Source organism: Myiozetetes cayanensis, unplaced genomic scaffold (assembly GCF_022539395.1).
Source record: "Myiozetetes cayanensis isolate MyiCay16 unplaced genomic scaffold, myiCay2020 scf7, whole genome shotgun sequence".
NCBI lineage: Eukaryota > Metazoa > Chordata > Aves > Passeriformes > Tyrannidae > Myiozetetes > Myiozetetes cayanensis.
The window spans coordinates 44,161,704-44,298,390 of record NW_026087964.1 but is presented as its reverse complement, the minus strand read 5'-3'; the positions used below and the strand labels follow the sequence as shown (position 1 = coordinate 44,298,390).

The window sequence follows — 136,687 nt, the reverse complement described above, 5'->3', positions numbered from 1 at the left end:
AAATGCAGAAAGCTTCTGTTAACTTTGTCATCCTCTCCTTCCCCACAGAAGGTCCCTCTCCATTGCATTGTATCATTTGAATTCGAAAGCAGTGTTTTACCTTGCTACAGATTTACTTAAGGCAGTCATTGGTGTGATGGGAATCAGTAACAGACTTTCTGCTCACAGTTGTGATGTCACATCAACTCTGTGACCACTTCACTTCTGTTTTCAACTTCTGTGGCACCACCCTTTAGGGCATGATGGAGAAAAATAAACCAAACCCAACCATAAAGTTCCTATATAAGCAAAATAGAACGCTGGATTAAACTGTCTGCTAGATCTGAATGAAAGCTGCTCGTTAGAGGGGGTTGGAAATGGTGCAAGGAGGAATTTGCAAAACAAGGCTGTACATCTGTGCAGGCCTCTGGAGAAACAGAGGGAGGAAGGGAGGGAGGTCTCCTCTTTTATTATCTGATGAACATCAGTCCCTTTGGTCAGACTGCTAGGCGCCTACTGGAGCTTAACCTCAGATTAACATCTGCTTCATTTCAGTGTCTGTCTGATAGTGATATCAATAAACATCATCATCTTACAGTAAAAGCTGATAATTAAATCTGTGCCTGCTGACTCACTATCTATTGTGCCCTGGGGAATAACTGCAGATAGTGAAGATTTAATAGATAAAAAACCTATTTTTTATATCACTGAGTAATGAATATGAAGCTCTTGTAAGTGCGATTAACTACATATAATGTGTATCTATAGATCACATGAAGGGCAGCTAGAGGCAGGCTGAATTTCCCTGAGTTTTTGTAGACTTGCTGTAAATGGGTAAGTCCTGTTAACCAGACCTGGACCCATTAAACCAGGATGGTACCTGCAGGTCTGACCCCTGTCTCCTTTGGTTTTGCAAATATCTGTGACAACTTAAAAGAGTGCATTGGAGGAAAACCACAGCTGAGCACAGTGTTACATTGCACATACATTTGCAATGAAGAGCTCTTGCACTCTCTAGTAGGCAAATCTACTGTCAGGCTTTAGTTAGACAGACCTGCTTTTGAGCTACAAAAATCGATTTTTCATGATTTTCCTCTAGACTTGCCCCATGGTGTCTGCTAAACAGTCTCTTGAAGTGGTGGGGCTGCACCTACCACCAGCGAGAACGAGTAAGAAACATCCTGAAGGAAAGTGTGAGGCATGAAATGCTTTGCATGAGGCAAGGGCTGACACGCACTTTCTAGTGTTACATGTGAGGCCCCTCTAAGAACAGAGCGTCGTTCAGTGGGGAGACTCCTGGCCAGCAGAAACAGCTCTCCAGGGGCTTTCTGCATGGTAGGGGCTGAGCATCCTGCTGAAACCAGTGCACAGCCCCCAGCAAAGTGATGGAGAGATGCTCCTGTCAGCCTCCATTCATCACTCCCCTTGCCTCTTACGGTCACTGCCAGGCTGAGCTGTAGAAGACTAGGAGCTGCAGAGAGCTCAGTCCCCAGCCCTGGAGAGGTTTATGTGGGTGTTCATCTCTCTGGGCTGCCAGCAGTTTCTTCAGTGGTGCTGCAGGCAGGTTCAGAGTCTTAAGCTGAGGGGTTTTGGTTGGTCCGTTGAGAAGACAGAATGGGAGAAAGAGAGAGAAAGGCAAAAGTTGATTCCAGCTCAGTATATTTTATGATTCTATGATTTTGTTTTTCTAAACAGCCAGGCTACGTATTGTATATTTAGAAAAAGTCACTCTCAAGAAATTAAAATGCGAAGACTGAATTGGAAGAAGAGTACAACAATGTAGCTCTGCCATAAGCAAGAGAAAAGGAGACTTCTTTCTTGCGTTTTAAATGAAGTTTTGTCCTGCTGGTTTGGGAAAAAAGATAGAGCAGGGTGTAAAATTGCTTGCATAAACACTAATTTAAAAATAAGTTTTTAGTAAGTAAAAGAGTTAAAATCAGGTAAAATATTTCAGTTATGTGCCCATTTATCTTCTTCAGTTTACCTGTTCAAGACCCACTGGTGTAACTCACCTAATGTCATTTCTTCTGCAGATGGAGCAAAGGACACATTTTGATCCTTTTGTGATGGCAGCACTACATCATCAAACCTCCATGAGGATTTGGGCTCACTTCTGAAACAGTGTGTACAAGACATTTGGGGTGCTTCTAGCAAGTGATGTACCCTGGTATGCAGAAATTCTACCTCTGTGTTTGGGATCTGCTCTGTAGGATAAGTCATGAAGCCAGCCAAAACTGAAACTATCCCTGGAATCTTTCAGCGTTTAATTTGAAGATCTGAATTTAGTGCAGCTTGAGTTGTTTATGAGTGAGGATATTTAAATACCTTTTCTAGACGTTCCTAGATTGTAATACAGTTAAAATTTATTTATATATAATTAAAAAACCCAAACACTGACAACTGTCCACCCCTAAACCACAGTACTACACTATATTGGCTGTCAGAAGATTAAAGCAGACAAAGGTGAAATATCATGGTGTTCTAAATGTAAGAACACACAGAACAGGAATCTGGGGACCCATATTTAAGGAATCTTTAGAGATCTCATACTCTGTTCCTGCTTTAGCTGATTTCTTTCATTAAAACATGCACCATTTTCATGGATTAACACATATCATGTCATGAAGGCCTGATCCTGGGAATACCAAAGGTAATTTGGCCCTTCATCTTGATGAGTTTTCAATTCAGTTATTGAAACAATATCTCTTTAAAAGGAAAAAAGAAAAAAATATCTGTAGCTCTATGTGTGTATTTGATGCAGAGACCCAACCAGAGATCAAATATTTTATGCAATACAAGTTTTCATTGGCAGGACAAATCTCCTTTGCCAAGATTTAGGCTTAAATCTTTTGCTTTCACTTTTCCCATGGGGACAGTCCCTGTGGTTCAGCCATGTGCATTAAACCACTCAGCTGCCCAAAAGTGTCTGTTGAGAGAAGGGAGAAACCTTCACTTTTACCCTCTGCACAGAGGAGAGAAGGGGACGCTTGAGCTTTGTTTGGCTTAGCCACTTTGTGATTGTATTTGCATTAGGAAAAGAAACTGTGTTTAGTGATAGGTGAGAGTGTGCAAAGGCCTTGGAGAGACTGTGGGTGGTCTCATAGAGTCTGAATTTCAAATGATGCTTTGCTGCAGGTTCAAGGGTCTTCGGTATCCCAGCGAGGCCCTGGGCAACTTGGAGGGAACCAGGCGTTCCTGCACTGCTTTGAGCACATGGGGGCACCTCGCAGTTTCGGGTCTCAGAGGCATCTTCACCTGTAAACTGGGGATAGGGCACTGGGGGACACACAACCCCATCCTGCCCTGCTTGCTGAGACCGATGCTTGGACAAGGGTTTGCCCTTTCTCTGGGTCCTGCAAGCTGCTCTTGAGCTTAGCTGCAGTGTTGCTTTGCAGCCCAGAGAGGGGCATTTCCTAGTAGGTGGCTGTGACTGGAATAACTTGCTAAGAAAGGTGTTCTGTGGCTCGATGGAATACCATGACTGGCCAGGTGGGCTCACTCAAAACAGCCGGCCAGCATACGCAAGACTGTACCATCCATCTTCCTCCTGGCATGGGCTGCTGAGCCATGCAGGTGGGCATGGAGCTGGCCAGTGCAATGGAGCAAGAGAATCCCAGGGAGCTGGGATTAATTGGATAACTTGTGCATGTTGCTTTGAAAGTATGAAAAGCTATAAAATGCTAATAATTATCATGGGGTACAGCTCTTTTTAATCTACTTTTTTTTTAGTGTGCATTTATAAAGGGCTTCTGGCAAAAGGGACTGTTATTGTTAAAATTCAGAAAGTAAAATTTTGGTTTGCATGTCCAGTGCTATCTTGGAAAAATTATATACGTTGTCCAACTAAAGTGAGACCAAAATTAATGGAGCGGGACTTACATAAATGGAGCAGAGCCAACTCATAGCCTTTGCTCTCTGAAGTATAGAGATCCCCCAGCAGACTTTCTACATGACTAAATGTATTTCAGTTATGTTTCTTAAAGGAATGGTAGCTCGGTTTATAATAACATTGGCCATGTCTATAGAGAAAACACTTCCATCTGAACTCTGAAGTGCTTCACTGACATTAATGAATCCTGGCTGGAGAGAAACATTATTTATATTTCTGAACAGGGCACCAGAGGCATGGAGAGACTAAGTTTCGTGAGTGGTAAAGGCACTTACATCCACCTGTGCAACATCATCTCTCTGGCTGCATTTACTAAAGGTGGTGAATGCCAACACCTGTGGCTCAGCAGCACTCTCATGGATGGTGTCAGCATTAACCCACCTCTGTCCTTCTCTCCTTGCTCTCAGTGTTCTCACACCTAAAGTTAAAATGCCAAACACTTTCAAAGATCTTGCTGATTCTGCAGACTTCCTGGCGCATTTTTTCATGGCTTTCAGTGCCTTCTGGTTGGGCTGGAGTTTCCACGAGTTGACATAGTAGAAAAAAAGTAACTCAGGAGACTGGGATTTGTGTCTCACCAGGGATCACTTCCCGGCTCCCAGGTCACCTGCTTGCCTTGGCCAAACCTGTCACCATTGCTGAATGAGACCTGCACAGATCTCTTCTGCTGGCACCTGGTGTCTGAGTGATGGAAACCTAGGTGCACAGGAAAGAAAGGAGCTGTGACAGCCTCCACCAGGTCCCTGCATGAATCATCAGAGCAACATGATACCCAGACCATGCAAGCAACACTCGTGCCAGAGAACACGAGCAAAGTCATAGAGTTCAGCAACAGCTCGCTGATTCTGAGTGGAGTTCTCCAAGCCTCTCCAAGGTCTTTTCATCTTCTTGAAGCATATCTGAGGAAGCTCAAGGGAGCTGATAGGGATGCAATGGCAGGATCACAGCCTGTGGGGAACTGTTTGGCAAGGGAATGGTACAGGCTGTCTTCCAGCAGGTGGTTTTCTATGAGCTTGGTGAATCAGAAGGAAAATAATTTATAAACTCCTGTTATTGAGAAGGTGTCTATTTCCTTTCTAGATCCTGTTGCTGGTTCCTGGGTTACCTCTCTGATTTTTACAGCTCAAGCATCAGAAACATTGTTCCAAGACAGGAGATGGATGGATCACTATAAAGGTAGTGGCATCTCAGGTGAGTTTCCCATTGGCTTTACCCTACACGCTGTTTTCTCCCTTGTTTTCTCTTTCATTTTTCCCAGTAAGTATTCCTGGTATTGACAACTAGCATGTTGAAATCCACAAATGCAAGTTGCAAACCCAGGGAACTTACTTTTCTTTTGGAGCTGTAAAATAAAGGATTATTAAAAGCCCAACCTGTACTGCTGCCAGACAGTGCATTAAAAAGAGGTGTGAAATAATTTGTATACACTTAAAAACCTGTGCGTGTTTCTCCCAAAGCTCATATTAAGGCTTTTGGGGACGTGTTGGGAGAATTTGACAATGATGACTATATGTTCGAGAAAATGCACAGCGACAGCCTTGAATATGTGAGGGAATTTGTGCCTCTTTTTTTCATTTTTGAGAAAGGAGTGTTGGAGTTATCTACAGCAAATTGTTTTGTGTTATTTTCTCCCCAAACTATAAATTGGGAAGAAATTTGATGAAATGTGCACAAGAGGAATAGAAACTAAATAGAAATTGTTTTGATGTGACAGTATGAAGATGAAGAGATAGAGAACTGATTTAATTTTTACACAAAAAAGTGTAACAAATAAAGAAGAGAATTGCGGGAGTTTGGTTTAGAAAGAAGTTCTTCTCTTCTGCAGGAAAATTTGAAGGTTTGTGCTGGGCTTTGTGTGGTGGCCAAAGGCTTTTTTGGTAAAGCAGGATGCCACTGAGCTGCAACCTGTATAATCTGATAAAACCATCTTTTTAAATTGCTATGGGGTTCGGTGTCCCTGGATTTCCGAGTATCTTGCAGACAGATCAGGAATTGGGCTCTAAACTCCATTGGAGTCATGCCACGTAGTTTTTATTTGTAAGAGAATTGTGTGCTGGAGTTTGGTTTTGGGCATTTGCACTCAGTGTTAACATCTTCTTTCATTTAACTTTATTGTCCAAACCCTTTAGAAGTGGGGTTTTACATGGATTAAATTAGGATATAACAGTCGTTGTTTAGTCTTCCATTCAAAAGTAAGTACATTTAAAGAAAAGAAGCTGTAACATTTAAGCAAAGGACAGAAATGAGTGTATACCCAGAGGGGCTGTCACTGTAGATAAGTGTGAACGCAGGTTCTGTAGCGTGTTAACATGGAGAGCTGGTTCCTTCATGTGTTAGTTTTGTTCACTGATATAATCAGGAATCCAGGAACTGTTTAACCTGACTCAGAAAAATAAAAGCTATATTGAAGTAGAATGCTGATAGGTTTTCAGGATCTATTATATATCCCGTAGTATATCGGGGAAAGATTACTCCAGTCTGTATCCAACACATAACAGTAAACACTAATCTCATTATTTACTATGCTCTAAAAACATATATTTTCAGTAATGACATATATGCCTGGTTGACTGGGTTAATCTTTACACCTTGATTTATGAACCTGTTAACAAGGCTTCCTATTCTCTCTGAAGGAGGGTGCTATAAACACTGTAATTTAATCATAAAGCTTTTGACCTTAGCACTATCAATGGGAGGCCTTGTTGCTGGTTTAGGGTGTATAGGAGTACGTTTGAAAGCTGGTATTGCAAAAATATGTTTGCTATGAATTAACATTTGAGTGAATTTTGGCAGCTAGTTTTATGTCTGGTTTTGTCTGTTCTCTGGTAAAAAACTTTATCTGGAAAATATCTGAGAGGAGTTAGACACTAAATGTAAAAGTATTCAGTGATACAGAAATGTATATCAGCTATACAGTTATTTTTGCTCTCTCAGCCAAGGGCTGGAACCAGTCCCAGTCATGACCAATAATAGCTGAGCAAACCTCAGCCTGGAACATTAAGTATTTCTTTACAAACTGACTTGGTAGATAATTATATATGTACTTATTGAAATAATTGGTAAATTAAACAGTTGCAGATGTTTGCAGCATGGTGTCTGCAACTAGAGTTCTCCAGAACAAAATAATTAATTTGGCAATGGTAGAAAGCAAAATGCATTTGAGGAAATTACAATTGGTCTCAGATATTCTGGAGATGGAAAGAGACCCTTACATCATGGGACTTGTTATTTATTGAGAATCAGTTGTTCCATCTCTGTTGTGGATGAAATATAAAATTTAAACTGACCAAAAATTACACAGAGCAGTAACTGTGAGGTTTAAAATTCAAGTAGGAAATGGAAAAGAGCTATTTCTTCATGGTTGAATCGAGATAGTGACTTGGGATGAGATCCTTTTGACACAGTTTTGCTCCAAGGAAGAAACTGTCTGGAGGGGAGGAAAGTGCCAAATTTACAGAAAGCATGGGGAGAAGGAAAAGACAACAGGGTAAAGTTAACTTCACTGTTTCAGACCTCAGCAAATCCTCTGGATGTCAAGGAAACATGTTGTGAAAGCTTTGGTCATACGCTCTTCTGCCTAATTTTTCTTTTGTCTCCTGTTTCAAGGAATTTAAAGAGGAAACTTGGGAAATGTTGTGTTAGCTAACACTACTGACCAAGACTTGGGGGGGGGGTGTGTGTTTCAAAAGTTGATGAGCTTTAAAAGTGCATTTTGAAGTGGGTTTTACTGGTCTGTTTGATTTCCATGTGGGTTTGAAGATTTACCATCAGGAAGAGACAGTGACTACAACAGCAAAGCAGCAATCAGTGCTTCTTCTTTTGTCTCAGAGGGGTAGGATGTTCATGTTTGGAGCACAAGGCCTGAAAAGAGTGCCCTGTGTTCATCTCTTTCAGGACATCACTGTACCTGAGCTCTTGCAGTCTCAGAGCGTTTATCCTTGAGAAGCTCTGCTAAAGCAGGATAGTAATATTATTCTCATTTTTCAGTTTGTGGAATCAGGAAGAGAAAGTAATTTTTGCCCACTGTGACAGAAACATATTTGAACAGAAAGCTGTCTCAGTATCTCACAGTTTACTCACATGGAACACAAGTTCCAGAAAATAATGGACCTTTTCTTTCCAGTTCTTCCCTTTGCTCACTGGGGATGCTTCCTCTTTTGTCTTTGTGAGATGCTGTCACATAGCTCCAGCAAGCCACGTGTAGGAGAGATTTATTGCAAACTAATGATATCCCCTGTGTTTATTTGAGTTGCTGTCATGTTTAGTCTCCATCAAGGCGGGGTGAGTGGCTGCATCACTGCCTCTCACTTACAGGTTTGTGTTAAATGCCACTTTCAGCACATGTTGTAAAACACTGCACGGTGAAGATAATCCATTTTGTTAGTTCTGAAACACAAAACTCCTCTCACCAGCCACCAGAAAGAACCTCACATAGGTTGTATAAATGGCTTTGTTATGCCAGGCTAGATGCTGAACTCAAAGTTTTGTGCTGTCATTAACTGCTTCAGTGGAAGTACTGACAGGAAAATTCACACTGACAGTATAGCATAACTTGGTTTACTATGAAGTCAGGTAGTAACAACATCCAATTTTCTCCAGAAAGCAGCTACAGCTATTCCACTTCCTGCATGTCAAAAGTTACTCTTGCTGTAGGCAGCAACTCCTTGAAAAAAAACATAATAACTGACGTCCTCATCCATTATTGAGCACCAGGGCAGGTGTCATCTCTAGATGCAGCTTTTATACTGGGTGCGACGCCAGTAAGGAGAAGTGGCAACTGGGAAGCTTTCCTGGGAGTCAAGATCCACCTGAAAGAAGGCAACTCATAATGATGGAGCTTGTCTAAAGAATCAGATAGCCACGAGAACATATCAAATGTAACTGTGGAGTTGCTTTGTCTACAGTGGCTCTTGAGTGAAGGGAACATACACAATACTTAGCTAAATCAGAGAAAGGAAGCTGGTATGCTATGGATGTATTTTTTCTGTAGCTCTCTCTGAATGGTGTAAATAACTCTTCAACATCATGTTTAGGAAAATAATAATCTTTACTTTTACTCTAGGACTTTGATGCTGGGTGATTTTATGGTGTCAGAGTAACCTGCTCAACTCACTGGGACACTTTGGTTTTATTCTCCACCTTTCTGACATCTCGCCCAGTTTAGGCATTCCTCAATATTAGGAGGATCATCTTCACAAAGATGAAATGACTGGCAATACAAGATATCTCTAGGGGGCTGACATATCCCTTTGTCAGATAAGAACTTCCTTGGCATGCAGCATGACATCAGGAAACAGCCTGAAACTTGGCAGTCCTCCACACTGTGGAGAAAAGGCCTTCTGTCCACCTCATGTGTGGGATAGATAAAGTATGTGTTCATCAAACCATGATGCATTTTAGAAAACAACTTCTGTGACTCATACTGCATTAGTCGGGAAAAGAGCTCCCTACAGAAGGGACAGCTGATGGAGAATTGCTTCACTGACTTGTCCATTTTTTGGGGAGGAAGTGGGACGATCTGCTAGTTTTATGTTTTGTTTACATGACAGGCTGGTCCAGCAGAGGGGGCTTTTACGCAGACGAGAGACAGCTTTGTGTGTGCAGTTACCAGCACCCAGGTGCAAATGCTCCTGCAGCAGGAAACAGCGGTCTGACCAGAATCCAATTACAGCGTTTAGTACGTAAACACAGTGAAGGGTTTATTAGATTAAATTTGTGATGCAGGAGACATTTCACATTTTATTTGTGCCTGGACCAGTCATCCCAAGACAGCTGGAGCAGTATTGTTATGTCTGTTAACAAAATGTTCCCTTGCTGTCCACCTTCCCAATCAGAGGATGTTTCAATAATTGCTATAAAACATGCTCCTGCTGATGAAATGTAGCAGCAGTGATATGATCTTGGAGGAAGTAATGATATAAAACCTCAAAATATTTTAGAACTACCTTTATGCAACACCTAGAATTGACCCTTTATAACATAGAAAATACTCTATTTGTGGTTCTGAAATGTCTTGTTTGATTGTTAAGTTAGTTCCCTACACATGGAAAATTAAAACTCCATAAAATAAAAATGGGTCATTTGTGCAAGCAGGGCCTCAATGAATAAGAGAAGCTTATGACCACTAAATCCTACTCCTTGCAGCCAGCTACACAGTGGGTACATTACCTTTCTCAGATTTCATTTACACATCCCAAAATCATGCTTTACAGCAGCTCCTGGCTCCCTCTCTACTCAGATAGTGTCGCTATTTCCTTTCATGCAGAGGTATATCTGAGTTGTGACCAAAAATATTAAATAATGTATTTTCAGATATTTCCAGCATTGTTGAAGGTTTGATATAAATAATCTTAGGTGCAGAATGAGAAATGAAAGTTCTGTTAAGGTGGCTTCTACTGTGGAGCAACCCTAGCTGTTGAAATCCAGATGTGACTTCCACTGGCTCTGTATGTCCCTGTGCAATGTGTATTTTAATCTGTTGCTGTTTGTAAGCTATTCATCTTCTAAGATTTCTATATGCTGCTTCATATACAGCAGTAAGCACTCTGGCAGACTCATCTCAACATCTTAATTGTGTTAATTTTTTTGTACTTGCTGATTTGGTTTTGTGCGTTTTTTTCTTGCTCTAAATACAGCCTTCTGAATTTGAACTGGTTTGCAACCTGCACTGTATCCTCAAATAGAATTTTGTCAAATAACATTCAAGAAGAAGAAAGTATAATTTAACAGACAAAGGTTAAGAAAAATGTATTTTAGCAACCAAGTCGGACGAAAAGAAGGAGAAAGGTGTGGGACATCCTTAAAGCTGTACCAAGGCCATTGTAGGAGGGACATAGCTGCTGCAATGTCTAGGAGTTGATAGGAAGGCGAAATCTGCATTTCATGAGAATGTTTCCCTGCAACTCTCTTTCAGAGTGACCATTTTTTCCTGATCCTTTCTGCAAATTAGATTTATTATCAGTTTGGCAAAAATTTTCATCACGAGGTCCATATACCGATGGAAAAATCCAGGAAACTGTCTGAGACTTTGGACCCAGGATTCTGCAGGACAGAAGGATTTATGCAAGGCAATGCAGGTGATATAGTTTAAGTTTGTAATCTGCTTTCATGGTAGAGAAAGGATATGATGTCTGAATGAAGAGAGAATGAGCTGAGCTTGGGAAAAACACTTCAGCAATTTGAACTTTTTGGCATCCTTTTAAGCATTTGACTCCCTGTGGCAGAGTGGAATCCATATTTGTATGAATTAAAGCCCAGCCACAAAGAATAACAAGTTAGCACAGCATGGATGGTTCAAGTAATTAAAATCTGACAGTGCTTCTCTCAGCTTCTTTTTTTTCTGACTCAAATTTTTCCTACCTTCTCAGGCATGTCCAATAACAAGTAGCATAACTCCAAAAGGTCCCATGTGACTAAGTAAATGAGCTTTATTCATTAAATATGCTTTTTTAACATAGTGAATTTTCAGTGATGCACAAAGACCGTACATGGTAATTTAATATAGGAACCTATTCTTCAGGCGTAGTCTCATGTTATCTAAATTGTGGTAGTGGTTAAATCCTTTGTCTCCAGGATAAATCTCAGTGGGAAGACACAAGATACCCCATTATGTTAAAAAAATAAAGACACCTAATCCTATACTTTAACACTTACTGTTGAAAATCCATATGAATTCTGCCACCATCACTGGCCAAGGGTAACCATTGAAAAAGATATCAGTTGATTTTTATAGAGTTACAGTTTTTCTATTATAATTTGCTATGTATGACAGAAAGATTGATTATGCTTTTAATACCATTTTGCCTAGTAGCTGCTTGAGGGCTTCTTTTGTCTGCTTTCTGCAAGTTGAGTACACTTACTTGGTCATATCTAATCCTCTGGAATAAACCCCACCAGTTCATTTTCAGAAAGTGAACTTTTACAGCTTTATTACTGACCATACAACTTGGTAGGCATGAGTTTTCTGTTTCCTAGTTATACCTTGCACAACTCTAGCTTGGAAAAAGTAATTGAGGAAAACCCATTGAGGGTTGCAATCAAAATCATAGAAGCAGAGGGTTGAAAGGCAATCCAGTAGCTTGCCTGGTTCTTTCTGTTCCAGGATAAGAACAACTACCTTTATGCTAATATTGTATTCTGTCATCGTATTATATCTTCTTAATACATTCTTCAGTACTTGTGGAAACACCATATCACAGCCTTGTCGGCCCTACCACTTACCGCTACCCTATGTCTAACCTTGAAACAGTGTGTACTATAAATCCTTCACTCATTCTGTGAATGCTTTGAAATATAACAGATGAGCCCGAAAAGGTCAAACCAGATGTCTGTTTCAGAACAAAACTTTCTGAATGACCTTCCTCAAAACGGCACTTTTGCAAAACCAGCATCGCTGAAACGGTCAGGGTATTCTGGTTTATGAATAATCAGGACTATGATCAAGGACATGATATGAGTGTGAGTAGTGAAAAATGTCCCCTAAAGAAAAGCCTTTGTGCATGGCATGAGATGAAAAACAACATTGCAACTTGCATATATGTGTGTGTTTAAAACAGGATTACTTTCCTATTCATCTCGAGAAAAGGAGATGCCCTGTGGTTTGCACAGTTCAGAAGAAGCTTTGTGAATGATATTTCACAAAGTTTTGAAATTACTTAATAGCATGGAGCAACACGTCCCACTGTGCCAAATCATTTTGACTGAAAGCCACAGGAATATAATAAAAATTACTGCTTCCTCTGCAAAATTTCTACCTATCCCCAGAATGAGTTTATAAAGAATTAAAGGAAGGATATCACTATGAAAAAAAATTCAAATCTCAGCTGATACATAAATAGCTAATTATACAGAATTAATTTGCAACTTGGGAAGAGCAGCAAAACACTGACCCTTGTTTGCTCTTTATCACATTGAATAGTTGCTGTGTTTGGACAAATGGGAATAACTTTGCCAAGATTTCCTATAAGCTGTTTTTGTGGTTTGATACTCTACGGGAAAAATTATACCACAGTGCATTAACAGAGGAGCTCATGTTGTGTTATGGCTTGGTACACTGACAAGAGGTAAAAATATGTTCAAAGCATACCTGCTACACAACTATGAGAACAACCTACCCTCAAAATTTGATGGAAAACCAGACAGCCTATACTTGGGCAGTGGACAACTAAAGACCTGACCATCTCAAAGCAGAGCCCAACCAACTCTACAGCTTAGGTGAGGCTTGAAAATGTTAGTTCAACACAGATATTTATTATGCAGGCACGCACAAGTCATCTTCAGCACCTCCAAGTTTTCTAGGCAGACTGTGCCTAGGGCCAGACAGTCCCTACTGATTAAACTCCGCCAGCCTGGTACTGAGAGCAAAGAAACTGACGGAGGAAGAACTTCAACTGCCCAACACTTGCTCAGAACCTGGCTGAGCTGGTGCAGCCCTGCTGTGTAGCATTGCTGAGTTTGTACTCCTGGCTGGATTAAAACTGAGGAGAAGCCCCCATTGCCACTGTCTCAGATTACCCACTGAGCCCCTGCTCCAGTGTGCTGTGAACCCCACATGCTAGGGGTGTTAGCAGGATAGTACATAGGCCTAGGAGTCAGATCTCCTCCTCTTCCTCACTCTTTTTCTCTGGATTAAAAATAAAATTATAATAAAGCATATTAAATCTAATCTGCAGTGTTTGACACATAGATATTGTAGTTTAAACAATTAATTTAATTCTAGTGATAATCTTTGATCTTTCTCCATGGTAAGATCTTCACAGTGTGAACAGAAATTGAGTGAATAGTCTTAGAATAAGGATTCTTTCCTCATTTTTTAGCATTGTCATTTTAAACTATTTTTTGGATCAAGATTATAGACTTTTTATTTGTTTATTTATTTATTTATTTAATTAATTTAAAGTAGCCGCTGAAATTCCATGTGGTAGTCAGACTGTTAGGACAGACATATTCGCTTCAATATTCTTTATGTTAGATTCATGGAAAATTAATAACTGCATCATAAGAGAGAAAAATAGTGGTTTCTACTCCCAAACAAGAGTCTGCCTTGTTGAAAACTCTGAGCATTCACTTCACTTTGATTGTGTATGTTCATCCTTTCTTTGATCACCTCATTAAAGATGAAGAAATGATTGATTTGCTCTACTTTGTTCTGGCCTTAACAACTTTGCAAGCTGTGTGAGACAAACAAAGACTCCTCAGAAAGGAGAAGAAGGAAAACGAGAAGGAAAGAAAATGCTGAAAGGTCTCCTGGCACTGTGAATTGAAGCAAAAAAATTGATTATGAGAGTTCTTTTTGTGGCAAAGCACAGACCTGCAGAAATCAAGTGTTTAACTTCTCAGGAGATTGGTCTCCTGGTTGATGTATTGCCTAACAGCAACCCAAGCCATTCATGCTACTCTGCAGACACCATGTTTGGGCTGATCATTTCTTCAGAGGGAAGGATCAAAGATTACTCTCTCGATTCAAAAAAAAAAAGTTACTTAATCCTGCTGAAATTCCTTACATCATTCCATAACTGCTCTGCTCTGCCACAGAAAGCAACGTGAAGAACTGGGTAGCAAATTGTGCTAGTTGGTTCCCTGCTGTGAGATGAACTCATGCTCTTTGAAGACCAAGTTCTAGTCAGAGCCTCTGTTTGCTCCTCACACCACCCATCTCCATATTCATTCCAGTCTTGGTGTATCTGTCCTGCCTCTGGGTGAGCAGGGTTACAGTCTTGGAGCTTTAGGCCACTTCTGGCTTTACTGTTTCTTAAGGGCTAATCCATCCCTTTGGGCTGCTGACTTTCTGGATAGATCCTTCAAGGAAAAAGTTTCTTCAGACCTTATTAACAGCAGTATGTAATACTGATCTATGAAATATCAAAAAGCTTTCCTGTAAAAAACTTTCAAGAGAGAAGTGATGATGGAGACTTAGTGAATGGAAACAAAATTAGCTTTTTGCCTCAAAGGAATTTTCTGAATCTTCTCAAGGGCATGCTGCCATCTTTGCGAGTTTGCGATGGGTGAGCAGTTCCCCACTGGCTGGCTAGCCTCCCTTATTTATGTGAGTACCTCCTACTCTTTTACACACTCCCCCAAATCACAGAAACACCACATTTAATGCAGAGAGAAGCCTGGGGCTAGCTTATATTTTGTAGATGTAGAGGATTAACTCCAAAGTACAAGTCATGTCTGAAATTTTGTTTTGTGCACCAGATGAAAGAAGAGAAGCAGTGAGTTGACCCATCTACCATGTATGTGCAATCACCTCCTGGTCTGCATTCCTGAGACAATGGACAAGAGGAGTGAGAAGGAATCTAGGATAAAAGGGACAACAGGTGGGAGTGAGGATGTGCATCTGAAATTCACAGTATTAGCAGGAGTCATAGAGGGACCTGACTCTGACACACCTGCAGATCAGCTGAGAGAATGCTGTCATTCCATGCTGTCAGCTCTAAGCTGATACAGGTTATCTTGGCTTGCAGTTGCCCCTCTGGTGCTCTGAATGCTGCCAAAGAAGTCATAGAACCATCATTGTCTCTGGAGAACGGTTTTGTTCATCCCCTTATGAGCAAGTAGCCCATGCTTGCATCCATATCATACTGCCCTTTTCCTTAATGGGTCAAGGATGCGCTAGAGATGCTTCCCACTGCCAGAGCTCTGCCAGGTGATCCAGCTTCTCAGAGGCACCAGCAGAGGGAAATTCATCGTACTCCCCCTGTCTGCTCCCTCTGTCAAAGACAGGCAACACAGGCTGCTAGGTGCAAGCACACAGGGCGAGGGCAGGAGTGAGACAGCACTGCTGTTGGGCAGGGCTTTCCCAGAGGTGTGGGAAATGCTGCTTCCAGATCCTGCTCTACTTGATTCATATCAGGATTGGTAAGAGAAGACTTTTTTTATCAGTCAGAAAAACCCCAGTCTACTAATGGAAAAGACAGTGAGCAGAGCAGGTTTTCTTCACAGCTTCTGCATGCACAGTCCTTTCCTTTTATATACAAAATATTATTATGGAAGAAGAAATGTGAACTGTGGTCATTTATGCAGGAAAAACAGATCCTCAATCCAGACCATTGAGTGAGTTGCTCCATTGCAAATTCTCTCTGGTTTTCCAAGAAACAAATTTTAAGTGTCCAGCAAGAAGCAGCTATTTAATGAGTGTGAAAAAATTGAAATCAGAAGTGCTAGGGAAACTGTAGGACAAGCGGCACTGAGCCAGCACTTAGCTGGTTCCCTTTCTGTGGATTTGTCACGTTCAGTGCCTGTCACCTTTTTCTGCTACATGAGGATTTAGAGAGGAAAATCAGTTTAGTCAACCTTTTTTTTCCAACAGAATGTCTGAGAACTCCATTAATAAAAGTCTGCAGGTAGGCAGGAGAAGAAACGTGACTTTTTTGTTTGATTGTTTGTTTTTAGTTTGAAGGCTGCAAATTTTCATTCAAGGGACTGGTGTTTTACTAGGTAGTGAAGCAGCCTGATTAGCAAATTCAGAAGTCTTTCATTTCAGACCAGCAGTCACTTTCCAGACCCACATTATATTTAGCAGGATCTCTGCACTCAGGTTGGTGTCCCATGGAGTATCCAAATTGCTGTTGTGATTTCTTTTGCATTTTGGAGTACAGCATGGCATGACATCTGTAATAGAGCAGGGTTGTGGCCCAGCTTCAGCCCAGCTGGGCAGGTGCTGGGAATGCTGTGCAACCTCACTCCACAGCAGGTCCTGTTTCTGATGCAGGGCTGTGTCTGTACCACCCGTGAGAGTCTGTGTCAATACGGAGAGATGCAGCTTAGATAAGTGCTTCCCACCTTCCTTGGGGAGAGCCTTCAGCTGCCCCATGTAACTTCTATCACTGCTTGCCTAACCCTTACCTCACTAGGAAACAAAGGAAGCCTTTGGGCTCTTCCTAGCACAAGTACAGAGGCTTATACTTCATGCCCTGCCTATTCCCAGTCCTTCTCAGCCCAGAGCTGCCCATCCTGCATCCCCACTCAGGCAGTGCAAGGCAGGAGTCCAGAACTGCATCATGCAGCATCTGCTGGTTCTTGTTTTTCATTTTCTTGGCAAGATAAAAGATTTCTTCCCTCTCAAAATATCTACTGTGCTCCTCTTAAGGGCTACATTAAGGGATGATTAAAGAACGCCCCAGAGACATTCACTTTCTTCCAATGATATATATGTTGGCACAGATATTTGTTAGTCACTCGTTTGCAGCTCTCTTGTCTAGAAAGCCAGAATTTTGTGGAATGTGAGGTTTTCTGCCTTATTAGATTGACTGAGATGGTTGTCAAACAGGTATTTTTCCTCTGGAAGCTATGCAGCTCTAAGAAGTCAGGTACTCTCTCAGTCATTTTCTCTTCCAGGTTTTGTACCTAGCTGTAGGCTTTGCTCGGATCACAGAATCATCCACGGTGGATGCACACTCAGAATTACATCTCATCTACACCCTCCACAGTACAGGTTCATTGCCACACAGTCTCCTGATGGAAACTTGTTTTTTTTCCTTTCCTTCAAATTCCACAAAAAACCTCAAATAGGCTTACATGTGAAGGAAGAAAAAGAATATGTAAGAGAAAACACCCCTTCCTCTCTGTTGTGTTCCCAGGGCGTATCTGCGTGTTTCCTTCCATCAGGGTTAACTTTTCACATGAATATCCCTTTATGTACTTGAGAGCTTGTACAAACACAAACATACAACAATCCCCTTCCAGAGCATGAAGAAATCTTGTATGTATCTGAGTATTATGAGAGAGAGAGTAAGAAATTACATATTAAAGCCCATTTGTTACCTATTCCAGAGACTTGTGCACTGGCTTGGTTGATCTCCCTTTGCAGGCTGGCCTGCTCAAGCTATTAATTTCCCCTTCTACCTGCACCTCCCAGCCTCCTGACTCCTTTGAAATAACTACCTCCCGAGTTTGGCTGGAGCACTTTCTTCCTCTCCTGAGTTGCAATAGCAAAACTCCAGGCACACTGTGATTTTAGGATTGGCGCGCTCTGCTTTTAGCCAAGATTTTAGTAACAAAGGTATTTTTAGGAAGAAAAGGTACTGGCTGTTAAAACTGAGGGCTGCTATTTCAGCCCACAGCTGCCCTCATGGCTGTCAGGTGCCCAGCTGCTGCTGCTCCTGCTCCTCCTCACTCAGAGACTCTGGGACGTGGGTTCTGCTTATGGGCAGTGGACAATCCCCCAACACCCATTGCCTTGGCAGCAAGAAGCAAGGCTTTCCAAACGTATTTCCTGCTTATCCAAGTCAACACGATCCATGTACTGCTGATGGGAGGTGATGGGAGGCTGGCACAGAGGTTTCACCGTCATGCTGTGTGGCAAAAAGGAAGTTGACGCTGGAAAGGGCACGGCATTTCTTAGTTGGAAAGCAACTCAGAAAAGAAAGTCCTGGAGGCCACCTTCTTCCACACACTTTGCATTTGAAGTGAGTGCCTTTGTCTACAGATCTGTCACTTGTTACCTTCTTATCTAGTCATGCTCTTTCTTGTATGGTTCCCTGCATGGGTATAAAGTTTGTTCCAAGCAGGAGTAGAGATCGTTTTCAATTTTAAACAAAGATTATTTTTTCAAAGTTTCCTTTAAATCCTGGTGCCAGAGGAATGGGAAGAGGAGTTAATACAAGAACAAAATTAAACTTCCCTTTAAGTTTAAGCCCAGAAAATTGAAAACCTAGTAGCTTGGGATCCAAGGTTGTGATGAAAGCTGTGAAGTATTTTTCCTGAAATGGCAGATTCCAGAAAGTTTTAAGGCGAAAAAAATGCTTTTATGGTTTCCAGGTCCAACTAACAGAAGGAAGTCAAATACCCCCTCATTCCCCAAAACACCATCTCTGGAGAGAAGGGACTTGTGAAGAGCAACAGTCACTGGTCAACCAGGTGCAATGCAGATGTAGGATTGCAGGCCACTGCAGAGCCCACTCTCCCCTTTGCTCAGCATGTGAAAATGCAGATTGCAACATACACAGTGCCTTTGCCTCTCAAATTCCATTTTTTTGAAGGATTGGGAGAAACAGGGAGAGGCAAGTCAGTAGATAATCTGCACATGGACTGTGCATCTGTGGTAATTTTGTACTGCAGAGCAGAACCTGATAATACCAGCATGGTCTCTCAGAAACCAAGAGAGGCCCTTCAAGGCATTTCTTGTGCCTTGTGTCATCTTCTAGCTCATCTCCAAATGGAGAGCTGTTAGACTAAGTGAGGATATCCATATTCAGCTGAAACATGAGTAAAGCAATGAGTGGCAAGAACTTTGTTAGAAGATGATTCATGCCTAGAGGGTAGGTCACACAAATCGCCTAATTTTGTACTACCCTCTAATTACAGCATCAAGATTTTAATTTTCTGTCTTTGAAAACAACTTGAAGAAGCCCTGATGCAATAATTACTGCACATTTACGATTTGTGACAGTCCTGCTGATGAAATATTTATTTCTAAGAAAAACACTGGCTCCCATTCATGGTCATTGACATGACCACTGTAGAGACTAGCTTTAGTTAAAATACAAAAATATTTTCTCATGGATTTATTTGTATTTGTTTTGGAAGCATTCCCAGTTAATAATAATTATAACAGTACTCAAGCTGTAAATGTAGAAGGACTGATGAGTCACTCTTTAATGATTGCTTCTTTTTACAGTCAAAGGTTTATAGTTTAACTTTACTTTTTTATTCTAACTATTCCTTCCTCTACAGAGTTGCAATCCCTGTAAGGTATATATTACTTAACAGTATAAACAGTCTCTGTGAAATAAAGAAGGACTATTTGTACTACTCTTGCACAATTTATGACTACTGCCATCAGTAGGCACAGGCAGGGAAGCGTAACTTGGAATAGCTCAACAAAACAGCAATCAGGACTGGATGTTTCACGCTTGCAGCTCTTGTAAAGAATTATGAAAGTTAGTGGATAATATTATGTTACTCTTTGGAACCAATGAAAGGCATTTAATTGGAACATGCCAAGAAAAGGAGTAACAAATGATGAAACAAAGAGGTGTCTTGTAGATACCTGGAGTGTCTGCCATACTGTAGCATTAAGCTTATCAGTAGGAGTAAAGAACAGTTTGCTTCCAGCATTATTGCTTAACTTCAAAATTAAAAAGTGACAGCTGCAAAATTACCAACTTGTGGATGCCTGATACCACACTTCGCTCTGCAGGCATCTGACCAGTGCCATGGCCTTTTAACTACTGAGAACTTTCCCACTAGAAGAATGAATTCTTGAAGGACTGGCAAGTGTATGCTGCATGTGGAATTATACAAGCTCTTTTTGAAGGCAGCGTCAGGAACAAAACTGTGTTCTGTAAACTCACTTTAGAGTTGGTTGCTGTTTCACAGCACTGCAAGTTCAAGGTTTGCATGGGATGCTTTCAAGCAGTGAGCTGTTATTCATAATGAAAGTTACGTGTTCCTTTCAAAATCTCCCAATTTTAAGAAGAAATTCAGTGGCTACCTTTTAAGAAAATAACTCCAAGAAGTTCTATACATCAAATATTCACCTATGAGACCTCTGCATTTAAAATATTGGTATTTTATATGTATAAATGCACACATACTTTTCATGAATTTTCTAGATTTCAATAGAATTTGAGCAGCAAAGTTAGTTCCTGGTGCCTCGTACTGTCACTATCATACACAGAGGAGTATGAGAAAGTGAAAAAAAAAAAAAGAAAGAAAATAAAAAATAAAAATTAAATTTTCTGGAAGCCATTGTACAGTTTGGACTTGACTTAAACCATACACAATTGAAGTTCACTCCTTTGAAAGATGGGAGACCTCTCCCTGCCAAGGAGCGATGCATGTCCAGCAGCCCTGGGCAGCCAGGGAGCTCGGGGTAGGTGCTGCTCAGCCCGTCTGGGGTTTGCAGGTAAGCAGATGGCTCTGGCTGTAGCAACCTATGGTACTAGAGACACCACAGCATGTGCTGGTTTTTCAAGCTGTGGCAGAGACTTTAGGTCAGATGTGCAGTATCTGCAGTTATACAAAGGCAGGCTTAGGAAATACCAGCAACCTTTTCTTTCTGTTTTATGTCTGAAGTTGTTTAATTTTTTAGAAGTTTCTTGCTTTTATTTCCCAGCATAAGACCCTCAAGCTCATTATCATGTCTCTGTTGAGGGAGGTTGAAAGGAGAGGAAAGGAGCCTTTTTCTTGCCCAGTCAAACTTTGCTGGCTCCTTCACTCAATTCTCCCTGTGGTGTTATGTGATACTAGGAGACAGCAATATCTTTGTTTCTGAGGCTCCCATGCAATATTGCCTTGCCAAGCTTGCTTTCTCTGAGCCATGCCATTTTGTCCATGTGACCTGGAGACTACACCAGTCCCACAGGCAGTGTAAAGGACCTGCTACTGGCATTCGGGCTGCCCTCCAGGGCAGTACACAACTTTAACACAAAAGCTACATTCTTCCCTGCTACAAATGAATCATTTCCTCTGCTCAGAGCAAAGCCCTTCTTCTCAATCACTGATGCACAGACAGAGGCCACACCCTGGGTTTGCAGAGCAGGGAGTCAAGGCAGTTAAAGAAGTGAGCAGCCCCTGGGTGCCACAGTGTTCCTACAGCAGCAGAGATGGGTAATTTTGCAAAGGAAGGTCAAAACTGCTTACAGTGCATGGAAGAAAGCAACCCAATGCTAAGGCTGTTTAAGACCTTGATAGTTGTCTGCCAGGGATTTCTATCTGACTTCATAGAATCATGGAATCATAGAATTAGATGGGTTGGAAAGGACCTCTGAGATCATCAAGTCCAACCCTTGATCCACTACCACCACAGTTACTAGACCATGGCACTCAGTGCCACATCCAGTCTCTTCTTAAATACCTCCAGGGATGGACAATCCACCACTTCCCTGGTCAGCCCATTCCAATGCCTGATTACCCTCTCTGTAAAGAATTGCTTCATAATATCTAACCTAAATCTCCAGTGGCAGAGCTTGAGACCATGCCCTCTTGTCTTACTGATAGTTGCCTGGGAGAAGAGACCAACCCCCATCTGGCTACCAGCCTTTTCTCAGGTAGTTGTAGAGAGTGATGAGGTCTCCCCTGAGCCTCCTCTTCTCCAGCCTAAACAACCCCAGCTCCCTCAGCTTTTCCTCATAGGACTTGTGTTCAAGTTCCTTCACCAGCCTGGTTACTCTTCTCTGGAGAGAAAAAAAATAATAATAAAAAAAAAAAAAAAAAAAAATCCTCTTCTGTTCCAAGGCACTGCACATTTTCTTCTGTAACTCGAATTTCAGCAGTGTAAATATAATCAATAAGCATCCTTAGAGTCCGGCCACTGACTTCCTTTATTTGAACTTTTTTTGCTTGGCTTTCACTCATCTCACCTGTAAACATGGCATGGAAGTAGGGCCTGCAGGCAGCTAACACAACTCTATTCACTGCAATTTCCATGTCTTCAGCTACTATCGTCACATCACACAGCAAGCTTTGACTTCTTAATTCATTGACAATTTTAAAAGCTTTCTTCATGTGCCATGGATTTACTGTAACAAGACTGAATTTTGGTGTTATCATCTTTCAGATCCAAAGGCTTCTGGCAAAGTTTGATACAAATGGGAGGCAGCAGCACCTCCTCACATTGAGCAAGCCAGGGGTTCCCAGCCTCTGTATGCAAATCTGAACAAGCCACCAACATTATATGCTGTGTGGAGTGGTCCTGGACATCTGCCACATCTCATTTCTGGTATTCTTCTTTTGCTTGAAGGAACAGGTTTTACCTGATTTAATTCAAACAAGTCTAGGATCAAGCAGAGAAATATCATCTCAAAGGTGTCCTCTCAAAGAGACATCTATTGCATAGGATCAGATATTCTGGAAGTTTGTTCCTTGGATATAGTGCATACTTAAAAATGTTTAATTCATGCAAATTTTCCTCCTGGTCCTCCTGATGTATTACACTGGATTGTTTCGTACTGACAAGGCTGGCTGTGAAAGTGGGGTGGGACCTCAGCTAGGACCAAGACTTTAGGCTGGAGTCTCTGAGGTTTTCCCAGTTTTCTCTTGAATGTCCCATCAGCTAAAAGCAGCAAAACAGAGGCCGAGTTGCCTGTATAAACCATCCTTTTCTGTTTTAAATTAGCCCTGTGAAGAATATGACTATCTATCCTATGCTCAACATACTAGGAGCATTAGCAGCCACACATTCAAATTGCATTTAGTAGCTTCAGGCACTCTGCATGGGTGGGTCAAGGTTCTCTTCTGCCAATCTAAAAAAACAGCTGCATGGGGTAATCTAAGGGGCAGAAGTTCCACAGAGAGTCGCTCCCAGACTGCATCTTGCAGTCAGACCACTGGCCAAGGCTGACTAGATGTTCTCCAAGCTCCCTGGGAGCACTGGCATCCCCTCTGAGGGAGACTTGCTGCCCACAGAGAGGGCCAGGGACCCCTGGGATGGGTATTTCTCACAACTGCAGGATGCCAGGCCCAGCATATCTGCAGATTCTCTCTCTCTAGGTTTAGCATATGGGCACAATCGTGCTGGGTGCCAGATGTGGGACAAAGGAGGTGATATTTGCTTGGGGTTTGCAAAAGCTTTACCTAAAGCAGCAGTTTCATGGGCTATGCTGGAATTTATTTAACATACTTCCAGCCTAAAATTGTTGGACGCCAATAGTTGTGAGTTAAACTCTGAAATGGCACGGAGTTGCCTTCATGAAAAAACCTCTGAAGTGATAACAGGCCTGAACTGCTTTTATCTCCCTAGACATGGACTCCATTATAAAACAGCAATAATGTTCCCAAGCAGACAGCATGCCCCCACACTGCTGCGATCTTACCTGTCTTACAGATAGAGACCCAGAATGGTCATCGGCCTTTGTGTGCTCAGTTTGTCTTATAAAGCCATGTTGAAAGAAAAAAGCAGAGAAGGTGAACAGTAAAGCCTTTGCCAACTGTATTTTTCTATCTAATGAATACTTAGGAAAAAGCATTTAAACGCTCTTAGCAGTTCTAATGCCACCATTTGTATGCAAGTGCCATCATCATTCTGAACAAACTTGGGATCCCTGGTATTCCTAGTAAGATTTTAAAGGAAAAATACTGACCAAAAAAAAAAAAAAAAAAAAAAGCCAAAACCAAAGATGTGGTTTCTGTGTGACCTTTAAGGCCCTTTTAGCAAAAGTAAATTATTCGATACAACATTCCAAAATTGGAAGTTTTCTATTACTGATTCCTTTATTATAACTTGACTTACTACCACTTCTATGGTTAGAGGACTTAGATCCAAAATACACATGAAGCCTCATGGCTCACTTTTAACAGGTAAAACTAAATTTCTGCATCATTTGACACTGTACCTGACATAGTTAAGTGTTAGCACGTCATTATATAGTTTTACATCGAAGGGCAGTATTTCTATTAATGGTGAGTTGCATTAACATTCCTAAACCAGCCTGATCTGAACAGGTGGCACTATACTTTGCAATTTCATTCCTATTGGAGGTGCAAAACAGGATGTGGAAAGCTTAGTGCCATTTTTTTCTTTGTCATCTGCCCTGTGGAGGTGCTAGTGGCGCTGAAGCAAGGGTTTGCTCCCTACCAAGCTCTTAGGCCTCTGAAAGGTTGGAAGGTGGCAGAGCAGGCACAGCTGAAGGCATTTATGTGGGTTTTCCTGCTAGCAATTTTGTGGGCACATCACTCAGAGGGACCACAGAGGTCACCAAACTGCTTGAAGGAGAATGGATAAAGAATGTTTATTCAGCATTTTCACATTAAGCAATGTGGCAAACACTCAAAAAGCTCTTTGGCCAAGTCCAGTGTCACTGCAGAACCTGTGTTTGCTTGCGTGGACTTCCTGTCAGCTTTGTTAAGCGTTTCAGCTTTGTCTCTGAGGCAATCGCTATGCATGAGGGACTGAGTGTAGCTGAAGGTAAGGCTGTTCTGGATTCCCTGGACAAGCTGGCAGGAGAGTGTAAGCTATGGCTTTGCTGCTCTCCACTGCTGTGGCTGTGTTCCTGCATGGCATCAACTTAGGCCACTCATGGCTGGTATCTTCTCTGGACCCAAAAACATTTCTTCTTGCTAGGATGAGCTGCTGGAGTGAGGTGGTGATGGACGTACCTGGCCACACAGTGCTAAAGGACAAGCATGGCACAATTTCTTACATCTGGTATCATCTTTATGGGAAAGCAGCAGCCCATGCTTTGTGGGATGTCAGGATGACCAGTTCTGCTGGGGACTTCCAGCACAAGGTCATTGCAAGTCATGGCAGCTTGGCAAAGGAAACCAGAAAGAAGAGGTAATTTTTCTGCTTGGGGCAATAGACAGTGACCCTCCCTACGCATAGCCTTGCCAAAGTTACTGGCAGTGTGTAGTACGCCTCTGCTTTCCACAGAATCTTAATAAAAGAAGGATTTATTTACATGTTTGATCTCCACTCCTACCTCAACTATAGCTGTAAGCTAGCCTGGGTCACAGGTAGCTGCCAGAAGCAGAGAGGTGGGTAGTGGAGCCAAGGAAATGTAGTTTCTGCTATAAGCCTGAAAAAATCCTATATTCCCCACATTCTACTTTTTTTCTCCCTAGTTAGTGGAATTCTTCCCAACAGCAGAGCTGCACCTACCTTGGAAATCCCCCTCTGCTTGGCTGCATTTGCTCTTCCACTCTCCCTGGGATAATACTGAAGATGGTAGGCAGCACTTCCTGGGACATATATCCAATTCCCTCTTCTTGCTTCTCCACTTCTCCACTTCTCCACTTCCAGGCTGCTCCTTGGCCTGATTCCCAAACCAGTCCTCAGGAAGGTCATCGGGGTCTCTCACAGAGAGACATCCCCACTGTGGGCTTCCCAGTCTGCTTTACCCTCTTCCCCCTGCCTCCAGCTTGTGCTGTCTTTGCTCAGAAACCTGTTGTTCTTTGTTGTGGGGCTGTAAGCCTGTCCATGGGGGGAGTGGTGGGGTTTCAGCAGGGATCTGCTGCAGTCCAAACATTTATTTACACTTTGGTTTCCTCCACTATCATAGAGGTGCCTGTGACATACACATACAGAAAAAAAACATATGATGCTTCTGTGTGGTACACAAAGACATCAACTTTGGTAGAGATTTGCTGGGAAGTGACAACGTCACGTTGTAGTCTCATACCTGGAGAACCGCTTCTCTTTTTCAATAGCTGACTTGGTAGCAATATGGAGAATGAAACGGATGTTATGGATTAATAAAACACAGAGGCATTTTATTTGAACCAAAAGTTAAAATTTTATTTGGAATATCAATATACCCCAAAAAATAAAAATAAAAACTTCCTTTTATGTAATGAAATAGCCATTTGAAAATGGTAAAATAAAGATATTTATCATACTATTCTCTTCTAGTTATTGTACACATATTTAAGGTTGTTTTTTCTTTTCTGAATATAAATCTAGCTTAAGCTTTAAGGCTCCAAAAAGCCTCAAGCATGTAGTGGCCCTTTTGAGAAAGCAGATAAGTCAATCAGAGCTGGTTTTTTTCAGCAGATAGGCCTGTTTGAAGCTGTCCAGGACTGGACAGATGTGAGATTTCTCAGGAAGGTCACTCTTTTCAGGGGAGTATTATTTTATACCCATTGGGAAATACACTCTAACCCCTCTTCATGCAGCAATTTATTATTATGATGTCCTGGGGAGGGCCCTGGCTCCCCTTAGCTGTCAAATTAATGTGCAGATCCAATGTTATTTGTGTTGGTACAGTTGATTTAATTTAAGAAATCAAATCCTACCCTGTGGTGTTTGCTCTGCTAGAAATTAAGTCAGTAACAAGATCCTGGTCCTGCCTTTACCCCTGTAAGCAAAAGGTTTCTGTGCTCATGTGTTGCTGCATGGACTGCAATGGAGCATTGCCGATTGCAGGATCAGGGACTTGTCCTTTTGCTTGCTTTTAAGAAAATAAATGGAATGGAAAATGTATTGAAATAAAAGAGTGAAAAATCACCAACAATTCTGAGTTGTAATTCTTCCCTTTTAGAGGGCTCATTGATGCTAGGCTGTAAAATCTGACTGAAGACCCATGTCAGCGCCTGAGTAATGCCCCAGGTGGTTTGTGTCACAACTAAGCAAACAAGGGAATTTAGGTCTTGCATCACCCTCTGCAAGCGGGTTCCAGTAGGCTGAAGCAAAGCTCCCTGAAGTCACTGGACATCTCACCAACAATCTCACTTTCAGTAGGCACTGGAACAAGTCCTGAACGTAGGCGGTATAGTCTGAAATTCTCTTTGATTTCTTCCTCGATCAAAGCCATCTCTATTACTTAAAGTATGAGTGTGTATATGATTTATATATGTTACACTTCTGCTACTGGTTCTGAAGCACAGGATAGACTACAACTGCTAGAGATATTGCAGCACTAATACACTGTATCTCGCACTGCTAACAATGCTCTTTCATGGCCATAATAACTTGTCTCTTATGGTCTTTGTTGCCTGAAGCCACCTGAATAATTATCCCTGAGGTACCATTGCTTTAAACTAAAATGTCACAGATTTTTACTTTCAGGAGAGAAAAATAAACTACACCCAGGACTTGAAAAAATTATTAGACCATGGATGTTCCTACGAACAAATCCATAGACCCATGTTTGCACAGAAGGAGCCACTTTCTAATTAACTTCTGCAGAAGGAAGCTCTACACACAAGCCTTATTCCTTTGGCCACCCCATCCTGGGCACCTGGCACTATGCAGCCCACCCTTCTTCCATGTTGCCTTTCCTCATTTCAGAAAGGAGTGAGAATTCAGCCTGGAAGTACTTTGCCCTGGCATATGGAATAGGTCTCCCTTCTTGTCTCTCCTGCAAGTTGTATGCCTACTACCCTGCTTGGCTCTTTTGAATGATTCCTTTTGCACACTTTGGCCCTTATCTTGTATTATTTTACTGTGAGATTCTGGTGAGAGGTCTCTTTTGGAGACAGCTGTTCCTAGTTGTGAGTTATCAGTGAGCCCAGACATAAATAATTTGTGACTGAATTACAGAAGGTCTGCAAGAACAAGGGGTTTCCTTCTCATCACAGGCACATAAAACAGAAACTTCGACACTGGCAGAGTGACCTTATCACCAGTGTAACTTTCCTGACTTCAATAGTGGCTCTCACAACAGCATTTCCAGCATCTCTTGTGGCTGTCACAGGTCCCATAATGCTTGGTAAATTTATATAAAGTTTGAGTTCCCCATGGCATGTGTGAATGCAATAGAATTACAGCTTTCTTTAAAATAATTAGAGAAAAAAGGGTTCTGGTACTGGTCAAAAAAACTTGAAAGCATGACTCCAAGGCTCAAACCAGCAGAAATAAATAGGACCCAATTATCTTGTGGCTTATAGGTTGGAACAGCTAGAGTATTGCTGAGGTGTCACTACATTAGGGTTGACTGACTCAGTGTTTAAGTACATGTCAGTGGGTTAAATGTGATATCTAAATATTATGCATGTATGTTTTAGAGGGGAAAAAACAAGAAAAAATGTAACTTGCTTTTGTCTTATCCTCAAAGTCTTCAATGCCAGTTACAACTTTGATGTCAGTGGAAAACCTCAGAGGAAAAGCCCAATGGAATAGTAAGGCCATAGGACCTGTGTAAATGCATGTGTGATGTCATCTCCTGAAGCAAATGGCACTGTAACAGCCAGTTCCCAGAGTGACAATAAATGTACTCTAATCTACCACTGTATCTTACGTGTCTGATCTCGCTGCCCCTTCCCTACACGTACACTTGTCTGCAGCCTAGTCCCCTGCCAAGATGCCCACTGAATTTGGTGCTGAGTAACCCCTGCACACCAGGGGTACATCTGCACTGCCTGTTGAGGAGGTTATTTGGGGTGGTGTCTGCACTGGAGCTGCTTCCCAGGCAGCAAGGAAGCTGGCCCTCGCCCACCCAGACCTCGGCATATCGAGGAGCAGGTGCTGGGAACGGTGCAGAGGTACCCACGAGGGTTTTGGGAGGATGTGGAAGGAGCAGGTGAAGTTCTTGCTCCACTGAAGTCAGTGTCAGCATTGCCAGCACTGCCATCCAGCACGGAGAGGTGTGGGAGTTTTTTATGCCATTAAGGAAAACAAGAGTATGAAACACGGTAGGTTGTTGTTTGCAACCCATCCTGTTTTCTGCCTGTGTTACACTGAGGCCACAAGTCCCTGCCATGCTGTGATGTCACTTCTTGTAGACAAAGTTTATGGGGTTTTTAAGTCATGAGTCATAAGCCTCAAAGTAGCAGGAGATGCGCACAGTTCCCCTCTGCTCAGACAAAAGGCAGTCAGGCACACCAGCTCCGTTCAAAGCAAAGCAAAGCCTCCACTGACTTCACAGAGTCCAAGACTTCTCCTCCAGCTTCAGCTCCAGACACTGGACCACTTCCACACCCTCTTGCTCTATTTGAGGGACTCAAGACACACAGGACTGAGGGTCTAAATGGCACGATGGTGGACTTCTACCAATGCTTATCAGCTAATTGCAGCTTGATTTTAATTTTGCCTTTTCCACTCTTAACCGGTCTTCTTAACCTGCTTTTTAGCCAGGGCAAAATTAAACATGAGGAAAAAGGCTTATTCAGCATTATAATTATCTACTCCCAAGCTGTATAACAAAATGGTTTACACATTTAATTGGTTTTGTCTAATATTTCCACGTATACAGTAGTCCTATTAATGAATATCATAGCTTCATTACTGCATATCACATTTTGCTATGTTTTGTACCATAAAATAACGTCAGCACATCAATAACTTAAATAACACAAATGTAAACTCATTTTCTGCTTGTTATAATTATGATTTTAGCCTGAATAGGCTTTTGATTTGTAAGACCATTCACATAATATGGAATGTAACTTTATTTGTTTTTCTTTTGTATATAATGAGACACCGAAAGCCCTTGTCATCTCTTAACAGGATACTAAAGCAGCTCTGTTTCATGAATGACAGCACAATTAAAGCTAAAAACCATAATTAAGAAAACCCTTTTGTACTGTACAATCTCAAATTAAAGCAAGAAAGATAATGACAATCTTTTGCATTAGCCAGGAAACGTGATTCTCTGCCACTGGGCTGCTTTTTCTTGTTGACAATTCACAGAATGTGTATATGGTTGTAGTTATAGGTGTGTGTATATCCTATGCAGAACAGCAGTCCCTATTTTGTTGATCTAGTTCTTCTAATTTTTTAGTTAAACTACCTAGCTGTTACAATTTAGAATACTACATTAACACATTTAACATCAAGTTTACATACTTGCGTCTTTGAAATACTAGGAACTTTTACACATTTTATTTGGCTTTGTAAGGACTGAAATATCACAGATAATGCAATCTACTTGCCTTTGAAAGAATATGGCTGTTCTCAACTAAATCTCTAAGGTTCAGAGTGAAACATGTTTCTCCTTATATCTGTAGCTGACTTCAGAGAAGAAAGTATGTCCTCTTAAGCGGTCAGTCTGATGTTACAGTACAGATTCTGCAGAAATATATATTTAATGAAGGATAATTCTCTCTGGACTTTAGAGTCAAGCTGTTGCAGCAAAATTACTTCGTTTAGACTAATTTTTCCTATACAAATCTCAAGAAAAACCTATTCCAAGTATGTTTTGTAGTAGTATCTCCACATGACCAGAGGAGGGCACTTTAAACATCTTTGCACTGCCCAGGAGGCAGATGCAGAAGCACAGTGATACCCAATGTCGTGCAGTCCTGCCACTTCTTCCAACCCAGGCAGGCACCCTTGCAGCCACAAAAACACGGAATTTGTATTGTACCACAGGGCTCTGTTCTGAAAACAGTGGGCAGATGTATCACTCTCTTCTCGCTAACTAGGATTGCTTCCAATTTCCCCCATTTAATTCAGTGTTGCTGCAGGCTAAATTAAGAGTAGCGGATAATTCCTAAAAATCATGTGAGGGGAGCTGTCTCCCTCTCCTTCCTGAACATCCCTCTGCTATTAGCCCCTGTTAATTTAGCAAATATTGATTGATTGATTTAACCCTCTATGACTTATCCTGCTGTAGAAATTCCTTGCCTTTAACTGAAAAATGCACTTGGAAAATGCACTCTCTGAGATATGTATTGCAACAGTGCATCTTTTCACATTAAACTCTTGTAAAAGTACTGCTCCTTTCCACCTTCTGAGGGAGGCAACTCTGTGTCCCAGATCTGCTCTCCTTACAGAGTACATAGCAGAGAAATCAATCTCTTCTCTTTTTCATTCATGACCACAGTGTGGAGTTCAGCAAGTTTCCATGCAGGAAACATCCTTTTCAGCTTCATTTTGGCTAAAGGTATCAACCTTCTATGGAAAAGATTTTAATTCTGCAATCTTACTGTTATCATTGACAGATCTCTTTTTTTGTCACTTCTCCTTTGTTTTGTTCAAGTTTAACGCTAAGAAATTATTAGAAAGGATTTAGAAATTTTTTTTTTTTTTTTTTAAATATAAATCTCTCCTCCACCCTGGGGAAACACACTGCTTATTTAACATACTTTTTCCCCCTCAACAGTATTCCATTTCTCTTTTCTTTTCTTTCTTCTTTCCTTTTTTCTTTTCTTTTTTTCTCCTTCTTTCTTTCCTCCTTTCTTTTCTAGAGCAGACAGGTACAAGAAGGAAGTTGTCTTTCATCAGCAGTCCTTTGAGATAGAGTAGAATTCAGTGAGTCCTCACCATGATAGGATCATAAACTTACTGGGTTAAACCAAGCTAACTTTCCCTAAGCTGCCAAGTTTTAGCTGCACCATACATATATGTTTCCTTGTGCCTTTTTTTTTCTTATAATTTTTTTTTTTCTTGATGACCCTGAGCTATGGCTTCTTGTTCCTACCACTAGTCAACCTTCCTTTCTTTTCTGGTTTTGCCGATATAGGCCTCAAAGAAAAAATGGCAGAAGAGCACGAAGTAGCTGAGGTACATGAGAGAGGACCAGATGATGTTCTGCACGTGGGAATGGCACTGGCCCTGCTGCATCCAGGAGAAGACCAGGTAATTGATCACGCAACCGATCAACATCTGAGTGATCTGCGACAAGGTGATGAACATGGCAAACTTGCGTGAGACTCTGAAGCCAGCAGCCCGCAAGGCATAGTAAGAGTACATAACGGCGTGTACTCCATAGTTCATGGTCATGAACCAGCCACCGCCAGCCACCATGTCCTTGTAGGAATACCAAGAATAAAGTAACACAGTAATGTGATGGTACCAGTGTAAGAAGATGAGCTTCTGTTTCCTAAGAATAATGAATATAGTATCACCTGTAACAAAACAAAACACACACAAAAAAAAAAAAAAGAAAGAAAGGGAAGAAATGAGAAACATATCAAACAATTCAATAATTAATGCAGTCCTCTCTTCCCTTTGCTGTTACTGAAGTATACACTACTTTGGAGCAAGAAAAACCACCAGAGGTTGTCTGATCCAAGAATCAGTTTGGCTCCTAATCTCTACGCAATCTTTAGAAAACCAGTGTATCTACATTTTCCTGTGTGAATAATCCCCATTTGAAAACTCCATAGGTTTACATGGCAGCCCTTTGCTGCAAACATAATCCATGAAAGTCTGAAGTGAGGTAGGCGGATGTATGTGCATCATCTCTGTCTGTGAGACTGTCCATTATATACTGTCACTGGAAGAGAAATGCAGTTCAGTAGAGAGCAGAAAACCTGAAGAGGAAGCAGCACACTGTCCTCTGATTCAAATGTCTACATGGAAACTTAACCTAGTTAAAATCAGAAGAGCCTTTAGAGCATACGCAACGTACAATGCTTAAAGGTATGTCATTGTCAGGCAGAGATGCTTACAGAAAGAAATTTGGGTTTTGCTGAAATGCACATCCTCTTCAGCAAATATATCTTACTATTGTAGAAAAGTAAATTTTATTCCTCTTTCCTGCTTTTTTTCTTCCTTCTCATTTTCGTGATTGCAATGAGCATCTCAATTAGATATATAGATATATGTATGCTACTTGTTTTCCATTGTTATAGACACAGTGTTTCCAAAAAAATCCCTGAGATTTGAATCTGGGGACTAATTTTGATTTATATGTATCCAAGGAAATCTATATCACGAATATTAGTCACGGGTGGAAGCAAAACTGCACTGTCTGCACAAGGTCTATAATGAGCCATAATGCTACTGTTTACTTCAGTAGCTGCAAGATGTTGATTCACATTTTAATAACTAATCATATGTTCAATTTATTGTTGCCATGCAGTTCTAGCTGATGTTTCCCAGTTTCAACAACTGCATTTCTGTGGGTTGGCAGTAATTTAGGCAGCAGGAAAACAAGGGATTCTGACACAGCAAGGCAATTGGTGTCAGTCTCTTTCTAGTTTTCATGCTGATGAATTGCTGTCCTCTAATTTTCTGAATCAAATTATCTGCTGAAAGGTAAAGTCTTATTTTTGCTGTACACCTGAACACAGTGAGAGCTGCAGCCTTTGAGGTTCAGTGAGGGAAACCTCCAAAATGAAAGCTGGAGGGCTGATAAATCATTGCCTCCTCCTTTACATTAAAGCAATCCTTTCTTACACTAAGTTGTGAATGAGAACACCTTAAGACTGACTATTAAGTTGCCTTTGGCATGTTTATCATAGATATCCTTACCAGAAAAGCTGTCGGGGATACAGAAGTTTGTAAGAATCAGGACTGAAAAAGCTAGACATATTAGGGGAAATTTGTTTCTATTCAATGAAGCAGACAGCCACAGCTTTCAATGCTTAGGGAGGAAGCACCTTACTGTTCCTAATTGTATACTTAGCTGTGTATTAAAGGATGAATGCTAGAGAACGGAGGCAGAACCTGGCTCAAAGCTTCTTGCTGACACAGCTGCTACAGCCCACCCTTCACTTCTGTACCTGGGGGGTCAGTGACTGACGATTATGCTACTCCTATTTACCCACAAGTAGCTCAGGAAGAAGTATGTACCAGATTGCTTTTACCTCTTGACTGCCCTGCTGTGTATAATCACTGCAGTTTATCCCTGGGTTGGGAATGGTCTTATTCACCGCACATTGCTCTAACTTCAGCCAGGTTGGAATTAATCTCTAGAGAGTAAAATATGCAGTTTGGGCTTTGTTTATGTTTACTCAGTTTTTCTAAGACTTAAATGAGATTTTGACAGCACTGAGACCCCTCTTGTGCTTCCTGCATGGACATTTCTGCTCTAAATACACACAGTGAGAGAAAGAGAGAGGGTACTCACCTAGTTCGGGTGCTTTGCTTAGCACAAATGCATATGCCCAGAATTTGCTGACAGGTCCAATGTAAAAACTCTGGTCACACACTGACTGTTTCAGGCCTTTGGTCATCAAAATGTACAGCATATAAGCACCAGTTCGAACAGCACCGAATATACTTTAAAACAAAAAGAGAAAATAAGAAAGTTAAGCGAACATTTGAAATCTACGTGCCATCACTTCAAATCATTAAGGGAAAAAGGCCATATATGTGCTGAAATAATAAGTTTTACACAGCCTAAAAGCTGAAACAACTCTGCTGGCTTCTAGGAATTTATTTTGAACTCAGACTTGCAAACTGGCCTGCAGCTGTATCCCCTGGTGAAAGTCTGGAATGGTAACATCAATGGTTTTTATTTCATTACTACAGGAACAATCCTTCAGTTTTCAGGAGCAAGGAAACATCTACTTCAGCTCAAAACAACAGGCAGAATTTTGATGCTGCTGTATCATCATAATAATCAGGACAAATTACCTCGTCTGGTTTCCTCAGAGGTTTTCTCTTGTGTCTCCCTGTGTTTTTTATACCCACAGGAGCTTAAGGACAGGCAAACCCAAGTACGGCACACAGATTTTGATGGGGCATCTCAGTCAGGGCTAGTGTTTTGGTGCATATGATTGACTTCACACTTCACTTAACAGGTCATTGCTAACAGAGGAAACCACTGATTGAATCAAACTACAAACAGCAGATTCACCCTCACCTCATCAAAGTGAGATGCAAGGTAACAGTGTTCTGTAAATGAGAAATACCGAGAGATTTGCAACTATATTAATTAGTGCAATTACAGAGGGGATAGGTTGACATCCAGCTGATGTAAGGAACAAAGGCTTCTTTCCCAGTAGTAAGGAGCTCTGCAGAAGAAACTGACTTACTTTTACAGCAAGAACATGCTTGCCTGTTGTCTACCATTGTAGCTTGTTGGCCCTTCATAGGTGTTAATGAGTACTAGGTGAATGAAGTAGATTTCAAAAAAAAAAAGGAAGAAAACCAGACCCAATCTCATTTGAGGTTGAGTATATCTTTATGTCTACATCGTATGTCCTCGTCCATCTACCCAGCTCCATCTTATCTCCCCTCTAACTTCTTTGTGACCTTGACCTACCCTGCTCTGCTTAGTTGTCTTTCACGACTATAGCCTGGCAGCAGGCAGAACAAGCCACCTAAAACTTATGCATAAACACGTGGGCAATGCAAGCTACCATTTATGCAAAGTATGTGAAATAATGAACAGTTCCTCTGAAGTTACAGATTCTCTGCTACTTGTCCTTGTCTTCTGAAGTCGGTATTTAAAAAATGTGTATTAAAATCATCAAGGAAGCCTCAAAAGTTGAGGTCTGTGGCAGTCCTTATGGCACTTGGTCTGACTAGATAGTTCTAGTAAGCCTGCTGAACATAAAAACTGCTGACTTGAACTTTTATATAATTTACCCAAAGTATTTAGATCTTCAAATCTGCAGCATTGACATACCCAGTCAAATCTGACTGCTGCTAAGCAACAATGCAACTTGCTCTCCCCTGTCCACTGCAACCAAGTGGAGTACCACACTGTCTGGTGCTCCTCAGGCTGTAGCTGGAATCACAGATGGGGCTCTACAGCCAGGTCATGCCCAGGGAGAAATGCTAAATCTTGGCTCCCCCACCATTATCTTTTGAGGCAACCACTGCATGAGGTTTCACTGTGCCATCAGGAAATTCATACAAATGTGAGCACTTTTGAAGCTACTCTTATTATTTGCATAGTGGTAGCTGCTCATGGGCTCTATTGCCAAATGAGTCCTCTTGAGCTATGTGCATGGTACAGGTATGCTGAGCCTGGGTTTCCCATTAGCGCTGCCCAAAGCAATGCCTGCATTCCCAGGCTTAGGCAGGGCAGCTACTGCAGTCTCTCGTGTTCATCCAGCCCTGTGTGCAGAAAAGACAGTGCAGTATTCTTAGCATCTATGCAGCCCATAGTATATCCTCTCCATGAAGGGTTGTTTCCTTCCAGAAACGCTCTCTCAGCACACTTTTCTTACATCTTTCAAGCATCAGTCCTTTTAAGTCAGCAGAGTGCCAAAACCTGCAGGAGGAGTTTTGAAATGAGGTGTAACTCATTCTGTGTTTTCTCTTTGGCATTTAATACATGCACCTTTTTTTTTTTTTTTTTTTTTTCTCAGGAGTTGCATTTCTCATTCCCAAGAAGACAGGAGATCCTGACAGAGATATGATCTGATCACTTCCTGAGGCAGTGAACTCCTCAGGCTAACCAGGGCATGCTGCGGCTTGCTCCTATGTTTTGAGTGGTGGCAAAACTGGGTGGAGGAAGATCAGACAGAATATCTAATGATATGTTGGTTCTCCCATTAGCAAATACCTCATTGGTGACATTAAAATGGGGCAAAAAAGGAAACTTTAAATTATGAAATCAAATAGCTGCAAGCAATATGCCTTTTCTTGTAAAGAAGCTACAATGCTTTATTAAAAAATAATTTATTAATAAAGTTTTAAAACCAAAGAGAATTCTGTGCCTTGAACACAAACCCAGATGAGAAGAGCGCTTGTTCAAGCAACAGGTAAACATTGCTCTAACTGTGATTGAGTATGGACACCCAGAGATCTAATCTGGACTGATAACAGAGCCAAAGAGTCTGTACCCGGTGGGGATTACAGTCTCCCTTTGCTGTCCTTGAGATTATATTGATGCAGTTCTTCCTGTCTTTCTGTTTAGTAAGAACTGCGGAGTTCTCCTTGGAGTGCACTTGCACACACACATTCATTCACACACATTACTTTTCTATAATTCCAGAGGATGGTGGCTTCCTCTAGTTCTATGACTCTAGAAGTGACTCCAGTTACTGTTCTACACAGTGTTAGTCAGAGTAATCTGAATTTTTCATCAGTAGAAACGAAGTTACCTTTTCGCGTAACTCACAAGGGAAGGCTTTATGAGTAAGCAGGATAGCAAACTAGAAGTTACTGATTTAATTACCTAAATAGACACCATGAGCAGGTAGCAGATATGAGATGTGCTACATGCCCAAACACTACCTTGACAACAAGTGCGCACCACCAGAGACAGAAAAAGGTCTAATGCACAACTGCAAACGTGTCTTGGACCCAGAGAGCCAGGACTGCTTTTTGTGTCTCTGTCACTTAATCTTGTTTGTTCTGTAAGGTAAGATCGACCAACAAATTTCTATCTTGCAAAGACATGATGTGCAGCAGAGTGATGACATTGCTTGCTCAGTAAATCACTTCTGCTTCATTCTGTCCTCGCCCTGCTCTCTGCTGTAGCTTTTGTGAGGCATTGAAATGAACTGCTTACCAAAGCAGTCTGTCTGGTGGGAATCATCTGCAGGGATTTTAGAAATAAGGTAGTAGTGAATTACTGTACAATTACAGTCTTTTGCTACTAGAGAGACCGATCAGAAACAAACTGCACAAGCTAATGCTGCTTTCTCATCTATTCATATTCAAAATGTCCTACATTGTCCTCCCTTCGGGCAGTGACTTCTCTTGTGGATTAACAAATGCCCAATTGATATTTTACTGTCCATAGTATGATCAAAATATATCCATGAGTAAAATAAAAACTAATACTTTTCCCTCTCAAACTTGTTTTCAAACAAGGGTTGGTGGTTTGACTCTGACTGCATGCCAGGTGCCCACCAAAGATGCTCTATCAGTCTCTCCCATGGACAGGGGAGAGAAAATACATCAAAAGGCTCCTGGGTCAGGATAAGGGCAGGGAGGGATCACTCACCAGTTACCATCACGGGCAAAAGAGAGTTGACTTGGGGAAATGATTTTATTATCAGTCAGATCAGTAGGGTAACAAGAAACAAAAACTAAACCTTAAAAACACCCCTGCCCCTGCTCTCCCCCGCCTTCTTCCTACCTGTAACTTTACTCCTGAATTCTCTACCTACTCTCCTCAGAGGCTCAGGGAGGAGGGGATGAGGAACAGAGGTTGTGGTCAGTTCATCATGCGTTGTCACTGCTGCTTCTTCCTGATATGAGATGTGCTGCCACTTCCCCTGTTCCAGTGTGGGATCCTTCCCACAGGTGACAATCCTCCACAAACTTCTCCAACGCTGAGTCCTTCCTGAGAGCTGCAGCTCTTCATGAACTGCTCCAGTGTGGGTCCCTTCCATGGGGTGCAGTCCTTCAGGAACAGGCTGCTCCAGTGTGGTTCCCTTGTGGTGTAAGGTTTCCTGACAGCAAACCTGCTCCAGTGTGGGCTCCTCTCTCCATAGGTCTACAGGTCTGGCCAGGAGTTTGCTCCAGCACAGGCTTCCTACAGGGTTACAGCCTCCTTTGGGCTTCCACCTGCTCTGCTGGGGTCTTCCAAGGGCTACAGGTGGATTTCTGCTCCACTATGGACCTCCATGGGCTGCAGGGGCACAGCTGCCTCACCACGGGCTACAGGGTAATCTCCGCTCCAGCACGTGGAGCACCTCCTCCCCCTCCTGCATTGACCTTGGTGTCTGCAGGGCTGTTTCTCCCACATATTCTCACTCCTCTCTCCATCTGCAATTGCTCTTGAGCAGTAACTTTTGTGGTTCTTAAATATGTTATCCTAGAGGTGCTATCACCATTGCTGATAGGTTGGCCTTGGCCAGCCCTGGGTATGTCTTGGAGCTGGCTGGCATTCATGGAGGGAGCTTTTAGCAGTTTCATAGAAACCCAATACAGAGGGCCTCAAAACACATTCCATGCATGGGTTAGGCACAGCATTAAGGAGGGAAACTGAGGGCTGGGGAGTGGCTGATAGGAAGACAGTGCAGGCTTTAGTGGCTGAAGCCTATTGCTGCTTTCTGCTGTCTCCATCCTAATTGCCAGGAAGGAATGAAATACCTGTTTCTCAAAAGCCCAAGAGGGCAGCAGGTAGCTCAAGACTTCAGTCCAACCCCAGCTGCCGTTGTAGCAGGCTCAGCTCCTCCTCACAGAGGAGATCACTGCGCATTTTTGCTAGAGCTGCTTTCTATGCAGACCCATCTCTGCACTTGGCTCCTGACACCTCTGGACATCCCAGTCCAGGATCAACACTGCAGAACTGTGCAGAGAATGTGACTTCCACATAAAACAAATTTAAAAGTTCAGCACAGAATACAGTAACATGTCCTAAAGGCTAATCACAGAGTGGAAAGTCTCTGCTCTGGTTTGCATCTTTTAAAAGAACTTAAATCAACTAAATAAACCATGCAATCTGTATACGCAGAAAGATGGCACTGAAGGGGATAAAACTCTTGACTATAGCTATGGTGAATGAAAAATATGTTAGCTACAAGCTAGAGATCAGAAGTGGAGTATTTATTCAGAAGCATGCCATCCTGTACCCAGCACCAGCGGAGAGCAGCAGGGAGGCTGTAGACAGCAAGAACCAGCAGTGCTGCACAAAATTAAGGGCTGGTAAGGACTTCAAGCAGCGCCCTCCTAACCCAGGTCCACAGGCTGTTCAACTGTTCCACAGGTTTGTTCAGGCCCAAACCACTGGCACCCAGCTGGTTTAACTAGTCTCTGAGGTGTCTGACTATCCTCTGCCTTGGGCGTGCTAGGCTAGTCCAGCAGCGAGCTGGCCATGCACCCAGTCAGAGCTCCCACAGGTCCGGCTCCAGCTCCCAGCCTGGGGCCCAGCTACAGAAGAGAAGAAATCTTAATTCTGCCTCAGCCTACTTACATGGTGACTCACAGGAATCCCAGCAGGTGAGTCTGTGCCCTGGGAGCACAAGGAGGTGGCAAAAACATGGTCCTCCTCTGTTAAAGCCACACTGAGCAGCTGAGATGACCACACATGCAAGTCAGAGCCCTCTGACTGCATCCTGCTTATACCGGAATGGCAATAAGGAAGCGGGTTCTTCAGTTTTTGTTGACTCTTCTTTTTTTCATTTTAGCATGTGAAATATTTACAGAGAAAGCACTTTGAACTGAAAAGAAACTTCTAAAGGGCAGCAGGCGAAGAATGTGGACCTTCCTACACCTTCCTTCCTGACAAATCAAACCATGCTTAAACTTCCTGTTCTGTTCAGCATCAGTGTTTTGGTGGTCATACCAAGTTTCCCTTCTGCTGCTGAAGAGCTGGTCTCCTAACGTAACAAAATGACCTTTCTGTGCCCTTCTGATCTAAAACTCCCAGTCCTCAGAAAAGAGGAATGAGTTGTGCTGCTAATGCTGAGGCACAGGAGCACGGGAAGCACAGCAATCCCTTGGTCTGACAGGCCCAAGCGGCAGGGTAGTCCAAGAGCACACCTACGACAGAAGTTACTGTAAAAAGGGGCAGCAGAATATTTCTGTGCTTAGCCAAGAAACAGAAAACATGTAAAATATGAACTGATACTGAGGAAATGCAGGGAGGAAGCACATGTAAGAGAAACAACTCTCAGAACAAAGTTTCTTGAGAAGAAATGCAGCTTCATCAAACATCACTGAACTTCCCAACAAGACAGTTGTCAAATCCATAAAGAAACTCCCATGAGCAAAGAAACTCAGAAACTTCTGGTATTACCAAGCAGCATGTACTAAGGTGGGTGCATCTCCATGGGAAAGAACATCTCACATCCTTCAGCCATTTCCTTGCTGTTCTTTTCAACTCATTCCTAAAAATAAGCTTGTAACAAAGCAATTTTTCAACACCAGTGGTAGGTTTGTTTTGCAATTCTCTGGAAGTAATATATAGAGTTTTTCCTCTCTGCCTGGTACAGTTGAGCTTCTCTCCAATCACTCTTAACTGGTCCCAGACTACCAGCCCATCAGCGATGTGCAGCACACAGATAACATAGCAGGGACAGGGCTAGGTGACTGATTTCTGTTGTGGTTTTGCTCTGGGTCAATTTGCTTTCACCCCCCCACACACAATTACTATTAGTTGAGAGAAGGTTTATGCCGACAAAAGAGACTGGATTTGGGGAAAATAGTATGAATATTTATTATTAACAAGTTAAAATTAAAAAAACTATATCTACAACAATTTTACTTAAGTAAAAGTACTATGTATTTACACAAAATAGTTTTGCCCCCTTTATATCAGTCCAAGGAGGAAAAGCAGTTCCTTTCTCCATTTCTTGGAGCTCCAGGTCTCTTCAATAACTCTGCAGCACCCTCGTCGCAGCTGGAACTCCTTCAACTCTCTCTTGCTCTGTGTCAATCTCCAGGGCTGGGCCTACTCCCCTCCTGGGCTAAGACCACAGGCTGGGGGTTACCCAGGTCCTGAAGGTTTTTCCTTCCATGGGCTTGCAAGGGGACACTTGCCTACCATGGATCTTCTTCCATGGGGTTACAGGGGATAATGGCTTATGAGTCCATCCCTGTTTCCCTATGGAGGTCCCTCCCCACGGGAGAACAGTCCTTGATAGACCTCTCCAACATGGGTCTAGCATGGATCCTTCACTCGGATCCCAACATCTTACCCAAGCTGTTTGCTCCGGCGTAAGGCTCTCTCTCAAGGTCACAAATCTTCAGTAGCAGCATGGATCCCTCACTCGGATCCCAAGCCTACCCGAGTCGTCTTTCGCTCCGGCGTAAGGCTCATCCCTTCAGGGTCATAAATCTTCAACAGGACTCTGCCTTATCTCAGTTCTTTTCATGAAGTCTTGGCTTCCTCATTCATCAACTTATTCCAGTGTAAGCTCCTCCATGAGCAATATGGGGGTCTTTTCACCCCAACAAACTTCTGCAGGTGGCAGAGATTATTTTTCAGTCTTTTCCCTGCTGAAGGGAGAGAGTGAAAGGGGGAAGAAGCAGCCCCCCCTCCTTCAAACTTTCCTTCTCTCTCCTGCAGCTGCCAGCTTCGACCTTGGACACTTCGTTATCTCTTTGCCGGAATTCTTTTGCAGTGGTTTCTGTCCAAGCAGTTAGTTCTTTAAAGTTTTATTTTTCTTCACTCTCTTACATGAGAGAAAGGGGGCTTCAGTGCTACACCTGCCCCCAGCCCAAGCCGGGGGAGGAGAGGGCCTGGCCCCCCCTGGGGCTTGCTGCCTCTCCTACATGGCTACCGCTCCTAATTTTCAACTACGCCACAAACCTTCTCTTCCGTTTTCTTAAATATGTAATTAGCAAAGGCGTCACTAAGAGTTTTAATTGGCTTCTTGTCCGGAAATCCACCTGGACAAAACCATCCTCAGCCCCAGGGGCTGGCTGGCTGGGCAAAACCACGACAATTTCTTAAGAAATTGATGTATTTTCTTGCTGCAAATTAAGCTGTTTGTAGGGGATTTCTATCTGTCGCCCATAAAACCCTGCTTTGGCCACATGAGAAGGAATGATAGTTTTTGGCTGACTCAGCAGATACCGAGGCACCTCTGGAAGATGCAGGCATTCGAGGGGCCACTCGCCTTTCAAACCAGCAGAGAGAATGTTTTTTTCCATGCTTGCCACAGTATTATTTTCTCCTAGGTGACTTCAGATAAAGCTGGCAGACCAATGTTGGGAAGTGGCCCATTCCAGAGAGGAAGCACAGGAGAATAGATCCTACCTAGCAAACAGAGCAGGAGTTCTGGGAACATGCATTTGTATGGTGACCACACACTAAATACATATGAATACACACACACATACATATATATATATATATATATATATATATGTACAGCTGTATTATAGGAAGACATATAACCTAATATCTGTGTAGACAGGTGAGGTAGTCAGATCACAGTGTACTTGCTGCATTTCTATTGCTGTAGTGATTATTAAACCAGTGGGAAAGATGGAAGAACCATTGGCCTGCTCCTAATCTAGAATCTGTCCTTACATTTTGTGGTTGATTCAGGAGCAGAGTACTCTGGGAAACTGCTAACCTTTAGGGAAAAAAAGAGAAGACAGTCAAACAAAACTTTAGCATCTAAACAGAAGGTTTATGGGAGTCTGCCCTCATTATCTGTAAAAAAGTAATGAAACTGCATTTTTTTCCAGTTCTCCCAGGTTATGGCTATAGAGAGGGTAGTTTCTTTTTAAAGCTGAGCCAAACCAGAAGGGAATGTCCAAGTTAAAGTGTTTATCTGGGTGGTATCAAATGAGAAAAGGATATTAGGGTCTGGTTTGTGCAGACCAGAATTATGGACCAACAGCCTCCTACCTTTTACTGGTGCTTGGGTGCCTTATTCAAAGCCTATTGTTCCAAAATCTTTTGTGGGTAGACATGTCAGACTGTTTTGAGGCTGGGAAGCGAATTAAAACTGTGAGAGTAGCCTCCTTAAGAGTCTGCCTGACAGAGACAGCACTCCTTCCACCACATGGAGAGGACTGGTGAAACCTGGTCACACACCAGCCTTCCAGAACACTGAAGCAATGGGTGAATGATAAATACGTTTCCTGGTTAATCAAGTTTCCTTAAACTTGCACCTCCACAGGCACATGTTTACAGGGTATCACAGGCAGTGAATGTGGATCCTCTGGGCCCCACTTTCTGGGGGTCTGACATGAGCAGGATTGTAGCAAAGGAGCAATGCAACCCACCAGAATTTGCAACTGTTTTGATCGGCTTTCTGATACCCAAGGCGCTCTGGGAGGAGTTTGTGGACTGGCTAGATTTCATTGCAGCTGTTCCACTCCTTCTTTCTTTTTTTTTTTTTTATGAATCACCTCTTAACTCTTCTTGTGATTTTTTCCAATGAGGTACACTTTCATCCACACTTAACCAGCTCTGCAGGTGGAGGGGAGGAGCAGCACCACCTTCACTGGGTAATGTGCAATACATGAGGATGCAGTATTAAAAAAAAAGTTGGATTTTCCAGATGGAATAAATTTTCTGAAAGAAAGGAGGAATCAATTAAGCCTATGAAAATCTTTATATATAGTTTTACTAAGAAGGTTGTCAGACTACTTAAATGTTATCTCAGATGTGACTCCTGTCTTAGTTTTCCTTGATAATATTCAATAAGATTGAAGTTATGTAAGTTCCATGAATTACCATAAAATCCTGCATCTTCTTGTACTTAGATAGGTGTAGAAACTATAAAGTTGCTTTAGGCTAATCTTTGATTGCTAAATCATGATATTTGCACTGTATGGTGAGAAACCATACACTATGAAGCCAATCATTAAGTATAAATGAAATGTGGATAATGACTGAAAGCTATCATTTGGCTGTTGTTCAGGGATCTAAATTAAATTAATGGCTCTTATTTTGATTTCACAGAGTTAATGAGACCTGTGGCTACTCGTCATGCAATATGACATGTGCTCTAATCTCACAGAAAAGCAACCTGGGAAAGGATCTGGCACCCAGCATCCTAAATGGTCAATGTGACACAGGGACAGCCTATATGAAATATTCATTTGCATTAATAACTGACTAGAAGAACCAGCTTTGTAAGTCTGCACCTGGTTATTAAGAATATTTTGCTAGGTTTGTGGAAGAGGGTTTCATTTTCCAAATTAAATTAAGCAGTCCCTTGGTGAGTGAAGGATACACAGCAATACAGTATTCATGTAAGTGATGAAGTCTGAAAAAGAATAGTACTGACTATAGATTTGGTCCCTCTTAAATCTAAATGTAATATTTTTAAATTATCATATAAGCATTTAAAGAAAGGACTTTTTAACAGTGAGGTACCTTGAAATCCTAGAGACACTTGTTCAAATTAGAGCTGATGAACTCAACCCAACTGTTATTTTCATAAGACATGGCAAAGAAAATTAATGTAATTAGGCTGTTATTTCATCATCTTTCAACATTTCTGAAGTGCTTTCAAGCAACGAAAAGGAGACCTCTTCATGCAGAAAGACTGTTGTTATAAAACACTTGTAAAGCACTTCTCTGTTTTACCTCCCAGAACCAATTCAGGGACCTCCCCAGAAGACTCTGTCTCCTCATTGAATCCATTTAAGATTAAAAGGTCATCTCCATTCTCTCCTCATAGCAGACCTTCTTGTTGTCACACCAAAATTTTGGTCTCCTCTGCTTTCCAACAGCAAAGTGACCTACCACCTCCAGCTTGGGCTGTCCCAGAGTTAGCAACGTCTCAATAACATTCAGGCCAGCAACTGCTTTAGGTCAGATGTTCCTGTGTGAAGAACTGCTAAGTACAAAGCTGCTTATAAGATGGGGTCTCTTCAGGTTCAGACCTAACTTCCTTCAGACTTCTGTGTTGACATCTCCAAGGACCTTAGCATTGTATTTGTGAATACCTCACAGAATCTAAGGGCCTTTACTCATGTGACAGCCTCATAAGGTGGTTAAGCATAAGACCCATTTCAAAGACAGAGAGGCGAGGTAAACTGAAATTTAATTGTCCTGTCAAAAACCTGTGTCTGAGTTGTGATGAGAAACGATGCACAACATCATGAGCTGTGGTTCAGTGCCCTACCCATGAGGTCTGTTTGATGTAAGCAGAAAGAGGTCTGCCCTCACTCTGTTATCAGTGAAAACAGTATTACTGAATTAATAGTAAACACGATCCAGTAGGAGGAATTTTCTTCAGGAGGAATAGTTCTTTGACCTACTGCAGATTTTCTTTTCACTTTTTAAAGTTGCTTTCTGAACCTTCAAGTCCCAGACCCTCCATTTTAATTACCTAAGGTACACCCATATCTTTCAAGATAAATAGTTTATAGGCATAAAAGCTGTTGGTACACTTCTTAACAACACATTTCATTGTCTGCACCTTTGATATTTTGGCAGCACACTTTCAAAACCTAAAAATCCAGGTTGATAGGCAGAGACATACAGTACAAGTTTACAAACCTGTGCTGTCCTAGAAACACTAAGAGCTCGAGAACTTTTTGACCTAACCAGAAGACCAGCCCTAAGACTCAGTCAGACTCTTTCTTTCCCTCTCTTTTCCCTTGATGTGTTAGGCAAATACCAGTGTGGATTTGGCCTGATAAAGCTGGACAAAAGCCACAGAGAATGTGAAACTTCGGAGTGAGTTTTAAGAGCGTCCCTGCTTGTATCTCTCCTCCACTGTCACACCTCTTGAGTTTGCATAGGATCAGACCACAGCAACTGACCTAAACTACAGGAGAAAATATTTGTATTTTCTCCCTTGTGGAATTTTTGCAGTTGTTCTAAGTGTTGTAATTGCTTGCATTAATGCTCCTTGACGATCTCCTTACTCGCACCAGTGGACTCCAGAAGAAAATCAGGCACAGATCAGAATCCATGATGGGGGGGTGCCTAACTCCTTGGGACATGAACAGGTACAAAAGCCATGCTAGTGAGGTGGAAAATTCAATGCCAAAACTCTGAAAAACTCCTCTTCTCTTTTTCTAATGCCTACAGTTGATAAAACTACAAAAATGCACTTTTAATACTATTCAGTAGCAATTGATTCTGCGGGAAATTCATTTTGAAAGGCTTCTATCCACCCAAGTCTTTGAAGGAACAGGCTGAAGACATAACCAGTTAGTCAATCATGGACAAAACCAGAACCCTAAATTCTCACTGTAAAATGAAAAAAATCTAACTATTTCAAAGTCAGTCTTGCAGAGGACTGCAATGCTTGTTTCTGTAGGGATTTAGTACTATCATAACACTGCTGAGAAGCTAAGCTGAACTTCTTTCTGCTCCTATTGTTTGCATTTCACTGGGAAAAAAAATCATACTGGCTATAATTTTCTCATTTTTTCCTTTAAGAAAACTAAGTTGGGCCACAGATGTGAAAATATGTTACTGAGTCTTCTCTGGTGCTGATAAACTAAAGTAACTATTTACATGCTCATTCTAGATTTAGCAATTTTAGTGTAAAACTGCAAAAGCAGAGAAGGAGGTTTGTACTGTCATATTTTACCCTTTGTTAACTGTGTTTAGACAATCATGTGCTCAGTTACTACAATTCAGTTGCTAGCAGATAATAGAAAGCACAGGAACTCCCTGTGTCCTCCCCAGTCTAGTATTTATACGGACTTATTTGGGACCATTATTTATTCTCTTGCAATGGGCAGGAACAAGAAAAAATTATGGGAAAAGCACCTTGGTCTCACAATATACTTTTTTCCTATGGTAACTGAACACCTTTAAAAGCAGGTTTTCAAAAATTACCAGTCATTTAAGAGCACTTAGTTAATCTTATTCTTTAAAAAGAACACATCCTCTTCAGCCCATGTGTCTGAAAGGCTGCAAGGTATCTATAATTTTTATAATGACTAAGCCATTGGAATTAAGAGCACAATTTTCACAAATGTTTTAGACTAGGAAATGTGTTTAACTTCCCAAACTCTCTTAAAGCTTGTAATGACTAATGCCTTTGTTCCCACTTAAAATTTTACCTCTCCAGCTGAGAAAGGAGAGGGAATGCATTATTTGAAAATGTTCACTTCCTTTGAGGAGGTGTATGTGATAACTAGCAGTGGGGACCCTGTGTGGCACTTCTCTGCTCTGAGCTCCTGTACCCATGCATCCCACAGTGAGCTCTGCTGGCCCTCTTGCACTGGAGCTACTCCACCAGTCACCCTGGAGGCAGGGTGCTGCCTCTGCTGCCCTGCTGCCTGCCCAGCTGTGCTGCTCTGGCTGGTTGCATGGCCATGCTGTCCAACTGCACTTTTTTTTTATAACATGATTTCATTGCTCTTAGTCACAGTGGGAAAAACGAAGATCGCAGAAGGACGGAACTTTTCCAGCCAGCCTTGGCACCAGAGAGTTCAAAATGTGGCACCATGCAGCTGCTCTGCTCTGGGAAGACATTGACAAGGCATTTAAGATAGTGGTTTGTGTCTCTGCTGGATCTTGTTTCAAACATGGTTCTTTTACAGAGTGACAGAAAATCCCAGGACTGACTCAAAAGCTTGGAAATACACTTATGCTGCAGTCGAGAATGCAGCAGGAACCATACCAATGCTGTATTAAGTACCATTATGTTTACTACAAATTCTGTCTCTATAATCCACTGCTCTGAGTAATAGAACTCAGTTCCTTCAGAACACACTTAACGCAAATAGTTACCATCTCTGCAAGGGTATGAGAACACCAAGAATTTAACAAGCCCCATTCTTCTGATGCCTTGCTGCCCAGCTGCTCCTCAGCCTCCTGCCCTGCCCATCTCCTAACTGGGAAGGAGAACAGATGGATATTGCAGCTCACCCCCACAGTCCTTTGCCCTCTTTGAAGGTGGAGGACACTCATTCAAGGTGGAGTCCAAGCCACAGCATTGTCAAAAAAAAAGGTAAGAAAAGAGGAAGATGAGCAATAATATGTTTTTTTCAGTGTGGTGCTTGCTTATCCTAAAATCTGATTGTTAGCAGTACTGGATGTGTTTTATAATGGGGTGCTCTGGCTCTCAGTACCATGAATGTGAGCAGAACTCTTGCTGATCTTGGCAGTTTTTAATCACTCTTTTTCGCAGAAGACTTTTCTTTGCATAAATTCATGTATACTTTGAGGTTTGGGCTCAGTCCTATCAAAATCCCAAAGTAAAATTTGAGAGAATTCCCCTTCCATGTCTAAAAAAGACTCCCATCACTGAACCAAGCACACAAGCCTTACTTTTCAGACCTCTAATGTATCTGACCCAGATGCCTTTCTAGCAACTTTTTCAATGCAAATAATTTGAGTTTTCAGTTGGGACCAAAACTTGATGTCAGGCCAGCTCAGAGTGATTTAAAAATCGTGCAAATATTTTACATGGCTCTAAGAAATAATATATCATTTGTGCAGGTTTGTATACCCATAAGCACATGCATACATGCCTGGGTGGTGTTTAGTATCCTATGCGATAAATTTTTGGGGGTAATGAGGTCCATTAAAGTGACAGCTTGCTCTGTGGTTTCTGAGTGAGGGCAGATACTGTGTGCCTTGCATCAGCCTTTTTTTTCTCTCCTCAGCAATAAATCCTTCCATGTGGGTTGACTCCCTTCAGCCGTTCCCTCTCACTGGCAGATTTCTTAGTCATAGCTCACTTGGCTCCCCAAACCATTTCTTTGTCTGTTTTATTGACAAAAGTGGACAGAAAACTACACTTCTTTCCTTCTCTCCCCAGGGACCTCAGTGAGCATACCCAAACAGTGACATCTCCGCAGGGCCCCCAATCAATGGACACTGTCATCTGGAGATTTTAATCACATTAACACCACAGCAGAGGAAAATCCATCTGATACTCCCTTGCTAAAGTGGCAAGCTCAACAAATTCTGCCAACTGCTGCAACTACTACTTGTAAGGCTTATTTATATGTGTGGATAAAAATCAATCTACCCCAGCTACCGCCTTCCAGTCCCTTCTCACGGAGTCTGAATTCCCTCTCCAGGAAAGGCAATTTGATCCCCTAGACCTGCCTTCCCTATGATTGCAAATAGCTATATTAAGACAATCCTGAGAGCAGAGTACCAAAAAAAAAAAAAAAATCAATAAAGCGAAGTTTTTGTGAGCTGGTGGAAGAACCCGCAGTGCTTACAAAGCAGAGCAGAAAAACAAATGCCAGGGCCAGATCCCAACCAGGAGTCTGTATAACAGAGGAGAAGATAATTGGTGAAGATAAAGGGAGTTATACTCGCATGGAGAGTCTTACAGAGTACTTGGTAGCTACACAAGGCCCGTTGGGTTTTGCTAGAGATAAGCAAGGAGCAATGGTCAGGCTGAAGGGCAGCTGCACTCAATCATTATCCTAGGAACATGAGAGAATAGCATAAGCTGCTTACAGGGGCATCCCTGTAATCATACGCTACTGAAAAACATATAACTGTTATATTAAGTGAATGAAAAACAATTTTTCAGCTCTACCCATGTATTCCTGCATCTCCTCTCACTTCCCAAGAATCACTTACAAGCTAATCAATAGTAATCACCTATCATCTGGTCCTGCCATCCTCAGTGTGCTGCTACCTGACACTGCTCCCTGATTATCTGGTATGTAGAGGTTAGGAACTTGCAGGAACAGTTTCTTAATGAAAGCTGTTACTTCTTGAGCAATAAGTCACTATTCCATCACTAAATAATATTTGGACTTTTGTTGTAGCTGAAATTCCCTGGAAACCTTACCAGGCTGTATACCTGGTGAGATGGTTTTCTGTCACGAAACATTTTCTAGTTCTTAGACATTTATTTCAGCAAGTCTGGACTGTGGTTAAATTACTAAAAAGGAAAAAAACCCAATTTTCAACTTAAGCCTTGCATGTGGTGCAAAATCTCAAATGAATTAAGGAATCTATCTGAGGATTTCCAAAGTAGCCCATGAGGATTCATAAGCACAGTGTACCTCTTAAGCAATCCTTAATGAATGCTTCAGGGGCATTTGCACTTGTTCCTGTGTCGCTACTGAAATTATTCTCAGCATACAACATTATCTCAAGGCAATTTTAGAATAAGTGTAGTATTGCAGAGATTTAAATGATAATCCGAAAAAAGTGGCATTATCTAGTTCTGCAGGATAAATTAAAGACACTTATGGGATCAAATGTATCAACTTGGCAGAGTAACTGTCATGTATTGCACTGAAATGTATGTATTCAGGAGTTTGAAATTATCCTACGCAAATAAAGCCAAACAGTAATAAAGTAAAAGATTTAGCAGAGAATCAAGCTAACCAATGGAGCCAGCCATCAGTAAAGCCGTAAAACTGGCAGATAACAAAGTAAGCAAAATCTAAGTTACAGGAAAGACTAGCATTTGACAGAATAAAGAAGGTTTGAAGAAGCTAACAGCTATAATACAGCTGTAATGAGCTGCTCAGATCCATAAATTTAATACCAACTGCAGGCCTGGAGCTGCTGACCTTTTTCACTCCCCAGGGCAGTACTCCTGCGAGCACCTAGAGAGGTTCAGATCTCAGGGACCTGCCTACAGTTGGTAAATAATAAACACAGTTTTTTTATTCAGCAACCTAAGGAAGATGCTGAATGGTACGGGCATGAGGACACACATTTGTTTAGAAGTAGTTAAACTTGTCAGAAAACAGTGACTCTGCTAAACCACAGCTCGACACCCGTATGCATCCGAGCCCTGCACACAAGCAGTGTTGGGTTTGGCAGTGTTTATTAACAGCTCGTCCACACATGAAGTGTTGGATTTGATAGGTCATGCAAGTTAACACCTCTCAGTGTTTTATTCCCACTGTCTCCAACAAGCACAAGCTGTTGGGGACTTACTCAGAAGAAAAATACACAGAGGTTTCAGTTCCCCAGGGATTTCTGCACGGAGGAGGTTCTTTTACCATGCTCATGAAGCCAGTATTGAGGCTGAGTAAAATGCAGAAGTGCTGCCACAGGGAAACAGTAGGGAGGTTTGTTTTCTTTTGAATTAACTACTTTATCTCCAATGCAGTTCCATTCTTAAGCCATCAGACAGATGTTCTGTATTTCTCAAATACACTTTTCAGTCTGCTTCCCATTTAAAATTGAGAGACAAATCTCACTCCCAGGGCTCTGTTTTGAGTACCATTTGTGCTAAGTGGTGGCCAGTAAGGGCTCCTGCAGGCTGGGACAGGCTGATCTCAGGAGAAAGGTGTAATTCAAGGTGACACACTGAGCGTCAACACACCCAATGAGTGTGAGAGAGGGGAAGGAACAGAGGCAAAATGAGCACAACTGCTTTCCAAATAATGTGCTAAATTCACTTTGCTAAGATGTTCATTTTCCAACAATAAAAATAAGCAAGCTAAGTCAGAGAAAAGAAAGTTTTAAAGAAAGGAAGCCCAGCTTAGCACCGAAAAAAGAGATTTTAATAATAATTTTTAGCCAGTCCTATCCATATCTCCTGGAATCAGGAAGGTCTCAGTAAACTGGAATCAGCAGGTCTCACAGTGACTCCTTGGTTTACTTTTAGTCAGGCCTGATTAGGTAAAACCAGTTTACATTCAAAATTACTTTGATGGACATAACAGAGTCCACAGCAATAAGAGAAGGGATAATGAAGGAGTGAGATTTTAGAAGAGAATAGGCACAGCATTTTGTCATATGACATCAGTTACAATTCTGGATACAGGGATAGTTAGAATAAATAAGGTAGATACTGGAGATGTATCTTATTGACAGTACTTTATTGGTCTTTTCTATATATTTTTATTTATTTTAGTCTTTATATTTTTATCACCTCTATATTTTAATGCCAGCTAGCACTTGCTTTGCACTGTTTGAATTCACTCTGCATAGCACTGTTTGTTCTCCTATTGGGATTACAGTTCAGTTTATGAAAAAGAAACTTTTCTCCTTCAACTGTTAAATCTCATACAAGGGATTTTTGCCTTCTCTCCAAGCACTCTAAATTCCTTCTGTTCACCCAACTTTCAACTTCTGCTCCAAAACGGTAATTAAAAGGATGTTTCTTTATCTGTTATGTAAGAAAATCAGGTAAGCATATAAAGATGAACGTGGTCCTATAGAAATAAATTGATAAGTATGTATACACTAGGCCTTTTACTGATTTGGGTTCTGAGAAATGTTCTACTGAGGATACACATTAATGCTTCACAAATACAGGGAATGTTTCACTTGGAGTTAAATTGCTTTTAAATTTATAAGCGAGAAGATTATTAATTCACCTGAAATGCTGCTTATTAATTTTAATGTTATTTGGTAAACATTCCTCTTTTCAGTAATTAATTTTATCTTTGAATGTTCTGTCGGGACCTTATGAAATTTCAGAGTATTTTAAGATTTTGATGAGTTGCTCAGCAACATATGAAATTAAGTTGTGTTTAATCTCCATGGCAAGTATCTGTCAATAGCAGCTCTTGCAACAGGACATAAATCTCAGTCATCTTTCATCACTTTTCCTAGTTATAAACATGATAACTAGAATGTATTTCAGAGTCACAAATCCAAGCAACTGAAATAGTTTCTTTACACATACGTGTAGTCTTTTCCATTCAATTCAGCTCAGAACTGAATTCCTCACACAAACACATCTGTTAGGCTGCCTTGTCAGGAGCCTTCTGTGGAACAAGGCAAAACCTTTACAGCATGCTGCTGTGCTTCCAGTAACGAAACAGTTAACAGCAGTCCCATAAAAGCAAAGTGAGTCACCTTCTTTTAGTGAGCCTGTTTGGTTTTGACTTTCAAATATAAGACCTATTGCTGTTGGAATACTTTGCTTTTGAGGCTCTGTTTAGCTTTGTGGCAGGCTTCTAGTGACCTTTTAGCTACATTTGATAATAATTTCTACAACTTTGAGAGAAAGTGTTCACCAGGAAGAAAGACATTTGGAAACTCTGTATTGATACCAACTCATTTCCACCACTGCTACAAAGCATAGCTGGGTTTGAATTAGAATCTAAGCGATCTCAGGTGATGACAATTGCTTTACGGTGGTGTAGTTTGGCTCGATGAAGAGATATTCCTCCTCTCACTGCACCCACCAGCCACGGTCAGGCTTAGCCTCTGCCTACAAATGATTGCATCACATTAGATGTTTTAGCTTCTTTGCCTCCCCTACTGATATGACAGTACTCCCTAAGGAAAACAACCTTTTACTATTATTAGTTAGTGCCTTGACCCTGAAACTTCTGTTGTCAGCCCCTTAAGGATGGAGAGCACATGAAAATGCTGCCATGCTGCTGGTCTCGTGTGATGATGAGACAATCAAACACTTTTACGCTCCTTGATAGAGATGCTACCCATACACAGACTCCATGGCCTATAAAAGGAATTATAAAAATCCATCTAAGATGTAATGAAAACATGAATAATTTTGTATCCTTCCATGAATCCTGGCCTCCGCTTTGCTGATTTATACAGATGCCAGCATGACACTTTTGATATACTCCAAGTAAAACATCCAATGAATGGCCTTAACTTCATGTTCAAAATGTCATGAATATAAAACTGGCAATTCAGGTTTGATTGCAGATTTTTAACCCCAGGAAATATTCAGAAATACAGGGCTGACCATCATTTTGATTATATAGGTGAATGAGCAATGGTTTCCTTGAGATGTTATGGGACTGAAGGGAGACCTTTTGTGTCAACTTTCTAACAGTGGGTTCCCAATGACACAGAGTAGCACAGGACTGCTCCCCCACGACCTCAGTACATAACCAGGCTGGGCAAAATCACATAATTTAAGTGTAGAAAAAAAAATGAAACAACAAAACAAAAGACTGGAAACGTTTCAGACTACAAATCTTCAATGCCTGAAGCAACTCAACAAACCTGGTAGGGACTAAAAAACCAAACCAACCCCACAACCCAAGAAAAATATCTCAAACTAATTTCTCAGCAAAAGATTTCCAGAAGACCATGTTTTCACAGTGATTTCCAAGTGAAAACCAAAATTTACTGTCATTGCTCCTACAGAATTTTTCACTGAGAAGTGGTAACCTATTTGAGAGAAAAAATGTTCAAAACTAGTCAACACTTTCAAAGGGAAATAAAGCTGCTTTTTTTTTTCCCTCAGAAATCCTGCTGGTTGCCAGTGTTGACACAAAACTCACTCTTGACCAGGCTTCTGAATGCTCAGCAAGCTCAGCAGGGTGGTGTAGTTGTTTTGTTTATTTATAAGCGTGGCAAGTTTCCTACTGTAGCTGCTACCACATTTAAATGATCTTGGCAAGAGCAAAGCACACAGGATACATTCTGAAGAAGGACCATGTGATTGCCTGGCAGGCAATTTCCTCTTTTTTTTCAAGACCAAAACACATCTTTTCAGCCTCTGCTAAGTGTTACTATTTCTGAGGACACTTGAAGCAGGTAAAATGGTAGGAGTGCTAGAAGGGAGATAAACAAGTAGTCCAGAAAAAAGCCTCACACTGACCTTGAGGCAGAATACTGAGGGCTCTCCAGGCAGGTTTTTCCTTCCTCAGTACAACCACTTACAGCAGATAAATAAATTACTTAGAATTTCTGCAACATATTGTAAAAATCTTATTATTTTAGCATCCCAGAAAGCCAAAGAGGAAGTAGTTTTAGAGTTAAGGAGCATTTTCCTGTATCCATAGTAAGTCTACAGGTGGAACGCTGGCATCTAAAGTTATCTGAATTGACCTTTGGAGGAAGCAGGAATGTCTTTCAAGCCAAGCATATATAAATGAAACACCTAGTTATGCAAGGAGCCAGAAAAAAACAGATCCAAGTTACCTGGAAAGTTTACAGCATTCAAAGTGCTTCTTGCTAAGAGAGTCTGTAAGGCTGGGAGTGACAAACGGTCCTAGAAAGCACAGTGGTGCTGAAGCACCAGGTAATGGATCTTCCAGTGAACACTTACAAGAAGTCTTCATCTCAGGTTTTAATGATTTCTTTGGCATTTCCTCTGTTTTCCAGGCAAAAAGTCAAGGGGGTTTGAATGGCACTGCATGTTGCTATGGAAGCTGCAAAGCCTCTGTCTTACTGCAAGCATTTAGAGTTGTTCTTCCCCCTTCCCTATTTCACTCCTCTTCATACTACTCAGCGCCTCAGAAGAGCAAAACACAGTCATAACATTTTTGTAATCAACTGATGCCCACTAGCAAATCCAGCATGTTAAATGCACAGTGCATCTGTGTAGGCCAAACATCTCACACTCATATTCAGCTCTCCCCTTTCCACCCTGCTGTCTCATTTCCTGACACAGAGGAAAGGGCAAGTTCTGCAGTGCTTGGGGAACATTTGTCCCTGAATTGTGCTATTTAAGCTGATGGAGGAAGCAAACCCTGCAGTGTTGAATCCTTCCTAACTGTGCCCTTCTGGTCAATGCTTCTCATCTGCTCAAGTAGAGCTCAACTTCAGTGCCTGCACTGAAGTGGTGGTCTCTATGGTAGATTCATCCTGGTAACTTGTAGCTTTAAAACATGAAGTCCACAGTTTTTATATCACACAGCATCACTCAGCAGCTCATGCTGGCCATGAGTTAGCTATTTCATATGATTATGATGGGAAACTACAATTAGAAAGTAATGAATATGTTGATTTCAAAGTCCATCTAGACAGTGTAGTGTAAATTCATGCTATTCCTTGATCACTGCATTGATCACTTGTGATTTTGGGATGAAATTAACTAGTGAAATCGTTTTAAAAACCTCAACATGCAAATGTCAGCCACAGACTCACTTCAAAATAACATGATTTTTAAATTTGCTCTGCACATCTTACGCAAAGGACAGTTCTGAAATCATGCTTCACCCCTCCCAGACTGGGAGTTAAACTACAAAGCCAGTGTAAGCCAGATAGTTTCTACTGTAGGCAATAAGAAAGTGCAATCAGAATGTGCATTTTGGGATCCTGCTGGCTACAAACCACTTCACAAACTGATCCCCTAAATGAAATGCTATCTAGGAACCAATTCAACAGCTGCTGAAATTCAGCCATTACTGGAACAAAGGACGACAATTGCTTACAGGACCTTAACGCAACATGATGTTAAACGCAGCCAGAAGTACAGCATCTGCAACCAGATGAAAATTACAAATTTTCACAGTGTTAGAACTTGCTCTCAAACTTATCTATATTGCTAAATATTTTTTCTGCTCTGAGATATTTTTAAGGTGTTGAGGAACAACTAAAACCAAGCAAAAATGAAGCTCTTCTATTAGCATGTCCTAGCTGTTAGAAATAAAATTTATTTTCCCCTGTCAGAGTTTTGGGAAGTCTCAAGGTGATATAATTGTGGAGACAAAAAGGAAAAGCCATGAAAAAAGCCAAACTTCTCCATTCCTGCTTTATTTCACTCTGTAAAACCTCTCAGCTCAAACTATTCCCATCCTGTGAAAAATCACGCACCATTCAAAGCTGCTCAGTAAGCAAACCTGTTTTATGTACTTGTGAATTAATACATTCAGTAATTATTACACTGAAATTAGAAAAAGACACAGGTATCAGTGTTTGATAATGGTTTGTAAATGGTTTCTATGCTGAGTGAGCTATAACTTACAGTCCCAATAGGCACTGAAATGGAGGATAATCCTTGGGTCATTTGTGTAATGTTACTAGTAAATTGTACCAAAAGTTCACTTGTTTGCACGGGTTATTTTTATAAGCCTTTTTTTGTTCATTCATTTATCTTCAAACTCATTAAAAATTAGCATATTAAGCAGCTAAAATGGAATTCAAGTTCAAAAACCATCAAGACTTCAAAAACCATCAAGAATCTGAACCTGACATTGCCCATACACAGTGATATGGTATCACAGCCAGAGTGGGTGACACATAGCCAGAGAGATGTACACCACTAAAAAATAGCCTTTCCCTGTGGAGCCACCTTTTTGCTGCACTCACAAGCAATTTGTGATGGAATAACCAGAAGCTAGATTCTGATTTCAATTACAGTGGTCTAATTTACCTGTCATCAAAGCAGTGACTTCAGGTTTACTGTAATGGAGATCAGAGTCTTGACTAAATATTCCGTATATATACGCATAAAAATGTAATACCACTAGTGAGAACAAGACTAACATCTTAATGTGTGTATTTCCACTTGTAGCTTGCATGGTAAATTTATTGCAACGATAAGCGTTTTTTCTTATATACTCCTTTATTTTCACCTTTGTTCTTCCAGGGTTATTGATTTCTCTCCTCTTCAAACGCTGTATGATCTGGCAAGTCAAGGGGTAACCATTTCAATGGTGAGGAGTGGAACAGGATACAACCCTGAACAGCAGAGCTAAAGAAATGCCATTTCTGGGTGAGCCTGTTGTCACACCAGCAGTGCTGCTGTACGTGAGGAACCCCAAAGCCCCTTCGTGGAGTGATGTCAAAGGCAGTTGGTGTGAAGAAGTGCCTACCTGAAGACGGCGAGGCTGAGAGACCAGAGCACTAGCGGTTTCCTCAGTTCAAATTTTGCTCGTTTGTTCATCAGGTGCCGACCACCAAATATAAAGGCAGCATACAGAGCTGAAAACAGGAACGACTTCTTCCTGCAAAACAAAACCAAAAAACACCTGTCAAGGGTTGAATTAGTTTAGGTACACAGCAGAATCACATCACTGCTAAGGACTTATGCATTTCCTTGAAAGGAAACTCTTTTGAAGACATTCCTGCATTCCCAGCTGAGCTTATCATGTCTGTATGAATCTACATGCCTACACATAGAGTCAGGGCCAGGTGCAGGCATAGGTGACCCTGGGGAAGTTCTGAAAAACAACACCCAAATTTGGCTTCCATTCTTCCCCAGTTTCAAATGACTGAACTTCTGTGAGGAATGGAATAGATATTGCAGAGCCCAGACACACTTCTGCAAGTCCCACATGGCTGATACTTGAATCACCTGATCACATTTTGTGCATCATTTATCTTTTTCATATAAATTTTTGTTTCCTGCAGGATCCTTGCTACCTGGCAATTTAGTTACACATTGTTCCCTCCAAGAAGACCCTTAAAGATCATGAGCACTGCAACACAACATGATGAGCCTCGTGAAAAGCAGAGAACCAGCAAGGAGAGGTCAATAGTCCCATTAAGCAGCAGTGACCATGCTGGGTAGCATTGCCCTGCAGCAAAAAGCCCTGCCTGTGTGTGCCAGTTCAGGAAATCCAGTGCACTTGCTGAAAGGTCAGGCAGGGTTTTGTTAAGGAACTGCAGTGATACTATTCAAATTGCAAGTTTTATTATTAAAACTGCCTGATAGTAGTCCAGCTCAGCAATAATCACCAAACATTTGAACTCTGCTGTTATAACTCATTGTAAATCAACCATGAGAGGTCAAAAATAGATTCAGCCTGGGATTCCTTCCCACACAGCACAGTATTACACTGACTAAGACTTAATTTATGTACAGCATTAATGGTAGCCTAACTGGATGGGCATCTATTCAAGCACAGAATTTTCTCCACAAAATCTATAATTACATTCACAAATATCGATGGACTATGATTTTGCACCAGGAGGTTCTGGTTCTTTCTGGGCCCCCAAAAAAGAATGACAAACACTCTCAAGAAAGGTATCACAACCAGATTCTGAAAACCACAGAGCCCTTATTCATCTCATAATACAGAAAAAAAAAGCATTCATTTTCACTTCTCTGGGCTTGAATTACACAGTCAGGGAAGGGGCAGAATCACCACATTTGATCATATGATTGGAGTTTAGCTTGTCTAGACATCAGTAAGTATTTGTTAACTAGTCTGCTGGTATCAAACCGCCTAGCTGTTTAGATAATATTTATGGGTTATAAGATAGAAGCAGGCTGTCGGTGTAAGGATGGACTGCATTCTCATCTCCTCTCTGCAACCTTTTCAGCAGCAGTGTGCAGAGCAGCCCATTGTCAACCTGGGCATGGGCGAGGGAAGGCAAAGAGAGTCTGATGGGCTGTACCCGCAGTCTGCAGTCCTGTCCTGGCTGCCCCTGGGCATCAGGAGAGATGTCTGCTCTGCATGCTTCTGCCCCTTAAATCCCCCAAAAGTCTGAGCTTACAGTGCTCAGTGCAGACAGACAGCAGTGCACATGACCAGGTATGGAGATACGCATACACACGTACAGCCACTTGAGCCAGGTCACAAGCAGAGGCCACACAGGAGGGACCCTGCAGCCCCACGCCATGAGGGAGGTGCAAACCCCCCACCTCACAACACTGCAGTGGGAGTCCCTAATGCCAGAGGCATGATCCATGCATGGAGCTCCAAAGCAACCAAGAGCAGTGAAGGATGACAGCTCGAGTAGTGCATGATGACATTCCCACCAGTGCAGGATGACATTTCGAGTAATATAATGGCCAGTCTTCGTGAGCGAAGATCCGGGGAAGGTCTTTCCACCTTCCAGCCTGCGCATTGGATTTTTTAGGTGAGACACAGTGTGCGCGGAACTGAGCCCACCCTTTAATCCTAAGGTTCATCTGCCGGGGCCAAGCGAGCTTGGACGGTGGCAGCGAGGTCCTTAGGACGTAGGTGGGTTGCCTTTAAGGGCTAACGAGCCCCACCTGCCCGGGAGTGGCCCTTTCGAGTAGAGCAGGGGAAAAGACTGCAATACAGTGCTGCCATGCAACTGCCAACAGGGAAACAGGCTGCACAAGCTGGCATGGGAGGACATCAGGATTTGAGAGCAGTAGCTAGAGATAACTTTGCAGGAAGGCAGGCAAGAAGCTATTAATTTCTGGATCATATACAGCCAAGACTTCAAAGTAATGGTTTGATTTCAGTTCCAGTTCAAGAAAAAAAGACCAGTTTGATTGAGTTTGTAGCTCAGGTCTGTGTTCCGTTTGACTTCCTTCTTCCTGAGCCAGATAATCTATATATTTACAGCAGGTAACATTTCATTTTGCTTCTTATTACTGAAACTATTTTTTGTGAGTTCAGTCAGTTTGATGAAGTCAGTAGTTACATTACACTAATTAGAACAGATAAATTTTAGATCACTTTTAACAGTTTTGTTTAGCATTATTTACAATGATGGTAAATTGTATTCCCCCAGTATACAGATTTGTATCAGCAGTGGCAGACGAGAAGATTTGACTGCATGCATGACCTGAACACAGAGAGCAGCTTCAGAGTAAGAAGTTTTAGACAAGGAGGGACACAGTAGTATTATCTCCATCATTCTGTTTTGACACCTGCTGATAACTTTTGTTAACTTTTTGAATTCAAAGGACTTTGAATTTTCCCCTCTTTGCAGCATAACAGTGATTGAAAGAATTAGGTAGCCAGGTGATAGAGTTACAAAGGGGTTACAGAGGTATGTACTCTCAAGATATCTGATTAACTGCATTAGACTGGTATTAACTAGTTTCCTACCAGAGTTTTTCTGACTGATTTTCCCAAAGGTTCGTGACTATAGTCTGGTTCCTGGGCTGGTGACACAAAGCAATGGCAATCTGACAGCACTGAATTATATCTGGTAAGATTTTAGCCAAAGGAGAGTAATATCAAACAAGCATTTTGAAAGACAGAGGTTTGGAGTTGTTCTGGAGCACTGTAAATTTTCATTTCTATTATTTGAAGAGAAACTAAATAGAGCAGAACAATGACAAAAAAATTAACCTTGAGACTAAAAGAATAAAATTCCCCAAAGTAATTCAGTAGCAGACTTGCATCCAGTAACTTCAACGTTAGCACATTCATAGGTTTGTCTTCAATTCTATTCTGCAGGGTAACACAGTAGACATAAAAAGAGGGCTGCCAAATCCTCCACATTTTTCTGGCATTTCTGCTTCTCACAGTTGTCTCCCACCTTCCTACATTTTCAGACTTCAGGGACTAAGTACTATCTCTACCGAATACAATTCTGTGTTTCCCTAACGAAAGTTGCCAGCTCTTTCCCCCTTTATAGGTTTCTGGAGAACTTATAAAAGGCTCTACTTGGTCTGTGGGTTACTATTAGAAAGGGAGGCAAGAGCCTGGGGCTACAGGCTGAAGATGTGAGACAGATCTTCCAGGTCAGTAGCACAAAGGTGCCTGTATCATGAGGCAAAGGGACAGACAAGATGGGAGAAAGAAGAGGAAGGACAAATGTCAAGAATGGCAGCAAATGAGGGCAGCTGGTAGCCACGACATAGATGTGAAGCTGGGACAGCATGGAAGGGAAGGAGGCTTGAAGTCCTTTCTCTCCTGAAGCCCCTGGAAGGATGCTTCCTGCATCCATGGACACACCTATGGCAGAAGAATGGAGACAGGAAAGAAGAAAAGGAAAAGAAGTATAACTGAGAAGAGGAAGGCAGAAACTGGGGCTGATAAAGGAAGAGAGAGGAAACACAACCCACCAGGAACAAAGCTTATCCTCTTTTCCAGACAGGGAGACCCACCCGAGAAAGTCCAGTCAGGCACAAAGGAGTGACAGGGGGACATCAGCCACCCAAGCCTCAGGCAGGAAAACACAACACTGAGAATAATCCAAAGAGGGAAAAAAAAAGGCTCAGGAGTAAGAAATCCTGACTTCCCCAGAAGTATGTTATTTATAAAGCACTGAAAATACCAAAACTACCACAGTATCCTAAAATAAGAGGCTTGAGAGTGAGCCTCATGTACAGCAGTGTGAGACATCCCGGTGCCTCTGATGCAAAGCGAAATAGCCCTGAATACTGCAGTGCTGCTGAAGGAGGTGGTTTCAGCCCAGATGCACTGTTGCTATTTTCCCCCCTGAAAATAGCAGACTGAGTCATTATTGTAGAGTTCTCTGATGTTAATGAGTAAACTGAAACAGACATATGTATATGTTATAAAATTGAGTATTTCCATAGGATTTTTCCTTAATCATTAAGGAAAAGTCTTTATAGAAATGTCCAAAGGATAACCTTATCACAGATCTTTTAACTATATTCTATCATGTAATACAGGATTATCTCCATAAGAGATAATCTACATTTAGTAGAGGAGTAGTCAAATGAAGCAGTATTAGCCCCCCCTTTTTACATTCTATAGGATTTTTTAAACCTTTTTTTTTTTTTAAACACGAATTAATGCACATGCAAAGCTCATTTTTTTTTTTAATTCACTACAACTTCTCCATATGCTGTAAAGGGAGAACAACAGGTTAAAAAAAAAATCTTCTGCAATTGCCAAAGCAGAATGCTTCTGGCAAGTAATTAATTGTGCAATTTCAGGTTCCTGATGTTCTTCTTTTGGCCTTCTTCATCACCACTTTATTGATGTAAAAAAATAGGCTTACTGAAAAAAAAAGAAAAAAAGGAATGTTCGGTAGTATGAAATATAAGGGAATTTTCCTACCGGTTTCTCCCAGCTTTCAACAGAAAACAATAACAATCACGTGTTTATAATTGAAGATGCTAACTTGAGAGTCTATAACTAAAGTGGTTTAACCTGAACCCGTGTGAATCACACGGTATATCCATGTCCACAGATCACAGGCATGGCTGGCAGCCTTGCAAAGTTACTTTCTCTCTGCTGCTTATTTAAAAATAACAGATTCTGCATAAAAAAAAGGGTGTGAAAATGCTTCTCAGTCTCTCAGTGTTTCTACCTCAAGAAATGCTGTCAAAACAAACCTTTATCTCTCTCTACACTGATATAATTTTGACAGAACCAGCAAGAAGAGATCCAATGTGTGGATATGTCAGATCTGCATATGAAAATATAATCCATACTCCTGGCTTTGATTTGAGTTTCTGCAGCTATTTCCCATTGCCCATACCAGCCTTAATAATGGGAGAGAGAAGGACGCACAGAAGAGGATATACACATGCCAACACACTCTGCTTTATTCCTACAACCCAATATCCTTTGACATTTATATTTAGCGCAGCAATGACGACAGTCACACACACGTGTAGGTGACTCACTGATGATGGTCTTTGACGTAACAAGCTATCAGAGAGTAAACAGGCATGTATCTCATACCGATCACCTGATCCCTTGATTTCTAAAGGCTGACTCTCAAAAGACCATTTCAGCCTCCTCATGACAGGTACTGTTGGATGTGCAGGTCTGTGCTTCCCCCAGTGCCGGAGCATCTCTTCAGACACCCCTCTCCCTGCTGGGAGCAAGGGAAGAGGAGTCAGGGCCCTTGGAAGACATACCAGCCAGGGACTGTTATTTCCCCACATCTGCCTTCTCTCTAGAATCCTGTTCCCCTCACCCAAGTCATGTCATTACTGACCTACAGTACTTGTGTCATTGCCCGAACTCCTTAAGCCATAGAAAGGAAAGGAACACGGTGCTGGGAGGCTGCCAGAAGGACTGCTGTGGGAACTGTCCTAAGCTCGACTTGGCTGAAAAGGATGGAGGATGAGTAAGACCTGCGTGTGCACTCCTTGCTCCATGAGTGCTAACAGATGAGCCGAGGCACAGCCTAAACCCCAGGTCCCTTATTGCCCAGGTCCAAGCGAGAAGGATGAGAGCTGCAGGGACAGCGACCTCTGAAGAGTAGAGTAACTATTTTTTTGCTGTTTATCACCAGGTCATAGGCCGCTCTGGTCCAGTGGAGATGGCATCAGTTCCCCACCACTCACCTTGCTGCCCTCCCAGGGAAACAAGTGGCTGTGCCCACCCGAGCCTCTGCCCACACTGCACTGAATCAGACCCAGGAGCAGGGAAGCACTCTTGCGTTGGCAGGGCAGGAAACAGCCCTAAAATTACAGAGGAGAAACAAGGGCACAGCAGAGTGGAGGCATGGGAGAAGGTGGCTCATGTCCTGCACCTCCCTGATGGTTGACTTTGCTTTTGTCGAAATGTGTTTGTCAGTAGTTCGTAACACTCATGTTTGTACAATATACATGTTACAGAGTATTAGCCATATACTTAAAATGTGTGCAGCTAGGGACAAAAACAGCAGCAAATTTTTCTTGTTTTTTCTGTGAGTGGGAAAATGTAAGAGAAGCATAAGGGTGAGAAAACAAAGTTAAAATTTGGGAACTTTTTTAAAATTTTTTTTCAGATAGAAGAGGCAGACTTAGCTCTGAAGCATATAAAGTCCCTTGCTCTTTATAAGCCTTATATAGGCTTGATGGAACAAACCATAAACCCATAAAAACCTCATAAGCTGAGGTGAAAAACATCACAAGAGAAAAGAATCTCTCAAATAGAAAGCACTTCAGAAAAAAAACCAAAACCAAAGCAAAACAAGCTCCAGAACTCTGGGTTTTGAAACCAAGTTGCCAAAATTTTGTTATCACTGAAGGAAAATCAGCTTCATCTCTGGCTCTGCCCCACATTTCCTCCACTTTTAAATTATGCTTTGAATGGGGACACACCCAGTGTGGAGATAGCAGGTGATAGTGTGCTGGCAGTGACAACAGCCACCTCTTGAGTTTTCACCTTGCACAGACGGCAGTGGGTTGGATTGCTGGGATGAGCCCCACCATAACCTCCTACCTAGCTGGCACCCCAGGTGACACGGTTCAGCCTGAGCCAAAGCCTGCATCACCCTACCTTCAACACCCCCACTCATCCCCAGGGATGGGCCAGCATCTGACCTCGCTGTTACTGACACTGATCATTTGTAACAACCACGTTTGCACCACCCTCCCAAGATTTACACTGACAGAGCTAGTAGTTGAATCTAGCCCAAGAGGAGTCATAGGAGCCTACTGGGAAAATTATGACCATTCCTGTCCCTGTTAATAGCCTTTACAGCAGGTCAGTGTAGTCAGAGAAACTCTTTCTCTACTGGGAGCCTCGCCTAAATCCATTCATATCACTCGGACAACGTATCTACTTCTTAAGACAAAGGCTTGGGGTTATAACAGTGACAAAGTAGGATGTTCCAATGTCCCCTTGGACCCACCATGGGTTTTTCCAGGCTTTGCTGAGGCTTTCAGACAGTCAGTGAAGAGATGGCAGAAAGCAGAGAAGCTAATGTAGGTCATGGGCACTGGAGTTCTGATGAAAAGCTACAGTACTTTCACTTCTGATTTCATCAATGTAAATGTAAACCCCTGGTCTCCACTGTAAAAACCTGGAGCTAGTAAACACAACTGCAAGTGAACTTGGGGACTACTAACCTACATTTCTCCAAGTTGAAGTCATTCTGTTTGTTCCTACATCTCATCTGAAAGCAGTTAATGAAGATGCTAATGGAAGTATGTCATACAGACATAGCATGAAAATAACTAATCTCCAACTACCTTACTCCTTTGATCTACTTTATCTGATCAAATCAATCAATGATTACAATATTTAATAACTTTACACTTAAAGCAGTACATCAACATAAATCCTTCAGCTCCAGGAAGCTCCCTGAAGAAACTCATAAATGTTATTTATATAGACAAGTGCTGTGCTGCTTTTTTAAATGGCTTAGCAGATAGATATTTGTTTGTTTAACATGACACAACACAAAACAAGTAACAAATCAATAAGAATACTTTACTGAAGTTACCTTTGCACTTGCAGAAAGCCTATCCATCACAGTGGTATGCTCAGGTCTCTCTACTATTGCAAATGCAACTTCTAAACAGTCTTGGAAATAATGTCTGTTTGATCTCAAAAAATATTCAAGTAAAAAAAGGAGCAGTCATTCAAAATGAAAACATGGAAAATGCAGGGATTGCAACCAATGTGTTATTCTTCTATCTATCTGCCCTACAAGACATTCCAGCAGACATTGCTCCTTTCCAGCCTTCTGCAATACAGCCTCAGAAAATGATGTTGATACAACTGTCACTGGATTGCAAAACACAAACAAATAAAAACTGTTCTGATTTTCCTGAGAGCATTCACAGCCAAAACAGACATGCACGATTTTCCTGTGGAGCAGAGCACAATTTTAGAAACAGGGCAGCAAAAAGCACAAGTAAGCCCTTACAGCTAGGGTTTGGTGACCACCTGGAAAACATCACTCCATAACACTTTCACTGCTAGAAAACAATTAAATTATCCTGGAGGAAACCAAACTGAGGGAGTGCCTGAAAAGCATAATAATTTATAATATATACCTACCACCCTTCTCTTACCCATCCAAAGATCTAAAACTATATAGACAGATCAGAGCAAGCCAGGAATACAATCGGTGGCCTATTTGATTAAATGGGGATGCTGGTACCAGTGACATTGCAGTAATGGAGATGTGGAATAAAATGTCTTGCCTTCAAAAACCCTGTGAATGCTCAGGTGCCCTGTGGAAGAGAAGGGAGCAAATCGAATTTATAGAAAAGGACATTTGGGTAGAGAAGCAAATGAAAGAATATCTTCCAGCACCCCTTACTGAAGAAAAATCAGGTCATCTGGAGAACAACTGCTCTGATTGGTCCCACAGTACTTTTTGATGCATGATGTCAAGCACTGCTTGATGTATCTAATAAAATCTTCAAGGACGTCTGACCTCTATCTATTGCTGAGAGAGCAAGTGACAAAGAATGCTAAAGGAAATGCTGTGGTGAACCTGGACCTAACTCTTGACCGATAGGAAACCAGAAAAAAAATAGGGTAATCTTGTCATAGTATTTTCAACTACCTTTTTAAAACAAAGAGCTCTACCCAACAGCCATTTACCTTCTTAATCAACTGGGAATCAGGTCAGAACAGATACAAAGGTGTTTCAGTGGAGCTCTAAAATTGCTACAGGAAGCAGTTCAGAGTAGCTAGGAGGCAGGTTTATGTGTTGCTACCTTCTTTCAACATGATGCCTTGCCACTTGTCCAACAAGTCCACTGGCAGAGAAAGTAGCATTAGCTGACTAAGTAACCATCAACAAACAGCAATCATGAGCTAAACCTTACCAGTACTTTTGTAAAAATTTTTTGCTTTTCATTCCCAGTGGCAGCTTCAGTCCCCAGAATAATCTCCTAATAAATTTCCCAGTACTTTCAACATGTCACAATTCCTATGTCATTAACCATAACCTATAGCTTCGTCATTAAATCCAGAATTGTTTCACTTGAAATCAGTCAGACCCTTTCAATGGTAAAGGAAGAGGTAAACTGGCCTGAATCCAACTAAAATTCTTTGAGGAGTACATTAAACACAATGAGAAATACTGCAAGCAATAAACCAGTATAACTAATTTTCTGATCACTGTCAGAATTTTCAGGATCTGATGTAGACAAAATTTAAGAGGCAGGATGACATTCCTAAACCTGTAGTGGAAAAAAAATGAGAGAAAGGAACATAGCAAAAACTATACAATCACCAACACCCACTCCTCAGCTAAATATCATAGCCTGGTTGTTTTTTGGCTGTTCCTGCAGACATCCCACTTGCAGTCCTGAACCAGCCTGAAACAATCAGAATAAACCAGCAGGAGTGGCACAAAGCAGTACAAAGTACATGGTATTACTGTAGTTATCTCTATCCTGTCAGCAATACGTTTGTGACAGCTTTTCCTGCCTTTCCACATGTGCCTACAGCTTCATGCTTGGCACAGGTCCCTTTCTCTCTCTCTCGCGGTGGCAGGACCTGCCAGTCTCCCAGACTCAGGAGTTTGGGTCTTTTTGCTTCCAGCTCTGAAGGTTTGGCTGACTTCATTCTGCCCTCAGCACCCCCCCACCTAATCAGATGGGATACTAAACTGCTTAGCAGTATTTCACTTTCCATCGCAGTATAAGAAGACCAGGTTACTAAAGGATTAGCAAGTACAACATTAAGGTGTTATATATACAAGAGAGTTGCCTGTCCTAGTCTCTGCTAAATCTTGGCCACAGGGGACCTGTTAAAAGATAGGAGATGTCAAAAGTAAAGAAATCACAGACAAACAAGGTGATGAATCTTGACTATGGTGGAAGCGGCTGCATACATGACCTCATGAGAAGAAAAGAAGCATTACCAGGAGTGAGCAGGGATTGACATCCAGCTATTCTGGACACGTGGAGAAATGGAGCAAAGCAAGGCCGTAAATATGAACACATTTTTAAACAATTCACATATATCAACAGATAGAACTTAATGGCTATGATCATTAAGGGGCAAAAAGGAGAAAAATATTATCTTAAATGAATAATAAAGCCAGTTAGCATGTCAATGATACCGCTCCAGATTATTTTCAAACAGGAGGCGGCCTCTCATAAAGGCAGAGAAATCAAGTAACGTACCTGACCTCTGTTTGTTCCCAAAGGTCACACAACCAAAATGGCTGTTGTAAGATCAGCAGTAAATCTGCCTCTTGTATCTGCCCACTGTTTCTGCCATGTTATGATTAGATGACACATAAACATGTTTACATCAATATCTTGTTCAAGGATGCTCTATTCCCTTTGCAAAGGGAATACAAGAGTCCCTTGGCCCCTGTGCGCAGCATCTGGTAGGCAAGAGAGAGGGGAACAAAGTGACCTTTCCAAAGATACTGTTTTCTCAGACGATGCCCCAGGTGCTGCAGTGCTTTGCAACTCTCCCACCAAAGCCCTTGCCAGCAGCTAAACCAAAAGAATTGCTGAGGCACTGGGCACTCTCACTGCACCTGGTGGCTCCATCACACAGCTCACACATGACAAGACTGGGCACCTTTGGTGCCTTCTTGCTAAGCCCACATGATGCAAGTGCCTACCACGGTCTGCATGGGCGGGGCACTCCGGTTTCTGGGCATTAAGTACATAATAACAATAGCTTGCTTTTACGAGCCTCTCTCCTCGGGGAAGGTAAACGCTGTCTCTTTGAGGTTGGTAATGATTAATGCAATGGTGTATTTTCCTCCCAGTTAATCTAAGTGCCCAGATAAAAAGTTGTAATGTTGTGTATTCAACAAGTTCTTCCACTTCCATGATACTCTAGAACAAATGGCAGTTTACTGATGTTTACTGCTTTTAGTTTTGTTTCTTCTTTAGCTGTAGCCTGCTTTGAGATTCATGAGTGTAAGCACACTATAAATGCATATCAAAGACATCAAGAATTACTCTGCATCTGGACCAACATTTCACTCCAGCATGTTTTCCAAATGGCAGACAGTCTTGGAATTGAAAACATCAAGGGACAAGAGTTTACTTATGTTTTAGGGACCTACTCCAGTGATCCCCCCCGCTGTCCCATTGCAAGGGATTTTCTATTTTATTTGATTTCTCCAGCTCACTGGGATTCTGGCCCACTGAAAACAAAAATATTTAGAGACCTTGACCTGCACCAACTGACAAACACAGCCAACTGACAAACACAGCCCCTGTGTTTGCCTGCATCCTGGCTGCAGTATTGCTGTGTTGAGGTCAATTTGCCCCTGCACTGAGAGCCAGGGCAATGGTCTTGGTCATGACCTCTGCTTTGCTTCTTTGGGTCTCCGAGCTTCTATCTCTACTTGGTCAGCACAGTGCAGGGGTGCACTGGCTCACGTGGATGTCCAGTGCAGCCCTTCACTTTGGTCCTTCCCACTAGCCTGAATCACAGAGGTGATTCTGGAAGTGCAGAGAGATGAGTGGCAGAGAGAAATCTCTGAAGAAAAACATTCTAGTCCTCTGTCTTTTGCCAAGAAGGCACAACATCCATGTTCAGCAGTTTCAATCTCATTGGTACAACAGCCTTGGCCAAACAAAAACACATTTCAGTTTGTGATTCATTGCAAATTATTCAATTCAGCCTACAGTTTATGTTTTTGTCCCTTTACCTGTCTACCAGCCAAAAGAATCAACATTTCCCCATGTACATGTTTAGCAATCTCATGGGACACTGGTGACTTGTTCAAAGACGTATTAAACCTGCATGTTGTAGAAGTTTGTTCTTTTGGGGTACTGAATACTTATAAATACAGCTTTGCACTTCTCATCCAGATTTCTGAAAAACGCTGTTTCTGTGTTACAGCTGCCACTCCACCCATCCTGCCCCACCCCTGGCAGCTTTTACCCTGAATAAAACAAGGATATTAACATAGCTACAAACGAGATCGTGGACCTAACTGGACTTCAGTCACAACACTACCAGTCCTATTACTTAAAACGGCTTGCACTTCTTTCTTCTTCTGTCTATTTAAACATTGTGCTGATATACACGAACATTCCCTATAGCACTATAACACACTTTATTCATGTCTCAGATGTAGTTGCTTGCTTGGATGGCAGAAGAATAAATCCCACTTCTACTCCCCACTCACTCCTGTTAAATAATACCAGCACTACAGATAAAAAACAAATACTACTGACAATACTACTACTGGTAACATGCAAATGATACTCTTAAATAATAATTAAAGAAAATGGATTTACTCACAAAACAGGTGATAATGTGGCACCATTTAATTTCAATGTAACCCAACCACAGTGCTACATTTGCATTTACAGAAATACCATAAACTTGGAGTAAAACTATATTCAAATTATTTGGTGAAATTTGGTGCTCACAGACTTTCTGAGAAGGCTCATAAATTGGTTCTATTAGACCTCCTAAAACCTACTAATGACAGGATGTATCAATAAGCGAAAGTTTGGGAGCTCCTTGAGACCAAGAGAAAGCAGCTAATGATGGGCCTATGTGAATTCAGTAGCTGCAGTTATCCAAAAGAGCAAGGCAAAAATGTTCTCAAGCAGCTCCTTCTCTTCCTCACCACAGTATTCTGAAGCCTTTTAAACCATGCAGTTGTTTAACCTATAGGGGTGGCACACTGAAAAGCTGCCTGGCATACATCCTGCAGCCAAAATGAACATGTGAAGTTCCCAGTACTAAACTTAATCATCCTGCAGTCAATATAACCGAAAAGTGACAGAATACTGTCTTCATGTCCAGACATTGCTTATTCTTGTATGCTAATGCATTTTGGACAGCATGAGCAGTCCTGGAAAACTCTTGGCATCCGAGGCTCCATGAACCCACCATGACGAGGGCTCCTTCACACAAGAAAGGATCCTTCACTGTTTCGTTGGTTTCCCAGCAAACCTTGTGAACTTTCTAAATTGTTGTTTCCATGGTGTGCCTGGGGACAAAATAAAGGGCTCTGCTGTCCTTTCTGAAGCTGTCAGTACTGGACCAAAAAAAAAAGGAGGAAAAACGTGGCAACAAAAAACTGAAGTAAACTAAATTCAGATATAAATACAGAATGAAGGTAGGTCCTTATGTTTTCTTTCTTTCTTTCTCTCCTCAGTGCTAGACTTGCTTAACAAGACTCACCTTAGTGAATTTTCCTTTATAATTAACAAATGAAAAGGAAATATGCTTCCCTGCATTACAAAAACCCCAAACAACAAAAACCCCAAACCAAAATGCAGCTGCCTTTCACAATTCATTTTCATTTTTAATACTGGGAAAAGGCTTTGCTTTCTCTGCTGAAGTAGTCTTACTTTTCAGCCATCTTTAATTTGAGAGGGAGAAGTGTCTTAAATGATTCAGGATTTCTGCATTCATATTAAATGATAAACACTAACAAAATAACAATGAGAAACAGCCTCTTAGCACGCAGGCTGGGGCAAATTTATCACAACAAACACAGCGGGTGGCTGATATCACAAGGTCGGAAAGACTATCTTGATTCTCAGCCTGTGCTAACCATATATGCATTAATTTTTATTTTTTTAAGATCCTTTGATGCCTTACATGGGCTCACACAACTCTGCCCTATTGCATGCCTGTTAAAGGAACCTGGCAGGTTGAGTTTGCTCTCATGTAAGGGGGAAGGTGAGGAAGGTACATAATCGCTCCACTTTTCTTGGCACCAGAACAAACCCGCAGACGCCAGCCCTAAGTGTAGGCAGGAAGATGACTCCCAGTCATCAGGACATCCAAACTCTGTGATACTCTGCTTTCCAAGTGCAAAAACGTTTGCCTGCTTCAAAGATGGGGCTTGGCAAGTTTGGGGAAAAAAGTAATTAAAGACTCGGTGAGGGGCTGCATGACCCTTCAGGTCCCTTACAAAATAAAACTGGGCTTAGGCACTCCTGCCTGCAGCCCATCACTTCCTGGATGACTGTACTGAAAGCCATCCCTGAGAACACAGATCCCGGACAGGAAAAGTTCAGTGGTGCTTGGTACAGGAGGGTGAGACAGGTGAAGGTGGCAGACAAGTTTCACCTCTACCCTACAATAGAGAAGATGCAAACAGAAGCACATAAACCTGGCACCTTTAATTTGCAAAAGCTTCTCCCTTGCCTTCTGGCACTTGCAGTGCCAACACAAATACCCCCAGGCTGCGAGGCTGGGACGTGTTGAGCAAGATGTACACAGTGAAACTCTGACTGAGTCTCCTGCACAGCACCAAAGCAACGAAACAACAATATACAGCCCTCCTCTGAGCAGGCAACTTCCTACAAGCCACCTCCTGAGGAGAGCTGTAGAGTTATCAGCAAGGAAGGGAAATTCAGAGAAAGAATGAAGGAAAAGTAAGTCTGCAAGTATTAAGAGGCAGAGAGATCTGCCCTTGCAAAGCCATACAGTGAGAGTCAACCCAGCTGCTATATCCTATTTTGCATCACTTCTGCATCCTTGTAGCCCAGTGGCAAAGGATGGTCTCTGTCCCCAGGGCCCTGAAGCCCAGGGCTGTCTTTAAACCCCTCCGACTCAGTGACCAGGAGCTGTGAGGTGGCTTGGGAAATGTCTCATTAGTCTGGACCCTGAGATTGGCTGGAGTGGCTGTAGCTGTTCCATCAGTGGGATCAGCAGGGATCCCAACGTGGTCCCTGTCAAGGTATCCAGCCTTCCTCCAGCACAGTGCTCTGTAGACCCAGGGGTTTTGGCTGCACCGATAAAAGCTGGCAGCTCAACCCAAAACAAATAAATTAAAATTAAGATTCCTTTGGGGCTGACTCATAGCAGAAGTGTAGTGTTTTACTGGCCTGTGCTTCCCTTCCCCCATGCACTTGCCTCCCTTGCAGCAGAATGATGAAGGACTGCCGTTTACCAGGCTCCCACACCTCCCCAAGCCAAGCCCAGCTTTACTCAGCACACCACATCCCTGTAGCTACACAGTTTAAAGGACTCCAGTTCAGAAGGCAACTCAGCCAAAAGTTTAAACACCTCACTCAGAAAAGCTCACCAAACAGCACCCATGCACAGATTCCTCTTCCTTCTTTTCATCTGTTTTGCTGAAATACTTTGCTGCATCAGTGTGTTGATTTGGCTGACAATACTGTGTTCCTGGGAACTAAAAAGTAAACTATTTGCTAGCCCATTTCTAGTAAATATGTCACTTGTAATAAGAGCATGTTTTTTCCTGGCTTGCTTTGGATCAGTGGCATTATTCTGTAGTGGTATCACTACAGAATAAGAAGAGGATAAAGATTTCAGGGTTTGGCCCTACACTGTGTGTGCAGAAAGGAGACAGAAAGGGAGCCTGGCTCTTAGAGATAACAGTATTTATCTGAGCTGAAGTCTTGGTAACCAGAAGTTTTTACCAGCTGATGTTGACAAGCCTTTTGTAGTTTCAATCCCCTTTCCAAGAGACCTCCTGAAGGACAGCACTGCACTGCACTGATGGCACTTGGCAGCTCAGCTATTGTTGCAGCAGACGCCAAAAGGGTTGAAGGGGAATTAACTGAGTCACTCTCCCACTCCAGGTCAAGTCAGCCCAGGTCACAGCTGAAGTGACGTGGAAAGACCTGCACTAATCAACCTGTAACCGGGGACAAAGGGCTGCCAAGCTGGTGTTTGCTCCCAGTTGTAAATGTGCTTTTCCACGTAATTGTCTAGCCATGGCAATGCACGCATCAAGAAAAATCAGAATCATAGAATCTTTTAGGTCAGAAAAGACCTTTAAGACCATTGAGTTGGCTCAGCACTGCCAAGTTCACCACTAAACCATGTCTTTAAGTGCCACATCTGCATGTCTTTTAAAAGCCACCAAGGACAGTGACTCAATCGCTCCCCTGGGTAGCATGCTCCAGTGCCTGACAACCCTTTCTGTGAAGAAATTTGTCCTAATATCCCATAGAAATCTCCAGTGGCACAACTTGAGGCCATGTTGTCTTGTCCTATCAACTGTTACTTGGAAAGAATGTCACGAGGACGGAGCCAGACTCCTCTCGGTGGTGTCAAGCAATAGGATGAGACACAGTGGGCAGAAACTGGAACACAAGAAGTTCCATCTGAACATGAGGAAGAACTTCTTTACTATGAGGGTGACTGAACACTGGAACAGGTTAGCCAGAGAAGTTGTGGAGTCTCCTTCTCTGGAGATACTCAAAAGCCATCCAGACACAGCCCTCAGTAATGTGTGCTAGGGGACCCAGCACGGAGGTTGGAGTAGATGATTTCCCAGGGTCCCTTCCAATGCAATGCATTCTGTGATTCTGTGAAAAAAGACCACACCTTGCTACAGCCTTCTTTCACGTTAGCTGTAGAGAGTGAGAAGATCCACTCCTGAGCCTCTTTTTCTCTAGGCTGAACAACCTCATCTCCCTCAACCTTCCTCACAGGACTTGTGTCACCAACTTCACTACCCTTCTTTGGACACACTCTTAGGTTAGTGCAACTTACTGGGCAGTGAGGGCAGGGGACAACCCTTGCTGAGGGCATAAGCTGGCAGAAAGCATCCATTTCTACAGCTGAGAAATACAGCTCAGCAACTCCAAGCCAAACATAAATTCTCCAGGCAAGGCTGCTCTACTGCCTGTAAAATAAGAAACATAGTTGTATCCTGTCCTCTTTATTTGCACAGGCCCAGTGGGAAATAACAGAGTGAGGAGGCCAAACAGTGCCAAAATATGTGGTGAAGCTGCATAGAAGCAAAGAGAAACTGCACTTCTCTCTTACTGCCAGAGAAACAGTTAGGTGTCAGCTAGAGCTCTTAGGTATTAATGGAAAATTTCCTACATTTCAGAGCACCTTGGAGAGGTTGCATATTAATTGGTGGACTCTTGTTTTTGTAATTTTCCACCCCTAAGTCAAACAGCAAAACTCAACAGCTTTAACAATCTTACTTTATTTCTTATTCCCCCAAGGCCCTAATCCAATATTTTTTCTTGAGTAAGCAACCTTTCTTAAGGGACAGATCAGCTTCCAGTGATTTCTCCTTCTCTGCGACCTCTTTGCAGGCACAGGTGCGCTGAATGTCTGTTCCCTTTCCCTGGGGTTCCCTGCAGTACCTCCAAGGTGTTCAGCTCTGCCTTTTTCTGACTTGGTTGGCAAGAGTGCCACTCCCTATATGGGTGTGTTGACTATATCATTATCGCTTACTAAGTGAAAAAGAAACATCTGAAAAAGCTATTCCTCATCTGAAAAATTTGCGTGGCCCAGCTTCCAAGAGTGAGTTAAACAAAGGTATCTCGAGAGCGGAACTACATGTCTGACCGTGTTCCTGCTGTGGCCAACTGCAGGAGTCATTTCAAGACATTTACAATCTCTGCATCCTCACAACAGACATTTGCTGGGAGTCAGAGGGGGATAGATATCACTTCAGCCTTGCCTTCATGCTTCCTGGGGGATTATCCTTTTGTGACTCCCACTCGCTGAACACAGGTGGTGACATCCCTGGTCCCTCTGCAGCTTAGCTGCTTCTTGAGACAAACTGAGAAGTCCGCAGGCTGCTGAGGAACATTCCATACAAAGTAAGAGCAAGTTGCACTCTACTAAATAAAAAACCCAGTTTGTCTCTTTCTATTAATTTTTGGCCTGCCCAACCCAGCTGAGCCCATTACAGTTCACTTCACTGGCACTTGTGCCAGTACTACATGACCGTATTTGCACTGGTGCCAGGTTGTCTGCATTGTAAATTTGCATTGTACAACTCCCTTACACTTACCCTAGTGCAGGTTTCTCTAGAGTATGTCTGAAGAACAGAAATGCACCCAGAACTTACTGGAGCAAAGGTAACCGAGCTTCATCTTCGGTTTACAACAATTCATTGGTTACAGTATGTATGGTACACAAAGTACGACCTCATGAACTTCATTTTAGGTCATTTGAGGTATCTCAGCTTAGGTGTCCAGATATAAAATAAATATATACTTATGAATAAAATAAATATATATTTTCTATGTCTGCATCATTGTCTTAAACTTTGGAGACTCCCACCCCCTGCAATGCATCTGTAACACAACTGTGTTTGCTAGAGCCTAGAACAACACAAAGATCATAGATAATAAAACCAAGACGGAAAACTATCCTTTTCCCCTAACTTCTTATACCTGTGAAAAATACCACAGCATTATAAGTCACATAAAGACATGTTAATATGCATAGATTCACAGTAACAACTACCCATAAACAGCATATTTCCTAACAGTGGACTGTTGGTAAAGGCAGCTGACTTCAGGCCATAAATTACTATATAAAGTGGTTCATCTACCTTAAATGCCTGTGTTACCTTGTTACTGCCCACACTCTTCTCACACTCTTATACTTCACCCCATAACAGGCTAGGGCCATTTTACAGACAGCAGACTGTGCTACAAAAATAGATTTGGCCATATTCCTATCCTTTCTTTTGAGTCCCTTCTGTGGGGGAATGCTGTCCAATGGCAAGAATTAGCAGAAACATATTTAAAGCTTCTTTCCTTTTCTCTCTCCTCCTCAACTTGCTCACCCTAGGAAAGAGAAAAACATATCTTAGACTGTAGAGCAATTAACTTCTTATAGGGTCCACGATCATAAATATAGTGTTCTTGGATGATCCTTAGCAAAGAACTCACTCTTTGGGGGTCCAAACAGCCAGTTCCCAATCTGTGACTGTAGAGGAACCATAAATGACCACATGATAAGGACAACTTTGCTTTTCATTCGTGAAGGCAGCAGATACCTCCAAAGTGTATGCTTTGACCTCCATACCTCCACGCTGCCTGTGGAGCACACGCAGGTTCAGGAAGACATGGGAAAGGACCTGACCTGACATGCTATACTGGGTATGGGAATTACGTGGTGGAAAAATTCATATACTCTGAGCAAACTAGAGTCACTGCAGTGTTGGGTTGCTAAGTTAGAACTCAGGAAACTAGAGCTGCTCAATCACAAACCTACCTGTGATCTTGAGCAAAATAAAACTGACCATGTCCTTAGTCACAATCAGATGCCAAATTCCTACTGAAATCACTTGAACATTGTGGGATCTGGTCAGAATTCCTTGGTATGCTCAGGTCTCATCTCTACGTAACCAAGCTAGTCTTGATACTGGGTTGTGTTTGATTTTATCCAAGTCAATGACAACCCTCCTTTCCTACAACCTTTCTTGTCTTGCAGAGTTTTTGGTGCCTGATGGAGGAAAAAAGGCACAAAATATTGCCCAAGACCCTTTCTCTACTCAAACACACTTCTGATTATTCATTTAATTAATTGATTGAATTAGGGAACTGCAGCATCAAGCACATCACATTTAGGACACATTTGCATTCTCCTTTTTAATACCTCTTCATGATTTGTAATGCATTTCTCTCATTTAGAAGCAGAATAACATTTCCTAACACAGACTGAATTTATTCAGAAGCACAGAAGTCAGTTGCCTTTACTACTGACAGATGCACTTCAATGTAATTAGTTTCATGACTATTAATGAAATAACTCATTTGAACTTTTGCCACTAAAATGTTAATGAGTAAGACCAGAGAGTGGTTCAGTAATGGGATATAGATCCTTTACAGTTTGCTTGTTCAGATCTGGCCCATGTCCACCATGACCAAAGGTCATTACTACCTGAAGACTATTTGATAATCTGCGTGAGACGAGCTGGTAGCATTAAGCCCAAGCTTAGCAAGAAACAGCCTTATCATTTGCTATCAGCAGAAAAGCAAAGCAGAGAAAGGTCACTGCAGTGTGCTACGTTCACACAGCTGCGGTCAGAAAATTTCAGTTGTTAGGACTGCTCACCCATCATCCTTCACCAGCAATGAATTCAATGAAAGCAGACGAGAAATAATTTGAGTTGAAAAAGCTTGGGGATTTTCTGTGTAAGATACAATTAGCCTCTCTGACTCACTGTCGCAGATTGTTTGCTTTTAGCACACTTGCAAAGAGAACAGGAAAAATAAATAAATACTAAACCCGTAAAAGATCATACTTGGTCTTTCCAAGTTTTAGCCAGTCATTCATTAGGTTCAGAAAAGCATTTCAAAGGTGAACCACGTTATTCCTGGTATATTGTTCCCTCCTGCCAGTCCAGCAAACCAAAAGGTTAAACATGACCTTCAGTAGTGGCCAACACATTGCATCTACTCTTTTAAAAAATTATGCTCTTTTGTTTGGGCACTGATATAATTCAGCCCATACATAAGCACATCCCAAAATTAATAAATTCATCCTGACAGTACACCAGTGCAAGCCTTAAAAAATATTGTTACCTCTTCGCAGACAGTAAATAATGTGACATGCACATGCAATAAAATTATTTACTCAAGGACTTAAAAGAACTAGGACTTCTTAAGTTTTCACAGGGAACTTTAGGAAGGGTAGGCACAACATAATTACTCAAACAGAAATTCAATCACTGCACTCAAGCTGGCAACCCTTCTCTTATGACTGCACGTGGGCTTGACAGAGGTTATGTGTCTCACTAACAGGATGATACCTTCAGCACCACATTGCCTCGTATTGCCTTGCATTGCCATCTAACATTCCCTTGTGTTGCCTTTACATTGAGTCACAACAAAGATGCATAATGAATCCTGAATAAGCACCCTCCTAAAGCACTGATTTTTTTAAAAATAGGCAGTGTATGCAATAAAAGCAACTCCCTTGCTTAACTTAGCTTTTCCCTTCTTTAGTTCCAAAGAATATAGTTTTATTTGGAGCAGATTATCTTCTGCAAGAGATTAGTGGCGGGAGATCTCAAAAACCCTAGCCATTCTTTTGGCCATGGAAAATGAAATTAAAACTGCTCTGTGGCATCCAGGCCTCTGTGGACTTGATACTATGATGGATGCACTCTTTCAGTTGCAGTTACGGGCTACGGTCTTCAAATGTCCATACATGCAGATGTAGGATAAATGAAATGCTTGCAGGGGCCTGTTACTCCATTAATTTTTAAAAATAATGATCAAGACTTAGCTTTCAGTCACATCATGTAAAATAGCAATTCCAGCTTACACTATTTTTAAAGGATTGCAGCTTGGGTAAAAATCAGTCACTCATCCAACTGGGCAGTTGTCACATATTTACATTTACATATATATATGACTGGGCATCAGCAATTAACAATACATGAAACAGTCAAGAACAACTTATTTAGTAGTGTTGTCTAAGATGTCACAGGGGACAGTGACTATACATGACTGCAGCTTTCAGATGCCAAGATCTTGGCAGTCAGTCTGGCTTTTAGAGTGGAGCTGCTTAGTACCTTTTGCAGACTCTCATAAGGTGTTTCTGACTAGGAACCTACTGGGGAGATATTATAACCATTAGTCTCTTTGAAAATCTCCAGACGCAGTAGATACCCAAGGTTAATCATCTCACTTCTTGCACATTTCAAAGGGAAACTTTCACATTGCATCCTGTAGCCTTAACTCCATAGTTACTTGCCTGTTCACAAGCACTCCTTTCCCACCACTTCCAGTTTTCACACAAATATGTGCAGCACAATAATGAATGTCATGCATAAGATCCAAACAAATAATTAATTAACTAGTTAAGAATCCTTCAAACCCCACACCACACAAACAAACACAGCTTCTGCCCAAGTTACACGTGCAACCTTCAGTAATAACCCAACTGCTCCGTGCTTTCACTTGTTCTTCTCCAGCTGGGATATGGAGTCACCCCTATGGCCCTTGTGTAAACTCCTGATTGCACATGGACAACCTCTCTCAGTAAAACCCTCAACACTAAAAAAGGCTCCAACCAAAAAACGTTTGGCAAACTACAGTTTTCTGATGAGTGGCTAGTACTTTTATCTATGAAGCCACACCATCAGTTTTGTCATCTTAACTACAATCACATTCAAATTGTTTATTGGCTTTAATACTTAATCTAAACAGATTGGATGGCAACTACTGATATTACGAGGCAAAGGCAACAGAAGGATTACCTCAATGTAGCAAAACCAATTCTGTCTGAATTCAGAGACTCGACAGGAAAAAGGTGCACTTCTAATAGCACTGCTTGAATACAAAGCTTTGATTCCCTAGAAATGGGGCACTTTATTCTGTATTTATAGTTTTCCTCAAACAGCAAGCTATGGCATTGTTGTACCACTGACATCTTTTTACTGGTTGCAATGTTGGGTTTTTTTTGTTAAGTATTTGTGATTCTTCTGAAGTGGGATCTTGTGCACTTCATAGTGACATTCCTGAAATAACTTTGAAGAAGAAATAATGAGCCTCCCCTTACTTTACAGGTTCTCTAATACAATGTAAGCAGCTTTACAAGGCTTAGCTAGTCTCTGCTGACCTAACGGCACATTTTACTCCTACAATAAACTAAAATAAGCAGCCTGCTTCCACAACAATTGACTAACTAACATCGTGATTTTATTAGTTTCTTATTAAAAAAGCAATCCTAGTCTTTCAAAAATCAGGCATACATACCAAGTATCACTGGAGGAGATTACTGTAAAGATAGACTGAGAGACAGGCACAGACATCTCTAAGTAAGCAAACCAATGTAGTGGTAAGGTTGTTAAGTGGTATTTGGATGTGGTTAATGGTTGTTTGGTGGGGGTTTTTGGTTTTTTGTTTGTTTGTTTGTTTGGTGGTTTGTTGTTGTTGTTGTTGTTTTTTAATTCCTAGCACTTTAGGGTAGTTTTCTTCTTTGCCTCTGATTCCTTTTCTCAAGTGCAGTGTTCAAGTGTGTTCAAATCTCTGTTGGCTGCTGTGTTTGAGCGCTCGCCAATGAGCGCTGTGGTGTCTATATGGGATCTGTCTGCTACTGAGTCACTGTGTCCCTGCAGAGAGCATGAGGTCACTTGCTGCTAGATCAGAGCACCCGCAGGGACGGCCCGGAGCTGAGCCGGACCGTGGCAATGTCTTTTACATAAGAGGCAGGCTCCTCTCCTCTGCCCAACATGAACTGTACTGCTTCCACTCCAGAAGAAACCAATAATGGGCTTTCTAATAACACAGGCATTTAGGAAAGACAAGCTTGCAAAATTTACTATCTGGACCATCTGTGTCTCTTACACTGTGCAAAACAATACATATGTTCTATATACATACTGTGTGCATACTGATATTGGGAAGTTCTGGGAGCAGAGGGCATTTAGTTTTAACAAATCCAAAACCTGCTTTCTCAGACTCAGCTCATCACACCTTTGATGGCAGACAGCATTCAGACGTGATGACCCTAGTCTACCTCTTTTGTGTTTGCCCACAAAGGAATCAGCAAATTATGCGTTTAAATTGCTATCATTAAACTCTCAGAGCTGGTGCCTTATGGAAGAAAAACTAGGCAGCACTCAATTCAGTTTAAGCTATCGGGCAGAAAATTACATGTTGATGCAGACTTAGTTTGCAAGGCTTTAATAATTTTCTTTTCAAGTATTTAGTTCTATCTTATCTGAAAGTTTGGTTTCTGAAATCCAAGTGACAACTCTGAGCAGCAGTATGTCATCAAATATTGTGTCATCCTCTAGCTTTACTCACTGACAACACCTTTTGCTTTCAGAAAAGAAAATGGTTTGCTACCCAAAACCAAAGCTCATTGCCCTCATTATTTTTGGATTCCTCATTTTCAGAGCTCCACTTTCTGGGTGATTAATTTGGTCAAAGGTATAAGTAAACGAACATGATAATCCAGTGGGAAATGAAAGGCAGTGGTTATTTATAAGTATTGTTACATCCACAGCGTTTAATAAAACTATGCAGGTAAGAGACTGAACATACCTTTAAGCTGACCCTGTGAGCACAGGAGCAAAAGTAAAGAAAAGGATGCATCTTGTCTCCAGCAGCTGTTTATGTGACAAAGAGCCTTACCTCTCAGAGATGGCCCTATCAACACTAGTAACACATGAAGTGGTACAAATGAAGAACTGGATGTGGCACTTAGAGCAATATAAGTTTTTAGCCTTGTTTCACTACTGAAATTCCAGAAACTCTACACTGAAGCTTCTACCTAGGGACTGATAACAATATATGCTTTTTTCTAAAGATGTAACTATTTCAAGAAGAACTGACAGAAAACATTTAAGAAAAGAGCAAAATCTTCTTAGGTGCCAAAAGGTTTTACAGTAGTCTCATTATGTAGGTTACTAATTTGTTCTAATGCAGAATCAGACTTATTACTACCCACAATTGCTGTGCACAGGGCTTCACCTCTCAGGCACAGACCCTTGTTCATTCTCCCTTTACAAGATGGAAGAACTTCAGTGCTCACTTATTTTCTTTCCCTTCTGGTGCTAACATGACGATTTTGGGTTAAATCACCAGATAAACATTTGCAGTTTACCTCAGAGGGCATCTTTTGCGGCCCTTGCATCATCTGTGAGTTCTTTCACTTTTCCGATCTTCACAATAACACTGTCCATGCTGGATACATGCATGAAATTTTTTTCAATATCCAAAATAATTTTTTGCCTTTATTCCATGTTTGTCTCTTTGGACATGCACTCAAGCATGTTCTGTGCAAGGAAACACCTGACCTGTTTATAACAGTAATAGCTGCACCAGCATATTCTCCAAAAGAGATGTTTGAAATCATTGGACCTCCAAACACACTGGCTGTGTGCACTTGATTTCTCTACAAGGCGCTTCTCCAAGGATTAAAACTGATCAAGAGGAGCTAGAATTTCCTCCTTCTTGGCTATAAAAAACAAATACCAAAGCACTCAGAGGCTGAGCAGCACAAGACAAACTGCAAAATGGTTAAGCTACCCACAAATGTTTGACTGGAGGTCACTCCCAGCCCTTGGGAAGAAATATCAAAAAGAAAAACTTGGGATGGCTACAACTAAAAGCACCACCTAAGACCTTAACCACTGCCTCATCAGAAGTGAGCACCAAGGCCCGGAAGTACTCCAAACAAACTGCAGCTCAGCACCTGCTTAACACGTGTTCTACATATCCTTCTTGGGATAAGATGGCTGAAGAATCAAAGGAAGTGCTATTCAAACAACTCACTACGCAATTTTGAGGTGAAATTTTAATTGCACAAAAATAAAGGCCTTTGGCGTTATCATTACAAAACCAAGTTTATCTTTGTCCTCTTGCGTGTTTGAATTGCTCTTGATTGTGCAAGTGAACAAATCACCTGGTTGCGCAAGTTCCAGCGAGGTGACATTTATTCAGCAAATACATTTAAGAAACTGAACTTCTGAAATATGAGATGCACAAATGTAATTGTCTGGTTTCCTGTAATTATTCTAGGCTGCAATTTAAATACCATCCCTCCAATACTACTATGTAAAAAGATGAATTCTGCACTATGTGCATAGATTCAAAAGGCATTCTTTCCTATAGCTATAGATCTATTATCAATCCAATATCATGTTTCATGTTGGATCATCATAATATTCTTTTTAATGAAAATTTATGGGGCAGAAGCAAAATGGTACTTCACACAGAAACTTCTAAGCCCAATCACTGTATCTTCATGCACACACCTCAATCACACCAAGAAAAATCATCTTGCCAAAGAGTACATGTATCACCAGCCAAACAAACATAAAAAACCTGATTTTAAGTTAGAACATGTATTTATTTCTTATTTAACTTTCTGTGGCTTATCAAGAATGTTTTGGCAGTCATCCCCATATTGTGTAATTTCATTCTTTCTCCACAAAAATTGCCTTTCAAAAGTTTTCATGTATGCATGCATCCATCCACACAACACAACCACATATTCTGGACAGACAAATAACCCAGTAAGTGTCACAAAACCCTACAGTTTGTAATCGCAGACTTACAGGAGTACTTTGAGAACAGTTGCCTGTGCCATGCTCTCAATTAGCACTACACAGTTCTGGAAAGATCTTGGTCATCTTAGGCAATTCCAGAAGCTTTCAGGTTTCTGTATATGCAAAGTCCTCCACTGGATGCCTCAGAGCGAATGCACATCTGAGGCCAAACAAAAGTACGATACAACTTTGGGACCTTCACCAGTAATAAAACTTAGCAGTGGCATCTTGAGTAAAGTTTGATAGCACTGAAACCTTCATCTGGTCTCACTTCTTCTCAGTCAAGAGAAGGGACATATGTTTGCCAAAAGAAAGCCGAGTGTTCACCTGCTGCTCTGCTTTGGTTACTGCTACTAATTATGCACAAATTCCTTAAACTTTCAAGGGTTTACAGATACCCTGATGTTCTGGTTTCATTTTGCTGTCACTTACTAAATTTTCAAAGGACTTGCCTGCCTCAGATGGTCTTTTTCTCTTCTGATTTGAAGGTACATCATTACTATAGTGACATGACAACAATCAGGAAGCCTCAAGGCAAGCAGTGCAGCTCATCCCACAGAGCTCGGAGGATTATACATGGTAATGTTTATTTGTCCAACATACACAACTTCATGTGTGACCAAAGGGCAGAGGCGGGCAGCTTGCATTCCCCAACCACGCAGTGTGGCTACCTGCAACCAGCACAAGCCATAATCATGATGATACTAACCTGGGAATGCCTCAAAGGAGGATGGTGCCAAGCTCATACCATGCCATATTCCTCCCACAGCTAGCAAGAGGGGCACAATCTCTCTGCAACTCCTCTTGCATAACTGAGGACTGAATCCAGCCCTCAGGTTTTTTTTGAGCAAACTGAGTTGAAACACCTTTCATTACACAAGGCAATCTGCCTGAATCAGATCCTGGCAGGTGTGTGTGTGCGGGCATCAGGTAAAGTCAGTCATGGAATTATGGAATCAATTAGGTTGGAAAAGACCTCTGAGACTACTGAGTCCAACCTTTGACCAAACACCACCATGTCAACTAGACCATGGGATGAAGTGCCACATCCAGTCTTTTCTTACGCACTTCCAGGGATGGTGACTCTACTACCTCCCTGTGCAGCCTGTTCCAAAGCTTGACAACCCTTTCTGTGAAGAAATTCCTCCCGATGTCCAACCTTCCCTGATGCAGCTTGAGGACATTTCCTCTTGTCCTGTCACTGGTTGCCTGGGAGGAGAAACCAACCCCCCATCTGGCTGTGACCTCCTTTCAGGTGGTTGTAGAGAGCAGTAAGGTCATCCCTGAGCCACCTTTTCGCTAGGCTAAACAACCCCAGCTCCCTCAGCCACTCCTCACGTGACTTACTCTCTACACCTGTCACGGGTTCTGTTGCCTTCCTCTGGACTCGCTCCAGCATCTCAGTGTCTTTCTTGCAGTGAGGGGGCCCAGAACTGGATGCAGCACTTGAAGCTGTGGCCTCGCCAGTGCCAAGCACAGAGGGACAATCACTGCCTTGGTCCTGCTGGCCACACTACTGCTGATCCAAGCCAGGACACCAATGGCCTTCTTGGCCACCTGGGCACACTGCTACACTGCTGGCCCATGTTCCAGCCACTGTCAAACCAGCACCCACAGGTCATTTTTCACTGGGCCACTTTCCAACCAGTCTTCCCCCCAGCCTGTAGTGCTGCATGGGGTTGTTGTGGCCGAAGTGTAGGATCCAGTGCTTGGTCTTGCTGAACCTCAATCAACACACCTCTCACAACCAAGGGTGTAATTAAGAGGGAAATTCCCAAATGGCTCAGCCCATAGTTTTGCACAGGAAATGCAATGGAAATAGAGCAAAATATTTCTTCTCCAATTGTTTCCTGTTTACACGAAACCCAGCATTGAAGGGACTCTATAAAGGCAAATCCTGTAATTGCTAAGAGCTCCCTGGGTTAATCAGGTCTGCAAAGAAAGGTCCAGACCATCATGTTCTCTTTCAAATTCTCTCTATCTTGGACTCCCAAGCAAGAGGTTTAAAAATACAAGGCCCTTTTCTACTGATCATTAAGCAAATTTATGCTTAGTCACCTTTACACTTTACATAGCTCCTTTACATAGGGAGCTATGAGGAGTGATCCAGAAAGATTAGACAGAATACAGCAAATTCCTTTTGGCCTTACAGGAAATGGCAGCTTGAAGTTCATTGAAAAGAAGCTAATTTTCTAAGCCTTTGAGATGTTGAACAGGAAGTTTCAATGATTTTTTTTTTCCCTCCCAGCCTCATTCTCCAGTCTTTTTGGTTATTTTCCAGTTATTTTACCTGCCTAAACTGTACTGAATTGAACTAAGTCTAATATAGAATTATGTGATCATCCTAAGAACAACTAAAAAGTACAGGGTAGGCTGATTCATTCATTATGATCTTCTAAAATGATTTCAAAATTTGCCTTCTGTGAAGACTATGACTGAGCTTAAAAACATTGTAAACCTGTGATTTTTCTCTCCCGACAAAGACAGTGAAGTGCACAGAAGAACAGATGGATTTCTGCACAGTTCTGCAAGCACAGGACTGGGGAAAGAGCATGCGGGGTCTACGTGAGTTTGCAGTTGGGGTTGTCCACTATTCTTCTACGGGTAATAGGTGGTAAGAAACAGTATTATTGTAATGCTGAGGAACAGCTTATGTTAAGCTTCAGATATTACTTTATCACCTTCTAAAAGGTTACCAACGAAATATGGAATCTGTCCCCACAGTTAACTGTGATGTGAAGTCCCATGCTGAGCATCCAGATTCACACACATCACATGTTGAAGTTTCAATGCTCTCAGGAACTTGGCTACCTGATTTTGCCTTATTTGATCTGCAGGAAAACCTTTATTTTGGGAAAGGACTATAATAATAATATAATAATGGCCAGTCTTCGCGAGCGAAGATCCGGGGAAGGTCTCTACACCTTCCAGCCTGCGCATTGGATTTTTTAGGTGAGACACAGTGTGCGCGGAACTGAGCCCACCCTTTAATCCTAAGGTTCATCTGCCGGGGCCAAGCGAGCTTGGACAGTGGCAGCGAGGTCCTTAGGACGTAGGTGGGTTGCCTTTAAGGGCTAACGAGCCCCACCTGCCCGGGAGTGGCCCTGACCGGGAATCGAACCCGGGTCTCCGCGGTGATAGCGCGGCGCCTTTACCACTAGACCACCAGGGGCTGCCTGGGAAAGGACTACTGTGCCTGTATTTGGTCTGCTACATCTATTGTATAGTAGGACAGCTGTTATGGTCTCATCCATGGAGAGCAGAAAGTAGATATACTGAACAAGAGAAGAAAGCCGTGGTGCCTCAAGCAAAATTGTTATTTTATAAACAAACAGTAACTCTATTAGACATTAGCTGTTAGTAGAAAAAATATGACTACCCACAGAATAACCTAAAGACAAAAGTGATCTTTCTTTGGAGAGCCTTTTCCTCAAGGTGAGAACATTTCACATTTCATTAAAATGTGAAATGGCCTGGTGCTTTTTGATTCTGGAAGTCTGGATTTGATACTTTATTTCCTACTTACTTAACTTAAAACTTAGTTCTGGCTTATGAATCCACTGGCAGAAAAGGACTAAAGTATAAGGTTGAAAATTCTGCTACTATGTTCCAGACCACACTGCTAAAATGACACAAGTTTAAGAATCAGGTCTCCCAAATTAACCTCTTATCACACTTAGGATGGCTATCCAAGCAACACCGTAATTGAAAAAGTTACAGAACAGAATTATATATAAAAGAATAGTAACAGTGGTTGTTCTATATTTGGAAAAAGTAACCCTGGAAGGTTTGAAACCTTCTCTGGATTCAGTGAAATGAACACATCTGAACTTTAAAATGTATAGCCTGTTGGAATTTTAGACCTAGTTCACACTCACTGTAGGAAATGAATAAAAAAATCAAAATCAGAGATTTTTAATATTCAAAAACTCTAGCATAGTTGAAACCTGGGCCTGAATCTTTCACTTTGTGCATGCAGACTTGCTGGATCTTCATTCTGAGGTGGAAGCAGCTACCAGAGTGAGAGAAAGGGTACTACCTCATGCAGGACCACAGTCTAGGCTGGTACCAAATAAAATGTGATATTGTAAAACACAAGAGTACACACAATGCATAGTGAAATGGGAACAGCGGTTTATCCCCATGTGACAGTGATTGAGGGTGCAGTAAGTCTTTACAAAGTAACACTCATTTGCTTTTGAACAGTGCCATAAAACTGAGACACTGCATGATGTTACTCAAGGATGCTTCTATTTTCTACTCACGGGTAAAACAATGTTTGACATTAGGGTGACTGCAGCCTACTGGATAAACGTTTGGTGGAGTCAAAACATAGTTATTTGTCTAACCTGGGTTAGATATAGCATTCCCATTTCAATGTCTACTGGGATAAGCTATTTCACTAAGCAGTGCCTAATGGCACAACAGGGCAATTCTCACTACAAAGCCCTGGACACTTTACAGAAGTGTTTATTGCCTTTGTTTACAAGCCAGAGATCAAAAGATGTCTTAAGCTAAACAGATCACAACGTGAGAAAGTGAAAGGCAAGCCATGAAAGCCATAGGGACGGAGCACTGATACCAGGAACCAAAGACTACAGCTTTGGTAATATTTGATGGGTTTCATCATACATGTTTAACCACTGAACTTAACCAGTGAAAGTGTTGTGAACTAATGAACTAATGAGCAGCCAAGAAGAATGTAGAGGAATGCTAATTAAAGTGTACTTGTAAAAAAACCCAGAAACCAAACACAACAAAACTGTGAGAATATTTGCAGGTTAAGTACAACTTCTGCAAAAAGTACACTTATCTGATGGAAAATCATAGAATCACAGAATGATTTGGGTGGGAAGGAACCTTAAAGATCATCTATTTCCAATCCCCGTGCCATGAGCAGAGACACGTTCCACTAGATTGTGCTGCTCAGAGCCCCATCCAATATGGTCTTGAACAATTCCAGGGATGGGACATGCACAACCTGTTCCAGCGCCTCACCACCCTCAGAGTGAAGAATGTCTTTCTTATATCCAATCTAAATCTATACTCAGTTTGAGTGTAGATCTTGTCCTATCTTGTTCTATCTTGTCCTATCACTATATGCCCTTGTAAGAAGTTCCTCTCCATCTTTCTTAGAGGCCCCCTTTAGGTACTGGAAGGTGCTATTAAGTCTTGCCAGAGCCTTTTCTTTCCCAGGCTGAACAACCCCAACTCTCTCAGCCTGTCTTCACAGGAGAGGTGCTCCAGCCTTCTGATCATCTTCATGGTATTGTCTAGACTCATTCCAACAGGTCCACACCCTTCTTATACACTCAAATCATTGCTCCTACTTGGTACTTTGTCATAATTGGACAAGAGTTAATAAATAAAATTTATCATATCCAAGTACCTGCAATATAACTGCAATACATCTGTAGGGTATTGACATCAGCACTGCTTAAGCCTCAAGCAGATTTAAACAGACATTGAGACGGAATTACTCATAAATCAGTCAAACATAAAAATTCCAGGATTTGCACACATTACCTTGAGTTATTAAACAGTGAAGGCAAGGAAGTGCAGGGAAGGTCAGCAGACATTTAGTGACAACATACACTAAAGAAAACAAGACATAGAGAAGTTTGAAAAAATATTTAAGAAAATTGCATAAGGATGATCTCTGGAAGAGAATCAAGTATTTATATACCTTTGAATCTCTTATCTTTCTACGTTAGCATTCTTTTACATGTGCTCATGGTATAGGAAAAAACTTGTCCTATGGCATTAGTGGAAGCTTTGCCTCAGCAAAACATGGCAGGGCTGGGTTTGCTTCCTGAAACACAACAGCAAAAACGTAGCAGCCACAGGTAGAGACTTAAAAACTGCTTTAGTACCTTTCTGATACTGGCCACAAAAGGTGCCCCCTTTGAAGAGACGAACAGTCAATTGGAAGATAATCACTCATTGTGTAGCTACAGTTATACATCTGCAATTCTGAATAAACCAGGAAATCATCAATAGTCTTTACATTAAAAACGAAACACTGAATGAAACTTTTTTTAAATAAAGCAGGTGTACATATAATGTGCATTTAGTTTAAAACCTGATTTACAAGATAAAAATGCCTGAATCCTGAAGTACCACCAAATCCTAGCTAAATTACTTTTTAATCACTGCAAATCAGGATAGAAATTGCCAGTAGAAGGCAGATTAAACACTAATGTAGTCCAGAAACTCTGAAATGTAAAATTGAATTGGTGGAGAAGCACTTTTGTGACAAAAGATGTTGAAACAACATAGAAAAAAGTGGTGGCTGATACTTATTCTATTGTGCTGTAGCCAGCAGGATGTTTTTCCCAGGGAATCTGAAGAGGGCTAAAGCATCTTGTGCTAGGCTTCACTTCAGTGAACAAGGTCGCATGGTCTGTTGGGCAGCTTCTCAGACCTCCTTGGCTGGTACAATGTTTTATGCCTCATTTGAACCAAACCAAATCTGTTTCTTTCTCTCTCCATCAGTCTTCCACCCAATGCCTCTCCCTGGCAGACACAAATAGGCACCATTTTAAAAATCAGCCAGTGATGACGCTTACAAAAACAGCATCAGGTTCCTTTCTGCAGATGGCTTTAAATTTCAGTCCAAATGCAGAAATGAAGTCTACGCTGGTTAACAGCAGCAGAAAGAAATCCCTCCAAGTATCTGGGAAATACAAGAACTCTTTCAGAGTCCTGCCAAATCTGAAGCTTTAAAAAGTATCAACATACCGTGTAGGCCAACAAGTAGTATTAGATTAAACATGAATGCTAAAGGCCTAATAAAGTAATTAAAATTAACTTAACAACTTGGACTTAATAACCTCTAACTGCATTGAGATGTCTCAAAATGCTTGTAAAATAAACAGCTGGAAAATCTGATCTATCCATCCATATAACTAATATATGGATATTTCCTTTACTCTGCCCGTAGCCCAAAGCATCTTCCAGAGGATACAAACCTCTTTCTATATCTTACAGAAAAAGTCAAGTGGCCAGCTTTGGGTTGGGGACAGGATATGGCTCAAAGCTGAAGGGTCCACCAACCAGGGTGGGAGTAGGCTTAGGGTTTCCAGTCTACAGGGAACCCTGGTAAGGCAGTGAAGCCACCTTCTCAACTCTCTGATAAAGGGCGCTTGAAACCTGGGTGGCAAAGTCCTGGTTTCCATTTTAAACTCTGCACTGAAGCAGCTTTTCATCCCAGAAATTCATCATCCAGTTGCACAAGGGGACATAAAAATGTTACTGGGAGCAGGTGTTGCAGTCTGGAGGTGGAGAAGAGTTCATCTGTTCCAGTACCAGTGCTCACCCAGTCCTGTGAGAGTGTATCATTCTGAAGAAAAGGCTTATTGCTCACCTTAGGCAACAGAAATAAAGAAATATTTCAGTAGAGCGTATCTTAACAGAATATGTGCTACCACTGATAAAGATAAGGCCTCTTTATTAAAGTTCTCTTATTATTGTCTGTTCTGGGATTGATTTCTGCTCACCGGGGTAAAATAAATCAGTATGTTCTCACTGCGTGGGTTCAAAGTGCCAGGCACTGCTTTTAAGAGTCAGTAAAAATTAGTGGTTTTTAGAAGGATTTGGACAATTTTCTTCCCTCTCCCCAAAACTTAATCAGCTTTATTGCCCCACACAATATCATCACTGTACTGCAGGTGTTCCAGAGATTCATCCTGCTCCAGTGCAGTCTAGGTAAGTCCATGGCAAATAGTAGGGCTGTATTTTTACCACTGGGGCAGTCGATTTCAGGTGTATTGCATGCCTCTCTAAGTGAAAGCAAACTGTAGCCAGCACTCTGCTGCCAAAGGGATTGAGAAAAATGCATTAACAAGTGTACAAAGGTGTGTGTACAAGCACACATAGTCCTGATATTGTTTGAATATATATTTGGTCCATTATGTATTCAGAATCAATAGCAAAAATGTAAATCCTAAAGTGAGTAAAGCTGGTCACAAGTCCTTAGCATTGCCACTGAAATGCCTGGAGGGCTTTCAGAGCTTGATTCAAGAAGCTGACAGTCATTTCCACTATGAAGGAACAGCTAACAGAAGACACCAGAGAAGCTGCATGTTTAATGCCCTCCAGCACTTACAAAAGTCACAGTCAAAAATGCCAAGATTTTTCTGAAATTTCTGTTTGCAAATGCGAAATATCACTGATCTCACTGAATGTGGAATACTGAAACCTGCAATAAGGAATCCTATAAATACTATTTAACTTGAAAAAAGCAATCATGCCTAAAAAGAACCAAAAAGGCAGCCAAAAAGGCTGAAGTTCCTTGAAGTGTCCAGGCACTCAGAAGATTGCCTCTGTTCAGCTGCTGTTGTGCAGAACCAGCACATGGAGGCTGTAGTTTCAACACAGGGAGGGTTTTGAAACTGGATTCTTTTTGGTGATGTTGGGGAGCGCTGCCTGTCTGCTCCCAATCTAACACAAAAGTAAGGCACAGAGGGAAAAAGCATATTTCATTTACAGCAATGCTGCTACAAGGTGATTCTGTGCGGTATGATCTCCTGGGAATGCATACATAATGCTCTTTGGACCATGAGGGAAGAAACTGTCTGCTAATTAGTTCCCTGGTAATTGGCCATGCAGTGTCAATCCTCGCATGTGGACTACTGTGAAAATATTGGACATCATGTGATTAAAACGGGAGACAGGGGTGTTATGTGATGGCGACTTAATGAGATGGGCTTCAAACTAGACCTAAACAAGCTGGACAAGAAAAACAAATGGTGGCCTGTTCAGAAGACAAGATAGTTGCAACCATCTGTGATACTCATACACAAAGTTTAGGAGCCTGGGCTGTAAAGGGAGAAAACCTGAAGACATAATTGTCCTTGCATAGTAACCTGGATCTTCAAACATTTTAGGACCATCGCTTAGGATGGCTGATATTTGAGAAGACATGTCTGAAATGAGCTGTACCTCCAGAAGTACATGAGCACTGCACATCAAGAACAGGCATTCTTTGAAGTGGCAAGATATTTAATGGCTCCGGGTAAAAGATCAAAGTAGGAAAGCAAGCTGGGCTGCGAGGACGCAGGGCTGCTGCAGTACAGCCATAGAGGAGCAGCCAAAGAAGCCCTTCCAGGAGCACCCTACAACCAGTGCACGTGGAAAGCAGGGCCTTTGAACACCCACACTTCCCCTAGGAAAGCAGGACAGAGGGAACCCAGTAACTCTGCTGTGGTTCTCAGCCATGCCCGGGTATGGCTCCCACTTTGAAAGCTCTTCCAGACGCAGGCTGCCTGTATTAGTATCTTCTACAGGTAAAAGCACAAAGCTGCCTACAGGCCATTCCCTTAAGAGTTGGATTTGATGATCCTTGTAGGTCCCTTCCAATTCAGAATATTCTATGAGTCTGAATTTAAATTAATCAGTCAAAACAGTATTGGGGAGCAGGACCTGAAGACAGAGCAAGACTGAACACAGGTGGTGTTGCGAAACACCAGGCAATGATTCTGGGGATGGCCCTGCCCCAAGAGCAGTGTGTCACTGACCTCCCTCCCACGCCAGGGGGGTTCAGACCCCTGTATTTTGTTGCTATTATTCACTTGCGGGTGAATTATATTAACATTTGTATCCAAATGTAGATACCTCCCACCCACATAGGAGCCAAACACAAACACGCTGATTATACAGTGTCTGGGGCACAGCCCTAGTAACAGAGATAAAAATCAACACATCCAGGGAACAAGAAAGAAAAAGGCAGTGCAAGAATGAGTCAGCAAATGTAAGCAATATGTTAGTCAGGCAAGCATTCCTGAATGCACCACGAGGCTGCTCACGCTGCAAAGTCACAGCCTCAGTAACCTGAACAACCCACCACCCCGGTGTGAGGGTCCTTTCCTTAAGGAGACCCGTTGCATTTTCATAGTGGTTTTGTGAAGGCTTAATGTAGATTTCTTCCACTGCTGCCCAGCTCTCCCCCTCCCTGCTCCCCACCTTAAGCCTGAGAAAGGAAAAAATCTTTGCCATGTTTAGAAAAGATGGAGATGTGAGCATGGAAATCTGGTAAATCTGAGGAGGCCGGCTGTGCTGCTGTGTCGGGTGTCATGATAAAGGCTGTAGGTTTCCAGGATTAGCCTGGTCACTTTGCAGACCATGAAATGCTCCACTGAGCCTGTTTACAAATTAGCCTGTGGTCTGGCTCTTCCTCCTGCCAGCCTGCATTTCTCTGCAAAACATGTCACTGAGTGCCTCTGAGTAGTGCTGTGACCTGTCCCCACCAGTGGGTGAACCTGCCCCTCTGCAAACAGCCATCGGACAGTGGGGCTGCACCACTCCTCTCTGGAGTCACACAGATCACAAACCACTACACCAAGTCCAATGGACACAGCTGCAGAAAGCAGTAAGGGAAAAGAAAATGCAAGGCACGAGGCCAGGAAGTTTTACAAAAATCACTGGATTTCAAGTCACTAGCAAAGCTATTTGCAGTTCCTCTGATCTAAATCCTGTTGTTCCGCTGCTTTGAAAACGCAGACTCTAATTAACTCATATTCTTATACACTCTGGTGCCCTGAAGGATACTTGCTTTTGTAAATGATATTTATAAAGCAAGGGCTATTTAATACCTGCTTAACATATATCCATAACCTTCAGAATGTCTCCTATGAGTCAACACAGCCTGACTTAAAATGACATCTTTCTTCCTCCTGTTCTGTAAGGCTTTCTGCAATGTGCAGCCACTACCTCAGAGCAGAGAAGAAGGCACCCTTACCCACTGCTAACATTAACTGGTTCAACACTGGATATGGGTGGTTTAATTCTGGAAGAGGAGCACTTGCACAGAAAGGATTGCATGTAAGCCAGTCTCTGTGAAACAAGCCCTTTTCAGTTTAATCTTCACGCTTTCTAGTGACGCCTCATATATTACCATTCACTCCACAGCCAGATCCTGCACTTACACCCTCTTCATCAGTATTTCTGCAGAAAGTCTGCAGGAAGCCTGAAGATGGGTGCCTTATCCACTCTTTGAATGAAGCAGGTCGAGCAGGATAGTCTAAGGACCATACCGCAGGTTGTTATCATAGCAGACTGCAAGATCCAGTTAGAGAGGATGTTTGTCTAATTCACAACTTAAGAGTCCCTACTCATGCAGCTAGAAGGAAACAGCTATGACTGCATGGGTGCAACATTTTGGGCACATGAGCCATGAATACCTCTGCATATAAGCCATCACAGGTCCTATTTAGGACACATCACCTCCATGCTGTGCTGTCTCTGGGACTGCTCTCAGGAACCTCCTCCAGGCAAGGCAGGTGGAGCAGTGTGACAATTTTCTGCCTCTGCTGGTCTCTTCCGCTCCACTGCAGGAGATCATGGTCCCAGGAGAAGCCATGACAGGCAGCTCAGCTCACCCAACTGTAGCAGTGGTTGCATCTGTGGTGGCATGGGGCAAAAGTTTAGCCCTGGGAAGACACTCCAGTGCCAGCAAACCCAAGGCAACCCACCCTGACATCACCCACTTGTGCAACTTGGGTGACAGGGAGGCTGCCCCTCCTGCCTCATGTGCTGGCTGACATTCAAGATGTAGCATTTGATCCAGCAGCCAGGTAAAATGCACATGGTACCAAGCTTATGTCTGTACATGCAATGAGAGACTCTCAACAGTGTTCGGAACTGAAGTCTTGCTTTCTTTAAATGTCACATAGGACCTGGGAGCTAAGAAGAGAGACCTCAGCTGAAAGTCAGAGAAATTGGCCATTTTCATTTGCCAAGACTTCCATTTGCAATGACTTCAGGCAGCTCTCAGAGCAGCCCTGGTGGTGCAAATTCACCACTTTCCTGTTCTTAGAACTGTTACATTATAGAGCTTTCTGTCATTAAAGCATCTAACTCACCAAGAATGTGACTGTGGAATTCTGTCTGGACTTTAGCAAAGGGAAAAAAGATACTAAAATACTGTAACTCTCCACAGTAATACACTGAACACAAGTGTCCCTCTTTGAAGATGTGCAGCTTTTTTAACAACAGAAGAGCTACTTGAAAATCCATCAAGCTTCATTCTTGAAAATTTGAACAAGGTAAATGGGCTAAAGATGTCTGAAGTCAAATTCATGTCCCCTGTAAACAGCTACAACACTATCTAGTTTAATGGAAAGGGGCCTAACTCTCTGTCTGCAACAAATATGGACAGTAACTAAGGTCATCAGGACACAGCCTATGAAAACAAAAGGCTGGAACATAATTGTAAGCAAGATACCTGTGGTCTGTCAAAAGCCTCCCTCAATCCTATATGCCATTTTAAGGGAAGCAACTGAAAACGGCTCACAGTACTTCCAACAGTTCATTGAGATACACCAAAGGACCACCCTCAGTATCTTACATACTTGGCATGCCTACCCTGAAGCCACCAGCATTTCATTAGGGAAGATGCTCCATGACACCACAACAGCTGAAGTCACGGGGACTGCCAAGGCAAGAAGAGCATTTGGAAAGCCTGAGCTCAAAATCTGCATTCCCAGCTTTAATGCTGACACCTGATAGATTCTAACAGATCCTTTTTTTGTTACCCTAGTCCATTTTTCTTCTCAGTCAAGGGCATACTACTACAGAAAGCACAGGGAAGAGCTCTGTTTGTTCATCCCACAATGAAAACCTGTGGCAGCTCTTACAATTACAATTTCTCTCTAATCTCTGTATTGCCCATATTATCAGCCTGATGTGTATTTTTCCAAAAGGCAAACACAATTTCTTTTCTCTTCATTTTCTTCTAGCATCTTTCCTAATTATTCCATTTACAGTAATGACCATTTCGAAATATGTGAATTGTCATAATCATTTTACATACCAGATGCTACGTTACATTTGGCCAACACATACAAGTCTAGGAACTAAATCTCTTACATTGAAGGCAACAGAATTTTTACTGTAGACTTTATTCAGGATTTTTCCATTTGGTGACTGGAAAGTGGCTTTCAAAATAGATGGTCCTTTTATATCAGGATACGATGGGTGCCATGGAAAGCTACAAATAAGCACTCTTCTTCAGTTATTATTGCCCTTTTCTAGAAATCAAGGACCTGATGCAGCCCTTTTTCTGCTCATCCAGAGACAGCTCAGGGCCCGGTCTGTACTGCTCAGCTCCACCAGCCCAACACCAAAACATGCGCCAGCTGCATCCCACCCTGCAGGTTGTTTTACAGAAGCATACAGCCACCTGTGCTGCTGACCTGACTGGCCCTAAACGGGAAAAAGACATACAGAAAATGAAAGAGGGAGGGGCAAAGGGTGATAACAAGTAAAAATCAAACAGGCATCTGAAAAAAGAAGAAAAAGCATGGTGGTGAAGGAAGGACTGTGAGAAATAGCTATGGCCCAGTTAGCTCCCTGGAGTCTCTCTACATTTGTTATTTACAGAGTTCTAAAATAACAAATAATGATGTAACAAAATAAACTGATTGTCTGTGTACACTGCCACTGCAAGAGAGAATGTCACTTCCAGACAGTCCTTGTGTGACTAAAAATAGTGTTTTCTTTATTAGGTATGTGATCAAAAAAGGATATTTAAGCACACAGGAGAGATCAGGTCAGACCAAAGGCTGTATTAGGCCAGTATCTTGTTTCAGACAGTGGCCAACAGGAATATCTTATGAAAAACTATAATAGGGAAACGCCCTCAGAAAATAATATAGAGACAACATTATGCACCTTGAAATCCTTCTGCCTGTTAAATAACTTGTTTCATCATGAGTCTGCAATCAATGCTGTACAATCTCATCAGCAGTTCCACTTAGCACATCCTCACAGCTTCTGCTTTTGCCTAGCAAAGGCAGTGAAATCACCAGTGGGTTTTGCTGGGTTTGGGCCAGTTGCCTGCGCACAGAAGATGCCTGCGCACAGAAGATGCCTGAGCACAGAAGATGCCTGAGCACACTAGCCGGATCCCTGTCCACACCCGGGAGAGGGGATGAGGTGTAACATGGGCTGGAGCAACCCGCAGCTCCAGAGTTACTGTATCAACAGAGCAAAAGTCTTTGTGAAAGTCGAGGTAGACAAGACAATCTAGACATCAGGGTGGTGTACAAAATAGCTTAGAGTTTTCCGCTTGACTGCCAAGACCAAGAGGATGAAGAACCAAGAAGGAAGGAGGTGAAATGTAAGGTGTCTAAATAATTTCCTGCTAATAACCAATGTTTCACTTGGTTGTGACCTGCAAAGACATGGAAAAGGAGTTGGACAGTCAGCTCCTCCAGGGAGAACAAAAAGGAAAACCCAGGGCTTTCAGCTGCTTGGAGATGTCGTATGTTGGAAACAACAAAATTCCCACTAATGTTTACAGAGGACCTGCATTCAGAAGATGCACATCAGGAGACCTAGAGGGGAAATTCCCAATTAGAGCTAAAAGGAAAATTACATAAGGAAAAAACATAAACATTTGTTAATAAACTCAGTATTTGAAAGGCACAGTGCAAGAACTTTGGCATCCTGCTTTTGCTTATACTTAAGGGATTTTACTGTCATCTTAAGTAGATCTTAATGGCTCTAAATAAATTAAAAAAAGAAGAAGAAAAAACACAAAAAGAAAACCATTTTTATTAGTCAGAAGATCAGATTCCTCAATAATAGCATTCTGGTACTTTTTCTGAAATTAGCTTGGCCCATTGTTTCTTCCCCTTAAAACACTAATTGGCACTCCCTGTGACTGCTCTTTCCAGGTGTATTTATACTATTGATGGCTCAAGACATATAGGGCAGACATTTGTCCTTAATAACACTCTTGGTTGACCTAAGTTTTATGTCGAGGGGTGAGGACATCAGACATCAAAATCAACACATTCAATTTGAGGAGCTCACAACCTGGATGATGTCACATTAATTCTTCACTCTTTTTGCAGACTTCATATACTGAAACTAATCCCCAACAAATTTTAAAAATCCTATTTAAAAGTTATCATTAGACGCTGAATAGTCTGAAGTTTTCTTGGACTACTTGAAGGACAATTCCTTTCATAAATTTACAATTAAAAATGGCCTGGACTTTTGCAGTTTCATCACATGGTACCAACTGCCTTGCCTCTAAAATTACTGCAGCTCTTCTCAGTCCTCAGATACCCTAATGAAGGAGACAAACTTTGTCCCATATCCTTGGTAAGAATAAACTATTCTTCAGTGCTAGTACAAGTATAAAGCCTCATAGTAATAGTGCAAGACAGCTATGTTTTCTGTGTTGTTTTAATGTAGTTATTCATATGAGTCTTCCTACATCAGGATCACCTTTTTGACACGGTAGAAAATCAACTTTGAATATCTCCCAGAGAGGAATTTTACCTATGTTACAGCTGAGGAACTAAGGAACAAAGAGTCCTTTTTGGAGATGACACAGGTCCTTGATTTCCATTGAAATCATGCGACTCAAGCACCTTACTGATGCCCGACTTCTACAAGGTGGCTATGGCTGCATTCAGTTTGAAGTCAGACTCCCCATATCCTCAGAGGTGTATCAGTCCCCTGCATGCCATGCACTGAATAAACCACTACACGTGCTCTGCAAAGTCCCAAGTCCGCTGGCATGAGGCAAACCACTAACTTGCATCTCCCCCTTTTCTTCCCTACTCCAAATACCAGCTCCTCCCCACAGGAGGTCAAGGACTGCTCAGCAAACGTTAAGATCTGCCCACCACTTCATGCCATGTCCACTCTGTAGGACCTGGGTCCCTTCTCTAGCCAAACCGAGGTCATGTTGCTTTTGGAATCCTTCCACCTTGCTCCTAGTTCCTGTAACTAGAACTGACAGCAATCAAAGGGTAAGACCTCCTCACAAAAGTCAACAAGACTTGCAATTGACTTTGCAATGAAGTACATAGTACAGGGCACACCATGAAGGGCGGTATCAGGTACCATGGCTACTTTGGATCTGAAAGCAAGAATAACTACCCAAGAGAACTGATACAATTTTCTCCTTTTATTAGCCCTGGTCTGACCACAGCCTGGTTGTTTCCCTTTCTGTTACCAGCTTGCAAAACACTAACTGGGGTGTGCCTGCAGAGCTCCCCACCAGGCTGCAGCAGCCTTATCCAGCAAACCAAGGGAGCCCCAGGGGATGTGATGCCGTGGCACAAACTGGAACAGCATGGTTTGTAGTAGGAGCAGTCTGGAGTGCTTTGGTCAGGGATGGGGCAGCACAGCAGAAGGCAAACCCCTTCTACTTCAACCCGGGACAGCCCACAAGAGTGGGCTGACAAAATGATTGGCAAGAAAAAAAGGTACTGGGTAGCAGTATGTGGGTAATGTGATTACACAAACATCTCACGTTGATATAGTCTGAGTCAGTGAAAAGTTTACTTTATATTTTAGATTATGCTAATTTACATTTAAAAATAATTAATAATATGTTTTAACCTCTGCCCATTTCCAATAAAAAAGGAGTATTTGAACTCTTAATTAAGCTTTCCAAAAAGCATTTTACATCATCTTGACTTGTGCAGTCCCAGTGGACCCTGTGCTACAGAATCATTCTCAAATCTGTGAAAAGCTCCATGAACACCAACAAAAGTTCACCCTCAAAGCAAAAAAAAAAAAAAAGAAACCCCAGCTCTGTATCCTCCAACATTATCAGCTCTGTAAGCCTTTCCCTTAAATTTTTTTCCCCCTTTTTATCTCCATATTTATTCCTAAGAGCCAGAACATCAAAGTCAGCTGAAAAGGGCTTGGGATAGACTCTTCAGCAAGGGGCAGAGGCTGCGCAATGACATGATGGAAGAAAAAAGTACAAAACATCCTTTTATTCAGACTACCACTATAGGCAGCTGTGGAGAAGAGACCGACAGCAAACCACAGTGCATAAACTTGAGAGTTAAATATTCTGAAAGACCTTTCTCTGCTGAGACCAGTTTGACTTTTTAAAGGAGCAGTAGATGTACTGGACATGAATGCTCATTGCATTTTTACAGGGGGGTCAGGGAAAAGGCCAGCTATGTAAGGCGTTGCAAATCACACTTTGAGTTACAAGCAGTGATCCTCTGCTTTCCCTAAGCCCATTTAAAGGCAGCAACTACCAGCATGGAGTCCATTAAAAGAACAAGATCTAACAAGTTATTGTAGCCTGTCTACAGCACTTCTTTTACCAGACTATGGACAACCAGACTGTACCCTGTCGGGGAGGCAAAGAACATGGAAGATGTAGCCATGTAAATTTTAGTCACTGCTTTTAAAGGAGACATTTTTTTAATGTTTCTAAGTTGCAAGGGACAATGAACACGTAACTAGCAGGAGGAAAAAACATCAACTTAATAACAGTGGCTCATCATCCAGATATGACTAAAACTCAGTAATTGGAAAAAGAATGCTGCCGTGGTGCTCGGGAAGGGCTTAGAAGCACACACAACTGACAGCAGAACAGCCAACAGCAACTCACGTGCTGGCATGTAAACTGCTATTTCCTCAAGGTGAGGCAAAAAACTCTCTGAGACTCAGAAGGGCCAGGGTGTTCAGAGGAGAAAGGAGGAAGCTGGGCACTCTACACTCCAATCTCTGGGGGAAATCAGTTTCTTCCCATCACTCCTCTGCCCATCAACAAGAAGCACGCTGCTTCCAAGGTTTCACACCACCACTTGCCACTCAGCCTGTGCTTGTTACAAACATCCTTCTGTTTCACAATGCATGATTAGTTGAGGATATGAGCTACTTTTTCAAGAGAGCTAAAATAAATCAGAATCCTACATCTCATCCTAAACTAAAATGTTCTCAAATGTCCATATTTACTTCTGAAAATGATGGCAAGCTCCTAAATTACTCCTTGCTCCATTCTTAAAGAAGTATTATTCCCAGAAGCACATGGTGTTTCACATAGTAGAAAAGATGTCTTCACTCTCAGAGGCTTACAGTTACTGAAGTAACATGATGACAGATGTGTTCATACCCTAGGGAAAGAGTAAGCAAAAGGCCAAGGCCTATGTTTCAGTAGTAGGCTGAATTCAAAAGACATTGATGTATTTATCTTCAGGATGACATTTTGGTGCCCACCATATTTTTCTTTTTTATTTTTTTTTCCCAAGCCCACACATAGACTGAAAATACCTGAACTCTGAAAGGATACCTACTGTTATTCCACACAGACTCCACTCTTGTATTTTCAAGGAGCCAAAGCCCTCCAATACTCCATCAGTCTTTTGCTCAGACAGGCCTGTGGGATGAAGGCAAAGAGGTGGGTAATCTCTGCAGCACTAAAGCTGCTGTGCACTGGTGGCTCTGTCAGCTATATGGCCAGTTTGCACAAGAAAGTAGCAAAAATCCCCTCTGGAGAATGACATGTGGAGGTAGGCTAAATTCTTGGGCCAGCTGAATTCTGCTCAAATAAAACAGTCTCTCCATTGAAAAGAGCAACTCATACATCTTCCCTTTGAGTCCTTGCTGCAGCACAGAGGAAAGGACAGGGTGACTGCAGCATCCCTCTCCACATCCTTCACTTGGCATCTAGCAAGAGCTCAAGGGAAAAAAAAAAAAGGTAATTTACATCAGTTTTTGGCTGCTATGCACATATGCCTGGAGAGATACGCTCACAGCCTCTCACTCTTGATTTCTGCATGAAGTAAGAGCAGCTAAAGTGGATGAGGAGAGCTTGTTCTGCATTTAGGAAACAAACCTGTCTAGGACGATGGTGCTTGTCTGAATTATTAAAAGGCATGTGCATTTACAAATCCAAATTAGCTGACCATCTTCCCTTCCACATCTATCTGCAGTTCTGACTTGAAAGAGAATCACACCAAAGGATAAATTTCTTTCAGCACTGGCTGCACTTTCTGCCTCTGCCACATAAAAGTTTTGGCAACAAAATGTTAAAAATAACCTTCCTCATGGATGTTTTCTTTCAAATACACAAACATTTATACTCATCTAAGGTTCACAAAGTTAATTTCAGAATCAAGTTTGAGTTGCCACAGCCCTTTAAAAACCAAAACAAGCCCAGTAGTCCTTATGCAGTGCTTCTTTCCTTACTTAATCATTACTTTTGTTAATGATAACAAAACCAGCCTGTTCCTGCAGCAGAGCCCCACAGCATCTTTAGGCAACAACCAGTTTCGCTTTCATCCTGCTCATCCTCCTCCACTCCTACTCAGCTCCTGCAAGCACACTGCCGACCGTCAAGGGTTAAACCACGGCTTTTCAGGGAGGAAAAACAGGAGAGGTGGAAGAGAGAGGATCTAGGAGAGCCTGCCGGGGCAGCAGCTGGCGGGAGGGCATCAGTACCAGGGCAGGAAGGCCCGAGCGCCGCAGCAGCCGGCAGAGCAGCAGAGGAAAAGTTTCTGTGATTTTAGGCAAGCCCTCGCGTGACGTCACCTCGCCCAGATAATCTCAGCGCAGTCAGCACAGGCCTCCTGGCTCCCCATTGGCGAGCCCCTTGTCAGCAGACATCTGAAGATAATTATTATTGGCCAGACAATTATAACAGGAACGACTGTCACTTTGTGCTGATGCCTGAACCTGGTGCTCTGCAGCACGATGGAGAAGGACTCCAGCGGTCACCACTCCATACAGGCATTTCTGTCACTTCGGCTTTCCTAAGCACCAGACAGTTTTTGCTGCCTCACTGGCTGCAGCTGGGAATCAGGATCTTGGCACTACAACCCTCTTTTCTGCCTGCCTGACCGAACTGTGAATTTTCTGCAAAAATAATAATATACTTACCTATGAGAGATAGAGCTGGAGCTGCATTAATTCTCATACAGCAGTTTAAGGAAAAAAAAAAAAAATCCTCTGCGGAGTATTTACTTCATACCACTTCCTTGTTTGAAGAAGTTTGGGAGGAGGTGCTGGGAGAGTTTGATTTGAGAAATCATTTTAAGCAATTATTTTAATAAACATCTGACTTAATCCTGGTCATGCTTAAATCAAACCTCCCATGGTTTCAGTAGAATATGATAGTGTATCTTAAAGTGATACTGTATTTTATATTCAAAGCTACTCGATGGCACTATACTTAAACTTTTATCAAAAACAGCTTTCCCACAACATAAAGTGTAAGAAGTTTCATGACAGTAAATGGACCTGTTAGTTCTTTAACCTCCTGAAAACCTGCCATTGCTTGTTTAGGGAAAACAACTAATTGGCAGCTCTTACCATCAGAGACCAGCAGGCTGGAGGTCCGTCTTTGCAGCCACCAACTTTGCTCAGTCTCTCCTGCCTCCATGCAGGAGAACCCAGCAGTCTGGGGGCTATACCATAAAGATGTGCATAAACATAAAGCCAAGCACTCAGGGAGGCATGAAATGCATCAGCTTATAGGTATCAGACAACAGACTATTCATTTTTCCTGTGTCAAAACAGTACCCTCTTTACAACACTGCTAATCCAGGCCCAAGCTTTAAAGAAGTCTCAGTCTGATGCAATTTGCAGGATGGGGTCCTCCATAGAGTGAAACAGAAACATCTGGAATGAAGCAAGGAAGTCCTCATTCACTGCCATTAGACTAATACACCATCAGATGGGCTCCATTCATGGCAGACTCAGAGGGATGATTTCCAGGGGCAGACTGCAGTGAGGAAGCAAGCCCTAGGATGAGGGTATGCTGAAGAAAAGCCTGTGTGCCAGTGACTGGAGAGGGCAGAGGACACGCACTTTCCCCAGGAGTGATGGAGCCTGGAGTACTCAGAGGACTGAGGAAAAGGAGGGACAAGCCTTGGCTGACCCAGACACATGATTCCTTGTACCATGATCCTTCCTGACCAACCATATCAGTACCTAGGGGTATGCCACTACCCCTGGGCTTTGCATTCAAGCTTTTCCAGCTTTAGCCTTATGCAGTTTTAATTAAAAGGGCTTGTTGGTGCTTTAACCAGCTCAGAAGTCAGAAGGTATGTAAAAGAATTCATGTCCATCCTCAAACTAGGCTAATTTTCATATGCAAGGTAGTCAGAGTGCAAAGATGCATCTACTAATCCAAAAGTCAGGGTCAACTCCTTAGAGCCACTTCATCCCCCCTAACATCCCCCAGCCATTTTTGTTTGTTTGTTTTATAAGGTATCAGGAAATGTTTCTGAGATGAAGTAAAATAATAAATGCCACACCTAAAGAGTTTATTTCCCTCCATGCTGGACATTGTAATAGTATTGCATCCTAATTTAAATAGTGATTACAGTGTGAAATCCTGCCATAGTGTTTCCTTAGTCTGCCTTGCTGTCCAAAGAATGAAAAAACATGTTTATCCCTGCAAGCTACTACTTAACAACCTCATCTTAGAATGCTCTTACGTTAATGATGTGTACGTTAAGGCTATTCCTACAAAGTGTAGAAGTCATGTACTACCATTGATGTCTGCATACACAAACCTGAGTCACCCTGACAGGAAGCAAGAAAGCCTTCTTGTGTAGCCCTTAGCTGCTGTATTTTACCAGTTAAGGTCTCTCCAAAACTCAAGTGCTTGAACAGGACCTGCTTCACTAAGCAAGTGCATTTCCTGAAGATAAAAATTCACAATTTAACCTGAAACTTAGAAGTCGTCCTCAGCATTTTCAGGAAAAGCCTTCCACGACAGAGACCTCAGAGGGCACAGCTCCATTTCATTTCCAGAAACATTCCCAGGCCACAAGCAGATCACCCTCCTTTACTTTCATGTGAAGCAAAGGTATTAATTCATCAGTTCCCTTAGAGAAGGGAAAGCATGACCATGTCTCTTTAGCTGTACAGCAGCAGCGTAACACTGATGGTCTCCTCCTCTGAATCTGGGAAGTGGGAGCCCAGCGTTACAGAGTCCAGCTGGAGACTTCTGCAGCACATGAAACTGCCAGGGATATTTTAATACCACTGCTTAGCATTTATATAGTACCTGACAACTTCAAGGCACTCGGCAAACATTACGAACGTCATTAAATCACCTCATAAGGGCATTTCAGCATTATTATCCCCAGCTCCCCTGGTCTTTCTCTGCTGGGGAAACTGAGGCCTGGAAGAAGTTATGTAATGTTCCCAAGGTCATATCATGAAGCACAGGAGAGTCAAGAAAAAGATGCAGGAGGGGTGGTTGCTAGTCATATTCTTTAATCTAAACTGCATCTCTCCTGAGTTATTTGGCTATTATATACACTCAAGTATCACCCCCTCCATCCTCTTTTACCAGCTTGTCCTATTCTGATGCCAATTTTCTTCTGGAACATGGACAGAATGGGAAGCATCCAACACTCCCAGCCCAAGAATATTTTTATGTGGTCTCCTTTTTCCTGAAACATGAGTGACACTAGGCACTCTTCAAGAGCTAATGAGCTCACCTGGAGGGGAACAGAGGGAAACATACATGCACTTAAGCAGTCATTTTAATTATACTGCCCTTAAAAGTACCCAGACCAGTCACTAGAGTATTCTAGCAAATCCCTGGCTGACATCCACCTACAATTTGGGACTAATCTGCCCTGCAAATGTAGACACCAAAGCCTGGGCCCAGAGACAGTCTTATCCTACCATTGTCACATGAGGGTGGCATGGGTAAGGTCCTCACTTGGAAGCCCAAAAGGGCAGGTGGCGCTGCCAAGGGAGGGCATGCTGGCAACGAGAAAGTTAAGGGGTAGCTGGGGAGACAGACTACAGGAGCAGCAGAAAGGGCAAGACTGGGCACCAGGTGAGGTTGGTCACGGATGGTGCAGCAGTAAGGCGCAGGTGAGCCTGGGCAAGCCTTGAACACAAGGCCAGTGCAAGTGGATGAAGCTAGGGCAAGGACTGGGGCAAGGTGTGAGCAGGTGCGATGGGAGAGGGCGATTCCGGTCCCGAGGACAGGTCAGTGGATCCCGCGGAGGAGGCAGGGGCAGCTGGGGCGCTCCCTCCATCCCTGTCTGTACGCTGACGGCCAGGGCCCAGGGATGCTCCCGCGGCAGTGCCGGGCAGAGAGCAGACTCCCGGCACAGCCACTCCCCTTCGGCGGGCCGGGCTGTGAGCGTGCGTGTGTCCCTTTGCGGGTCCGTCAGGCTCCGGCTCGCCGCGACCCGGGAAGCCCCGACAGGTCTCTGCGCAGCCCCGGTCCCGCCGCGGCTCGGCTCGCCCCGGCTCCCCGGCCACACGCACACGCCGGGAAAGTTAATAGCCGCATGGCTGCAAATGAAGTTTTATTAGGAGCTGGGGGAGGGGAAGGGGAAGAGAAAGGGGCTCCACGGGGAACGCGGGCAAACGCGCAACTTGTTTGAACGGGGGCGCAGCGCGGCGAGTGGGAGGGACGGGCAGGGACGGGCAGGGATGGAGGCAGGGGAGGCCGAGGGCAGAGCCGGGGCACGTGTGCGGCTCTGCGCCGCCGGGCCGGGGTGGCGGCGGCGGGGCTCGGGGCCCGCATCGCACGGCGCCGGCGGCGGGATGCCCCGGCCTTGTGTAACCCGGCGGGTCCGTCCCCGCCCGGGCGCGCAGGTAGCGCGGGCGGCAGCGCCCGTGTGCCCGCGCAGGGCGGCGCAGAGCAGAGCCCAACCGAGCCCCGCCGAGCCCAGCCGCACCGCGCCGGCCGGGCGCAACCCGCGCACCCGGATGGGCTCAGCGCCTCCCCGATCCGGGCGGGCGGCGGGGCCCGGGGACGGCACTCACCAGTTTTCCTGCATCCACTGGATGGCCGCATGCTCGTTGAACTGCTTCTCGAATTCGTATTCCTGCAAAGTCAACACTGACATGTTCATTGGCCCGGTGGCTGCGGAGCCGCTCCCCGCGCCGAGATGCTGCCTGCCGCCGCCTCGGGAGCCGGGCCCCTGCGCGCCCGCCGCCGGAGAGCCCCCGCCTCTGGCCTGGCCCGCCCCGCCTCAGCGGTACCCCGGGTTTAGCATAGCTCCGCTCCCCTCCGCGCCTCTCCTCCCGGGCCCGCCGGTCTCCTCCTCTTCTGCGGCCGCCGCGCAGCGCCCGGGGGCGGCGCGGTCTTAGTGCCCGCCCGCCGCCGCCGCCGCCACCGCCCGGGATACCCGCCCTTCTCCGCCCCGCGCACATCCCGCACCGCTCCGCTGCGGGGCCGCGCTCCTGGCGGAGAGGGACTCCCCCTCCCACCTCCCCTCACCCCGCTGCTGCCCCAGGCCGTCAAAAATAACTACAAAAATAGGAAGCCCCCACCCCTGGGCCGAATCCATGCCGCAACGATCTGCGCGCCCTCCCCGGCCGCCCGGGAACTAAAGAAGCATGAATTGAGATTTGGGCAGAAGGGCAGACGCATATACTCCCCCAGAAGAAGCCTACACACGCCCCCTACACGTCCTTTTTGCATTTAGATCCCAGTGCACCTGCTGTGGCTGCTGCCACCCCGCGGGACTGGACCCTCTGCCCCGGGCTCGGCGTGCTGCAGGGGAAGGGGTTGCAGCTGGGTGTCCACATGTGGGGGGCACTGTCCCGCAGACAAGCTGCCCCGAGCTCCCTGCTATGCGCAGACACGCTTTTGGATGTTACGGTATGCACGGAGCTGGTGGAACATGGGGCAGAGACCCCGACTCTAACTATCACCTGCTGAGCTCATCTCATAACTGGGTCACATGGTGTTTATGTAGCCTTAATTTTGCCTTCCTGTCTCATTTGCCACTTGCTGATGTCTCTAGCTGAGTTCTTCCGACTCCAGCAGCACCCTGGATGTGCATTACAGTACGAGCTGACCTAAAATATTGGTCCCAGCCCCCACTGAGCTTGCAGTCGGAAGGTAGGAGGCGAACTGCTTTCGTGTCAAAAAAGCCAGCTGTAATTGAGCCGATCTGGCATAAGTCAGCCTGCTCTTTACTCTCCTGGATTTTAGTTCTCATTGACATGGACGTTTTTAATACTAAAGTCAAGCACTCAGGAAATAAGAAAAATAAATAATAAAAAAAGAGAGCCCTAAAGCTGTGGGACATCAGCAGTTAACCAGTCTGGTGATCCTGCTTGCATTTTGACTTAAATGCTCTTCAAAGTCATGTTTTTCAACACATTAGCCAGAAGGTCAGACACCTGCTCCGTTGCACTGGTGGCCTCCTAAAGTTGGTGCCAGAGCTGGTGAGGTGCACAGGATGAAGCTGAAAGTTATAAAATTCTATGGCAAGGGCTCCTTTAGGGTTAGGATGGCCATAGGGTTTCAGATGAGTTTGACAATTGCCCCAAGAGTTTCTGTATATCTAGGAGTTCAGCTGCCATCCAGACTTGCAAATCATCCATGTGGCATTCAGTGTTCATTCCGGAGTGCTGACTGTGCAAGACATCACGGAGAGGTTAAGTCACAGCAACACTTGAAAATCAACTGTAACAGTTTCAGGAAATACATTAATAACCTGGAAACGCTAAACCCTACTGGGATTCATGCGAGTCTCAGAAGCTCACCAGGGACTTTTCTGGGTTTTCTATAGCTCACAGGACTTCTACGTAGGTTAAACAATCCACACTGAATCCTACCTCTCTTCCTGTCCTGGTCTTATGGGGGCTATCTGAAAATTTCCCCTAACGTGACTATATGAAAGCTAATGCCTAAGCTTGGGGTTGCTGTCAAAATCTGCATGAACAATGGAAGAACATATAAAACCCTTGTTGGCCTTGAGGAATTCGTAAGCTGTGCTTCTAGTTGATTGTATCAGTTGCAGTTCAGAACAATAAACAAAAATGTGAGGTCTATTTTAAGGGGAAATAACTTTTATGAACTTTTTTGAAGTCTTTTCGTTAATTCTCACATAAAAGCATGAACCTGAAGTAATGAATACCTCTCAGGAGAAAGCATGTGGGGAGAATGATACATTTTCAAGAGAGAATCTTAGTCCCTCTGTGCACATTCATGTGCATACTTCTATATTGCTGAGGAGTTTTATGGGGTGCCTATCTTGCTCAGTAAGTGGATAGTTATTGAGCATTACTTTTTATGCCCTTTATTTAGCATCTCTCCTAAGGCTCTGTAGAAAGTGTAGCAGCTAAATGGTACATTTTCTACCAGATATATGTTAGTGCCATTTCCATTTACCCAAAGCCCTTTAGTTGAATAATGAAAGCAGGTTCATTCAGGATTTACAAATAACTCTCTAACCAGGTTGGGCACCTTATCATTATCATTTCTGCTACTAAGCAAATACTTTTTCCTCCCTGTCATAGTATTAATTTATTGCAGAAACCGTTAGGCTTCTATTACTGTAAGAAGTAATTTTGAATAGTTTGTTGTACTGATGTATAGCTGAGTCTCAACTAAACTCTTAGCAGCTGCTGGAAAATGAGATGCTATACTACTGGCAAGTCAACATAAGGTATAGTAAGTGGCAATGAGAGTTGACATGGTGATTTAAACATAACATCAATTACTAAAATACACAAGGACTTGAAGGAGGCCTGTGTGCTCAAAAGCTTATTTCCAGCTGTATCAATTAATGGATTAAAGGATTTAATATCTCTCTCTGTGATTTTGCCATACTTGAAAGCAAAATAACATAAAAGTATTGGAAGGCATGGAAAACTGGGTTCTCTGATATACACTGCAATCTAGAAGCAATTGGGTGATGCTCTTGGATAAGATAATGGGAGTTATATCAAGAATGAATAAGGGATCTCCCTAGGACTACTAGCCGGTCCTGATTAGTCCTAACAAAGAAAGAGGTTTCATCAAGTGCCAGACAATAAACACCAAGGCATGTTTATTGGCAGCCCAGGTCTACCTGGCAACTCAGGGCTGCAAATCATCTGTGCCACTGTATAAATCCCAGACTCAACCACAGGCAGCTGGAAAGTTACTTGAGTGGATGCTGTGGTAAGTCTAAGCAAACCCTATGAAGAAATTGTTGTACTCAGGAAGTGTCAGCTTATAAGCAATAGTAAGCGCTAATCCAAATTAAAATTTTATAAGGAAATTTAAAGTCGAATTATTGTGTCATCTTTCAGGCCTATAAAACAATCCATGTCTCAGTGTGCTCCAGTTCCATTGTGCTGCATTACCCAGGGACTTCTGCTTGATCATGCACTTAGAAATCACCTGTGTGCTCTGAAACCACCAAGATCTAAGCTCTTCTGAAATATTTTTAGTGCAGCTCATGCCAGTTACAGCAGAAAAGACAATGGGCAGGAACAAACTGCAGAGCAGACTGCCAGGGCCAGGCAACAGCTCCAGGGTGCAGTCCTCGTGGGTAGCTGAGATGGAAAGCTGCTCCTCCTCATTGTCAGGGCTATGGTTTAGGTTGGCTTGATAAAAACTCACTGTTGTAAGTGGGGTAATTCTCTCTTTGTCTTCATATGGTTCAGCTCCTCAGCCCCTCTGAGTGTTTCCTTTGCGGCCATAAGAAGCAGAAGCACTCTTCAATTCGTGCAGAAGTTCTAGGTCATGGTTTGTGGTAAGAAGTGGAAAATATTTGTGGTTTTGGAGCGCATGAAGTCTTGTGTATGAAGTGCAATCCAACACCAAGACCTCCCTCATTATAGCCATTTCCATATAAATCCCAGAGTTTGTATTTGCTATCTTTGCACACACTAGTAGCAGTTCTAAGCATATCCCAGACAGTATTCATTCACAGGCAAAAGACACTAGTCTTTTCCTACATTATCTGCCAGCACATCTGCAGACCTGTGGAGTGCTTCATCCCTACAAGCTGGGAACAGCATCCTTCCTTCCCTACAAACTTGGGTAGGATGATATCAGTAAATGTGAGAGGAAATGAATTGGCTTTCATTGCTCAGAGCTCGACAAAAATAATTTGTTTTGTAAGGCAAGGAGGCGAGATGCAGAAGTGAAAGGCAGAATAGTTAAAATACAGGCACATCATTTTAGAGCTGGATGCCTGGGCTGAGCTACCTAAGTTTGCATGCTGAGGTCATGCTAAAGGTCTGTGGTAGGGGTTGGAATAGGAACTGACTTATGGTATTTGAGGCTAATCCATATATTTTCATGACATTCCTATGTATTACTTTTTAATTGAATTAAGGTAAAAATTGAAAAGGTGGTTGAAATAATGGGGTTTGTGTAATCACGTTCTAAAGATTATTTTAATTTTACATTACAGTACAAAAGAGCCACAGAAGCGGAAAGCTTCGTGTGTTTAGTGCTGTTATTACAGGTATGTATTATGCGTGGGCATGTGTATATTTTGGGTGATGAGTGGAAAGATATAAACATAGCAACAAGTGTGTGTACTTCAACCTTAACTTTATATGCTTTTTTATACTTCGGATTTCTTGAAAGCCCATTCCTGCATATTTCATGATCTTGGAAAGTGGGCAAAAAGCTGACAAGCACTTTGATAAAGTGGCTGTAGAGCCAAGTACTGGGCACCCTGAAAATCATGTGGTTGGGTTTTTCTCTTCTCGATTTCACCCTCTAGCAGTGAGATTGCCTGCCAACTTTGATTAGGAAAGTGTCATCAAGCAGGCCTGGACTCTTCATCTGCTTCTATTCTGTGCAGGTTTAGCTGCTTCCAGAGCCAACAGAACTGATATTGCTATCTCTCCTTAACAAATCAGTTCCCTCCCTTCTTAAAAAAAAAAACCCAGTAATGCAACAGTGGTATTGCCAAATGGCTTATGGGCTCTATCCCAACTTTTTCAGCTTGCACTACGTACAGATAGTGATTCTGCCACAGGGTTTTGTGCTGTATCTTGCAGTGGCTCTGGAAAGTCCTGCTGACCTCAGCAGGCACTAGATGTAGTGGCACTCTTGCTGTCTGAGGTAATGGAGTCAGTGACAGGATTTCAAAACAGTGCTCAGCCCACTTGCTGCCTATTTGAAGACGTAAACCATCACTTGGGCACTTCCTTCATAGCAGAAAGGCAATAACAGGATTAATTCCCATTAATTATTGCTTAACTATTGTAGTTAAGGTTACTATTACTTTTTACTGTTATTAAATCAAATGTGAATGTGCTACACAAATGCCATGCAGACAAATGAAGGACAGGACTCAGTCATCAGTTATGCTTCACAATCTTCCTGCTGCTGACGAGATCATACAGGTATGCACAGAGACTCACTGATTAGAAAGGGGAAAAAGAAGATCTCACTCTTCCATGTAACAATGGAGCATTTAACCATACAAATATTGATTGTATGCTCTTTAAGGGATCTATCAAAAAAAATAAGCCACTCAAATGATGCCTAGGCTAATTTTTCAAGACTGACAATGGGAAATGATTGCTGAGCTTTCCTCTTGTTCATTCGCTTTATCAGTGAGACTAAATCCTGCAGTCAGTGAGGAAGGGGGAACAAAAACTGATAAATCTTTATAGTCACCTCCTCTAAAATCTTTAGCTCTGCATAGCAAAGTCACTTGCTCTGTGCCATCTGGAATCTGTGCAAAAATAGTATATAAAAGAACTTTACTTTGCAGTTTAGAGATGTGTGCACTTTAGAGTACAAGAAAGAAATGTTTCATAGGAAATTAGTTTCACAGTTGCACAAAGGATCTCTTTTTAAAGGGCTGCCTTTAATTTTTAAATACATCCTTGTACATCTTCTGCACAGGTATTTTTTTGCTTCATAAGTGCTTTTTGTTGGCATAAGAAGTGATCTGTGATAGCATTAGATTGAATACATGAAGAAAGAGGAACAAATTAAGATGATAATAAAGCTACTAAGATTTTTGTAGGAATTTAGTGGGGTCAACAGTAAGCTTTTCTACCCAACTGTATATAAAATCTGCTGTCACTATTTCAGAGGTATGGGAAAGTCTGTGAGCAGGCTCTACCACTGCTACTCAAGCCTTGGAGTACCCCATTTCCCAGACAGTTTTATCAGTGTAGTTGGAGCTGTGTTGTGTCATTGATGAGGACTCTAGCATTAGTCACTTCACTCTCAACTAATTTTCAGAGATGGGTGTGTGGTACTGCTATTTCAGATGTCCTTCAATGCTCTTCCTGGCCTCCAGCAGCTGCTCCCCTAAATCCCAAGTCCCATCTACCAGCCCCAGGAATGGGGGATACCGTAGCCCACCAAGCTGCGGAAGCAGACATCTGCAGTTGGGTACATAATCATGCCTGTGTGCCACAAGCTGTTTGCATTCCAACAGAAGAGCCACAGGAATGCCAGTCCTTTGGAGGATGAATGCTATTTGAGGAGTGTTCCAAAATAACAGGTCATCCTGCTCTCTGCACTCCAACTGATTGCCACACTAGCAGGGAGAGACTTCCTGGGTGGAAGGGCTGTGCCAGCCTAGTTGCCACAGAAGGGGAGTTTCTGCTCCCTGCTCTCCAGTTGGTCATGCACTCCCCCTGCCTCTGCAGCCCTGGCACTTCCCTGGTCACTCCATCAGCTGATTCAGCTCACTGCAGCGGATGTTTAGTCATCTAAAATGAAAAAGGTAGATAACTCATGTAGTGAATTGTGTTGGCTCCCTGAAGGGTCAGGTCTGGCTCATGGAGAGGGTGAGTTGCATGGCTGGTGTTGGAGCTGGAGCTGGGGTGCTCCCTTCCACTCTCTCAAAGGGGCCAAGCAAGCCAGCAGGTTGTAGTGACCAACTCTTGAAATGGTGCATTCAACCCAGGGGAAGGAAGACCACCTGCTGAGTATGGCAAGGGTGCTAAAGTGTGAAGTGTTCGTTCTCTTGGGGTTTTATGTATTCTTGACCAGACAGGTTGTTTCTTAGTTTCATCTATCTGCTTGTTTTTCTTCTTGTTTTACTGCTTCAGTGGTCATCTATCTACCAACCTGTAACCTGGGAAATGCAGATTGTTACAGCCAGGTGTTGTCCGAGGTTAAACCCGTGGCACTGTAAGCTTACAACAGAAACAACTTCTCACTAATAGAAGCAGACTGCATGAAATAGGGTATGATATGGCCAGCTATTCTGACCAGAAAGGGGCAAGTTCAGGTTTCCTCAGGCTGGATGACTTGTGCTCGATGTGGAAGAGGGCTCTGCTTCAAATGAATTTTGGCTCCTGATTTGGAAATGAGAGGTTTCATAGTTCTGGTATTTGGGCCATACAGAAGTTGTTATATGGATATAAAGTAGGATGGGAATATATCTGTGTAAGTATTATTGACTATATTAAAAAAAAAAAAAAAGGTGGTAAAATCTAGAACTATTTTTTTTTTCAGCCTTTTTGAGTGTACAGAAATTGGGAGTTCTTTCCAGGGATAAGAATTGCCTTCCCACAGGAAGATACAGAAGTATACCACTGTCTTTGATCTCATACTTCTTTTCCCAGTCATTTCCCTCTCCCTTTTTCAGGACAATCCAAAGAAGAGAGGTCAGTTTTCCAGCATGCTCATATGGATGAAGGTTTGAATATACATAGGTCAGGTACGATCACTGATCCCCATGGAGAACTGACCAAAGGAAGATTCTTTGCTCTTCATGAGCTTCCTTAGGAAGGACGGTGAACCAGTACCTTTCTTATCTGAGCACCTCATCTGTTCAAATCATCACTCAGAAGACAGGAAATGTCATCACTTACTTCCTATGCGTATAATGTGTGTCACCAGAAACTCATGGCATAGGCTCCAAAAGTTCAAGTGCTGATTCTTAATTACAGACATCAACAGAATAATTGTTGGAGTTCAGTCAGACCCCAGAAGCAGGCATGCACAAACACAATTTATGGTTATATCCCCAAACTGTGAACTTAAAGGTTTTTATTCATTGAGCTTAAATGGGTCAATGACAGAGTTTCCAACATGCTTCTGACTAGTCACTTCTCTGCTTCATTTTCTCTCTGAAGAGCAAAACTAACAACTCTCCCATCACAGTGGATACAGCAAGGCTAAAGTCATTACTGAGTGTTAGAAGTTGGGAGAGCCTTAGAAGAAAAATGTTATTTTATGTACAAAATGTAATTGTTATGTTGCTTGTCTGTTACATACATAGTCCACAAAATTAGAATGTGCCATATCCATACTGTTCATAGCATAAATGCTTGTCTGTGATTTGTGGCCATCAGTGAAGAAAGACCTAGATGCCATAGTGCTGTAACTAGGTGTTAATTGTTTTCATGTTGTATAATATGAGGATTACACTTGCCGTGATGATCTACTGAGACAAACAGAAAACTCAAGTGTGCTTTTAGTCATGCCACAGAGGGAGAGCCCTGACTGGGGAGAACACAGAGCTAAAATTAACATCGGGAGGCTTTATAGGCAGAAGGAGTCCCTGAGCTCTCCCTCGCATAATGAAGGCACATCTCCTGATTTGTAACTCCCTGAAGGAACTATATCAGCCTCTCTGCAAATGTTGGCTCAAAAGGAGGAATGCCCTTCCTCTGCTTGGCCCCTTTGAAATGCTGCACAGGCTAAGGGAGGGAAAAGGGATCAGAGCTGTCCCAGCTCAGAAGAAAGATCTCCATTACCCAATCTCCGCCTCTGCCCCATGGCTCACTATTGATTTAGGCACAAAAGCTAGACAAAAATTATCAGCTTACGGTTTAGAGCCAGTGGGTTTTCTGTTTCCTGCAAAGCAAGCACACTGCTCACCGGATAACTCCCAAAATAGTGGAAAGTTTTTTAGCAAATAGAGAATGAGGGCCAAATTCTTATCTCAGTCATAAATTCTGACCTTGCATCAGTTACCCCTAAATCCAGTACCATATCAATGGGAAGAAATGGTAACCCTCAGCTGCTAGCTTAGGAAGCCTGCCTGATGTGCATATCCAATATAAGATCAAACATAATATTGCAAAAAAAGCAACATTCTGGCTCTGCTACCTTCCTTTCACCTGCCCAGACTAGGCACTAATGTCCCCTAGTGCCAAAAGTGGACGCTGCACCTCTCTTGAAAGTGGCAGGGACCAGGGTGTTTTTAAAGGACCCCGGCTCCTTTTAGGATGCAGCTGGGGTCGGCAGGAACCTGCCCTGCTGAGTGCTGGGACATCTCGTCTCCCAGGAACATCCTCCGACTGCTGCTGCCTCTGCCGCTGCCCCAACTCCCCGCTTGCGCTGGGTGGCTGTGCCCTCTGCTGGAGCCTGCGTTTGGGACACTGCTGGGTAAGGACCAGACCCAAAATCAGGCTTTGGCAAAGGGGCCAGACAGTGCTAAAATCCAAGTAAGCCATCCACAGCAGCCCTCCCACCAACGTGTGCCCTTGAGGCCCCGGGTAGGCTGTGCTTCTCCAATCAGCTGTCTCAGGGATGGGGCTCTCCCACTCAGGTTTTAAGGCCCCGTTGGTTGCAAGGGTGTCACCGTTGGATGTGGGATGGACACTGAAAAAACCCTAGGGTCAGGCACCTGAGCTCTGGTGTCCTACTTCCATGTAAATTTTAGGTTCAGGGCACAGGAAATCTCACTGTTGGTTCCTCTCTGCTCCAGAGGGAGTTTAATTAATTCCTACAGTCTGTACAGGAATTTCTAGCCTGTTAGCAGGCTTTCTTCCCCAGTGCCCACTCCATCTCTCTCCTGCACTGAATATAGAGGCATTCCAGTCTTGGGAATGGGAAACCCTGACAAGTGGGTCCAGCTGCTGACCTAGCTTTTAGTGGTGCTTCCTCCTCTATTTGGCAGGAAGAATCAAGGCTGTTGCACCAAGAGGTAATTTGGAGGTTGGGTCTGTAAGCTATCGTCTGTGGGAGGCTTTTGTCACAGCTTCCCTGGATATTTGAGCTATACTGAGTTCATTACTCAGTACCATCTTTTGTACTGTCCTGAGTATTGTTAGGTAATTCCAAGCTATTTCCTTCTGTTCAGGAAAATACAACTCATACGGAGTTAAATGAAGCAGATACAGCAAATAAGATGCTCTGCTTATGCTACTTATTATTTATAAACCTTAGGGGAATTAACTTAGTGAATTGTGTTCTACTGAAGGATGTCCTACTTTGGAGAATGGTTAGGTAGGAAGATAGGCATAAAATAGATGAAGGTATTTCATGAAACTCATTTGCTAATAAGAGACAGATCCGGGGAAAGACCAGAATTACTGGGACAGATTTTTACTGAGGCTCAACCATTTTAGCTGGGTGGAAGTCAGCAGAGGTAGGGCAGTTGACCTATGTTTGCTATGAACTCCATCACAGCTTTTTCCTCTGCTGACAGCAATGTGGAGAAGGACTCTATTTCACCTTCACATCCAGTGCAAACATCTCAAATCATGTTTTCATTAAATGCTTTTGCAAAGACCCCGTGGAGACCAAAATGAATAATAAAACGTGTGGTACTGACTTATTCTTTCTGAGATGCCTTCACTGACACACATGATCTGCATTTGGGGGATAGTTTCTTCTCTCAAGTATAAGAAGGGTTATGGGATCACCTTGATTTTACCTTAGAATAGTTGAGCATTTTTGAGGGGAGAGTCCTAGGTTGGGAAATCGTGCTCCAACAAAGTTAATATTCATGCACACACACAATTGCTATGGTCTACGCATAGTGATAGGAGAGATTTCAATCCAATTGCAGAGCAATACTGGAAAATCCTCCCATATTACTAGCATTCTGGCATCTATAAACAAAAGCTTCCACACTGACTTGCTGTGGACTGCCTGAAACGTTCCCTCAGGAGCCCTGAAGAAAGTGCTGTATGTGTCCATACCGTGGTTGGTGTCTAGACAAACATAACTTGTCCTGTTCACAGCTTATGTAGCTCACAGTCACTGTTTTCCTCAGATAAACGGTAAACACAGGCATACTTTTTCCATATTTGTTGTTATATCCTCTGATAATAGCAGTCCTTTGGGAGTTTTTCCTTGTGGTTTCCTTCTACAGGCTTTCCAGGTTCATTTAATTTCCTGATTTATTGACCTGAAACTTGTCACCTCTCAATTCACCCAAAACCAGTAAACCTCGATTTTGGGAAAGTTGAGGGAATAAAGATGACAAACAGCACTACAAGCTGCATAGAATAAATTACTACTCCAAAAATTTAATAGAATAAAAAACAAATACCAAGCAGAGCAGAAAGAAATCACATCTTTCTACCCATCTGCACACACATGCCCCAAAACCTTTCAATTGGGCTTGGCATTTTGTACTACACCACAGATTTTTCTAAGCACGTTGGCATAAATACATCTTTGCTATAATTCCAGCGATATTAATAGCTGGTTTTCATGCAGGCTACATTTAACCTCAAAGGCCTGGTGCACTTGTAGGGATCAGCACTGCTCAAAGGAGATCCTCATCATTTTCAGTCACAGGCAAAGTGGTCAGACTGGCTGTGAGACTGTACTTTTGATTTTTATCATCTGGCTAGTCCTTTGGAAATTTCCTGTGAAACGCTACACCTGAATGCACTTAGAATAAAGCCCTGGATTTCCATAAAAGCTCCTAGACTTTGTGTTTCAGCCCTTACTCTTCTGTTGTGATGGCCAGGAAGTCGATCTTGAGTCAAATCAAGTCCCTTTTGAAATCAATGGCAAACCTCTTTTCATCTGTGTTTTCTCTGCAGGGAAGCCATGCTCTGAACTAGAAGACAAATAGCAGGGACAAAAACTACTGAGATCTATGAAGAGAGGTGAGAAAGGAAACTGAAGTAAAAGGGGAATTATTCTCAGGAGAGTGTTAAAAAATTATATTCGTTCAACTTTGTCACCACCGGTTTTGTGTATTTCTTTTCTATGCCTGTGTTTTAAACAACTATGCAACTTACTTTACCATACATCTTATTAAAGGTAATTAGCCTTCAATGTAAAATATCTCCTAGGTATTTTGTAAAAGGCAATGTAATGCGCAACAAAATAACATTTTGTATATTGTAACCTGTTTGTAACACTGAAATGAAGTAGGATCAGAGATCAATTCAGCGCTGTGTATACCTACATATATCATGACTAGCATAGACAGGCTTTTCATTTTTGACAGCTGAAACTAAGAACAGTTTTCCTCCTGCCTTTCCAAAGGCATTCATCTGCGGTTCCAGCCTGGAAAGTCACCACCCTCCTTTTCTAACAGGACAAACCCTCTGCAAAAAGCTGTGCTGTAGCTCAAGCTGCAGGAAAGAGTGAGTCAAAGTACAGAGGACTATGATGACAAAAATTCAGGTTTCAGACTTCTATAGCACATCTGTAGCCCCTGTACTCCTGCTGGCCATAACAATCACCTTCTTACTTCAACATCTGTTTCTTCACTGTGTTCACATTTTCAGATCCTGGCTGACAAATACTGCCAAATACCTTAGTCAGATGTTAAAGTATTGGTTGATATCTCCTTTATTCAAATAATTCATAAGTACAAGTAGCATAAGGACCTTAACTGTGGAAAACATTTTAAGGGTAAATCCTGCTCTATAGATTATAAACATCTCTCACACCCTAGATAAAAGTATTTCAAGGATCTTCTGGCAAGATTTGTTTAATTTGTCCAAACCCATCTGTACCTACTGAAATCAAATCTTCAAACATGCAATGTATCATTTTTATAACACCTTTTTTCAACATCTAAAAGTATTTCAGATCAGAAACAATTTTCATTTAAATAGTAAGAAATAAAAAATAAAAAAGAGTGCAAATGTAGTAGAAGTAACATTATAGCAGGCATAGACATGTGGTAACTGTCCAGGCCACAGCATGAGCACAGTTGTACCATAAACTTTAATTATTAAACAAAAAGAAAAAACAAGTCTGGATTAAATTTTACCAACAAATGTAGTTAAATATAATAAAGAATTCAGTCTTAGGGGTGCTCACATGCATTCAGCTGATTTAGGTTAGATCCTGTGCTCCCCTCTACCCCTGATAATATATTTTAGGATAAGCCAGAATTTCATCTCAACGCCTTTGAAACCTAAAGGTTCAAATTTTCATTTTGAAAAGGTTTTTTTTAATTGCTTTTTTCAGCTCAAGAGTAAAATTAAAGGCTTCAGTTACCAGAAAACTAGAGAAATATTAATTTGTTGTTCCATTTAATTTGGGGGGGTGGGAAAAAGAAAACAAACAAACAAACAGATGACTAAAGACCAGCTTCAAGCTCATTGCTTCTGTTCCCATCTTCCCTCTGGCCCTACAGGTCTGGCCTGTGTTCGTCACGATGTCACTGGCACTCCTGTTCTGCTTTCCCAGTTGCCTGTGCACATTTCAGGCCCCTGGTACTGGGCCTGGATCTTTCAGTCTGTGCTGTAGATAATACAGTGGGAAGCACTGACCACTTTTACTGTAGGTTTCCTTTCTGGCTGCTCTGCTTTCTCTTGTGAAAAGGAGTCCTTTTACTCTTTCTTTCCACGTCAGAGTGCTGGGAATAGATACTGCCAGAGCCAGCACTGAAATGGCTCAGCTCCCCTGTACATGAACGTACCTAATTGAACCTGCATACAGGTACAGCTGTAATTTGTGAGATGTGCACTGAAGCATGCAGGCAATGATCCTGGCATTGCAGTTGACAAGCAGAACAATAAGGTGTTCTCCTGTGCAGCTTGGATGCCAACAACTCTCTCAGCTCTGCCAGAAAAAAACAGCAACTCACATTTTACAGAACAGGGATTTGCTGCTGAAAGTGCTAGGCTTTTAAAAGCGACATGAAAACACCAGGGAACTGACGGAGTAGAGGTAGTCTTCTATTCCTACTTCATTATTTTGGGATACTCAGTCTGTAAAGGTTATGGTTATAAAGAATCAAAGTTAAAAGAGTGTGTGGGAAAACATGCTTTGCTATTGCACCAGCAATTCCACTTTAGCGAGGCACTAAGGTGTCTTTGAGAGTCTCCAGATAAGAAATATCAAAAGCTGTGTGCATGATCATATTGGTTTCCAGAAGTGGAAATGCAGCTACAGCTCTTCCTTGCAAATGCAAGCAAAGCCAGTTATGGTGACCTCTGGGATCTGGACATTCATATCACCAAGCAGCTGTCACACAGTGATGTGCTCTGGTCACTAGCAACTGGGATTATATTTAAACCAACAATTTACAAAGGCAAGATTTTCCCTTCTGTTGCCCCCTAAAATAACCTGAGAAACTGGAAGTTTAGTAAGAGACTTTACTGACATTATCAAGGCTTATCAAAGGTGAAGTTGAGGCAAACACCTTCAGTTGTTAGGTTTTATTACTTAATGGAAGCTGGTCACTGTGGTGACCCTCCCTCCTCCTGTACTTTGCACTGCGCACTAACTGTTGTGTGAGACTTTGTAAGGGACAATCAGTGTGCTGCTGAAATACTTTTTTTAAATTTTAATTTCTTTAAGGTATTCTGGTAACATTTCTAATCCGTTTTCTGTATCTATTATCTTTGCATTCCCAAATAATTTAGTTAGTTACAGCAATGCCACTAAGAAGAAAAAGATCAACCCTTTGAAATCAGCTTCATTTATCAGACTCAGAAATACATATTCTTCCTAACCTGCCTCTTAGAACAAAACAGTAGCATTTAAAGGTAGAAATCACAGTCCAAGGTGTCCTCTGTCCCATCATCTGCTCAGTGGGGAGAGGGGAGGTCTACCCACCACAGTTACAATTTCAGTACAAATAACGCTGTTATGTACTGGTTTTAGCAACAGCAACAAAACAAGACAAAACCAACCAACCAAACAACCAAAAGCATAGTACTTCTATTATATAAAAACATTATGAACATAACTTTGGTGATAAAGCCTAGCATGTACCCTTATGCTAATTATGGATGATCCCTAATAAATAATCTAAATTGAAGTCTGATGCCTAGGCATATTATTCTTCTGAGGGAGAATTATGTGGGGTTTAACATACCTAAGTCTCAGCATCTGGGTGACTACTATATCTACCTGACTGTGCAGGCAAGAAATTGTGTCTGCACTCTTAGGCAAAACCAGGATTTTGCTTCTTTCTGAATTCAGCCCATCCTGTATCTAGTAAACAGCTGAATGGAAACAGTTGGCAAAGGAGGATATCTGCCAAGAAATGTGGAGAGCAGCAGCACCTTTGATATTGTAAGAGTCCACGTTCTAGATTTAGTATCTCTGAATTTTGCACAATCCTTACTTGTGGCTTTAACTATTACACCTAGAAAGCAAGCTAGCAAGGTGCACAGTGCTTCCCCAGGAGCAATGGTAGCTGCAATCTCACAGACACAATTTATGCACTTTATGCATTTGCAAAAATCTTTCAGTGATCCTGACAGGAGACAAGCACTTGGATTCCATAATGAGGTGGCAGCTGATGAATATTTATTTTTTCCTTTGGTACCTATCTTGTCTGCTTTAATTGGCTGCTTGGGAATGCACTTGGAAACCTGACACAGAGCGCTGACACACCGTCTCCTTCACTATGCCACTCTGAGAGGTGGGTGGGTGCCATCAAAAACATTTGCTTTTTAAACTTGAGTGGCCATGGGGGAAACTTAGATTACCGATAAGAAGTGATAAGGCCTATACCCATGATTCTATGCAAGAACTTTGATTTCCCTCATCTCCTTTCCCTTCCTTTCCTTGCTTTGCTCTTGTCTGGTCAGGATCTACCTTCTTTGAGGTAGGGGGTATTTTTTCTTAAGTGCTTGTACATTATGCAGCATAGTGGAACTGCCATACAGAATTAAGAAAAACAACAACAATAACGAGGATGATAACAACAATAATCATATTGGTTTCCTGGAATCAGGAAATTAATCAATAAGGTTTCCTGGAAAAAACCCCACTAACCTACAACAACAACAATAATAATAATAATACAAGCTTTGCTGTGGAAAAAACACTGACCTTCCAGAAAGCTGAATTCTTCTGTAATAAATATAATTACTTCCTCCCAAGCTGAATTTGGCCTATTTTGGAAGATACTGAAACAGGAAAATAACCTAATTTCTTGGACTATGTGCACTCCGGAGGGAGAGTTTGCAGTTATTACCTTTTAAAAATTAGGCTAAAATTTTTCTCTTTGACATTTTGTAATGAGAGTTAATATTCAGTAATTTTAGCCATCTTCTGGTAAGATTAGAGCCACTGTAGGAAGGCAGAACAGAGAAAATTCTGTTTTCACTCTAAGTTGCCGAATTAACTGAACCTGAAATGCTTTGCAAATCTGTGTCTGTGCCAGTGAATTTAGAAAGAAAGAAAGAAAACAAACAAGATCTCTTCAGCAGGTTTCTTGCCTGTCCCACTTCCCAGTCACTTGGCAGCTCTCTTCCCTGGGGAAAAGATGCCAGGTAAGCTAGTCTGCCTGGCATACAGATCTCTGTCAGGAAAAAAAATTTATATACTTCTAGGACTGGAGGCTCTAGTAATGTTTGCTATGTAGACAACATTAGTCAAGAGTAAAGATGCCTTCAAGTTCTGACATGAGGGATTCAAATTGTTTTTTCCACTTGAATTAGGGCAAAACCAAACTGTGTAATCTCCAAATCCTCAAAGGCAGAGAAATATGTTTCTTTACATAGATTTGTAGTTTTGGACAAGTTTACACATTAATAAAGGATTTCTGAATGATGGTCAGAAAGACAATTAGAAATATTCTTCAATGGTAAAAGCTTGGTTTTCACTGTGAAAGCTTCCTTTGCTTGTCAGGAATCCCCTACATTCAGGATATTCTATATGAAAACACAGGGTGCTTGTATAGACCTGATTTCCCTTCCCCCCCATTTCAAGGTTATTCAGCCACAGCAAAAGAGAATTTCACTTCCATGACAATGGCAACAAAATGAAAAAAATTAAAAAAACAGTTCATTTTGCCTTGTTATTTTCTTCCAGTAGCAGTGCTGTTAGCACTGTCGGGACAACAAAATGTTGGATGTATTTAAAGTAGTACTTAAAACCCCTAATAGTTACAGGAAAATTGCTCAACGAGTAGCAAGACCATGCAAATATTACTGTTAATGGAATTTTCTAACTGTTAGAGAATATGAGGGAAAAGAGGTACAGTTGCTTTATGCTGCCTCTGGGCAATGGTTAAGTGCACGCTGTAGTTACAAGCCTGTCTCCTTAACTAGTCTCGAGTGTAGGTACATAAGGAATGTTAACTCAGCACAACCAGTACGCCGCATCTTTTGGCATTAGGGACACTTGCATCTTGCGGTCGATGGCCGTGCAAACTGTCTGCCACTGGTCCAGAGCCAGTGTGGATGTGTCTGTCTGCTTCAGCAGCTGCAGACAATCCAGGGGCAGCACACAGGGGCCTGTGTAGCTACGAATATTGCCGTGCTGTGGCTGAATCTGTGAATAATAGCTCCCGTAACTGTTTGTGGCAGATCTGAAAACTGATGAAATTGTGACTGATGATGCGATAGAAGTTACCGCTATGGAGGGAGCAGCAATTCGGCGCTGTGGTCCCATGACAAGTTTGTGGCCTCATCAGTATGTAGGGCAAAGCAGCTGCTGTAATCACAAATGACGGCTTGGGGTTCCCCAGCTCCTGAGGTCTCTGAGAAGACTTCCAATTCACAGGCTGGCCTAGTTGCACCTCTACCAGAAGGATGGAGTCTCATATGCCAATGGTTGCCTCAGCAATGGTGGGGAATATCAGTCCTCAAGCCCCTAAGTGACTGGGAAACTCCTCCCAAGCACTGCATACCCCAACCAGGGTGACACATTAGTGATGTTGAGAAGCTAGAGGGAACCTGAGCTGGGCACTGTGCTGCTAGGAGTCACATTTGTACCAATCCAGCACAGGAAGGCTGCCTGCAGCCTCTCACAGGAGGAAACAATGCAATTACCACAACCTCGTATCACACATTCTCCTTCTTTTCCCTCCCTGAAATCAATGTCTATATCATATACTTTTTCAACTATTTAGCATTATAAATAGTTTGAAAATGTCTAGTTAATTTGCTTTTCAAAGCACCTGCTGCATTTTCTCACATGTATGAGACAGGCATTAGGTGGCAGTATGGACTGGAGACTTCAGCATGGGGCAATGCGCAAGATATTCATATTTCTATTCCAGTTGTAACATGGAAAGATTCTCTAAACCTTCTATTTCATCTAAGAAATGGAGGTGTGAGTAATGATCCCCTGACATCCTGTGATGATTAATTAGCTAATATCTTCACAGAGCTCTGTGTATGAAAAATGCACTCCATGAGTACAGAAATAGTCAAGTAGTTTTTCTTTTACATCAGTTTAATGTCACACATTTTGTCCTTGGTTTTGGCAGTGACACATTTGATCCATAATTCAGGCTGTACATTCTCAACTATTCTATTTTTAGATTTCAGAGAGGCTCAGATTGGAATTTATAGTGAAATCTAACTTCCCCAACCATAGTCTGACAAGACGGATCAGACCTAAGTACACAGTAGTTAGTGAAGGGCTGACAAAGTGCTTTCATAAAGTCATCACAAGTTAAAGATGGAAAATGCCTAGTGGGTCATCTAATCCATCTCCTTGCCTTTGAAACATTTTTCTTTGTGGTACAGTTGTGCTAGTGCTGTATCTAAGCTGGTGAAAATGTTGTTAGAAGTTTTCTAGGGAAATCCCCAGCCTGACAACCAAGGAAGACCCAGATTTCCAGATCAGCTTCAGATTAATTTTCTCCAAGTTTCAGCCCATAACTTCCTGAGCAACATGCCTCAATCCAATCTGCATCACTTTTCAATATGCAAACAGGAGTCTGGTTGAAGCCTGACAGATGTCAAAATACCTCAGCTAAATTCTGATCCAAGTGTACTTTGACCCACATCTAGATCCTTCTTGAACTAATTTCAATGACTCCCAAATTGCCTTGTATTATTGATATTGCAATTCCAGCACAGTATTTTTTTTTCCAGGAGAGCAGAACCTTAGCAGGGAATCTTCACCTGATGCTACGCTTGGAAACTGGCATCAGAGCATCCTACAGGTAGAGTTTAGACTCCGAACTTGTGTTTTACATTTGAAATCCAGAACTAATGTCATCTTTTAAGCTACCATGTCACAGTGCAGACTCATTTCACTGGCTCTGTACTCCCATATGTACACGTTCCTTATCTTTCAGGACAGCTGCTCTATATGATTTTTCCTTTGTTTAGATTATTTCCATCTTTTCCTCTGCCTCAGTGAGTTAATTTATATATTTTCACTATGAATCTCACGCTGTTATTCTGTGCCCATGTTTTTATCCTTTATAGCCTTTGTCTCTTATTTTCCATGTCCTCCAGGGCAGTTACTTACACTTTCACATCATCTGCAGTTTCCCTTACTCTCACATAAATGAGAACACCTGCATAAAAAATGAGCCTAACACAAATCCCTACCTCATCCATTTTCCTTTTAGGATTCATTTCACCCTCATGTGTTTGTGTAAAACCCCACTCTTCTCAGACCTCCCTGCATGACAGGGAGATACTTGGCTTCTCTGCTACTCTCATTTCTCCATGCCTTACACATGTTATTTGCCCAGCCAGACTTTTTCACTTGCAATATTGGATTCCTTTGTCCATTTGGCCTTAAACACTGGAACTTTCTCACATCTCTCTTGTCAGCCAGTGTTCTGTAAGGTGCCTGTTTTCTATGTACATGTGAGCAGTCTAGAACAATTATCTCAATATTTAAAGCAGTGTAAAGATTTGATTTTAGGTAAGACCCTGACCTCATGCTTGTGTTTGTGTCTGTGTAGATGATCATGCAATTTTAACTCACTCACTGTTTGAGATACTCTCAGTAGTTTTCTCAGATTTGTGGCTCTTGAGGCCAACAGGGATGGCTCTCGAGCAGCACTCCCCCATGTTTACTCTCATTACAGAGTAGCTGTAAGAAAAAAGTAGTTTTACAAATTGCTACCATACATTTTAATGAAAGCCTCACTGTTTAATCCTGTGCCTTATTTCTAATCCCATTTTTCTGGCTTCAAGACTGCAGAAAGCCATCACCAAAGATTTCCTCCCTTGTAAGCTCCTATGGGTTGCAAGTAAGTTACCCTTTAACTTTCTTTTTATAAAATACATGCTAGCTCCTAGACTGTGGATTTTCTATCCATAATAAATATTTCCCAGCTTCTTAACTGTTCTCTTAACTCTTTTCTGAACCCATTTCAGTTTACTGATATCCTTCTCAAATTGCAGATGACACAACTGGACACAGGATTCCATTAGTGCTCTCTCCAGAGCCAAACACAAATATCATCTCTCCATTGCTATTTGAGCTACCCCTGTTTATACATCCAAGAACTGCATTAGACACTACCCTGTCAAGGAGAAGCTTATTACCCCACCAGCTCAAATTGCCCTTCCAATCCTTTACAGAGATGCTGCTTTCTGGGACACAAGAAGATTTCCTCACCTCATTTTTATTATAAATTGCACCCAGATCATCTCATAAACTTCAGGTTAAGACCTACATTGTTTGGTTTATTCTCAGTTTATTCACATAAACCCACATTGTTCTGTGTATGGCTTTTAAGCCCAACATTGCTGTCACTGTAAACCTCTTTGGTTTCTGGCACTTAGTCAGTGATCAAGAAGCAGTTACCAGCTGACCATTCTAAAAGCACATATGCTTGCTCATGGTTACCTGCTTATGTGTACTGAAGACCTGGCACCCATCTTATTTTTTTAGATGTGCTAGGGTAATTTTGTTGCAATCTTATTTACTTAAAAATGTCACATAAGGTCTAATCAAACTCTTACCAGATGTCTGAGCACATTATATCCCTAATGGTAGCCAAATTTATCCCATCTTTATCTAGCAATCTATTTCAAATATGAAAGCATTCATTTAAACTCTTTAATAAAGAGTAAGAAGTAATAATTATAAGCCCATTAATTCTCTCCTCTATTTTCTTATTATATCCCATCCAAAATATTTCACCCAGAATGAATGTCAGAATAAGAAATAGCAGTCAAAAGCATGTGAGTCATGCCATCTTCTGATTGTAAACATTGGCATAGCATGGGAGAGGCCTCTGTCTCTAAAGAGTTATTTAAAATTCATCCTACAAATACCGAGGTCCTCAGCCAGCTCATTTAGAACTCCTGTTGTTGAGGAAGAAAAACAGCTTCTTTCACTCATTTTAATGGACATTTTGAACAAAGTTTTTGAATGAAGTGTCTCAGGCTTGTTTGTGAACGCAGTGAGGCTGTCTAACGAAACTATCACTAATGACTTCCTGTTTCAGGTAGGTGCCCTCAAGATTTCTCTCAGCTACCACCTAGCCCTGGAAGCAGTAGTATCCCAATTGCATCTGTATTTCTCTTCCTGGAACAATCAAACTGGTACTTTTGCTTGTGCATCATGCTTGCAAAGGCAGCTACCAGCACCCCCTTTAGTCTGGTTCTTGCACAAAGCTCAGTGGTGACCGAGTCCTCATATGCCCTTTCCAAGAGGGGACCTGCAGTGTGAAGGGCAGAGGCACCCTCTCCTTGGGGATTTGGTGAGATTTGGGAGGTAGCTGTGGCCCTTATCTTCAGGGGATATTTCTGCTTGGAGTGTGTCAAATGGTTTACCACCAGCCTGGATGTAAAATGAGATGAAGGCTTCAAGCTGCTCTCCCTAAAGCATTCATCTACACAGCTAGGGCCAACGCCTAGGAAGGACCCTCATCCACCCTAGCAAGGACCCTCTTCCAGCTGCTTACGGCCCAGCTCTCCCTGCAGCCAAGTGTGTGTGGAGCCCTGCATCAGCCTGCTCTAGGCAGAGCCTGTAAAACACCTAGAAATCCAGACTTGTGGAGGGCACTTTTCCGCACTTGAACTGCTTCATTTAGTGCATATTTCCTGGTGGGATGCACAAGCAAAGGATGAAAGAGAGATATAGACTTTTAAGTTTATGGCTCCAGTTAAAAAAAAAAAAAAAAAAAAAAAGGGTTCAGATCCTGGTTTATACCTGACCTGAACCCTGGTTTATTCAGCAGCTTCTGTGTTAAGAAAATATTCAGCAGGCCAGGGAAGAGGAGAAAAGGGTTAGGAGCTTAAAGCTGTTTTGCTGCTACAGAAAAGAAGGGTGAGAATAAATTATATAAAAATAATCCACCTAAAAAATAAGTAGAAAAATAATACTAATCCTATTTAGACGTGGTGATTCTCACTATATGTTTTATTTATGAAACTGTAATCCTAGAACAGTAAATAGTGCTATTCTTTATTCTCCCATGAAGATAATGTGATAGAAAGAAAGGTAGTAGTAAACAAAAAAAGCACACTAAAGGAAGAAATTGATCACGTAATTAAAAGAGACTTTTTTTCATGGAGCTTAAGAATGTTTTAAAACAGCATTATGTAATGGAGATTTATAAGAGATTGTTTTCACATAACTTACAGTACACTGAAAATGAGGGAAAAAAATTACCCAAACATGTTACATTTCAACTATTTGACATTGCACAAACACCCTTTGTCCACTATAAAACCAGACGGTTTCTGCTGAGACTTGTTAGTAGGAACAACTTCAGCTACTGCAACTGAGAACAGGCTTGTGTGTGCCTGTGTGAACGCGAGCCACACAAACTCCTCATTTGCTCCTCAATTATTCTTTCTGCACTAGTTCCCAAGGACTATTTAGCAGTCCTGGTCGCTCAACAATCCCCTGTGGTTTCACACTGAGCTAAACGCTGTCATATGGGGCCCGAGTCTCTGCACATAATGCACTAATTGAAACTTGGCTTCGGGAAGGAAACAAAATGAGGAGAACTGTGGCTGGGTCAGAAACCAAAGGTGAATTTTCCTGGCTGCCCAAAGATCTGAATGAGGTATGTTCTAATTTTGTGCCAAAACAGGGCTCCAAGCTGAGCTGGGAAGAAAACATAAACACATCCCATGGTTTCGATCTGACACCTAGCAAAAAGCGTGTGATTGCTTTGTATAAGCAAAACCCCTGTTCTTGACTTTTACTTCGGTAAAGCCTTTGATATTACCTCCCACAGCATTCTCCTGGAAAAGATGATAGCCCACAGCTTGGACAGGTGCACTCTTTGCTGGGTTAAAAGCTGCTGTGTGGCTGGGCCCAGAGAGTGGTGGAGAGTGGAGTTACATCCAACTGGCAGCTGGTCACTAGTGGGGTTCCCCAAAGCTCAGTATTGGGCCCTGCCCTGTTTAAAATCTTTACTGATGAGCTGGACAAGGGGATCATGTGCTCCTTCAGTAAGTTCACAGACAACACTAAGTCTAGTTGATATGGTGCTGTTTGGTCAAAGGTTGGATTCAATGGTCTTGTAGATCTTTTCCAACCCTAATGATTCCATGATGCTATATGTGTAAGTAACTCCTTCCACTGTAGTCCTGTATACACTCCACATATTTTCCACGTACAGCAGAGGTAAAGGTTGAGGTGCAGTATCATTACCATTACCATTACCAATGCACAGCTCGGTTTTTAGCTTCCTGACAGTGACTCAAAAGAGCTGGTTTTTACTCCCACCCCTGCCATTTGGGCAGGCACCACTGCCGCAATGACAGAATAGTGCAGATGTACTAAGTTAGAAACTCTTTAGGTTAGCTACTGCTGCAGCACTGAAACTCAGCATGGAAGTAACCACTTGTGCTCATTCAGCTTCTCCAACCCATTTTGCAGCACCTTCTGCAGTCCCTGATGTTGTGTGTACAACAGACAGATGTTATCTGCTCTTTTGCAAACTAAGCTGTCCTGAGCCAGCTGGAGGCACCACTACCCTGCAATGCCTGTTGGGAATGAATGGAGAACCTGTGTGATTAACAATTCATGTCTTTATTCTGTCTCTCTACAAGAAGGATACTGAGGATTGTTGCTTACCTTTGTAGTGCTTTGAGGATAATACCGTAAGCAATTTTCTGCACATCTAAATACATTATGCCTCAGGAAATAAGCTGGTGCACAGAGAATCTGATTATGCAGGACTGGAAACAGTGCCTACCTTCAAATCAGAAATAAAAATCTCGACCTTAACTTTTTGCTTCTGCAAAGGCCATCTGGTGGTCAGTTGGGCATTGGTTATGCAAGTGATGATGTGCACACAATACAGAGAGGCTTTAGAGAAGAGCACAGCACTCCAGCCCCTGCTTCACAACTTCTGATAGAGAAGTCTGCTCCCCAGACAGCAGTCAAGTGGACACTGACAATATTTTCTTGCACACATATATCTTCTTCTGCCAGCAATATTCAAAAATTATCTGTTCTATTACTTTAAAATTTGTACTTCAGTGGGGACCAAAATACTGCTTGCAGTCATTAGAAGGACTGCAAGCAGAAAGGATAGGGCTTAGAATTTGCTTCTAGGCTGGCCATGGCATACATGATGCTTGGGGAAGAGAGAGGGCTTTCCAAATTCAAAAGAGAAAACCTTTTTTTAAAATAAAATGGAAATAACCTGTGTTCTTGAATTCCAACTAATCCCACTTTCCATGCATTTTTTGTCATATTGTAACTAGCCATAGCAGTTTGAAAACAGCACTAAATCATCAGAAAAAAATTGAGACTCCTGCGTAATATATAAAAAAACTGGGCTGCCATTCAGTTTTCATGGGGCACGTACTGGCTACTTTTGAACTACTGCACATTTCAGTGTAGAAGCCCCATCAGTACTTTACCACTGTCAGTGGGATGCCTGGCTAAGCATTAATCCCTGATTCAGATGCTCCCTTTCATATTACTATATGGAAGTCAACTTCTCTACTCACAGACAGTGACAACATCAGTATCAGTCCCTGCCGTAAAACCTTTCTACATGCTGGGCTGTAGCTCCTGGCTGGAACTTTGCACTGCAGAACAGATAATACAAATCATTTCTCTGGAAACTGGGTGGCACAGGGAAATGTCAGTGAGTGGCTGCCTTTTCTGTTCTAGCACTAGTAAGATTCCAGCTGGTCCCTTTCGTCTCCTGGTTAAAGGCAACTGAAAGCAGCTGCCATCTGCTTGCATAATCTTTCTCTCTGAAGACTTGGTGTCACCAGTCAGTCATAAATGCCTGTGTCCATACAGAGTACATATTTCATTTTCAGCAAACAGTTCAAGGAGTCTAAGGGGCAGGAAGATCCCTGGGTTACAGGTTACAGTTTTAGTCTATGAATAAGTATTGATTTTTGCCTTGGCAGTAGCTGTGAGGGAAAAACATGGTGACAGTTACACAACAGCACTGCATCTCCTGTGTGAGTAGGTAGGGAGAGAGGACTGTGCTCTGGGCAGAAGACTGCATGTACCACCAAACTGAATTTGTCTTTGGAGCTGTCTAGGCACAGCGAGAATAACACTTTGGATTTACCAAGGACTTGTCCTATCTTTCCAGCAGAACAAGGAAGCTGAGTCATGGAGCTCCATCTGTGCCTTGCCAAGAGCAGTATGCCAAGGGCGATCCCAGCCCCTTCTTACGTGCTCTTTCAAGCACACTTTCTTAGCAATTTAGAAATATGTATGCCCAGCACTTTACAACTCCATGTATAGCAATTTCTTAAACAAAAAGCTGAGTTTTGTCGTCATTTGATCAATTTCCATTTCCAGAAAAAAAAAAAAATAAAGTCAATATCACAGGGTAGATATTGTGCTCCAACTTGCACTCAAAAATTAGGTATTTTTCCTCACAGTCAATGCAGACAGCTGAATTTAACAGTCAGAATTGGGGCTGCAACTGAATTAGCTGCTCTTGTAGGGCAGTGCCTATAACTGTCCCTGAGAGTGCTAGTACTGATTATCTCTGGGTGATACCAAACAAATGGTGTCCGGAATTTAACATAGCTGCTGGTTGCAGATGGGCATTTTGGAACTGGTCCAAATATTTGCTTGTGTTTTAAAGACAGAGTATGATACTAACTGAATTTAAAATATATTACAAGACTGAGTAATGAAAGGGAAATTACATTGCTGGAATTGTTGACTACTTTTCCTCTCCCAAATTGAACACTGATATTTAAAAATTCCCAGTTTTCAGCTAGATACTGTATATAGCTGAAGAATATCACATTAGACCACTCTATACTAGACACAGCTAAATGCTGTTTCGTTCCAATGTCTCCCTATAGTGTTTTAAGTGCACTGTAAATAACTATTAACTATTGGTTAGTTAAATATTTTTAATTAAAATTAAATCAATGACACTTTTCTTCTTTTCCCAGAGTGAACATGCTGTGTGGTATAAGCAACCTTCTTTGCTTTAGGTCACTTGGACATTTACAAGCTGCTTCAAGTATGCAAAGGGCTCTTTTGCTCTTACAATTCCTACTCCACTGTCCTGACAAAACTGTCTTGACTCTTATTATATAGTCCTAGTGGGGAATGTGGATTTTGCCCATGTGCATGGTATTGTAAATTAAGGAATAAAGTAGTAATACTTTGAAACTAATAATATCTTCTCCTTCCATTATGGAACTTGGCATGAAAGCTGGTATGACTCAGCCAGCTCTTTCCATTTAAAAGTTGACTATCAATCCTGCTCCTTAAAAAAAACTTCAGAGATGCTTATCATAACATTTTATCCACAATCAGTTAGAAGGCGCATTTGCTTTTTCCAGGTCATAGAGATATTTGGGGCAAAGCAACTTCCAGGTTTCATTTAAAAAAAGGTCTGCAAAGTATGATGGAAATTTGAACCAAGGGTAATTCCTTGCGCGCTTCCTTGCACTTGGTGTGACTGACAGTGAACCTGGAAGGTCAATGGTCTCAAAAAAATGCAAGCATCTCATGTCTTCCCCTCGGTATAACTGCTTGTTTCAAAAGCTTATCTGAGAAACAAACACTTCTGCCATGGCAGAAATTAATGGGATTAAAAGAAACATAAAACTAATTTTGTGTTCAAAGCACCTTGACTGACAGTCTGAGCGAGTCACTGGAAATGCACAAACTTCCTCCCACACTTTCCCATAAATATGCTTCAACCCCTGACAGACCGCACAAGTAAAGGGTGGATTTGTGACCTTGACTATCTCAGCTTTAAATCAGTGCCTAGCTGTACTAGCAAGCTTGGCTTATATAATCAGATAAAAATAGGTGGCAAATTCTATTTACTATTAGACAACTAAGTGCAAAAGGTATGAAAAGTTACATCTGGTCTGCTGTTTCCTTGAATGGGTTTATAGGACTGGCTAAATGCATGGGTGATTTCAGCAACCATACTATACCAAACCTATGGAGACCTATTAAAAAGCAATGGGAAATAGTGTGGTAAAATATTTGGCATTGTTTCAAACTGCCTTCTGCTAACACAAAACTGCAGCCCTCCCTTGTGACCAAAATTGTGCCACTGTCTGGATATAAGCACAATCAAAATTTAAAGATTGTTTTCTGATAAAAACTGCAGGGCTGTGTTTTGAATATTTAAATGGTGGGGATTACTTTTCTTCCCAGCAGCATCTCATGACTACTAACTAACTTATTGCTCTTTCAGATGGTTGAAGTTTCTCTTGAGACTGTTTCCCACTTGAAAACCCAACTCAAAATAGAAAGGTACTTCTCAGCTGCTAAAAATGGATGTAGACAGGTAGCAAAGACCTTCTGGTACAATCACTGAGTACAAGATGCAGGACCAGACTAAAATATATGAATTTATTTGAGTGAAGCAGTAATATAGTGCTAAAGGGCCTGTGGAAGCATTGCCCTTCCAGTTTCTGCAATCTTAATGAATGTTTCAAAGTCATCTTAGCAATTTCTTCTATTGTGCTTGCCTGACAGACATGCTGCCTTTCTGCTAAATCAGTGGAAGGAAGAGAATGGCATTTACAACTACCACTGTCTGCCTGCAATGCTGTTGTCCATGAGACAAAGAAAAGAATTACCTAAAATAAACCATTTTCTCCCAGTAAAGCAACTTAATAAAAAAGAGACTAGTAATATGATGTCTATAGTCTTTTTTCGTCTGTATTTCTTCAGATTTTATCCTACAGCCTGCCTATAAACCTTGCCAGAATATCTGGACTCCCTTTTTATTGGCAGCAGATAAGGCAGAGAGGCCCTTAGGATTTAATATAACTTAGAGATAAGAGGTGATAATGCCCCTAAATGAAAGTGCTGGAGTTGAAGTTTGCTTACCTGCCCTGGCTTCCTCCAAAACTCCAGATGTAGCACAGTTGCATCTCTGACAGTCCCACGGTGCAGAACAGCAGAAGCACATAATAAGGGGACAGCCACTGCCCCAAAGCAGGCAGGACAGGGTGGATGGGAGCAGGAGCTGGCAGACCTGCTCAAGGAAGGCCCCAGAGCTGCTGTGGTCACCTCTGCACACATCAGTGTCTGATACTGCTACATCTGCCTTTGCAGAGGCTGCAAAAGACACCAGTATGTGTTTTGAATATCTGCATTCTGGCACTTGCCTTGAACCTTTGATGCTAAAAAAGTAATGCCTTGACAGTGCTGAAATTCAAACCATACACTGAACATTCACTTTTACTACTATCTTGTAAATAAGGTTATCAAAGACATTGATAAGAAGAAAGTTCTGTGATGACAAAACTGATCACATCCTGCAGCACCAGGATTCTCTCCTTCTTCTCTCATATACTTTTTGGAAACTCTGAGAGTTTTAGTATCCAAAAATAGTATCTTGGAGTTGACATAATAGCTGTTTCCTGCAATGACCTATTTTTACCGTAAGCTTCAAACAAACTCCACTTGTGTGAGCCTGGTGAAACGTGGGAGAAAGCAACTTTACACTCAGTGGAAGTGAAGTCACTCATTCCAGCACACCCAGGGTCACACAGTCACTGTTGCACAGCTCCTTTTGCCACCCTCGAGGGGCAGAGGCACAAGACACAGGAGCAACTCTTTGCCATCGAAGCGGCTGCCACTGCCAGCTGGGCTGTCCCCAGCAGCAGATATGAATTGGTACAGCAAGGGATGATGCACGACAGCTTTTCTGCTTTCTCCCTCATGTCTTTAAAGGCCTCTGCTGATGCCAATAGCAGGCTGCCTTTCACACCTTGAATGTATTTTTTCAAGCTGCTGTGTAGTCAGCTGAATGGGTGGAGGCCTCCTTCACTCCTTTTGCTGCTGCGTAACTCATTTTTCTTTGCTATCTCCTTTCGCCTTTACTCTTTTTTCCTTCAGCTTTCTGGTCATATGTCACTTCTCTTTATCTTGCTGAGCCCTCTTGATAATGAAATAACAATTTAGATAGTTGTAAATTGCAAAGATAGTTCAGAATATCCTTACCAGAGGTGTTGTTAATTTAACGTTGCATATTACACTTGGCAATTCCTTCTCTGATTCATTTAATTAAAGTTTAATTCTCACTAGTTGTAAAAAATACTATTTTTCTAACTCAGTTTGTGTTTTAGCACTAAACTATGTTCTCAGGAACAGTTTTATCACATTTGCAGAAATCCCAAATCTCCCTCTGTTTGCCCAAAAGAATCCATCTTAAAATGGAACTTAAGTTCAACTTGCAAAAATGCACTGTACTATCACATTTTAAGAGAAAGGAAACAGTTCTTTATGGACAAA

At 42.2% G+C, this 136,687-nt stretch overlaps 1 protein-coding gene across 1 annotated transcript; it reads right to left on the bottom strand.

Annotated features, from left to right (window-relative positions):
• Positions 1–29,380: 29,380 nt before the first annotated feature.
• Positions 29,381–107,530, bottom strand: ELOVL6 (ELOVL fatty acid elongase 6). Its single transcript, XM_050337651.1, has 4 exons — positions 107,254–107,530; positions 57,555–57,686; positions 33,985–34,136; positions 29,381–32,035 (listed from the first exon to the last, which is right to left on the bottom strand). The coding sequence occupies exons 1-4, from the start codon at positions 107,340–107,342 to the stop codon at positions 31,611–31,613; spliced, it is 798 nt and encodes a 265-aa protein (XP_050193608.1). The 5' UTR covers positions 107,343–107,530; the 3' UTR covers positions 29,381–31,610.
• Positions 107,531–136,687: the final 29,157 nt, after the last annotated feature.

Coding starts and splice junctions, on each gene's coding strand:
- ELOVL6 (XM_050337651.1), bottom strand. CDS start 107,342: ATGAACATGTCAGTGTTGACTTTGCAGGAATACGAATTCGAGAAGCAG. Junction 57,687..107,253: donor CAGTGGATGCAGGAAAACTG/GTGAGTGCCGTC, acceptor TTTGTTTTGCAG/GAAGAAGTCGTTCCTGTTTT. Junction 34,137..57,554: donor CTCAGCCTCGCCGTCTTCAG/GTAGGCACTTCT, acceptor TTTGTTTTAAAG/TATATTCGGTGCTGTTCGAA.